Consider the following 144179-nt stretch of genomic DNA (forward strand, 5'->3'; position numbering starts at 1 on the left):
AAAATGTTGGGACCAAAACTCCCAAAATCAATACCAACCTTCTTTTTGTGGTCATTCACCTTGTGGGAAAATTTCATAGATTTCTATTCACTTTTACTAAAGTTAGAGTGCGAAAACTAAAAGTATTCGGACGACGACGCAACGACGACGCCAACGTGATAGCAATATACGACGAAATTTTTTCAAAATTTGCGGTCGTATAAAAAACACAAAAGTCATTTTGTTGAAAATTTTACATTCTTGCGTTTCATTATGACGTCACAAGGTGTACTCATAGTGATTTTTCACAAAAAATCAATGCAAATGGGTAAATTTCCAAAGATTATTTGACAGGAAACATAGAGCGCATACGTCGACAACACAGATTTTTCAAAAATAATGTTTGTGGAGACATTTAACATGTCTTATTTGAATATTAAGCTTGTCGACGTCTGCACTCTATGTTTCCTGGTCCTTTGTTTGGTGAAATCCAGCTGATTTTGTCACATTTCATCAAAATCCCTTATCTTGACCTTTTTGGGATGTAAAAATCAACATGTTAGAATTAAACTTTGACAAAAACAGCTCTGTTTAACTTTATCACACGTCTTTAAGGCAACTGTAAACAATTATTGTCTTGTAACCATGAACTTTATAATTGGGGCCAAATATGGCACTTACCGATTACTCCTTTAAAGATCTTAAGCATCAAACAAAGAGATGAATAAGGAAAGCTAAATGGAATTACATTGACAGGATAGTTTCACCACCAAACCTGAATTATTCTTATATGATTTGCATATCTATAAATACTTGAATTGGATTGGTCAATTAGAATTTTTCTCTAAGTTTTCACTTCGATAAACCATATTTCCGAAACTACTTTCGGAATCTATTCATGAGCGATACACATTCTTGCAGTGATCCCGAGATTTTCAGCAAATTGAGTTTTAAAAACAATTGCATAACAGTTGTGACTATTCTAGTGCATATATAAAAAAAAAAGAAATAAATTTAAAGCACTAAAGCTTCGAAAATGTCTAAAAATAAAATTCCGCGAAATTTCATGAAGAATTTGGAGAATTTACGTCATGGCAAAACACGATGTCATACGATTGAAAACTTTCAGACCGAAGATTATTTCCTTACTTGTACGCTTCAAATTCGAAAATAGTATCTAATTAAATTGAAGATTTTGAGGTAGGTGCTATTTCATTTTAGATTCTGTCGAGTTTTTTGGACATCTCTAACTCACAAACTTGACTTAATTTGTGAGTTAATCGCCCCGGTTTACACATCAATAACCTCTAGAAAAAATGAGTTTAATCCTATAATAAACAACAAGAAATAACTAACTGTTTGAAAAGATTCTGAATATTTAGAAAGCACAACAATTCAGATGGGAGTAAAAAACATCTCTAAAATCAAATGGAATTCAACATTCAGAGCCAACAAATAAAGCAGAGATACTCAATAGCCAATTTCAGAAAGCCTTTTCAGACAAAACCACCAAAACAAACAAGAAACTTCAAGAACAGTGAAACATGTCCATAACTTTGAAAAAATCTTGGACATTTATATAACAGAAATGGTGTGTATTCACGTTTGTGTTAATAATATATGTCTTTTGATTGAGTTAAGCCATTTCAATTGATATTTTATGGTGTCTTTTTATGTTGTGATGTTTCAAGTAAGGGTGAAGGTTGATACCTACTAAAATGTTTAAACCCGCTGCATTTGTTTGCACCTCCGTCAGGATGATGATGTTTAGTGGTTGTCATTTATTGATGTGGTTCATAAATGATTCTCATACTTTGGTTTTTTCCGTATGAATGTTTTTACACAAGTTATTTTTGGGGCCCTTTTTAGTTCCCAGAAAATAAATCCTAATTACACTATAATCACTACCAGAAAATTAATGCTATTTTATACTGTATTCACTTCCAGAATATGAATTCTTCTGACACTGTATTCACTACCTTAAGTCAACATTATTGTAACACAAGTCGTTATATCAAAATCATTCATATTCTTGCCTGCAATAATACATATTGGAATGATAAAAACATGTCATTATGATTAACCATGGAAGTAATATTGAAAGGAATAACATCGTTGTCACTTCAAAGGTTTCATCTGCGTTACCGCCCATCTTTCAATAACTCGTTAATTGATTCAATATCTGGCATGGAAGTTGATTCTCTGTATGTGATCAATCAAATCACTGACACTTATCGGTCATTTTCGTGTTCACGGAGAATTACGAACAGACAAGTTTGTGTGTTAAATACCTGCGAAGTAACCTGAATAGTCCGTTGGTTACATTCCGTTGACGTACCCTGCCAAATAGATTCATTTGTTAAATTTTTTAGTCCATTTTTTTCCTATTTTTGGTTAGTTTGGTCTTAATAGTTTAAACAGACAGCTATCACATACGAAATTGGAGAACAAGGCTGGGTCATTTTCAATTTTAATATTTACAGACAGTTAAAAAAACATTTCCGTAAGTTAAGAAGATGATTGTACAAAAAATACCCTTGGACCCCCTTTATTAAATACGAAAAATCTAAGTCTTTCGTGTATTAGTCAATTAAAATATTCACAATTCTAAACCGTTCTATCCTTCAATTTAAGTTCTTGATACATAAACTTATTTGGGTAAAAGTGAATTTGCCGTAAGACAGAGCCAATTTTGTCGCTTTGTTATAATTTTGCTGTAGCTTGTTATATTCATACAAGCATTTCACAATATTGAAAACATTTTTAAAAAAAATATATATTTATGAAAATATTATCCTCATTTTAGTTGTCCAGTTTCAATAATGTAATCAATGACAATTATGACATATACATAAATTTAATACTTGAAAGTAACTATCCTTTTTTCAATCTCGATAAACATTGCACATTTCAACAGTAAAAAAAATTGTGTCTAGATTTGCCTACATTATTTTGTTATACATTATGTGAAACCTGATCCCTTCATCGGTATTTAACTGTTTAACTCGGGATCTGTTTTTAACCGGAAAATACTTTTAAAACAGTTCAAACAAACGGTAAAAAGCAAAAATATGCTAAATTAAATACAATTTTCCATGCTAGACTGCTGTAGTTTGAATAATTCTCGGCTGTTTTTCAGTTTTTTTTTTACATCATACGACTTCTTTCTGAAGGTAGAGGTTTTATATGATACAGAGCCACCTTCTTATTAATAAACCTCGGATTTCACACAGGTACTTTATAATTACCCGACTCGATAAAATCATGTGACTGATAAGAAGTTCCAGATGACATTTTACAACCGCGGTATCACAGATAGTAACCAAAAAGGTCTTACCGCTGAGACTATAATTGGATAAAATCATATGACTTTAGTACAGGGCTCTGCAGGCCGTTAATACATGCTAATTAGTCGATGTTATTCCTTTTAAATATTACTTCCATGGATTAACTAACCTAATGAGTCCATGGAAAGTGATGAAAGTTGTATTAAAGACAATAAACAAAAACAAATAGGAAACTTCCATTTCATTTGCCCTGGTGTTATCTTTGAAAGAACAATTACAATGAATCAAGAGCACATTGTTTTATTGGTTAAAAATGGTAATAACATATAAGTGAGTGCCTTGGAAAACTATAATACCGTATCTATAATATATTAACATATACCTGGCCAACAAGAAAAAATGGATAAAAGAAGCACCATAAAATGCTAAAAATCGAAAAGTGATCAAGTTACAAGTGAAAACAGATTTAACAAAAGCATGTATTGCACTTACCAAATAAACCATATATATTCAATTTAATGAACAATACCATAAAGTTAAGAAAAAACAAAATCATAATGCTAAATTTAACACACAATTTTTTTTTAATATCAAAAATGTAGCGTTTTCTTAAATTTTAACACCCTCTGCAAATGGAAAACTCTGCATTATAAACTGGTTTCATAATCTACATTGTTCAGGCAAGATAGACTGGTTCCACAAGTCTTTGAAACATTTTGATTACCCAGTAAATAACAATACTTGTCAGTTATGGGATTTCACTGGAACAGATCTGATATATACTTTTTTCGAAATAAATTACCATCATCTTGATCTTGATGAAAATGTCGAAGTATGGAAATGTGGAGAAATATAGGCATCTAGTGTATTTTGTGAACACCAAAACTAGTAAATTTTGTGGTGTACTAATTTCCATGTGTTTGTCATTCTTATCAAAACCTTCAAGTTTAAACAGTTATTTGAGAAAATGCATCAAAAGAATAAATTATGTATCACTATGTTATAAAAAACATGTAAATGCAGATCTTTTAAAAATGTACATAATGGGGAAAAAATATTGTGAAAATAAATAATTAAAAAAGTTAGCAGGTTATATTGCATAAGTTAAATCTGAATATTACATTAATCTTACAAGTAATAGTTCTTAATAACAAGTACAGATAATATAACAAGATGCCACTGCATAATACATAGTAACAATCCCACAGACTATATAAATATTTCAAAATAATAACGAATATAATAACATCTATTAATTATAAAATTCTAATAACTATTATCAGACTCAGTATATTGTATATGATTTAGACTACACAAAACACTACAAAAGCTATTTGTAAACATGTAAAAATAGACATAAGAATAAACAACCCAAAAGGGTTTTCATGATTACAGTAAACAGATAAAAATTAACTGAGGTAATATTCCAGTGTAGGGTTGTGGAAATGGTTAATCTCATTCAGCATACCTCATACATGGATGACACAGGCAATTAATGCTGGACATTCAGTTAACAAAAATTGCCCGTTTTTAAGCAGAAACACTGCTCTTATCAACTATGATTTACAAAATTTGTTCATAAAAATTATATAATTATTTTGTTCCTTATTGTTTAAGTCTTTTATTGTTTTACACTTCTATAACTTGTTTTTTATTCTTCTGTTCATTTCAAACATTCTTTAGTCACTTAACATCAAAATACTAACCATCAAAGTTATGAAAATGTCAAAGTATGGAAATGTTAAGAAATATAGGTATCTAGTGTATTTTGTGAACACCAAAAATAGTAAATTTTGTGGTCAGTCAACTTTTGCTCAACCTTGACAAGAGACATTTTGTGAACACCAAAAATAGTAAATTTTGTGGTCAGTCAACTTTTGCTCAACCTTGACAAGAGACAATATTTCAGGCAACTTGCTTCCAACATTTTTGAATGGAAGTTTATTAATAAATCTATTCTGATTAACTCTTTGGACACAACTTCAAATTCTAAAGTCAGCCATATGAATGGTGAATCAATATTCAAAACATATAATATCATTCCACAACCCTGAAATTATAGGCAAGATACTTCTAAATGCATAATAACTGCTATAGAATAAATATAAGAAACTATAAATAATTCCTCAAAGATATTGGTCTTAAAATTGTGTATGCCACATGCAATCAGAGGTTCATTTTTGTATAACTAATTGGAGATTAAGTACGATTTCTTTTTTATCTGAGACCAAATGCATTGAGAGTGAAATGCCAATCATGCTTTTAATTGGCTCCTATATTTTCAAGTTTTGGATTAACCCTGTTAAAAATATTAGGAGTCTACATGTAAAATTGTTGTATAATTTTTTTTTTTTTATATTAATCAAACTTCTAAATGTTTTTCAAACATAATCATAATAATTTCCTATATGGAACAATTAAATTAAAATCTTTGCTCGTCTGATTTTAAGCTTAGTTATATAACAGGTACTTAGAACCTAATATCCTAAATACATCCATTGGTTTCAAATAAAATTTACTGAAATTTCAGATAATAATTACAAGAGCTCTTTATTTGATGTTTCTCTGTTCCTCTGACTCAGGTTTAAATTGCCTCTCTGGTTTTTAAAAATAATAAATGTATAAATGACTGGTGACAAAGGATACATAATCCTCAACAAATTAGACTTGAAATTAAAAAATGTAAAAGAAAATACAATACTAAATGCAAAGTTATGGTAGATATAGTACATAATCTTTAGTCACTTCTTTGAAAAGTATTGCTAATGATGGAGACAGACAGAAAACAGTTACATCACAGGAACAAACACATCTGAAGGTCCTTTGTTACATTTTATGAGTACATAGTAGTTGCAACAAACTGAAAGAAAAAAATAGAACTGCATTTTAATGTAATATATCATAACATATTCAAAAATACAAAAGAGAGAAAGTTTCAATTTGATTGGACTTCAACTTAATCAAAAACTACTTTGAGCAAAAACTTTTACCTCAAGCAGGACAGACAGACGAATGGACGAAAGAAAGCAGGGACACACAAACCGAAAAACATAGTGCCCCTAGATGGGAGAAAAAAAAGTGTGCAAGTCCAAGAACAGTAACCATAACTCTGAACAAAATCATCAGACCTGATCAAAATTCAAACTGGTCTTTAACTGGTCATGGTAAAACTACATACCAAATATCAAATCATTATCTTCAAGTATGACTAAAAAAATTGGAGAAAACTGACAACTTGCAAGTCCAAGAACCATAACTCTGCACAATTCATCACACCTGAACAAAATTCAATGGTCATGATAAAACTGTATATGAAATATCAAATCAATTTTAAAGCGTGACGCAAAAAAAGTGAAAACTGATTTGAAGGTCTGGTGGGCAGACAGAGGGATAGACCACAAATTAATGTCACCTTCAGTTTTGCTGGTAGGGACTAATAACGAATTATAAATCTGTTGTGGTTTAAAGAGAAGATTCTTCATAAAAGTCATGTTGATGGAAGACACCAAGTGATGGTATTAACTCTGAATGAAAATTTTAGCTTGGTAAGTTAAAAAGACAGTCAGCAATACATTACCAAAAAAAGAAAATAATCACTACAAAAACCTAGGGATGAATTTAGTGTTCTGGTAGGGTCAGCATTATCTGCTACATTTGTGACACCTGTTACAATATTGGATAATGGATTCCGAAATAATTCTCAAGTTTATTATAAATTAAGTTATAAACTGAAATCTATGAATAATGAGTTAAACTTACACTGTCAACATCAAAAGCAGCAATTCCTTGTCTCTGTGCATCATAGCTCTTGAAAGATGCTGAAAAAAGCAAGTCTACTTAAAAACCTTTGAGAATACATTAATATGTTTGTAAGATACATTGCAGAACTTTTGAAACAGAATTATGTCTTGGATGTAACTGTATGTTATTGCAATATTTTAATGCAAATGATGAAATAAAAATGGCAATACTTTGACATATGCAAAACATTCAAATTCAATGAACCAAGTGGTCAAATAATTTACCTAAAGAAATGAAACAAGTTGTTGGAGTGATACTTATGGCCCCTAAACCTATTTTTAGTTTAAATTTGATAATGAAAAGTTATCATAGTCTTAACCCAGTAATTTTGACAAATATCAGCTGGCCAAACCAAACCTTAACTTTATAACTCTTCAAAGCAGACTCACTTACTTAGTTTCTAAATGTGATGGTGTTTAGAAAAGGTCTGAATATGTATAAGTTGAGGAATGACAGACAGGGGTAAAAAAATGTGGCCAAGACAAATTTTCCTTTTAAAACAACTTTAACTCCCTAACTATGTAAACAAAAGTTTCAAAGTCAAAATACCAAAGTGAGGAGCAGGTGTCCATACAACTGCATACCAAATATCATTAACTTACTATTGGTAACTATAATCTGATAGAATCACAAACATTTTTAAACTGAGCAAAAGTATCAAAGCCCATAAATAGATCATGACTGAGACTGAGATATCGTGACACCAAATCGCCTGCAATGCAGCCATCCTGCTAGACCACACGACCACCTGGGCTTCACAAATAGTAAAGCTTTCAGTGGCCGTGTGTTACCTTTCCTCGTCAGTTTTAAACTAGCGGCGTACTACAGTACATGATATATAAGGCCGGATGGCTGCAGTGCAGGCGATTTGGTGTCAGGATATCTCAGTAGAATGGGTTTGAATCCCAGCGAGGGAAGAACAAAAAATTTGCGAAAGCAAATTTACAGATATAACATTTTGTTGTAGAGTTGTCAATGATGGTGATACATGGCTGTGTACATTATGTATATACAACTCGTCTAAACATCAACCCAACAATGTTAGACCTGTAAATTTGCTTTCGCAGGTGGTCGTGTGGTCTAGCGGGACGGCTACAGTGCAGGCGATTTGGTGTCACGATATTGCAGTAGCATGGGTTCAAATCCCGGTGAGGGAAAAATTTGCGAAAGCAAATTTACAGGTCTAACATTGTTGGGTTGATGTTTAGACGAGTTGTACTGTGAAAGTACTTTAATTTGTGGGTATCAATTTTCGTGGTTTGACCAATATTTACTAGTTCGTGGGGTTTTAAATTCGTGGATTTTGGTTTTCAAATAAAAAAAAAAAAAATTCAAATTTAATGCAGTTGTAGTTCTGTGACTGTTATTAGGCTTTATTCAATATATTCTCTTGATCATATCAGTAGTCAAAATTGTTTTTGTTTTTTTCACATCCCCCTTTCACTTATTCCAAAACTGATCTCAATTCAAATTTCTAACGGAGTTTGCAACAATAACTACAATTAAATACATATTAAAATGTAAAAAAAAGTGCTTGTTATCACTGAAAGGTAAAGATTGTTTTAATTTATCAGTTGGTAGTAAAAGTGAATATACATTGTATATTGTATAAAACAATGATTTAAGTTGATTCAACTACTATTCTTGACAAAGACAGATAACTCCAATTGAAAATGTCTTGCTATTGCACAATATTGTGCAATTAGATATTTCTTGCTATTGCGCAATACTGTGAATTTGAAAATTTCTTGCTATTGCACAATACTGTGCAATTGAAGATTTCTTGCTATTGCTGAATACTGTGCAATTGAAAATTTCTTGCTATTGCACAATACTTAAAATTATAACTTTGGATCCTGATTTGGACCAACTTGAAAACTAGGCCCATAATCAAAAATCTAAGTACATGTTTAGATTTAGCATATTAAAGAAGCCCAAGAATTCAATTTTTGTTAAAATTAAACTTAGTTTAATTTTGGACCCTTTGGACTTTAATGTAGACCAATTTAAAACTGGACCAAAAATTAAGAATCTACATACACAGTTAGATTTGGCATATCAAAGAACCCCAATTATTCAATTTTTGATCAAATCAAACAAAGTTTAATTTTGGACCCCGATTTGGACCAATTTGAAAACTGGGCCAATAATCAACCAGATACTCCGCAGGGCGCAGCTTTATACGACCACAGACGTTGAACATTGAACGGTTGGGGCAAGTATGGACACAACATTCAAGCTGAATCCAGCTCTAAATTTGGATTGTGATTAAATAGTTGACACAGCATAGGTTTCTGTCACAGAATGAATGTGTTCTAATGAACTTATTTTTTTTGTTTTCTCTTAGAGCAATTCACTATGCTGTTGAATATTAATCCTCTCAAAAAATGTTTGAAGAAATTTTCATTTATTTTTGAAATTTCAACTGAGAAAAATTGAACCCAATTTTTTTTTCTTCACATCCCCCTTTCCCTTATTCCAAAACTGATTTCAATTCAAATTTCTCATGGAGTTTGCAACAATAACTACTCATTTTTAAATACAGCATAAAATATTAAGATGTAAAAAAACTGCTTGTTATCACTGAATGGTAAAGATTGTTTTAATCTATTAGTTGGTAGTAAAAAGTAAATATATACATTGTATATAACAAAGATTTAAGTTGATTCTGGACAAAGAAAGATAACTCCAATTAAAACATTTCTTGCTATTGCACAATATTGTGCAATTAGATATTTCTTGCTTACTATTCTGGACAAAGAAAGATAACTCTAATTAAAAAAAAAAATGCTTTTCACAATGTTTGGCAATTAGATGTTTCTTGCTATTGCGCAATACTGTGCAATTGAAAAGACTTGCTAATGCACAATACTGTGCTATTGAAAATTTCTTGGTATTGCGCAATACTGTGCAATGGAAAATTTCTTGCTATTGCACAATACTTAATATAATAATTTTAGATCCTGATTTGGACCAACTTGAAAACTGGGCCCATAATAAAAAATCTAAGTACATGTTTGGATTCAGCATATCAAAGAACCCCAAGAATTCAATTTTTGTTAAAATCAAACTAAGTTTAATTTTGGACCCTTTGGACTTTAATGTAGACCAATTTGAAAACAGGACCAAAAATTAAGAATCTACATACACAGTTAGATTTGGCATATCAAAGAGCCCCATTTATTCAATTTTTGATGAAATCAAACAAAGTTTGATTTTGGACTACGATTTGGACCAACTTGAAAACTGGGCCAATAATAAAAAAAACTAAGTTCATTTTTAGATTCAGCATATCAAAGAACCCCAAGGGTTCAATTTTTGTCAAAATCAAACTAAGTTTAATTTTTGACCCTTTGGACCTTAATGTAGACCAATTTGAAAATGGGACCAAAAATTATGAATCTACATACACAGTTAGATTTGGCATATCAAAGAACCCAAATTATTCAATTTTTGATGAAATTAAACAAAGTTTAATTTTGGACCCTTTGGGCCCCTTATTCATAAACTGTTAGGACTAAAACTCCCAAAAATCAATACCAAACTTCCTTTTATGGTCCTAAACCTTGTGTTTAAATTTCATAGATTTCTGTTTACTTATACTTAAGTTATGGTGCTAAAACCAAGAAAAATGCTTATTTGGACCCCTTTTTGGCCCCTTATTCCTAGACTGTTAAGATCAAAACTCCCAAAATCAATACCAACCTTCCTTATGTGGTCATAAACCTTGTGTTCAAATTTCATAGATTTCTCTTTACTTATACTAAAGTTATGGTGCTAAAACCAAGAAAAATGCTTATTTGGACCCCTTTTTGGCCCCTAATTCATAGACTGTTAGGATCAAAACTCCCAAAATCAATACCAACCTTCCTTATGTGGTCATAAACCTTGTGTTTAAATTTCATAGATTTCTATTTACTAAAACTAAAGTTATGGTGCGAAAACCAATAAAAATGCTTATTTGGACCCCTTTTTGGCCCCTTATTCCCAAACTGTTAGAATCAAAACTCCAAAAATCATTCCCAACCTTCCTTTTGTGGTCATAAACCTTGTGTCAAAATTTCATAGATTTCTATTTACTTTTACTAAGGTTACTGTGCGAAAAACAAGAAAATGCTTATTTGGGCCCTTTTTGGCCCCTAATTCCTAAAATGTTGGGATCAAAACTCCCAAAATCAATCCCAACCTTCCTTTTGTGGTCATAAATTTCATAGATTTCTATTTACTTTTACTTAAGTTAGAGTGCGAAAACTAAAAGTATTCGGACGACGACGACGCCAACGTGATAGCAATATAGGACGAGTCGTATATTGCTATCTAAGTGATGAAACAAAAATTCAAACTTGGTCTGTGCTTTGTGGTAATAAGCATTGTGTCTAAGATTAATAACATTTGGTTGAAGCAAACTTAAGATAGAGAACAAAAACCAACTTTGGGACTTACAGATGGACAGGGATAAAACTTAATGCTGCCTGCACTATTGTGAGGCTGTCAGAGCGACAGCAAACCAGATTTATTAACATTTATTTATGTCCTGGCATTTTTCAATATCACAAGGACTATATTACTGATGAACGGTGAAAGTGAAAATCGTCAATATCAAACTTGACCTCCATTTTGTCAACAGTAACAACATATTAAAATTTGAAAATCTTTGGTTGAATGGTTCCTGAGTAAATACACCCCCATGACTGGAAACAATTTTTCAAAATCGTTATTATTTCACTTGACCTCCATTTTGTTGTTAGTAACAACATATTAAAAATTTAAAAAGCTTTGGATGAACAGTTCATGAGTAAATGCACAGACAACATTTGGCTCCTGCCCACCAGACTTACCTGCCCAAATCAATAACCAACATTTTGACACATAAAAGGTTTCTGACACAGAAAAACTGTAGTCAAAGAACTTAGATCGTTAATATGATTTGTATTTATATGTGTTTTGCTCTTGTGCAATTCACTATGCTGTTGTGAATTTACCCCCCCCCCCCCCCCCCCCAAAAAAAATAAAATCTAACCTCCCCTTTTTTTCTTTTGTGCAATACACTATGCTGTTGATAATTGACTTTCCCACAAACCCACCTCTAAAAAAAATGTTGACCCCCTCTTTTTGCTTTTGTGCAAAACACTATGCTGTTGCCTATTGCCCCCTTTTTTGGGGGGACAATTAGTCCAAAACTTGACATTTCATCATACATAATTTACAAGTAGTGTAAGGGAGGTAAATTTAAACATACACAACATAGTATTCAATTTGAATTACCTCCCTTATACAGCTTTTAAATTGTCTTAATTGTCCATAAATCAGAAAAAACCTAGATGTTCCCCCTTTTTTGCCCTTTATTTTTAAATGTTTTGAGCCATAACCCCCAAAAGTTGATCCTAATCATCACTTTGTGGTATGGAACTTGTGGTATAATTTCAGAGAGATTCATACACTTAACACAAGTTAAGACCATAACCCCCAAAATCAATCCCAATCTTTCTTTAGTAGTATTGAACCTTCTGGTAAAAAATCATAGAGATCCATTAACTTTAACTAAAGTTATTGACCAGACACTAAATGCATCTTTGGATGATGCAGACGACAACATGATAGCATTATACAGCGCAAATTTTTTTTTTGCAGCGTATAAAAATGTAAAAACAGTCATTAGATACTTTTTTGTGGCCAAGTTCGGTTAAATTTGTCTCAGTAGTTGCAGGAGAAGATTTTAGTACAAACAAGAATGTGTCCACAGTACACTGATGCCCCACTCACACTATCATTTTCTATGTTAAGTGGACAGTGAAATTGGAATAAATTCTCTAATTTGGCATTAAAATTAGAATGATCATATCAAAGGGAACATGTAAAGTTTCAAGTTGATTGGACTTCAATTTCATCAAAAACTACCTTGACCAAAAACTTTAACCTGAAAGTGGGACAGACGGACAAATGAACGGACGGACGAACAAATGGACAGACAAACCAACAAACGGACGAACGAACAGACAGAAGAACGGACGCACAGATAAGAAAACATAATGCCCCTCTACTATCGTAGGTGGGGCATAAAAATGTTAAAAATTGAATATGAAGGGCAATTACTCCTATAGGGGTCAATTTACCATTTCGGTCATGTTAACTTATTTGTAGATCTTACTTTGCTGAACAATTTTGCTGGTTACAGTTTATCTCTATCAATCATAATATTCCAGATAATGACCAACAAGAGGCTTTCACAACGACAGCAAACCGGATTTATTAGCATTTATTTGTGTCCTGGCAATATCACAAGAACCATTACTGATGATTGGTGAAAGTGAAAATCGTCAATATCAAATTTGACCTCTATTTTGTCATCAGTATCAACATATCAAAATTTGTAAAGCTTAGATTGAATGGTTTGTGAGAAAATGCAATAATGAGAATGGAAACACCATTTTACGATCTTTCAAGCACCATAACTCCTGAACGGTAAAAGTCAAAATCGTCATTATTGATTTCGACCTCTATTTTGTCATCAGTAACAACATATTAAAATTTGGGAAGCTTTGGTAGAACAGTTCATGGGTAAATGCACGGACACGACTGGAAACACCATTTTTCAATCTTTCAAGAACCATAACTCCTGAACGGTAAAAGTCAAAATCGTTATTATTGAACTTGACCTCCATTTTGTCACCAGTAACAACATATAAAAATTTGGAAAGCTTTGGTAGAACTGTTCATGCGTAAATGCACGGACACGACTGGAAATGCCATTTTTCAATCTTTTAAGAACCATAACTCCTGAACGGTAAAAGTCAAAATCGCCATTATTGAACCTGACCTTTATTTTGTCATCAGTAACAACATATTAAAATTTGAAAAGCTTTGGATGAATGGTTCATGAGAAATTGCACGGACACGACTGAAAACACCATTTTTCAATCTTTCATGAACCATAACTCCTGAACGGTAAAAGTCAAAATCGTCATTATTGAACTTGACCTCCATTTTGTCACCAGTAACAACATATTAAAATTTTGGAAGCTTTGGTAGAACTGTTCATGCGTAAATGCACGGACATGACTGGAAATTTTTCAATCTTTTAAGAACCATAACTCCTGAACGGTAAAAGTCAAAATCACCATTATTTAACTTGACCTTCATTTAGTTGTCAGTAACAACATATTAAAATTTTAAAAGCTTTGGTTGAACGGTTCATGAGTTAATGCACGGACAACATTTGATTGCCGCCGGCCCGACCGACCAACCGACCGCCCGCCCGCCCGCCGAGCATCCCCAGATCAATAACCGACATTTTTGTCACAAAAATCCAGTTAAAAACTGCAAAATCTCCTTAAAATTACCAATTTTGGGGCAGAAACCCATTAACAGGTTGTTGGATGCACCTGAAATTTTCAGGGCAGATAGATCTTAACCTGATGATTTTTGATTAACCCATGTCAGATTTGCTCTAAATGCTTTAGTTTAAGAGGTATGATCTGTTTTCTGCCATGGTGGCCATCTTGGTTGATGGGCAGAGTCATGAGATACATGTGAAAAGGTATAACACAGTTAAGCATGCTAACATAATAGTTTATTACAAAATTTCAAGAGACTGTCAGACAAACAGAATATAATTTGACGACACTTTGGAGGTGTTAAATCATATAATGCACCATTTCACTAGCAAGAATCTTACCTAACATTGTTTTAAGCTTGATAGCACACAGCATAAAATCACTGAATTCTATCTCTCCTGCTTTATTACTGAACCTCATAACTAGAGTGCTAAATGTACGGTTACTCAGTTTGAATCCTGCAAGAAAAATAAAAAATACACTTAATTTTGTGTGGTGTTTTTCAAACAAACTGATTAAAATAAAACTATGGACAGAGAGAAGGTTGTAAAAATAACCCTTAATACTTGTGGTAAGCCTTTATTACTTTATCTTATCTAGTATATACAACACAAAAACTGTTAGAACAGAGTTAAGATTTAATTTGGGTGGTCATATTTTTATCCTATTGGTAGGAAATGAAGATTTTAGGTGAGCTTAAAATGTGGTGTACACTGAATAAATTGTGTAGCGTGTTATTTAACACTGTGCACCATTTTTTTTATGTTATTTCAACATAATACCAATGCCACAATTGATTCCTTGAAAAAGATCTATGTATATCATCAACTTTTGATCAGATGCATTATTAAATTTTGTAAATATAAAATCCCTTTTAATAAATTTACCACTAGCATGTAAGGCAGATCTTAATTCATAAGAGCTGAGTCTTCCACTGCTGTCTTTGTCAAACTCTTTAAATACACCCTGAAAAGATAAATAAAATGCTTTAACACAATATTTGTCATGTAGGCAAAAGCAACAAAATAACCAGTACTTTAACAACAGCTCTGTTGTCTTTAAAATTAAACACAAGGTTATTATAAAGAGAACAGTAATATGACAACTCTTTAATTTCTAGTGAGAATATGCCTATCTCTCATGACTGATATTCATAATACAGCTGAATGCAGATTATTACTAAAGTATACAAATAGACAGGTGTGGGTCAGCAAAAAAAAATCTAAAAGATATGTAACACATAATGCCTCTGTTTCCTATGGTAGAGGCGTCATTAGTTGATCAGCACTGATTTAACTTTGAATCATTTGATAAAAATTTAGAAAAAATATTGTATGTGAGACACTTTAGGCGTCAATATAAAATTTTAATCCTGGTATGATGAGTTTATTTGCAACCACTGGGTCAATGCCACTGCTGATGGAGATTTATTTCCTTGAGGGTATCACAAGCCCAGAAGTCAGCACTGTGTTCACTTGAGTGTTCATAAATATAAGTTATCTGTTAACAAAACTTTTTGGTCCTCAATGCTACTGTGGATTCATTTATTTTCGTGGGTATCATTTTTCGTGGATAGAGAAAAAAACACGTTTCGTGGTATACGTAAATTCGTGGGTTGCTGATTACAAAAGAAAAAAAATCGGATTTTTTCGTGGATTTCTTTTTGATTTAGGAGATCATATAACCTCCTTGGTTTGATCAATAATAAAACAAACAAAAAAAAGGTATTCATTGAAAAAAGTTTTGAATTGTCAAAATCCTCACTTGGTCATTTTAGGTTAAAGTGTTCATTGAAAACTTCTATTACAACAATGTTATAATAAATAACTAATTATTTGTTTGTTTTACAATTCATAAATGCTTGTCCAGATTCTATAAGGCGATCAAAACTTTATAATTCAAAGCTCATTTCCCTAATCACGATATAATAAACAGTCATATAAGTAAAAGGTGTGAAAATAAATGTTCCTGTCATAAACAATATTACCTACGGGCAATATCTCCACTTCATCCTATTGATTTTTAATCACTAGTAAACCAAACTATGACACGGTAATTAACAACTTGCAGTTATTTTCCATGAACAGTTTTAATCAATTTTAAAAAGGAAATTATCACTGATATTCGATATATTTATTATTGATTTAATTAAAACACTTGCATCTTCTTTTAATAAAAAAAACACGTTTTATGTTACAATGTTTACCGCTAGTCAACACTATACTAAAACTGCATACCATAACCGGAAATAAACATCCGACTTCATACCATCTGCACTTCATACACATTTATCGGGATTATTCTTCGTTGAATTCTTAAATTCGTAGTTCGCTGTGACCCACGAAAACCACGAAAATTGGTATTCCACGAATATAAATGAATCCACAGTATTCAACTTCATACTTGGCCTTTTAAACATTTTTTTATTTGAGCGTCACTGATGAGTCTTTTATAGAACAAACATGTGTCTGGCGTAAATATAAAATTTTAAACCTTGTATCTATGATGAGTTTATTTGCAACCACTGGGTCGTTGCCACTGCTGGTAGAGATTTATTTAACCGAGAGTATCACCAGCCCAGTAGTCAGCACTTCTGTGTTGAATTGAATTATCATTGATATGTTCATAAATATAAATTATCTGTTAACAAAACTATGAATTTTGAAAAAAATAAGGCATTCTTCCACAGGAATAGATAACCTTAGCTATATTTGCCAGAAATTTATGAATTTTTGGTCCTCAATGCTCTTCAACTTCGTAATATTTTAAACGTTTTTTTATTCAAGCGTCACTGATGAGTCTTTTGTAGACGAAACGCACTTCTGGTGTAAATGTTAATTTTAATCCTGGTATCTTTGATGAGTTTATTTTCAATGCAATTTTTAACATGATCAATATTTCCAGAACTCTTTAAAAAAAATAGTAGATTGCCACTGATTTTCAAACTTCTCCAGGAAATTGCTAACATGAACCTTTTATATTAATATTGCTTATAGTTTAAGAAAAGTATTGCTTATAGTTTAAGAAAAATAGACCAAAACACAAAAACTTAACACTGAGCAATTAACCATGAAAATGAGGTCAAGGTCAAATAAAACCTGCAAGACTGACATGTATATCATAAAATATTTGCATACACCAAATATAGTCGAGCTTTCTGCAACAAAAATCTGGAAATAATTATACATGTGAAAGCACGAACCATACTGGACAGATGCTTGGTATAAATTTCTATGTTCCTCTGGAAAGTGTTGCAAGTAGGATAAAAAACTATTGATGTCTAAAAAATAATTACAAACATACCTTCCATTTTCTGAGATCTGTCCAAAGTGTCTTGAATTCGTCAAATCCTAGTTTTCCAGATAAATCACCCTTCAGTTTGTCAAGGAAAAATAGAAAGAACTAGATATCATTGAGATGGAAGCCATCTCTGTGGGCCCAGCTGTCAATAACGTGGGGTAATAGTGATAGTACTATTTCATAGTATAATAGTGATATGACTGCATGATGTGAACTAATTGTTGACTACTCTAAGGAGTCTCATGTGTGATTTCAATTTAAGATTTTAAGTTAAAACTGATAAATATTCTCATCTTACTTTCATAGTATAATAGTGATATGACTGCATGATGTGAACTAATTGTTGACTACTCTAAGGTGACTTCTGGATGTATGGATTGATGTTTGAACAATATGTTTAAAGGTGCTGCCCAATTGATATTTGTCACATATTTTTAGAATTATGCCTTCAATATATTCAGTGATATTATGACCCACCAAGTATAAAGTATGAAATATTAACGGTTCTCGAGAGGTAGAGCGAACACAATTTGTTAAGAACAACAAACGGATGGACAGACTGACAGACTGACCTTAGACCTAGGATGCATACATTATGACACATTCTCTGGTGTTGGTTTATATATATGTTAAGTTGAAAATGTTTGTCAGGTATAAAGTATGAAATAATAACAGCTGTCCTCTCAAAATATAGTGTGGATCAAATTTGTTAGCGATGGACAGACCAACAGACAGACAGACAGACCTTTGACCTCGGAAGTGGTACATACATCATGACACACCCTCTGGTGTTGGTTAAAATGGATGTCAAGTATAATATTTGAAATCATAATGGTTCTCAAGATATAGAGCGGACACAATCTTCACCACAGGACACAGGATTGTCAACTGAAACCAAAGTTTTTTTGACGTTGACCTTTGACCTAGGAAGTTGTACATACATCATGACACGCCCTCTGGTGGTGGTTAAAATGGATGTCAAGTATAAACTTTGAAATCATAACGGTTATCTAGATTTGGAGCGGACACAATCCCACAGGACACGGGGTTGTCAACTCTAAACCAAAGTTTTTGACCTTGACCTTTGACCTAGGAAGTTGAACATACATCATGACACACCCTCTGGTGGTTGTTAAAATGGATGTCAAGTATAAACTTTGAAATCATAACCGTTATCTAGATTTGGAGCGGACACAATCCCACAGGACACAGGGTTGTCAACTCTAAACCAAAGTTTTTGACCTTGACCTTTGACCTAGGAAGTTGAACATACATCATGACACACCCTCTGGTGGTTGTTAAAATGGATGTCAAGTATAAACTTTGAAATCATAACCGTTATCTAGATTTGGAGCGGACACAATCCCACAGGACATGGGGTTGTCAACTCTAAACCAAAGTTTTTGACCTTGACCTTTGACCTAGGAAGTTGTACATACATCATGACACGCCCTCTGGTGGTTGTTGAAATGGATGTCAAGTATAAACTTTGAAATCATAACGGTTATCTAGATATGGAGCGGACACGATCTTCACCACAGGACAGGGGGTTGTCAACTAAAACCAAATTTTTTGACCTTGACCTTTGACCTAGAAAGTTGTACATACAACATGACACACCCTCTGGTGTTGGTTGATAATCATGTTAAGTATTAAGTATGAAATCATAATGGTTCTCTAGATATGGAGAGGACACGAAAGTGTTACGGACGGACGGACGGACAGACGGACGGACGGACGGACAGACGGACAGACGGACGGACGGACAGACTGATCACTATAGGGCGACCCGCCTTAGTCGGCGGGGCCCTAATTAAGGCCCCTAAGCATTTAGTAAGTATCATTCATCTATTTAGAATTTGAATTATTTGATATGATATTCTTAAGTAATGTTGACTTGTACATGAGTTTTAAACTTTTTCCTAAACTATGGGGTCATAACCCCCAAAATCCATCCCAACCTTCCTTTTGTGGTATTGAACCTTTTGGTAAAAATTTATTAGAGATCTTCAACTAAAGTTATTGTCCGGAAACCAAATGTGTCTTCAGATGACTCTGGACTACAATGACATCAATGCATTATACTCGGTCGTATAAAAATCTACCTGGTTTGACATTCACTTAAAAGTAAATACAATATTATATGATATTCATTTTCGTGTCTTGGAAAAGGATACATCGTGCATGGCTACCATACTGCGGCAAGCATCAACACCAAATCCATCAAAATCAAATTCTGAAAAAGTGTGAATCAAAAGCTAAAATAATTTGCAGTAAAAACTATGACTCAATATCCTGCTTTAATCTTCATTTATACAACACTATGAATAATTTCAATTTCTATAGTCAAAAGGCATTGATGATTAAGAAATATTGGAACATAGCAACATGTGAAATATAAATTTTGTTTGAATGATATATTTGGTAAAGTATGAAGTTGATTATACAGTAACGGACTAACTAGTATGATAATACAAATAAGCCAATTTATTGACAATAACCCATATTAGTAAGTATAATAATATATTTTATTAGTATTACAATTTTAATAACCTTTGTCAAATTGTTTCAGTTTTAAACTTTGGCCACAAAAAGGCTTTACCCTCAATATAAAAATGTGTTACTAATCCTGGTGAACATGACACAAGTTGCTGGAATATTAATCAGCAAGTAAACTTACAAAATCATGAGAACACTATTGGTATACCCTGTTTGAAATTAATTTACTTCCATCATCAGAAATATGTAATTGATTGATTGATTGATTGTCGCAAGCTTAAGATGTCTAGTGGCAATTTATTATTGAAGAAATACCTGCTAAAATACAGTAAAGTATGAAATCATTTTAAATTTAAGATTAGATAAAATATGCAGTCTTGGAAAAGTGTCATTGGTATGAGCTGTCTTCCAAAACAATTGTTCAAGAGTGATGATGCTTGATCAAAATGAGTCGTATTACTCCTACTGTCAAATATGGTTAAAACAAAAGCATTCAAATATTGACATCTTTAGAAATCTAAATTAATTTATGTCTACATTAACTTCTTTAAAACCACTGATTTGATTGATTTGTGATAGCTTTATGCAACATCACTGATTTGAAGATGGCTGTATAAATGGAAACAAACTTGTGTTGAAAGATTTTAAACATAAAAATATCATATGTTTTTATGTTTGCATACATACAGCAAACATATGTGATTAATATGTGCAGAAGCCACTAAATTATATAAAATAAATAAAAAAAATATTAAAATCTGAGTGTAGACCATATCTAATATTTCAAATCATGTAAATAATAAATGGAAAGTAATATTTTGAAAGCTGCTTGACTAAAGGTCTAAGATTTAAAAAAAAAATCCTATCCTATGCATTTAAATTCTTTTATGATTACTACTGAAAAATATAGTTATAAAATATACACTGGTAAATAGCATTGCTTTGATTATTAAATTTAAGCATGTTTTCCAAAATCTTTGTCCTTTTGCTGAATCACAATATAAACAACTCCAAATTTTGTGATTGACATGCATTATGACAAAAGCTAGATGAAATTGTGAGCACATATTTGTGAGGAACTCTGATTTTTCTAAAGGGTTCTACAAAACCTTGTGTCTTGTCTGTGAGAATTGTTGTGATTGTAAAAGTGTATTTTTGACTGTAAAAAGTGAGTCCATATATCAGTATAAAACAGAATCAGAAAAAAAAAAAACTCTATCTTCATACTATTTCCTATTCAAAGAGATTAGCTTATCTCCAAGTTTCATTACAATCCATGAAGGTTTACTAATTTATCATTTAAAATGAACTGGTATCACAGAGATATGTCTCGCTTTTTTGTAATTTCAATATAACAAATGTTGAAATAAAAAATAGCAACACTTTAACATGCAAGTTTAGCAAATATTCAAAGTCAATGAACTATGACTGAAGGTACATGGCTTAACAATATCCACGGAAATGAGATGTGACAATGCTTATACAACTGCATACCAAATACCATTGACTTACCAAAAGTAGTTCATTTTAAAGAAACCTACATTTAAACTAAGCAAAATTTTAAAATTCAACCATAACTGAGGGGTAAAATGTATGTTAAAAAAAATTCCATAGTAATGAGATGTGCCAATGTTAATATTACTGCAAACCAAGTATCATTGACCTACCACTAGTGGTTCCCCATAAAAATGACCTAATCACAAACTAAAACATTAAAACTTGGCAAAAATTTCAAAGTTAATAGACCATGAATGAGGGGGCGGGGTCAACTCAGTTTTGAAGTTTTTGTATTTACAAAATCTATTTTTCAAAACTTCCAAAATAAATGAGCCTTTTGTGAAATAATATATGCATTTACATTCTCTGCACAACAACCACAAAATTTCATTTCTGATAATTTCCCTGTCCACTTGCAATACAGTGTATATTAAAGGTGTAATACCACCATTGATTTTCCCCTATTAGTCTGATAATTTGCACTTATAAAAAAATTGTGTAGAATTCAACCAGATGTGACAGATGTGTACCAAGATTTGGTGGTATTACACCTAAAATTGTCACACAACTTGTCAGATAAATTTGAATCTAATTTCAATATATTAAAGTCCTCAAGTGTATGTGGCTCAGGTGATATAGCATACTTAACATTAGACTCACCTCTGTTTCTCCTTCTAAATCTAAGTTTAAAACTGTCATTTGTTCATAAAATTAAAATAGGATTTTTATTTGGTGGCCTAGCTATTCTGTCAGCTGCAAATCATACTACAGGTAACATTCACAAGATGTCATAAACAGAAATGGTCTACACCCAATAATATTGAATATAATGAAATCAAATTTGAAAATATATAATAATTATATACATTGTGCTGTGATATTTCTTACCCATGTAGCCCTCTGGTGACAAAGAAAAAGTAATGTAGAAAATAAGAGGATCCATTAGATGTAGAAAGTCTAAACTGAAACAGTGTTAATTAATAAGATCCTGCACATGTAATAAAGTATTAGCCTACATTCAATGGAACTATAAATGTCAATATATGTAAGTGAACTGTGTATGTGCGTTAGGTGTGATTGGTCAGAGGTCAAAGTCATATTTCTATTTTCAATTTGGTTTATTTTCAAAAACTGTACAAGATATCGACAACATATTTTTTCTGAAATGTAAGTTGCGACATGTTGTAAGACATAAGTTTTCTCCCCTCCTATGTTAACCAGATGCTCCGCAGGGCGCAGCTTTATACAACCACATAGGTTGAACCCTGAACGGTTGGGGCAAGTATGGACACAACATTCAAGCTGGATTCAGCTCTAAATTTGGATTGTGATTAAATAGTTGACACATAAAATTGAGAATGGAAATGGGGAATGTGTCAAAGAGACAACAACCCGACCATAGAAAAAACAACAGCACAAGGTCACCAACAGGTCTTCAATGTAGCTAGAAATTCCCGCACCCGGAGGCATCCTTCAGCTGGCCTTTAAACAAATATATACTAGTTCAGTGATAAAGAATGCCATACTAATTTCCAAATTGTACACAAAAACTAAAATTAAAATAATACAAGACTAACAGAGGCTCCTGACTTGGGACAGGCACAAAATTGTGGCGGGGTAAAACATGTTTGTGAGATCTCAACCATCCCCCTATACCTCTAGCCAATGTAGAAAAATAAACACATAACAATACATACATTAAAATTCAGTTCAAGAGAAGTCAGAGTCTGATGTCAGAAGATGTATTCAAAGAAAATAAACAAAATGACAATAATACATAAATAACAACAGACTACTAGCAGTTAACTGACAGCATAGGTTTCTGATACAGAATGAATGTGGTCTAATGAACTTAAACATTTTTTTTGCCTTTGAGCAATTCACTATGCTGTTGAATATCAATCCTCTCAAAAAAATGTTTGAAGAAATTTTCTTTTCATTTATGAAATCTTGAAAAATTGTCCCCCCCCAATTTTTTTTTCACATCCCCCTTTCCCTTATTCCAAAACTGATCTCAATTCAAATTTCTAATGGAGTTTGCAACAATAACTACTCATTTAAATACATCATAAAATATTAAAATGTAAAAAAGTGCTTGTTATCACTGATTGTTTTAATTTATCAGTTGGTAGTAAAAGTGAATATACATTGTATATTGTATAAAACAATGAATTAAGTTGATTCAACTACTATTCTGGACAAAGAAAGATAACTCCAATTGAAAATTTCTTGCTATTGCGCAATATTGTGCAATTAGATATTTCTTGCTATTGCGCAATATTGTGCAATTAGATATTTCTTGCTATTGCGCAATACTGTGCAATCGAAAATACTTGCTATTGCACAATACTGTGCAATTGAAGATTTCTTGCAATTGCTGAACTGTGCAATTGAAAATTTCTTGCTATTGCAAAAAACTTTATGTAATAATTTTGAAACCATGATTAGGACCAACTTGAAAACTGGGCCCATAATCAAAAATCTAAATTCATGTTTAGATTCAGCATATCAAAGAAACCCAAGAATTCAATTTTTGTTAAAATCAAACTTAGTTTAATTTTTGACCAATTGGACCTTAATAAAGACCAATTTCAAAACGGGACCAAAAATTAAGAATCTGCATACACAGTTAGATTTGCCATATCAAAGAACCCAAATTATTCAATTTTTGATGCAATCAAACAAAGTTTAATTTTGGACCCCGATTTGGACCAACTTGAAAACTGGGCCAATAATCAAAAATCTAAGTACATTTTTAGATTCAGCATATCAAAAGAACCCCAAGGATTCAATTTTTGTTAAAATCAAACTCAGTTTAATTTTGGACCCTTTGGACCTTAATGTAGACCAATTTGAAAACGGGACCAAAAATTAAGAATATACATACACAGTTAGATTCAGAATATCAAAGAACCTCAATTATTCAATTTTGATGAAATCAAACAAAAAAAAGTTTAATTTTGGACCCTTTGGGCCCCTAATTCCTAAACTGTTGGGACCAAAACTCCCAAAATCAATCCAAACCTTCCTTTTAAGATCATAAACCTTGTGTTAAAATTTCATAGATTTCTTATACTAAAGTTATGGTGTGAAAACCAAGAAAAATGCTTATTTGGGTCCCTTTTTGGCCCCTTATTCCTAAACTGTTGGAACCTCAACTCCCAAAATCAATCCAAACCTTCTTTTTGTGGTCATAAACCTTGTGTTCAAATTTCATTGATTTCTATTTCCTTATACTAAAGTTATTGTGCGAAAACCAAGAATAATGCTTATTTGGGCCCTTTTTTGGCCCCTAATTCCTAAACTGTTGGAACCTCAACTCCCAAAATTAATCCCAATTTTCCTTTTGTGGTCATAAACCGTGTGACAAAATTTAATAGATTTCTATTTACTTAAACTAAAGTTGTAGTGGGAAAACCAAGAAAATGCTTATTTGGGCCCTTTTTGGTCCCTAATTCCTAAACTGTTGGGACCAAAACTCCCAAGACAATCCCAACCTTCCTTTTGTGGTCATAAACCTTGTGTTTAAATTTCATAGATTTTTATTTACTTATACTAAAGCTATAGTTTGAAAACCAAATGTCTTCGGACGACGACGCCACCAACGTGATACCAATATACGACCAAAAATTTTTCAATTTTTGCGGTCTTATAAAAATTAGGCAAATGGAGATATAACTCATTTACTGTATATAATTTAGCCCTAAGGTTTTTTGATTTGAAGCTCTTAGTTTATGACCTTGAAACTGAAATCGAGGTCATAGGTAAAATTGGCTTTCTAGATTTAGACTTTTACTTTTACTTCATGTGTATACATGATAAAACCAGGGGACTTTTTGCATTACCTTGCAAGTCACTCGACGATGGAAAAGTCAACAGGAATGACCTGGTGTAAACTGGAAGTAGCTATTTTTTGTACTTATTTTATGTAAAAGTATATTGAACAATATCTTTTGGAATCAGTATCAAGTAAACTATCAAATAAAACCGGAATAGTCATATTTCAAACCGTAAGTAACAATTTATTTCCCTTATTTAGAAAAAAAGTATATTTTTGGAATTAGTGTACAATAAGCTATCATTTTATGAATCCCTTTAAATAAGATATTCAGCATTTAATATTAAAAATCAACCACAGAGGATGACATTTTCCTTCCTTTGACTTTATAATCATGTCCCTGTCAAATAGCATTTTAATCATTAATTTACCCACCTTTTTTGAACACTGCATTTAGAATGTCCCTTAGCTCAAATGCATCAATTTCCATATCATCTCCTGAAACTCTTTTGAAACTTCTCTTTAAAGCATCCTCTTGTTCTACTTCATCCTCTGTTGGAGGCTTTTCCTCCTGTTACAAAAAATAAATGAAATCTTCATTGAAACTGGACTTAGTAACAAAATGCTGAAAATAAAATTTAACTGAGATATCAATAAACTCAGTTCAGATATTACCACTTTCATGAAATATGCTATTGAAATTTAATGTTTCATTCAACTACAAGTTGAGATTTAGCTTTGTTCTAAATTCATGCAACTTGGATCACTTTTGATTACAAGAGACTATAAGTTCATACTGTACTAAAAGTAGCAGGTGAAAAAAATGACTAAAGCTATCAGTTATTTAAAAGGCAAAATTTGTTTATAACTTCTCTATTCAACAAAATTTATAATAACTTCTATGTTCAACAAAATTTATAGAAAGTTATCTATTCAACAAAACTCTGGATTGTACCTAATGCAGGCAACTTGCAGCATACAACATGCAAATCATGACTTGCTAAAATAATAAGTCCTAAATAAGTCACTTCAGGCAGTATGAGAGTCTTCTGCCATCTTGGATTTTTAAATAGCAGAACACAATAGATCTAGATTTTCAAACAGGTCAGCCTTTTATTAGATGCAAACAATAATAAAAAAAAAAAAAAAAATTTGTCTATTTTATGTTAAGGTAGGAAATAACATTTTGTGAATCCCTTTTTACTTTTGATATTCTGAAACATTTTATAAGATCTATCTATTCTTTTATATTTATTTCAAACTTATATTACTCAATTAACCTTTTGACAAAGTATTAAAAAAAACTTCCATTTTTTGTATATACTCCCATACCACCTTTAAATAACAATTGAACAAGTTTTTAGTTACTAATCTATGCACCTGTAGAAACTTAAAGTCAAAATTATAATCTCAAAAATAAATAACTTATGGGCTAATAGGAGCCTGGATCTGTCACCTAACTCATAACCACCCTCCTACTGCAATTCTTTATACTAATGACCTTGAAGAATCATTGCAAATAAGTTGAAGCTGAGTTGTTACATGGTTACAAAAGCTTTGCCTAGTATTTTTCTATTTACTATCTATACTTAGTATACAGTAATCCTGGTACAAAACAAGCATGTAACAAAATAAAACTTCCTACAGTAAATTTAGTAAACTTCTTTTGAAAAGTTATGCTTTGATGCTTACGTAAAAATTGGTATACTAAATTATTTACAAAATCTTCTAAGCACCACCTTGCCCTACTGTTTACTATTTATATATAAGTCTTTTTGTAAGCTGTTTATTTGCTTTGTGTCAATTTGAAAGGTCACTGTTTAAATTTTACAGTTTCTTCCCATTTAGTGCTGTTCCAGGATAGGGGAGAGCTGGACTCTTGAAAACATGTTTAACCGTTAGCTGTTTTCAGTGGTTGTCATAGGTTTGTTGTCTATCATACTTTTTTTTATAATATTTTGTACATAAATCATGCCATTGGTTTTCTCATTTGAAAAGTTGCATATTCTGTCATGTCTGGTCTTTCAAAATTTAGTATAAGGGATGTTTTTCTTCTCATTGTTGACCTATAATTGCTTACATCTTCTTTATTTGGTCTTTAGTGGATAGTTGTCTCATAAGCAATCATACAAAATCTATTCTTATATAAACCATATATTGGTAAATGTTTCAATAAGGTGTTGATTGAAAGTTTTAGTATCTTGAAGATCTTGCATGCTGTTGTTTACAGTTTCTGTCTACTTATTATATAGCAAGATAAAATGCTAAAATGTGAAGAAAAATGGTCATTTAAGGGCAATAAACATTTAAAAAAAATTGCTGATAACCAATAGTGATGACAAAAGCTCACAAATCATGACCCTTTGAGTCATAGAAGTTGGAAACAAATCAATTAGCACAACTAAGTAATTTTGTTTTATCTATTTTCCAGACCAAACTTAAACAAATGAAATCTTCCTTCATATTTCTTTTCAATGATAGATAGGCCAAAGAGTCCATATATTGTTATTTACATAAGGAACCAGCAATCCAAAGTCGTCATATTTAATATTTAATTACAGAACTTATTTACTTAATTGACCTTTTTTATTTTTAGAAAAATAAATCCTGATCAGTCTGTTTGTATGCAGCGTTTGCTGATATCCAATTAAGGAACTCAACAACATAAAATAAGAAGGTGGAAAATACCCAGAGTGATATTCATAAGTCGAAAATGAACTGTCTCTGACATATCTGATATGTGTTGATCATTAAATACTGTTCATTATTACTCAATACAAAAATACAAATACACAAGAACTCTAATACAGTGTAGCAGAAATTACTGTTTGAATAGTTCTTTCTAGCTCTCATGATATTTGATTTCTTCTATAGATAGAAACAGGAATAGGAACATACTTTAGTACACAGATTATGGATTAAGTTGTAAATGCAAGAGACAAGTTATATCACACATGCTAATTTAACTACAAATACTTAATGTAGTTATTAAAAGAAGACTTCTTGAAACACCTATGAACACTCTGCTTCAAAATAACTAATTAAGGATTAAACACTTTTAAGTCTGGACTATGTTATATGTAAAATAAAAGCTCAAATTCTATAAGCATGAGTGCACACACTGGAATGTCTTGCCTGCTTTGCTCATCATGATTAAATTATGTTGATAAGGAGTAATATGAAGATTTTGTAACAGTCAGTTACTTTGTTGCAGCGTAACATTTTAACTAGTTATTTCGTTCCAATAGAACTTTCCAATTAGTTGTTAAATCAGAGTGCAGTCGAAAAGTTCCTGAAAAAGCAGCAAGTTGAAAAGTCCGGGAACAATGTAGCTAGTTGAATAGTTCTGGCGGAACAGAACAACTAGTTACATTGTCCCAAATATACCATATTTCGTCCTTTTTGTAGAAAAAGGGGGGAGAATGGGTATTAGTATATATTAGAGCACATTATTAATTTACAAGAATACCCAACACACTGAAAGGTGTTTTTTTTTTTAGACAAATATGAAACTAGAGGCTCTAAAGAGCCTGTGTCGCTCACCTTGCTTTACTAAACATTATTGCTGCTTACAATTATCTCTATATATAATGAACTTGGCCCAGTAGTATCAGTGAAAAATGTAAGTAAAAATTTACAAATTTTATGAAAATTGTTAAAAATTGACTATAAAGGGCAATAATTCCTAATGGGTTCAATTAACCATTTCAGACATGTTGACTTATTTGTTAATCTTACTTTGCTGAATATTATTGCTGTTTACAGTTTATCTCTATCTATAATAATATTCAAGATAACCAAAAACAGCAAAATTTCCTTAAAATTACCAATTCAAGGGCAGCAATCCAACAACCCTTTGTTCAATTCATCTGAAAATTTCAGGGCAGATAGATCTTGGCTTAATAAACAATTCTACTTTATCTGATTTGCTCTAAATGCTTTGGTTTCAGAGTTATAAGCCAAAATATACATTTGACCCCTATGTTCTATTTTTAGCCATAGCTGCCATCTTGGTTGGTTTCGCGGGTCACAGGACACAATTTTTGAACTAGATACCCCAATGATGATTGTGGCCAACTTTGGTTAAATTTGGCACAGTAGTTTCAGAAGAATTTTGGAAAAGTTAACAACGACGACAGAACAGACGCCAAGTGATGAGAAAAGCTCACTTGACCCTTTGGGCCAAGTGAGCTAAAAAAAATCACTTTAGTGGTGTTTTTTTTTGGTTTTTTTTATCATTAAATTTGGGTTTGTTTTTCACTTTTTAGTCTTTTAAAATAGTGGTTTAGTAATACTACTGATAGTTTTGTTTTTTAATAATTCTACCAGCAGTATTACTGAACCATTATTTTGTTTTGTTTGTAGCATTGCATATAATATTAACTTCTTAATGATGAACATAACATATTCCAGTGAAAGTGTATAATCCTTATTTGTTATCTGATAGCAGAGATATATGAAACTATAATGTTCACAATAGTTTTACTTTCTGCGATCAACACACAGTCAAAGGACATGCAAGTCACTGCAACACTCAATTCATTCACTTACTGTCCTCCTCTGACTAGGTCTATATTGATCCTATATTGATGCAAAAAAATAAACTATTATTAACATTGGAAACTACTTAACCGCATTCCAATATACCAGTATAAACATTATCTAGATAGAAACAAAGCTCTAAATTCAAAATATTTTCTCCGTTTATTTATTATGACAAGACCTTTCTTTTATGAATTTACCAAAACAAAGGTCATATAAAACATCTTAGAATATTAAATGGCAGGAGGGAAGTTATCATCCCTTACTAATATCTAGAAAACACATCAAGTATGAATGAATTCTATAACCAATGTAAACACATAATGGAGTGGATGGAAGTAATACAAACAACTAAATTTAAGACATTTTGCACTTTAGCTATTGCTAACCAGCATCATGTCATAGATCATGCTCATGCAAGATATATTTACTCCTCAACTCCTTTTACTTATTGTTTAAATATGGCATTTGATACAAATCTAATCATATCCATGGGTCACATTTCTACAATTTCAATCTCAAAACTACTGTATAAATAGAAAAGAGAATTGAATGTAACAGTTTCTTTCAAAATTTAAAGTCAGAGATTTACATTTTATGAAATTTGGTCTCATTTGCAACATACAACTTCTTAATTTTATAGGAAAATTAAAAATACCTTGTTGCAGCAAAACTAAAAAATTTGAAAACTTAACATTTACATACCTGCCAACTTTTGAAAATGCCCATGGGGGTTTTAGCGCGCGACAACAATTTCAAAGGTTACAATTCTTTGCGACGACTATTTTCAAGTACTGTTTTGTGGTCTAGAAAAAGTGTCATATTTGTAAGATGAGCTTACATGCCTTTTTCTTAAGTTTATTTGCATGATTCTAGTTATTATATCAGCAGAAAATATGAACATGTAGCTATAAGACCAGAAATTATTTTCATATGTAAGGATACTAAATAGTTGTTGACTTTTCCAATTTAAAATTATACACAATAAAGGACCTTTATAAGGTTGGGAAACACCTGGGATACCCCCTCAATGTTAGGACATTAAAAACCACTTTTTAAGTACAATTCAATGAGCACACATTCATATTATTGGAAGAAACTTTTCCCAAAGAACTATACATCTTGTGATCTATCTTGTATTATATGGTCAACACATGACCAATAATTTTGATATGTTCTTGGCCTTATATCTTCTTTATTATTCAAAATAATTGGACCCTTCATTTAGAAAAGCTGCTCCAAATATAATGTCAGAATTTCCCATTTATAAGTTAATAAATCTACATTTTTCTTATTAATTTTTTACAAGAGTAAAATGACCCCTTGACTAAGGGTAGTCCCTCATTTGAGTGATTCCTCATATTGATGTTGTGGGGGGGGGGGGGGGTCCATGTGAAAAATAATGAATAGTAGATTATACTTTAAATGATTTGGTAATTGAATTGAATACATAAATAAGATTATGTTACAGCAAGTGTAATGTCAATAAATAAGTGAATAAACTACTGTTTATTTTCTTCATGGTAGTACTGCATCATTGAAGTTTGTCAATCAGCCATGCTTTTATTCTTATTCTGTGTAAGAACCTCCATGCAGTTGAAAAACCATTTGCCATGTTCACGATTTTACAATTCTGACCAACAAAAAAGAAATACAACACAAGTTCAATATCTAGCATGTTAAAATAATCTTGAGAGAAAACGTTTTTGATTGGCTGATTAATTTGATCATGAGAAATATGCAATTTGATTGGCTGAACACGATTTTCCTCCATTGGACACAGTTCAAAATCGGGAACAACAATATTTTTCGTGTAGATTTTCACCAAATCGTGTTTTAGAGGGTTTTTCAGGAACACGATCGTGCAATCGTGACAAAGAGTCAAAATCGTGTAGGTAACACGCCTACATCGTGAAAGTTGGCAGGTATGCATTTATAAATATACATTTAATAAAATGATTTGTGATCACCACATAAGAAAATTTAAGATTTCAAATGAAGGTCAAAATCCCACAAAAAAATGTAAAATCACAAAAATACTGAACTCTGAAGATTCAAATGAGAAGTCCCAATCAAATGGCAAAATCAAATGATAAAACACATCAAACGAATGGAAAACAACTGTCATATTCCAGACTTGGTACAGGCATTTTCAAATGTAGAAAATGATGGATTGAACCTGGTTTTATATGGCTAAACCTCTCACTTGTATGACAGTTTTTGCATCAAATTCCATTATATTTACAAAGATGCGTGAACAAAACAGACATAGTAAAAGTAGCTTAAGATTCAGTCTCAAGTAGTCATACTGAAATCATGGATTGACAATAAAATAAGTTTCCATAGTATTTCTTCAAAATGTTGACCCATTCTTCAGTGTTCCTGTAGAATATAGAAACACATAAGACCAACTGATGGGAGTAAAATAATGGAACAAACTCAAATCAATAAACTACATGCTGTCATTTATCGTATTACCACACATGTTTATTTAAAATAATTTGATAATTATACAATGAACTAAAACGGAAAATAAATCACAGAAAAGAAAAATAAAGACAACATAAAATCTAACTTCCAGATATCATATGCAATATTTAAATTATATATGCCTAATTATTTTTCTGATAGAGAAATGAGACTTTGAAGAAGATGCATATGCTATTAGATTATTTGCTCTTTCACTTCTATTTATTACAGGCTGTCAATTTAATAATTTTACAGACCAAAATGGTCAGAGCCAGCTGAGTTAAAAATAATACATAACTTTTTACCCACTATAGAAAACAAAGGAAATTAAAATATTGCATATAATCCTGTTCTCTTACAAAAATTTGGAATACATTTAATCAAAAATACCAATGTTTAATGGATTATTGGGGATCACACATAATACCTGAGGAGGAGGTGCACTTGCCGCACTTGGCATGTGAGTGCGTTGCATTCCTCCACCTATGCCTCCATGAGGATGAGACTGATGATCATACAAAATAAAATATTTAATCACTTGAGGTTAAATCTTTTTCAGTAAGCTTTCGAAGTAAAAATTCTAAGGTAAGCCAAACTTTCTGTAAAATGGTCAAATGTACAATACCTACAGAAATCATTATGCCACACAGAAGACAAATAAATTGCTGTTTATTCATGTTTTTTTGTCAATTGAGACTTTGTTAATGGCTCTAGATGTATTTCTGCAGATTTCATGTTTAAAGTTTAAGGTATATGCTAAAAAAAATAATTTAAGTATATGTGTTTAAAGTAAGGGATAATCAAAACTTTCTATTGCGTGAGAGCACTTGTCCGGGAGAGAAGACCATGTGACCTCTAGATATTGATATTGTTATGTAATGTGTAAATGAATAATGTCTTACTGAAGTTACTCCATGTTACCTTTTCTTACTAGGTAATGATATCACAGCAGAGATATATATAAACAAACAGTACGATCTTCTTAAATACAATACTCAACAATCAACATCAAGCACAACAAGAATGCACAAGTTATTGTGCTATTTAAAGTATATACCAAGTTGGTAATTAAAAATTAGAACTCCGTCAAGCTGCTGACATACTATGAAGTCATTCTGTTCAAAAGTACTCAAGAAATGTTTTGATGCTCATTCAACTGATTTCAACATATTGAAAAATAAAAAAGTATCTACAAACAGTAAGTACTAAGGTGTCCGACTTATATGAAAAGTGCTTACAACATCACCTTCAATGTCAAGATACATATCAAGTATGAATCATTCTCATAAGCAGAACTGAGGGAAAATGTGACACAAATAAGGTTGGTCTGATGGACTGCCTGAGTGGCGGTGTTAAAAAATAGTTCCTGAAAATCAAATTCTTATCAAATAAGTTTAAATTGTTTTCGCAAAAATACATTATTGTCCTTCTTAGTATTCCATTTAAATGGAAGGTTTGAAGTTAGACCTACTTGTTGGTAGTAGTGGTTTATTTTACTTTGTAAAACATCTGTGTTTGTATTAATGGAGACAGAAATTGAATTTATCATTTTTGTACTCCAAGTGGTAATAGGTGTAGATAATAAGGTATGAACAATTTTTTAAAATGCATAAAATGACCTGATGAATACTATAATAATTTTTTTTTTTCAATGGCCTATTGTAGGATAAATATTTACGTCTTAGTCTTATTATTACTTTTAAAATATCAATAAAACATAGCAAAGATAACAGGAACCTCCAATCATATCAGTACATATACTGGACAATACATCAACCACAAACTCATCAGAGAGTTTCAAACAAAAACTAATAACAATGCAAAAAGTCAAAATAGCCGATTTAGGTAAAGACACACAATGTTGTAGGGTTAAACAGTTCTCAGTGCGCACAAACTTTTCTTTTTGCCTACCTAGACCATATGCCTCCAAACTATAACACATAATGAAAAAGTTGGAGAGTGCAGCTACCAACAGGATAACCACTAATTTGGAACAAGAAAAACAAAGTTATGTTGACAGTATATTGCAATTACTGAAATTTAAATGGTAACACTTTAACATATATACCTTACAAAAGCCACTGGATTATAATAATCTCCATTGAAATGAGAGGTACCATGCTAATTATACAACTGCATAACAATTATCATTTACTTACCAATAGAGATTCCCCTTAAACTGACTAAATCACCAAGTTTAAAACATGGAAACAATACGAAAGCTCCAAAATCAATGAAATTTTTTTTTTCTAATGCAGTATCCTATTGTTTACATTATACATGTATGTGCAGAATCAGTAAAATAAGGGTTTTATAAACTGTAAGCTAAGTAAGAAAATGCAGCATGCTATTACATACAATATTCTAAACACCAAACACAGTTGAACTATTGCATATAGTATCTCAGAAAAGGACCTAACAATGAGAACCAATGAAAACAAAAATTATGTCAAGGTCAAATAAATCCTCCAAAATGGACATGTGGTTCAACTTAATTCATTCCATACACAAAATATAGAAAACATGTACTTAAAAAATACTAAAAACAAACAGAACCACTAACATTTAACATTGCCCAATAAAACCATTAAATTCAAGGTACATTTAGATGAAACCTGCCAGATGGACATGTACAATAAATTATTTCATTCATCAAATGTACATTATAATTGCTTAATTTGTCTGAAAAACAAAAAAAATATAAGAAGAAAAATGGTCAATGAACCATCAATTGGTCATGGTCAGATGAACTTTGCAAGACAGATATGCTCATCATATAATAAAATCATACCACAAAAATAGTCAACTAAATGCATCAGTGAAAGAATTTCATGAAAACTTCCATATCAATCAAATGAGGCCAATGTCAAGAGAACTCTAGTCTAATGAACATGCAGACCTTGCAAGGAATCCATATACCAAATACAGCTATATCCTATACCGGTAACTGAAATTGAGACATATGCTGAAACTTGAAAATGAGGCCAAGAACAACAACAGACAGAAAAATTAAAATTTTGATGGGCTGAAATTAGTCTTTCAGTACTAAAGTAGAACATATGCTAGATATTACATATCCATGTCCTGTGCCTTCAGATGTCTTATACAAATAGTTTACTCTGCCACCACCACAGGATTAGCAACCTACAAATGTATGTCTCCCATTCTACAAAGTAAAAGGCAAAATCTAAAAGCATTGTTGTAATAATTACTGGTTTTAATCAAACTATATTGCTACTAAAATTAATGAAAACAAAATCTAAAAGCACTGTTGTAATAATTACTGGTATTAATCAAACTATATTGCTACTAAAATTAATGAAAACAAAATCTAAAAGCACTGTTGTAATAATTACTGGTTAATCAAACTATATTGCTTCTAAAGATAATGAAAACAAAATCTAAAAGCACTGTTGTAATAATTACTGGTTAATCAAACTATATTACTTCTAAAGATAATGAAAACAAAATCTAAAAGCACTCTTGAATAATTACTGGTTAATCAAACTATATTGCTATTAAAATTAATGAAAACAAAATCTAAAAGCACTGTTGTAATTATTTATTTCAACATATGAAAACTTAACTAAATGCTTGTTTTAATAATTTGTCTAATAATAAAAATAATAAAAATCTTTTAACATATAAAATCACTGTCAAGATCATTCATCAACAAACTGTAAAACATATAATTTTGTTGAGGATTTATTTTCCATGAATTTTATGTTATACTTTTTTAAAAGAATTGAATGCTTCATTTTGTAACTTCATTGGGGTGTAACAGCTTTGACCGAAGTACATTTTGTATGAAGTGTGGAAGTGCTTCATTCTAAAAAATGTGTGCACGTTCAACGCTTTTACAAACCTATGAAGTTACAAAAAGAAGCATTCAATACTTATGATTACATTTTTTTAGCAATGATCATGAAAACACGAATTTTTTAATTGTTTTATTTAATTCACCTGTGCACTTTATTGTTGGAACACGTGTTATCATGAATGACAAGTTTTATTGAGTAATGCAATTGCTTAAGGAATAACATGTGATGTGCAGTTAGCCAATCAGAATAAAGTATTATGATGAAAAATACATCTAATGTAATTATATATATATGATTATCAATGAAAACTATCACATATTCCTCAAGAGAAACTAGAACTGTCTACTAACATGATCCAGCTAATATATCCCCACATCATGGTTTTACTGAGTATGCTAATGACTGAAATATGGGGAATCAAAGAACTTGATTTTACAATATATATACTAAGACAATAACAATCAAAACCAAGGAGTAAACAACGACTCACAAAACCAAAGGACATTTACATCAACAGTTACAAATAATAATTAAGAAACAACACGAACTCCACTAAAAACTAAGTTTCATACAGCTATAATGAATCATGTTTGAGGAGTTGATATGACAGGGTAGGGTTGAACAGGATTAGCAAAAGATGCAGGCCTCTAGGAAAACTTAATGGAATGGAGCATCCTACCAACATACATGTCAAAGACTAAATAAGGCTACAGGTATCATTTCAGAGAACAGTTGAGAATGGAAACAGTGAATCTTTCAAAGAAACAACAACCTGACCAAAGAGCAGAAAACAGCCCAAGGCCACCAATGGGTCTTTAACACTACATGAGAAAATCCCTTAACCAGAAGCAAACTTCAGTTGGCCCCTAATAAACAAAAATGTGCATTAGTTCAGTGAAAATTGACGTCCCAATAAACTCTAAATCATATGAACCAAGTTTTGAAAAAAAATATACAAGACTAACAACATGAACAAAGGCTAGAGGCTCCTGACCTGGGACAGGCGCAAAAATGTGGCAAGTTCAGTTTTAATTAGTTGAAACATGTAGAAAGGACTTGACAGGACTGACAATATAAAAATAAGGAGATTTAATTTCATTGCCAATGAAATAACTACCCCTCTAATAGACAACTTCGAGTTCGATGCATTTACGTCAAAATTCTGGTTTTAGTGAACGTCATTTGTGCATTTAGGGGCATTGTTACTTCCATTCCAATGTTGAGCGAGTGGTTGAAAACTATAATTCTATATTGTACGATTTTCGGCAAATTGAATTCTCAAAATTGACAATCAGCATTGCTGTCATTAGGGAATTGACGTCATAAAGGCGCGTATAATTGATGAGTTTTTTGTGGTGACGGATGAACTCGAAAGTGGTCTATTCAAAGAAGGTGAATGTAATTCATTCAGGTAACATGTAAACTGGAGCATAACTGATCATTTTCTTTCATTGAAGCCAAAAAAAATTTCATAAATATTTTCCTTATACAACAAGAACAAAATTTTAAATTATCAACAAATAAAAAGATGCCGTAGGGTGAATGGACTAATTTTACCTCAACAGAATTAAATGTTTCTACAGTAATGAAAGTATATAATGATTATCAATCTCTTAAATGCAAAACTAATTTATAAATTTGTGTCAACATTATCTACATCAAACATACAACATTGCAAATTAGTTATTAGCAGGTAAACAATAGATATGTTCTAAAGAAGAAATATTACTGCATTAATATTTGGTATATATACATGCCAAAATCTGCAATATATATCATTCAAAATATTCCATTCCAAGTGAAGGCAACTGCATCAGATCTCAAAAACACTCTTAGAAACAGAATCTTGATAAAAAGCTCAGCACTTACACTTAATGATCCTTGTGGTAACATTTGTTTGGTCCCAGGTAATATCACATTATAACATTTAACATCCTGTTTTGCAGACAAATCAATTCAAGTATAATGTTAAGTTACTACAATTATAACATTCATTTCTACTGTAAGTTCTTGTTAAAGATTATTATTTGGTGATTTAGGTCATTATCTATGTTTAAGTCATTTGTGTCTACTAGGATCATCCACTTTTCAAACAAGTAATTTGACCCTAGAGGCAGTACTAGCATAAAGCTGATTTACAATTTGTCAATAAAGTTTTCTACAACTTCTTGTACTTAGAGTTGGTATAATGATTCGCAATAACCAAATAACAAATCTCAAGTCTGAAGCTCCTTGAGATCAGACACAAGTCTTTGGGTCCACCCAGTTTGAACTGACAAGAAGATTTTTCTATTGGACCCAAATCTATATTTCAACTTCTGAGAATTCAGAAATTAATATGAGCATTTATAATTGTGAATCACTGATTACTAGTTAAAATGATAGATCTATATATATATATATAGATGTTAATGTACTAAATGTAATTGCAGAATTTTCTTGAGGGAAAAGTTCAATCTAAAATTATGTATGCCAGTTTTTTGCAAACCTGATACTGTTACATTTTCCCCATTAAAACATCACAATAATTTCTAATTTGACAATGCAATGTATATTGGTTTGTCTATCAAAACCAAAGCAACAATATTCAAGAGTCTATATTCTCAGTGATGGTCTTACATGTATGATATTTTAACTTTAGTTGCATATTGATAAATAAAAAAAGATTATCTGTCAATTTGAATTTTAGAGGGGAATAAATTGTAAAGTATCAAAACTTTTAATTATTTATTAGGTCTGAACTTGCCAATCTGCATGCAATTATTTAAGGTAACATGTATATTGGAATATATTCAATCCTTTGTATTCAATAAGGCAATTATTTCTAGTAATATCATGCTTGATAAATTGAGATTAATACATTGGTATAAACCATATGCACATAATTAATTCTAATTACAGAGCAATAAGAAAGCCCAAAATTTGTGAAACAACAAAATGAAATTAAATCCTGTACATACTAAATATTCTAGAAAACAATGGTGAATATTTGACAACTTTTTAACCAGAATTTCATTCAGCCCTGAATAAAGAGTTTTATCATAAAATCCTCCTTTTGAAACAAACAAAAATAAGAGCAGGATTGATCTGATATTTTGAAACATTGAGGAGCACTACTCTAATGTAGGCTGTGGTCATCCTTATATCAATTTTTATTCCCACTGAAGTCTAAAATAACAAATTAACTAATATAAAAAACAGGCTGTTATCTATATTTGTAAAATAATTTTGATTGATGACCTTGTAATTTAAAGTGTTTTCTGTTATAACCCTATAAAAAGCAGCTAGTATCAATGATCAGCTATATGCATTGCTAACCCTACATTCACTTTTATGATGAAAAACAGTGTTACTAGTAGCCATGCAAACTATTTTGGCATATGTTACTTCCATTTCTCATTATAAAATTAAAACTAAGGTTAGCAAATAATGACTAATTTTAGGAACAAATGGTATACAGAAGAGTTACAAATAACACGATAAGTCAATATTATTCCATTTTCAATTACATAGATATAGGAAGATGCTATACATCCTCTAGGATAAGTACTTTGAAATACCCGTTATGAAAATTGCCACACTTTAATATACCCTGTAAACTTAATAAATCTATGAATCTATTACTCTGAATGTTACTAATTTAATGCAATCCCTGTACATGTAATGGTGGGCTTTTGCTAGCAAACTTAAAATAAAAGATTCCTCTGTCACACTTAAAAAAACTTCCCTTATTACTGAATGTAAAGAAACTAGTCGGTCTATATAAATTACAATATTTATGTTCATCTCTCTTACCTGGTCTTCTTGTATTGCTGTTTCTTCATCAATTTCACTGAAAAGTATAACTTGAGAATTAGTAGTCTTTCAATTATCAATACTGAATCATAGCTATATAAGTTTAAGGTGCAATTATTCCTATCAATCAATGACATTTCTAATTCAGTTAGAATTCTTTAAGTTGTGGCTTGTATTTTTACATTTAGTTTGACAGTTTATTTTTTATTTTAAATATACATGAAAAAACTGTTCCATAAAGGATCAATTCAACAGAAATCTATCAACAGTAGTCTACTACTAGTGAGTATGTACCATGAAGAAAGTCCAATGTATCACTCTAAAACCATAAAGCTATTCAAAATTAGGTGGCATTTATTCATATCCACTCTTCAATTTTATATAATAAATATTATTCAATTGCATGTTGATTTTTATTTTTCATTTGATTGGGTGAAAATATCACATGTGACGTCGAACAAAACATCATATTCCTCTCTGAGTATCATATTCCCCTCTGAACGTCGGGATTGCCTTATGCAATGCTACATTCTTTATATTCAGAAGTAAAAAAAAGTATAGGCAGTGGAATAAAACATTTATTTCCATCGGCTTCGTGAGATATGAAGATTTGTTCACCCTCAAAAAGTCATATTTCCCTCGGGCGATGCCCTTGTGAAATATGATATTTCTTGGGTGAACAAATCTTTATATTTCCCTCAGGCATGGGAAATAAATGTATAGTGTTGTCAAATGATACAGTTTTGCCTAACCGGCTACTCAAATAATCGTTTGACTGATTAACCTGTTAACCAGTAGTTTACGTTGATGTTTGAAGGCCTTATGTATAGTACCTTTCAAATGTAGTATAAAGTATGATGCATTGAAGTTTGTCCTTTGGCATTACATGTATAAGGCATGTCGGTGAGGAAGTTTGACTTTTAATAATCTAATACACTGTATCTACTTTGGCGTTTGTAATAACTTCAGATTGAAAAATATTATAAATGATGAAGCCTGTTATTAGTACCATTAAGTATACATTAATTACATTCAGGTAGATCTTGGCATTTCACAATTTTTGAGTTGGCATTTTGTTTTAAGAATGACAAAGCCTTGCAAGATGGAGATTGCACATTTAAATGCAGGTCTACACAATATTAGATCAGAAATGAAATAACGAAATAAATTGTAAAATTAATTAGATTACTGATTTAAAGTTATGCTTAATATTCTAATCATGTTTACTTTAAAAGATCTTGCCCCTAGCTGATAGACAAGTTGTCTAATTTGTCTAATTAATTTTATGTTTTTTGGAATAACAATAACAATCAATATACTGGACATTGATCCGTCAAATTAATTTCCATGATGATAACTTTTAAATGGAACAAAATTATTAAATGATTTCCATACACATTAATATCAAATCTATTAAAATTGAAAAAAAGTCTGGTTAACCTGTTAGCATTTTTAGTAAACAATATTCAGTCCTTCTGATGGTTAACCGTTGACAACACAAATAATTAAAGAAAAAAATCCTGTCCAATTTGAATGAAAACTATATTTGTTTGATATTCAATTCTAATTGTAGCCTTTGTTTCATGATTAATACAATTCATCATGATAACAAAAAAGACAGATATCAGAAACTTAATCAGTGAATATCAGATTATAATTTATTTTTAAATAATGGAGGTCAATTTCAATATTTACATATGTTATCGAATATGTTTTTACTTACAGATTACTGATGATTACCATAAAAAATGTAATTGATTACAATCCATTACGATTACAGTTTGTGATTACCCTATCCATGATTCCTATAGATCACACTATTTGTATTGTTGCTTTTAAGAATGAATTTGACCTCAATTTTGTCGTTAGTAACAACATATTAAAATTCTAAAATCTTTGGTTGAATTAGTCCATGGGTGGAAGCACGGACACAAAAGGACTCAATGCTTTTCAATCTTTAAATAAGCATTTCAACTCCTGAACAAAGTGAAAATTGTCAATACCAACTTGATCACCATTTTGTCATCAGTTACATCATAGTAAAGTTTTAAAAGCTTTGGTCAAACAGTTCACAAGTTTAAGCAAGGATACTACTGGAAACACGGTTTTTCAATATTTCTCAAGAACCTTAATTCCTGAACTGTAAAAGTTAAAATAGTCAATATTGATTTTGTCATCAGCAACAACATATTAAACTTTGAAAAGCTTTAGTTGAATGGTTTATGAGTTTAAGCATGGGCACTGTTTGGCAGCCGTCTGCCCAGCTACATGCCTGCAATACATCCCCGAATCAATAACTGATTTGGAAATCCAGTGATTTTTTATGTCCTTCTTGGTAAACAGCATTCAAAAGATTTTCATCCATAATTTAACCCGTTAAAAGCTGTGAACTATCACTTTTCTATTAGTACTTACTGTGTGACATCAGTACTTACTGTGTGACATTAGTACTTACTGTGTGACATTAGTACTTACTGTGTGACATTAGTACTTACTGTGTGACATTAGCCTTTTCTATATGTACTTACTGTGTGACATTAGTACTTATTGTGTGACATTAGTACTTACTGTGTGACATTAGCCTTTTCTATATGTACTTACTGTGTGACATTAGCCTTTTCTATATGTACTTACTGTGTGACATTAGTACTTATTGTGTGACATTAGTACTTACTGTGTGACATTAGCCTTTTCTATATGTACTTACTGTGTGACATTAGCCTTTTCTATATGTACTTACTGTGTGACATTAGTACTTACTGTGTGACATTAGCCTTTTCTATATGTACTTACTGTGTGACATTAGTACTTACTGTGTGACATTAGCCTTTTCTATATGTACTTACTGTGTGACATTAGTACTTACTGTGTGACATTAGCCTTTTCAGTGAATATTCTTATCAAGTACTCTCCCTTGTTATGAGGTTCAAATGTAGATGGTATGATGCAGTAAGTTCCAGGTTGTAACATGTGACGCCCACACACTTCTCTTAGGTTGATGAATGATGGAGATTTAGCCACTGAAGCATTATACTTGAAAAAGTCTACATCTAATGGTCCACAGTCAGGATCTTTTAACTACAAATAACACAATAAATGAGCATGAGTGGATCCAATGGTCCAGTCAGGATCTTTTGGCTACAAATAATCTTTTAGCTACAAATAACAAAATAAATGAGCATGAGTGGATCCAATGGTCCAGTCAGGATCTTTTAGCTACAAATAACAAAATAAATGAGCATGAGTGGATCCAATGGTCCAGTCAGGACCTTTTAGCTACAAATAACAAAATAAATGAGCATGAGTGGATCCAATGGTCCAGTCAGGATCTTTTAGCTACAAATAACAAAATAAATCTAGCTTTTAAAATCATCAAAGTATTCCAATATCCCCACCACATGGTGTTACTAAAGAACATCCAATAGGAGTTAGAGGAATAGAATCCAAAGAACAGTTCACAAATTCCTAATTGCTTTGCAGAGACATACTTTGTCTTGTTTATGAGCAGATTAAAATAGATTTACAGAAAGGAGTAAGTTCGGTAAGGGCCTAAGTTGGGCCCGATTATAAAGTTCATTGTTACGAGACAAAAACTGTTTTAAGTTGACTAAAAGAAATGCGAGAAAGTGAAATAAAACTATTTTTGTAAAAGTTAATTCTAACACGTTGATTTTTTTTATCCCACAACAGTCAAGATAAGAGATTTTGGTGAAAGGAGTAGGTCCGGTTAGGGCTGATTTTGGCCTAACAAAAGTTATTGGACACTTTTTAAACACTTTAGTGTCTATTTCAATTGATTCGATTATTTTATGTGAAAGATTTTAACTGATTTAGTCTTTAAAAACACTCCGATTCCAGCTTAAATATGAAAAATCTATCAAATATGCCAAAAAACGTCACTTTTCAGATGGTTTTTGTCAAAAATGAAAGTGGCTGCATCCGTGTTCATCCTCAACCTTTATATATGTTTTGTATTATCACCAAATACAACTTACATTTCAATATTATGAATGAACACGAATGCAGCCACTTTCATTTTAAATGGAAACCGTCTAAAAATTAACCAAAATGCTAAAATTTTGAAGATTTCAGTAATTAAGCATGACTCAATGATGCTAGAACACGTATTTGTGCATTGTATTGTCTATCTGGTCACTTTAGTAGCTATAATTTTTTGTAATATTGGTCAATAAATCCTGATTTGAAATTTACACTAAACAAGAATGTGTCCATAGTACACGGATGCCCCACTCGCACTATCATTTTCTATGTTCAGTAGACCGTGAAATTGGGGTCAAAACTTTAATTTTGAATTAAAATTAGAAAGATCATATCATAGGAAACATGTGTACTAAGTTTTAAGTTGATTAGACTTTAACTTCATCAAAAACTACCTTGACCAAAAACTTTAACCTGAACTTCACACTATCATTTTCTATGTTCAGTGGCCCATAAAATTGGGGTCAAACTATAATTTGGCAGTAAAATTAGAAAGATCATATCATGGGTAACATAAGTACTAAGTTTCAAGTTGATTGGACTTCAACTTCTTTAAAAACTACCTTGACCAAAAACTTTAACCTGAAACGAACGGATGCACGTACGCACAGACGGAGGCACAGACCAGAAAACATAATGCCCCTCTACTATCGTAGGTGGGGCATAAAAAGGGGGGCCATTTAATTACCTTACCGAATTTACTCCTTTGTGTATAGGCTCTTTAAGGAAAATTTGGAATTTGAAAATTATTTCAACATCATCAATGACCAAGATATATTTACACTTTGTAAATTCTGAACATGGAATCATACACTGCCAATAGAAAAGGGGAGAAGACATAACATTGACAGAAGTGAAAGACAATGTTTAATATGTAAGAATAGAGATATAGGAGATGAATATCATTACATTTTTGTTTTCCATGGCTTGACGAGATGAAAGCTTTACAAGATGAAAGAAGAAGATTTATTCCAAATAACTAATACCCAGACATAATACGATCAAATTTAACACACTGTTTAATTCCAAAAAAAACATAGACACTCAGAAACTTCTTTAATTTTATTTGATGTATTAATTATTAAAAGTATACAACTAATTCAACTAATTCATTTTCAAAAGTTTATTTTCTTATCTTTTCACATTTATAACACCTCTCTATGTAACATAAGTAACCTCAGTAACTAAACTTATATTCCCAAGTAACAAAAGATCAACATTATCAAGTAGTTCTGAGATTTTTACAATGGCATACATATATACTAATCTGGATAAATATCAGCCATTGCATGTTAGGTGTTTCATAATTCTTAAAATTTTAATTTGGCTATTTCAATTCATGCATAATTTGTTGTCAGCAATATTTACTTGAATACTTTTACATTCATACCACATCTTCCTATATCTATTTTCATTATTTTTGTTAAATTTAAAAGATCTTCCCTGTACAAAAGTCTCCAACTTATTAAGATATTACCCTTAAAGAGATTTTTTCATCAGTTATTTCTTTTCCCCTGTTTTTTCTATCTCTTCTTACAAATGAGAAGTCCCTGTTTTTGTCATCTTTTCTTTATTACAGAGTACTCCAGTATTGTCATCTTTTCATTATAACTGAATACTATCTGTTTTTGCCATCCCTTTTTATTTACAGAGTACGCCCATTTTGTCATCTTTTCTTATCACAGAAGTCTGTTTTTACCATCTCTTCTTATTATTGAGTAGTACCTGTTTTTGTCAGATCTCCTTAAACATAATAGTCTCTAATTTTGCAATCTTTTCTTATAACTGAGTAGTTCCTGTTTTTGCTATCCCCCGATTTTGCCAACCATTTTTATTAGAGAAGTCCCTAGTTTTGCCATCTCTTCTTATAACAGAGGAGTCCCTGTTTTTGCCATCTTTTTCTTATAACAGAGAAGTCCCTGTCTTTTGCAATCACTTCTTATATCAGAGAGGTCCATGTTTTACCCATCCCTTCTCATAACAAAGAAATCACAGTTTTTGCCATCTCTTCTTATTACTGAAAAGTCCCTGTTTTTTACATCTCTTCTAATAAAATTATCAGTTTTTGCCATCTTTTCTTACAACAGATAACCCCTGTGTTAACCATTCTCCAATAAGACAGTTGTCTCTGTTGCCATTCATTCTTATTAGAGAGTTCATGTCTTTTGCCATCCCTTCTTATTACAGAGCAGTCCCTGCTTTTTCATCTCTTCTTATAACAGAGAAGTCCATGTTTAGCCATCTTTTTTTATAAAAAAAAAAAAATAGTCTGTAATAAGAAGCACTGACAAAAGCAGAGTAGTCCCTGTTTTTGCCATCCCTATTATTATAGTTGTCCCTATTTTGCCATCTTTTCAATTAACAGAGAAGTCCTGTTTTTTGTCATCTCCTCTTATGACATAGAAGTCCCTGTTTTTGTTACATCTTCTTATGACAGAGTAGTCCCTGTTTTTGTTACATCTTCTTATAACAGAGTAGTCCCTGTTTTTGTTATATCTTCTTCTCTTCTTATAACATAGAAGTCCTGTTTGCCATCTCTTATTCTAACAGAGAAGTCCCTGTTGTTGCCATCCCTTCTCATATCAGAGTAGTCCCTGTTTTTGTTATATCTTCTTACTATAGAGAAGTCCCTGTTTTAGCCATCACTTCCTATAACAAAGTAGTCACTGTTGTTGTTATATCTTTATCTCTTCTTATAACAGAAAAGTCCCTGTTCTTGCCATTTCTTCTTATAACAGTAATCACTGTTATGCCTATCTTTTCTTAAACAGAGTAGTTCCTGTTTTTTGCCATAAATTATATCAGATTAATCCCTGTTTTTTCAATCTCTTCTTACAAAAGGGAAGTCCCTGTTTTTCCCATCTTTTCTTATTACAGAGTACTCCAGTATTGTGATCTTTTCATTATAACTGAATACTATCTGTTTTTGCCATAAAATTGAGAATGGAAATGGGGAATGTATCAAAGAGACAACAACCCGACCATAGAAAAAACAACAGCAGATGGTCACCAACAGGTCTTCAATGTAGTGAGAAATTCCCGCACACGGAGGCGTCCTTCAGCTGGCTACAAATATATACTAGTTCAGTGATAATGAGCGCCATACTAATTTCCTTTTTATTTACAGGGTAGTCCTATTTTGTCATCTTTTCTTATCACAGAAGTCTGTTTTTGCCATCTCTTCTTATTATTGAGTGGGCCCTGTTTTTGTCAGATCTCCTTAAACAGAGTAGTTCCTAATTTTGCCATCTTTTCTTATAGCTGAAAAGTTCCTGTTTTTGACATTTCCTGATTTTGCCATCAATTTTTATTAGGAAAGTCCCTAGTTTTGCCATCTTTTTCTTATAACAGAGAAGTCCCCGTCTTTTGCAATCACTTCTTATATCAGAGAGGTCCATGTTTTGCCATCCCTTCTTATACATGTAGCAGAGAAATCACAGTTTTTGCCATCTCTTCTTGTTACTGAGTAACCCCTGTTTTTGCCATTCCCCAATAAGACAGTTGTCTCTGTTGCCATCTATTCTTATTAGAGAGTGCCTGTCTTTTGCCATCCCTTCTTATTACAGAGCAGTCCCTGCCTTGTCATCTCTTATAACAGAGTAGTCCCTGTTTTTGTTATATCTTCTCTCTTCTTATAACAGAGAAGTCCTGTTTTGTCATCTCTTATTATAACAGAGAAGTCCCTGCTTTTGCAATCTTTACTTATAATAGAGTAGTCCCTGTTTTTGTTATATCTTCTTACTGCATGTATAGAGTTGTCCCTGTTTTTGCCATCCCCTTTATATCTGCTATATAATAGAGTAGTCCCTGTTTTTGTTAAATCTTCTTACTATAGAGTAGTCCCTGTTTTTGTTATATCTTCTTACTATAGAGTAGTCCCTGTTTTTGCCATCCCCTTTATATCTGCTATATAATAGAGTAGTCCCTGTTTTTGTTATATCTTCTTACTATAGAGTAGTCCCTGTTTTTGCCATTCCCTTTATATCTGCTATATAACAGAGTAGTCCCCGTTTTTGTTATATCTTCTTACTATAGAGAAGTCCCTGTTTTTGACATCCCCTTTATATCTGCTATATAACAGAGTAGTCCCTGTTTTTGTTATATCTTCTTCTCTTCTTATAACAGAGAAGTCCCTGTTCTTGCCATTTCTTCTTATATCAGTAATCACTTTTTTGCCTATATCTTTAAACAGAGTAGTTCCTGTTTTTTGCCATATCTTATATCGGATTCATTCCTATTTTTTCTATCTCTTCTTACAAAAGAGAAGTCCCTGTTTTTGTCATCTTTTCTTTATTACAGAGTACTCCAGTATTGTCATCATTTCATTATAACTGAATACTATCTTTTTTGCCATCCCTTTTTATTTACAGAGTACGCCCATTTTGTCATCTTTTCTTATCACAGAAGTCTGATTTTGCCATCTCTTCTTATATTTGAGAAGTCCTTGTTTTTGTCAGCTCTCCTTAAACAGAGTAGTCCCTTAATTTGCCATCTTTTCTTATAACTGAGTAGTTCCTGTTTTTGCCATCCCCTGATTTTGCCATCCATTTTTATTACAGAAGTCCCTAGCTTTGCCATCTCTTTTTATAACAGATATGTCCCTGTTTTTGCCATATCAAATACTGTGGATTCATTATTATTTGTTGGATACCAATTTTCGTGGATTTCATGGGAACATTTGAACCACGAAATTAAATGTTCAACGAATGACAAATTTTCCTATGGCTTGTATGCAGACTTCGGCAAAACCATGAAATCAAATATCCACGAACATGTAAGTTTTCCTCAATCCACGAAAATTGGTATCCACGAAAATAAATGAATCCACAGTAGCAGAGAAGTCCCTGTTTTTGCCTTTTCTTCTTACAACAGAGTAGTCCTGTTTTAGTCATCCCTTCTTATAACAGAGTATATCCTGTTTTTATCATAAGTAATCTCCTTTTATTATAAGTTGTTGCTTCATTTTTTGTAAAAATACATTTTCCATTTCCAATTCGCCTTTTAACAAGAGTTACCTATCTTTTTTTTTCTTTTAGTATTCTACCCTTTTGTTACAAGTCATCACACGTTCTATCAAGAGTAATATAGGTATCAAAGGTGCCAGAAGTAAAAAAAAATTGTGATGAGTAATGTTCCCTTTCATTAACAATTTCTCTACTATTGTCTTGAGTTGCCTCATTTAATAAAACCCCTTTATTCTTGGAAATGCCTCACAATTTTGCCATGAGTTATCTGCTTCTACCAAGTCATCTTCCATTTCTCAATAATTTGCCTTACTATTGTGGTCTGTAATCTTTTCTTTACTTAAAATTATATTCCCCCTAATTTTTTCATTATCTTGCTTTTTACCATATTATCTTTCCTTCCCATTTTTCATGAGTTATCTCCAATTTTCTGAAATCAATGTTCTTGTCTAAATGTCTTCTTTTAAGGAAGTCTATTGTACATAAATTTGGTGTACCAGGGTTCGATTCCCTGCCTAGGCTTATATTATGTAGCTGGTTGTGAAAGTGGGTCGATTGCCTAGTGGCCCAGCACCAACAATTACTGAAATTTTTCTTTTTTATGAAGGTTTCGACTTGAAGGCCATACGGTACCCTATAGTTGTTAATGTTTGTGTCATTTTGGTATTTTGTGGATAATTGTCTCATTGGCAATCATACCACATCTTCTTTTTTATATTGTATGATGACTTGTAGAGATGACAAATATTTTATTCTCTACCTTGTAGATTACATATCCAATGGTCAACATATCAAGTCCCTCTTTTCTTTTCTTTCTTCGGTCTTTCTGTAATACACCAACCAGTATAGTACAAAGGTCATCCTCATCCTCGTCTGGGTCAGTAACTGTTACCCTGTATTGAGGATTTGTGAAGAATGTCTCTGTGAAAAGAATATTTTTTCTATGAAAATGTTGTATTTAAGGAAAACCCAATGCTACCCTCTGACCGTTAGAAACAATTCCAATCCTGACGTTTTCAAAACTCCATGAAGATTGACAAATTCATATGACAATATCATAGTGTGTTCACTGTGTAAAATACTGTTACTTCAGAAATTATAGCGAGGTTTTCAGTAATATGGAAAATGTTTTAGGGAAAGATAATGATAATAACTTGCCTTCTTAAATCCAATACATATAACTTTATGCTGCTTTTCCTAAAATCGCAAAAATTTATCTTGCTTTTTTTGTCCATTCTTCAAAAATACTTTCAGAATTTACAATTTTTTCATTGTCAGAAGTAAGTGCCATTAGCATGAATTAATTCTCAAACAAATTTATTTATTTTTGTGTTATAAAAAACTGTGTTGTTCAAATTTGAATTCTCAAAGTCCACAATCTTTGGTTATAAAAAGCTTATATAATGTACAGTAGTTAAATTGCAGCGGTCAAAATGTAAACAAATTAGATTTCATTAGGCTTAATACTTTGTGGAAACTGGCAACGTTATGTGCAAAAAACAGTTTTACAACATTTTGTTATGGCAAACTAACTTAAGTTAGAGAACAGAACTAAATATTTCAGCAATTTTTCCATTTGTAAAGGGGCATAAATCTTGAAAGGTAAAAGTGAAACAACAAAATTCACACTTGATCTGAAGTATCAAAACCAATCAATCATAGATATCTAATGCAATGTATTGGCAACAAGGCAACATGAAAAAGGGATTCAAGTTATCAGTGGTCTGCAACAGGTGAGACAAGAAAGATCTTTCTATGTAAATGTCGACCTGCCCAGCTGACTATAGCATTGCATATCTTTCTTTATTACATTGGTTGCAATTAATTACATTGATTTCCCAGTTAAATAAAAACCGATAATTTCACTCTCTGATGTCATAGAACAATAGGTGTTGTCAAGACGTTGATAACTGCGGAACAAAACAAATTGTGAATGCATAGAAAAAAGATATAGTTCCTTACATGTTTTACATTAATTACTTTAAAAGTCATTTGCCAATTAATAAGGGCTATTCCAAAAAAAAATGTAGGGGGGGGGGGGGGGGGGGGTTGGAAGGCAGTTTTTGTCAGCACCCACCACCCAGACAATTGTAATTTAGAATTATAGTGCAATATAGTGTGAAATGTTGATCTGATACCCATCACCCATGTATTATTAATACAATGTGTCCTCCAACACCCCACCCCCCCCCCCCCCTACATTTTTTTCTGGAATAGACCTAAAAAGAATACCTAATTAAAGAATTCAAATATGGAAAAATATTCAACTCGTGACCAAACAACACTGATAATTACCCCATGCACATTCATGAGTTAATGTGTTGTTCGGTCACTCTTTGCATTTTTTTCTCTATTTGAATACTTTAATTATTCTATAAATAATATGCTGCACATACTACAGCAACAATTTCTTACGGAGATAATTCCTACATCCACCAGCATTAACATTGGGAATCCATTCTCCTACTTCAGATGTTGCTTCCCATCTTTTTTTTCCAATTTTCACTAATTCATCATCATCTAAACTGTCTGGACCAAGATTACAAATCTCTAACTTCTGGAAATTGGACTGCCAGTCACCAAATGTCATCCTATATATGATAAAATATATAACCTTAATATCATGTGAATTTAAATATAAGAGTGCTTTGGAAAATCTGTAAGTTCCATATGAATAAGCCTGCAGAAAAAAATAAACAGATGATGCCCCTGCTTGCATACAACATAATAACAAGAGGCTGTCATAACAACAGCAAACCAGATTTATTAACATTTATTTGTGTCCTGGCAATATCACAAAAACCATAACTGATGAACAGTGAAATTGAAAATCTTTAATATCAAATTTGACCTCCATTTTGCCATCAGTACCAACATATCTAAATTGGAAAAGCTTAGGTTGAATAGTACATATGTAAATGCAGCAACATGAATGGAAACGCCATTTTTATATCTTTCAAGAACCATAACTCCTGAACAGTAAAAGTCATAGTCAACATTATTAAACTTGACCTCCATTTTGTCATCAGTAACACCATATCAAAATTTGAAAAGCTTTGGTGGAACAATTCACAAGTAAATGCATGGATACGACTGGAAACACCATTTTCCATTCTTTCAAGAACCATAACTCCGAAACAGTAAAAGTCAAAATCATCATTATTAAATTTGACCTTCATTTTGTTGTCAGTAACAACATATTAAAATTTTAAAAGCTTTGGTTGAACGGTTCATGAGTAAATGCATGGACAACATTTGGTTGCCGCCCTACATCCCAAAATCAATAACCGACATTTTTGTCACAAAAATCAGCTTAAAAACATAACTCAAGAACATTAACAGTGACACTAACCAAATTCATACTGGATCTGAGTTTTGTGGTAATAAGTTTCATAATATTTGGTTAATGCAAACTTCATTCAGAGAATAGAAACAAAAATTTAGCATTTTGTTTCATTTGTAAAGTGACACAACCCAAAACCAAACTTGATCTGTGTTTTGTGGTTATAAGCATTGTGTATGAGTAAATTTGGTTGAGGCAAAATAAAATTAGAGAAAGGAAAACGATTTCGGGATGTACAACTAGACATATGGACAAGAGTAAAACTCCACTACAGCTGGGGCATAAAAGCACATATCAAAAGAACAGAGCTCCAATGCATATATACAACAAGAGTGCACACACTGAAATGTCTCGCCTTCTTTACTAATCATTGATATTATTTTGAAAGTCATAAATATAAAGCTTTATTACAACATTCACATAAACTTAATATTAACCAAGATAGCTAAACAAAGACCGATGAACCATGAAAATGAGGTCAAGGTCAGATGAACCATGGGAGGCAGACATGTACAGCTAACAACGCTTCCATACAACAAATAAAGTTGACCTATCACTTATAGTTTAAGAAAAATAAACCAAAACACAAAAACTTAATGAACCGTGAAATTGAGGTTATGGTCAAATAAAACCTGAGGGACTGACATATAGATCATAGTATATTTCCACACACCAAATATAGTTGAACTTTGGCATATAATATTAGATAAAAAGACCAAAACTTAAAAACTTAACTATAACCACTGAACCATGAAAATGAGGTCAAGGTCAGATGACACCTGCCAGTTGGACATGTACACCTAACAGTCCTTCCATACACTTTTTTTTCAAGTAGTCACTGAACCATGAAAATGAGGTCAAGGACATTGGGCATGTGACTGACAGAAACTTTGTAACATGAGGCATCTATATACAAAGTATGAAGCATCCAAGTCTTTCACCTAGCTAACACCGCCGCCATAGCTGCCGCTGGATCACAATCCCTATGTCAAGCTTTCTGCAACAAAGTTGCAAGCTCGAAAAAAAACAATTTCAAATAAATAAGAAATTGAACAATATTTAAACACATGCTAGTTTTTCTTTGATAATAATAGATAGCTTTTCAACTGCTTCAGCGCTTTTGATTTGCATGCATGTACTTCTGTCTCCATTTTGTAGATATTTTTGCTAGTGAGAACATACTCGTAAATATCTCCCAATAAAACCAACGAGTATATAACTCCTCAGTAAATACTTAATGTGAAATTATACTCTATTTAATTTAAAATCTACTAGCACTGCCTCAAAGCAATGCAAAGGAAATCATATCCAGGTTCAAACCAAGCATTAGATCTGAGTTTTTTAGAAAATTCATCCCTTATGTTCATACCAGAATTCACCATCATCCTCTTGAGTTAATCCAATTTCTTCTTTATCAGAATCTGTTATATACTTCCATCTCTCTGACCTGAAATGATTGGCAGAAATATCGTGAGACATAGAAAAGGGTTAAAATAGATTTTGAGTAAAAAAGTCACAAAAGTACACACACTGAAATACCAATGTCTCACATCACAAAAATTACAGCTGACCTTGATTCTTAACACACAAACTTTTTTGTTGAAAATGCATCAGGTTCACTTTAAACATATATTTCAAATCATGCAAACATTTTTACAAATGGAACAAAGTTTTAAGAATGCTTACTCATCACTAAAGGCTCCTTTCCATTCACTTTCATTACCCCAAGGGTTTCTGCATCGTACCATTGGCAGCTTACCACTCCTTCCTGGGGTCTGTATTTCAACCTTTAACAAATAACACAAAAAGTTACCTACAACCTTTATCAAATGCAAGTCAAAAATATTGTCTGGCCCAAATAGTGGCCTTAACATCTGTTTTCTGCTCTTTCATCTCTTTGAAACATTCCCCATTTCCATTCTCAACATTAATATATTTAAGCAAAGCAGTATTTTAACTGGACTTAAATAAAAGACCCATAGTAAGCTAACTTACATACCCCTTGACCCAACTTTCTAAAAGGCAACTGTTAAAGCAGTACTATAACAAAGTTCACCGTCTCAGGAGAGGCTTTACTCAAGTAAATTATGTTAGTAAACAAGCTGATCGAAGAGGTTGATGACAAAAGATGGAACCATATCATAGATACATGTTATTAACATTCAAATGAGTGCATTCTAAATAAATTGTTTCGCCGAGCGCAGCTGGATAAGACTGCAGATGTCCAAACCTGAAAAGTTCCTGCCAAAATGGACACAATATTCACCTTGATACAGGTTTGAATTGGGATTGTCACTAAATTTTAGACACATAATAGGTTTCTGACAAGGAAAAAACATTGTTGAACATTATTGCTGTTTATAAATTATCTCTTTCTATATTAGTATTTAAAATAATAACCAAAAACAACCAAATTTCCTTAAAATTACTAATTCAAGGGCAGCAATCCAAAAACAATTTGTCTGATTTGTCTGAAAATTTCAGGACGAAAACAACTTTACCTGATAAACATTTTTATCTCATCAAATTTGCTCTAAATGCTTCAATTTCATAGATGTAAGCCAAAAACTGCATTCTACCTGTAAGTTCTATTTTTAGCTGTCGGCCATGTTGGTTGGCCGGTGGGTTCATTGGACACATATTTTAAACTAGATACCCTTATAATGATTGTGACTTAGTTTGGTTAAAGGAGTAAGTTCGATAAGAGCCATATTTGGCCCTAATTAAAAAGTTCATAGTAACAAGACAATAAATGTTTTAAGTTGCCGTAAAGACATGTGGGAAAGTTAAACAGAACTGTTTTTGTCAAAGATTATTTCTAACTCATTGATTTTTACATCCCAAAAAGGTGAAGATGAGAGATTTTGGTATAATTTGACAAAATCAGCTGGATTTCAACCAAATTAAGGACCAGGAAACACAGAGCGCAGGCGTCGACAAGTTTAATATTCAAATAAGACATGTGAAATGTCTTCACAAACATTGTTTCAATGATCTTTGTTGTCGACGTATGCGCTCTATGTTTCCTGTCCAATAATCTATGGAAATTTACCCATTTTCATTAGATTTTTCGTGAAAAATCAATATGAGTACAACTTGTGACGTCACAAGGAAACGCAGAAACGTAATTTTTTCAACAAAATAGCTTATATCCTATCTAGTCAATGTATTAGCTATAATTTATCGTGATATTGGTCAATAAATCCGAATTTGAAATTTACGATAAAAAAGGGGCCATTTTAGGACCTTACCGAACACACTCCTTTGTTACTTTCTATAAGTAATTTCAAAGGAGAAGATTTTTGTAAGATTACAAAAATTTTCAAAAAGTTGATAAAAATTTACTATAAAGGACAATAACTTCTAAAAGAGTCAACTGACAATTTTGGTCATGTCGACTTATTTGTAGATCTTACTTTGCTGAACAATATTGCTATTTACAGTTATCTTTATCGATAATAATATTCAAGATAATAACAAAAAACTGCAAAATTTCCTTAAAATTACCAATTCAGGGGCAGCAATCAAACATCAGTTTGTCTGATATGGCTATAAATACATGGTCAGAGATATAAGTCAAAAACGGCTTTTTACTCAATGTTCTATTTTTAGCAAGATGGCCCAGTCTTGATTGAAGCCCTGGGTCATCAAATACATTTGTAAACTTGATACCCTAAGGGTGCTAGCTATAAACAGTTTCTTATAAAAAAACTAGGGGTTATTCCCTGACTAAAAATAGACATGGAGGGAAGTCCCTTTTTATCAACATAATTGGTAAAAAAGCATCATGTTTTTTTGTATTTGATTGTAAAAAATTAAGTTAATTAGCTTCAATTAAAACAGGTTGAATCCTGTTTTTTTGGCAGTGAAAAGTGCAAAACTTATTTGCACCCACTGTAGCTCTTTTCGGAGCAGGCGAACGTACCCTGAAGCATAAATTTTAAGAAAGACCAGGTAAAAACCTATGAAATTCATACAGTTTTGATTATGAAAAATGTGTATGTATCATGTCTGCATGGCTGTGCACATGGCCTGATTTCATGTTTTTTATGCATAGATTAGGCAATGTTTTTCCCATTTTCTATGGATAAAACTTTTTGGTGCTATTAAAAGTACAATTTATTTTTATTTCATTATAAACTAGAGAAAATTCTGATTCTAATGATATCTAGTTTTATACAAGTATCTTTATTAACATTAACACCACTAAGGGTCAATTATAAATGGTCCCTCAAAATATGACGTCATAGAAAAAAACTGTTGATTGCACCCTAAGGATGATTTAGGCCAAGTATGGTTTCATTTGGCCCAGTAGTTTCGGAGGCGAAGATTTTTAAACCAGAAACTGCAAAACAGGTTGTCTGGTGTGTTAGAAAATTTCAGGGAAGATATATCTTGACCTGATGAACAATTTTACCCATGTCAGTTTGCTCTAAAATCTTTTCCAGAGATATATCCAAAAAACTGCATTTTACCCCATGTTCTATTTTTAGACATGACAGCCATCTTGGATACTTGGCAGGATCATCAGATATTTTTTTTTCAAATAAATACCCAAAGGATGATTTAGGCAAAGTTTGGTTTAATTTGGTCCTGTAGTTCCAGAGGAGAGGATCTTTGTAAAACTTAACGGACAACGACAAACAAAGGAAGCCAAGTGATGAGAATTAAAGTGATGGAAATCACTCATGGAAAGATTAGAAAGAGTAGTTTGAATAATTTCATATCAAGGTATGGTGGGGGAAAATGAAAAATAATAAAGCACTAGTCAGTAGTGCTGAAAATTGCATTTACAGCAGGTCTTAAGAAGGAAACATGTGTTTCTGGTATGAGGATAAAATGAGCTCAAATTAAATAATATGGGTCTCTTAATTATCACAATTTTATTTAAACTGCAGTTTTTATCTTATCCAAACAATGTTGCCTGTTCTGAACATGTTTCAAAAATAAAAATTGCAAATCAAAAATTCTTCTAGTAAATGTTACCAACTATCCTAGTAAGACATAAAATCTAGACCAAATTAAAGCTAAGAACTAAGTGTCAACAAAAATATTATAAAAATGTTGATTTGGGCTATTTTGTAAGTTGAAACATTAAAGATTTAAAGTATTTTTCAACACAGGGCATTGAAAATGTACCTTTTCAATGTAAACAAATTAAAAAACTTAGTTTATTGAAATTTGGATTCTTTCTTGATTACAAAAATATATATTCACTCTAAAACGAATAGTAGCTACGATTTTCATTAAAATTACCTTTTTAATCTATATGCCGGATTTTGTAGAAAAAAATTAATAAATATGATTAAAACAACTACTGGTTACTTTCCATTTATCATTTAAAAGCTTTTTAACGTTTAACACCTAATTTTATTTCTTGTCTATAGATAATAATTCGATGTTAAGCCCAACCCTTATTCATGTGACCTATGTTGATCTGAACTCTTCAGTTCCCAAGGCGCAATCGCACATTGTGCTTCGAAGGGAAACTTGTCGAACAGGGGAATGTTATCGTGGAAATGGTACGTGAATTAACAGTTTAAGCAAGAAAAGAAACAAAAAAGATGTGCAGACAAATTATTTAAATTAAAAAATAAAACACGGCAATGAGATCGATAGTTTAAATCACTCAAAACACCTCCGACGGAGGCTAAGTCAAACAGAAGTAGCCGGTTTGCGTAACTTGTTTACATTACTTAAAAAATCCAGATCATATGAAAATAAATCGCAACGTATTCATTATTGTCAAAAATACGTTAATGAATTAACAGACAGGAATCTCCCACCTTAGAAGAAATTAGAAATCAACGGCTTCAATTTTGTATTATTCTTTATGTGTATCCTTCATGGAGGCCCCTATTCAACACACAAACACATGTATACGTTATTGGCATGGTTTGGTCATACAAATGTAATAACAAGTGTATAATATCGCCATTGCTAGATAATCTTGGGTTGGAATAATATGCCGGTTTTTGTTATATTTTTTTTTTTACATAATTTGATAAATGGCGTCAAATATGTACGTTTAATATAAAGTAATTATCAAATACGTAAGAAAACAAAAAGCACGTGTTCATATCTATTTATATCTTGGTTAGCTCACTCCCTGTGTCGGCAAATTTCGGGAAATCAGGATGCATAATTAATGAGATGAATAGGCACGCAACAGGATATGAATTATCAATTATTAACACTTCTGCAGCTTATGAAAATATTCTAGCGATCTTATTGCTTATTTTTAGTACATATCTTTGATTTTTGCAACTTAAAAACTTGTTCATAATTTTGTCAAAATCGTAGTTACTATCCCTTTAATAACTAGAGGCTCTCAAGAGCCTGTGTTGCTCACCTTGGTTTATGTGCATATTAAACAATGGACACAGATAAATTCATAACAAAATTGTGTTTTGATGATGGTGATGTGTTTGTAGATCTTACTTTACTGAACATTCTTGTTGCTACAATTATCTCTATCTATAATGAACTTGGTTTAGTAATTACAGTGGAAAATATTTTCTAAAAATCTACAAAAAATTATGAAAAATGTAAAAAATTTACTATAAAGGGCAATAACTTCTAAAGGGGTCAACTGACCATATCGGTCGTGTTGACATATTTGTAAATCTTACTTTGCTGAACATTGTTGCTGTTTACTGTTTATCTCTATCTATAATATTATTCAAGACAATAACCAATAAACAGCTGCGCTATGAGCGCATGATACGCCCGACATCTTATGTGAAAGTTATATGCAATAATCATAAATAGTTTCTGAGAAAGTTTTAAGCAATAACCATATATAGTTTTTGAGACAAGGCGGGAAACCCCCCACCCTGTTTTTTTTTTTTTACAAAAAACAAAATATCACTAAAATAAAATTTTGAATCAAAACCAAAAAGTATACAGATCTTTAGATTAATATAACAAAGAAGTGTGTTAAGTTTTAAGCAATAATCTTAAATTGTTATAGAGATACGGCACAATATGTAAAAAAAGCCTCCCCCTTTTTACAAAATACTCAATCACTCGAAAATGAAATTTTGAATCATCATCAAAAAGTATTAGAATCTTAAGGTCAAGGAACAGTAAATGGGCTATGCCGCAGATTTTGCTAAAAATTTACATACAACCTTGGCTCGTTGAACTACAACTGAAAATTGAAAAAATAATACATTTATCTCTTTTATTATCAGAAAAATTGCAGATTGATTTCTTTTAATATGGGTGAATATTTGTATAGAAAGCACATAAAATCAGAGAAAAGCCTTCTAAAATTTGTCTTAAAATCGCCAAATCTCTAATTCCACTCCATAGATTTTTCTTAAAAAACTATATATTGTTGACACAAAAATTTCTGTTTTAATGATATGAAATAATCATAGGTTCACCGACTTCGTTTTTTGTCTAATAATCAATTTGTTACTTTGTTGGTAGTGAAAACCGTCAAAAATCAACGTTTTACAGCCTGCAACGCGATAACGTTACGATTATTTCGACGTTTTGTTGAATTTTTTCACAAAGAACGCAACTTTAAATGAAGTATACCGTAAAAACGAAGTCGGTGACCCTATTTTTATTTTGCATCATTATAACTAAAATTTATGTATCAACAACATATAGTTTTTTAAGAAAAATCTATGGAGTAGAAATAGGGTTTTGGGGATTTTAAGACAAATTTTAGAAGGGTTTTCGCCGATTTTATGTGCTTTCTATACAAATGTTCACCCATTTTGTAAGAATTCAATCAGTAATATTTCAAATGATAATTGAGATAAATGCATTATTTTTTCGATTTTCAGTTGACTTAATCGAGCCAGAGTTGTATGCCAAATTTTACTGAAATCTGTGACATAGCCCATTTACTGTTACTTGACCTTAAGATTAATATAACAAAGACATGTGTAAAGTTTGTAGCAATATTCATAAATCGATTTTGAGATATGGCGCGACATGTAAAAAAAACCTCCCCCTTTTTTACAAAATACTCAATAACTCCAAAATAAATTTTTTTTTAAATAAAGATTAATATAGCTAAGAAGTGTTAAAAGTTTAAAGCCATAATCAAGAATCGTTTTTGAGATACAGTGCGACATGTGAAAATAAACAGCTGTGCCATGTGCGCATGATACGCCCGACGTGTGTGGAAGTTTTATGCAATAATCAAAAATAGTTTCTGAGAAAGTTTTAAGCAATAACCATATATTGTTTTTGAGACACGGCGGGACATGTGAAACCCCCAACCCCGTTTTTTTTTATTACAAAAAACTAAATAAAATTTTGAATCAAAACCAAAAAGTATACAGATCTTTAGATTACCCAAGAGAAAACGAAAACGGAATCGATCGGGATCCCAATGCAATCCCGGTGAAATTGTCGGGATAAGCCAGGATAAGCATCTAGAGGCGGGATCCCAATCGGGATAAATATCTGAAACTGGGATCCCATTCGGGATAATTGTCTGAAGCCAGGATTCCAGTCTAGATGAAACGGGATAAATATCGGACACTGGGATCCCAATCAGAACTGTTTAAAGCTGGGATCCCAATCGGGAAAAATTTCTGATGCTGGGATCCCAGTCTAGTTAAAACGGGAAATTGTATGAACCATAATTAATTTATGTTGTTGAAAATATGCAAGTGTTTTGTTTGTGTATACATATGTCTCTAATAACATCAAGTATAGGTTATTGGTGTTAATTAACAATGTGTATGACACCAACGCTGTAATATTCAGTTTGACAGATATTTATAAGTCAGAAAAATGCCGAGATTTTCGTGATAAAAATGACAGGGCGTCCGAGGAAATGTCAACAGATGTTTTGCCAGACAAGCTTTTGCGTTTCTAATGTTCCCCAAGTTCTCATAAGTGCGTTTCTATTAGTTGTCGTCCGGCATCAATGATAAGATAATGACTGACGTCGTAAAACATTGGTTTCTCAACTTATGTAAAATGTAAAAAAAAATGATGACCACGTGCTTTGTTTTCAATTGTACTGAACAGTTCGACCCAAGAAAATACTGTCCTAAATAATGCGGCCACTATCTTATCCGCATGCAGCAGGTGCCGATTACTTAAGTATTCTTTTCTTATATTTAGTAAAAACTGGCCAGTAATTAATGCTTTTATGCGATACCCTTAATTTATTTATAATACCGTTACGGAGACAGATCAACTTGGCCAATATAATTTGGGGCGAGATTGTCACGTCGACGTTTGTGTACTGGTAAAAACGTCATCAAAATTTGTTTACGCTGAATTATGGACAGGACGAAGATGAAGATGTTTTCAGATAAGTGCATTAATAATTTAATTTAACATGTGTATATGTGCATATAATGATTATACAAATAATTTATTGAGGAACTATGATTTGTATGGTTTTTATCTGAGCAAATCAACATCAGAAAGTCTGAAAGCATAAACTGAAAATATATTTATTTTTAACATATACAATGAATAAACTTGTTAACTTGTCACATAAAAGGCATAAATAGTAGGTATGTCAAAAATTAATTCAGTTGTGTGTATGTTTATTTGGTGAAAATAATAAGTCGCTAGTTATTTATCGTCAGGGGATATAAAAGGAAGAAGGTATTTTAATTTGCAAAAAATTTAAATAACCTTCCAAGACTTCATAATTATTTGGACTAGCTTCCAATCTACCGTATTCTATAAACATTAACATGCAATAATATTTCTATTGAATTTGTTGCTTCAAAACGTATTGAACAAATGATTCTTTGTGGATTTTTTTGATACTTTTAGGGGATATACTGATCTTTTTAAGTGGAGCTGCCAACGAAACAGATTGCATGCAGATATTCCAGTTACCATAATTTACTCAGCAATTATAGTTGGAAGTACAGAGACAGCAAATTAATTAACAGAAAGGAAAACATGACATGTATCCTTTTGCATAAATAGCCCAGGAATCCCAGTGGCAGTGCAATACACCTTATCGCTAATCCCGGCTGACCCTGCCGCTTGAACTTTTGACGTCAACAACAATCACTTTTCCATTGTGGCGTCAGATATTTTGTTTTATGACGTCAACATTTCACGGGAACCTGTGTGAAATCCAGCAATGGCGGATAAATAGCGATAAGGTGTATTTGAATTGGTGCATGTATATCCTGTTGGTATTTATTTTTGGGATCCCGCCTTTTTTATCTGGGAATCCCAGTATATTTCCACTGGGATTTACATCGGGATCCCGCTTCTTTTACGGGAATCCCGAAATTTTATCCCAGTACATTTACATCCCAGTGGGATCCCAATTGAATTCCCACAATATCCCAGTGGGATCCCAGTATATTTCAACCGGGATTTACATCGGAATTCCCGGACATTTTGGCGGGATTCCTGAAATTTTATCCCGGTGGAATTAGGTGGGATCCCACTTGGAATCCCATCAAAATTCCAGCCGGGATTCCAGTGGAATTCCAGATTTATTTTCTCTTGGGTAATATAACAAAAAAGTGTGTAAAGTTTTAAGCAATAATCATAAATTATTTTTGAGATATGGCGCGACATGTAAAAAAAACCTCCCCTGTTTAACAAAATACTCAATAACTCCAAAATAAAGTTTTAAAACATCACCAAAAAGTATACAGATCTTCAGATTAATATAATAAAGAAGTGAGTAAAGTTTTAAGCAATAATCATAAATTGTTTTGAGATATGGCATAACATGTAATAATAAAAACCTTCCCCTTTTTTACAAAATACTCAATAACTCAAAAATGAAATTTTTAATCATCACCAAAAAGTATACAGATCTTAAGATTAATATAACAAAGACATGTGTAAAGTTTTAAGCAATAATCATAAATTGTTTTTGAGATATGGTGTGACATGTAAAAAAACAAAAATACTCAATAACTCAAAAATAAAATTTTGTATCATCACCAAAAAGTATACAGATATTTAGATTAATATAACTAAGAAGTGTTTAAAGTTTTAAGCCATAATCAAGAATTGTTTTGAGATACGGTGCGACATGTGAAAAAAAACATCCCCCTGTTTTAGTTACAAAGTGCTGTAACTCAAAAAGTTTTAATTTTATATTCACCAAAAAGTATACAGATCTTTTGACCATCATAAGAAACAATTTTATTAAGTTTCATGAAATTTGGATAAGTCGTTCTCAAGTTACGGTGCGACATGTTTACGCCGGACAGACGGACAGACAGACAGACGGACAGACGGACACCGGACATTTGTATACCATAATACGTCCCTTCAAAATTTTGACGGGCGTATAAAAACACACCCCTGTTTTAGTTACAAAGTGCCGTAAATCAAAAAGTTTAAATCTAATTTTCACCAAAAAGTATACAGATAATTTGACTATCATAAGAAACAACTATATTAACTATATGACAGTTGTAGAAAATTAACCCTGCATTTCAATGCACTTAAATTTTTCTGAGTCGTAAATATGTATGTTGGATGTCTGAAAGCATCATTCTTTTTTTTTTTGATGGTCTTATAAAATATTTTGGAGCGTTAAGGTTACATAGTTACCAAAGCAGGTAACCAGTAAATAACAGTGTAAAAATTGGTTTAGGTGCTGGTTACTTTCTCATATGCAAAAATAAAATTTTGTATCATCACCAAAAAGTATACAGATATTTAGATTAATATAACTAAGAAGTGTTTAAAGTTTTAAGCCATAATCAAGAATTGTTTTGAGATACGGTGCGACATGTGAAAAAAAACACCCCCCTGTTTTAGTTACAAAGTGCCGTAACTCAAAAAGTTTTAATTTTATTTTCACCAAAAAGTATACAGATCATTTGACCATCATAAGAAACAACTATATTAAGTTTCATGAAATTTGGATAAGTCGTTCTCAAGTTATGGTGCGACATGTTTACGCTGGACAGACGAACAGACAGACAGACAGACAGACAGACAGACAGACGGACAGACAGACAGACAGACAGACAGACACCGGACATGTGTATACCATAATAGGTGTTTAAAAACAGCAAAATTTCCTTAAAATTACCAATTAAGGGGCAGCAACCCAACAACAGGTTGTTGGATTTATCTGAAATTTGCAGGGCAGATAGATCTTAACCTGATTAACAATTTAACTCAATGCCAGATTTGCTTTAAATGCTTTGGTTTATGAGTTATAAACCAAAAACTGCATTTTACCCCAATGTTCTATTTTTAGCCATTGCGGCCATCTTGGTTGGTTAACCAGGTCACCGGACACACTTTTTAAACTAGATACCCCAATATTGATTGTGGCCAAGTTTGGTTTAATTTGGCCCTGATGAGAAGATTTTTGTAAAAGTTAACGACGATTGACGACGAGGACGTCAACAAGGACAGACACCGGACGCAAAGTGATGGGAAAAGCTCACTTGGCCCTTCGGGCCAGGTGAGCTAAAAATTCAAATGACTGAAATAGACATAATGATTTATGGCGAATAAACTAAAATCTAACTATACAAATCCTTGGTTTGTTATAATTAAAAGTTTTAAAATTTTAAAACTATTAAGCCAATTCCTGATAAAAAAAAGTGAACTAACCTAATATGTTGATTAATTACAAATGATTATTGGAAATTTATCAAGGAAATTATAGGCTTTACTTGAATACCTTTTATGTATTCATATTCATTATTATATCCATATCTTTATTCATATTTTATTTTTTTAAAGATCTTTTTAATCCATTAATCATTTATCTTTCAGTTAAAAATTATAGAATCACTTTATGTAATGTAGATCAAAAGTAAAAGGCAATAAATAAATCTATCATCCTTATATATATCAAACATCTAATATATACATTTGTGTATTCAATTATGAGGTCAAATATTTGCAGGGTCTCTATTTTGCAAGGTCTGTATAATTATGTAAGACTGAGGTTGATAAGTAATGTGGTCAATTTGATTGACAGTTTAGGAGGTGGGGCATTGCAATTAAAGGTCTACCTTGTCTCTGATTGTTTAGTGATAATGACAGTTGTCAATCATTCTAGTATTGTATCAATCCATTGAATTACCTAATCAAAATGTTTATAAGAAAGCCTGCACATAAACACACCTAAATGACATACATTCTTGAAGGAACTGCTCCAATAATATACATATTTTTTCAGTTTATATGTGTAGTATGTGCACATGCATAAGAACAATAGGGAACTATATTTCAGTGTGAATACATTTAGTAACAGTAGCTAACCTGTCGTGTTGTCAGGGAGGCCAGTGCCTTAGATTTTTTTTTAGAACAAGTTCTAATCTTTCCAAAAACTCACTTGAGCTAAAAATAAAACATAACTTATACCATTTTAACTGCTGTAACACTGTAAGCATGTCCCATAATCAGCCCATTTGCCAGTTCTGCTTCTAATTGGTTAGGATCAGCCTAAAACAAATAATTTTACATTAAAAATTATTGATATATATCACTTTCTGTATCATCATGGCTGATGATACTGTACAAGTGCATTTCCTTTTTATATCCATTACAACGTTTAATAAACATCCTGAATATCATGGTCAGTCCAATAATACCAGAGAAGACAAATGTTATTGTTATACTAAATACATTTATAAAATAATGTTAACCTATCGTGGCCATAAGTATATGTGTAATTAGATTTCCAGTCACTGACCACTCTATGGATTTATGACATGCTATTTCCAGGAGTGTTTACCTGAGATTATCTTTTATAGAATTTTTATAAATAATTAGCGATACATTGTTAATGTTCTTGAAAAAGTAAACTTAACATTCACCAAGAAGACATTGATCAATGAACCATGAAAATGAGGTCAAGGTCAGATGAACCATGCCAGGCAGACATGTACAACTAACAATGCTTCCATATAACAAATATAAAATTGAGAATGGAATGAAATATAGTTGACCTATTGCTTATAGTTTAAGAAAAATATACCAAAACACAAAAACTTAACACTGAGCAATGAACCGTGAAAACCAGGTCAAGGTCAAATAAAACCTGCTTGACTGACATATAGATCATAAAATATTTCCATACACTAAATATAGTTAACCTATGACAAAGTATTAGATAGAAAGACCAAAACTCAAAAAATTAACTTTGACCACAATCACTGAACCATGAAATTGAGGTCAAGGTCAGATGACATCTGCCAGCTAGACATGTACACCTTACAATCATTCAATACAACAAATATAGTAAACCCATTGCATAAAATATGAGAAAAACAGACCAAAACACAAAAACTTAACTATAACCACTGAACCATGAAAATGAGGTCAAGGTCAGATGACACCTGCCAGTTGGACATGTGCACCTAACAGTCCTTCCATACATCAAATATACTAGACCTATTGCTAATAGTATCTGAGATATGGACTTGACCACCAAAACTTAACCTTGTTCACTGATCCATGAAGGTGTAATACCACCAAATCATGGTACGTCACATCCGGTTGCATACGAAAGTAGGCCTAAAAAAATATTCCCTTGAATATGACAGTTGTAGAAAATTAACCCTGCATTTCAATGCACTTAAATTTTTCTGAGTCGTAAATATGTATGTTGGATGTCTGAAAGCATCATTCTTTTTTTTTTTGATGGTCTTATAAAATATTTTGGAGCGTTAAGGTTACATAGTTACCAAAGCAGGTAACCAGTAAATAACAGTGTAAAAATTGGTTTAGGTGCTGGTTACTTTCTCATATGCAATGAAATGTAGTGTGAAATTTTAACTGTATCACTGGAAAGGATTAAACTTTATACATGCAAAGTATTTCTTTGGTTGAAATATAGATAAATACTATATATTTTTTTTTAAAGTGCCAATTTTAACAAAAATCAATGGTGGTATTACACCTATTTAGGGAAACTCTATGTGCACTCGTGAGTCGTGACCTTATTGTACTTTCATTTTTAAAAGTTATTAATAAACCAGTTCATACATTGTAAACATGGACTTTTCGGAATGGATTTAGACACTGAGAGCACGTTTGAGGTAAAATTGCCTTGAAATGGGGGTTTACGGTGTTTTCTAAGTCAAATGGGTGGACAGACAAAGCTGTATTTAGTTTACTGTGTTAAATTTTAAATTACCTTACACTTTTGTTTATACAACATGTGATTTTTTTATTTCAGTGTTAACCATGTTCTGAAGAGCATTCTGTTGAAAAATCTTACATGTGAATTGGTCGGCAGATGACACTTCAGAATTAAAGTATGTATCAACTATCGTCATGTTATTTTTTGTTTTGACCGCAAAAGTTTACAAATTGCCAGTGTGCCGTCTACATTTTGCACAGACAATAAATCATCTAAACGCTTATTTGCCCTGAATTTATGCACATCAGAATCCAGTTTCACATACTTAAACTTTATAATTCTTACCAATTTATTTTTTTGTACCAGCATTCCAAGGCACATATAACCCTTTTTAAAAACATTTTGAGGTATTTTTTTATTACTCTTTCTCTCCATTTTCTAATGTAAATTACAAGAAAGTGGACTTTTTGTGTAAATCTATTAGAATTATACTGTGATGAGTAAATAAAAAGACTTTAATACCAGTAACAATAAATAACTGACTGAAAGGGAACTGTTATTTGTCACACTAGGGGAACAGACCAAAAACTCAAGTTACACATAAAGGCTTATAGAAACTTCCGTGTAGACTGTTAACATTTATGAGACAGTTCTTTCAACTAAAACACTTTAATTATTGATTTAACATTACATCTATTTCATTTTTGTAGGACAATAATCACATTTGTTTTATTTTTTAGACAAAAGATATCAAGTTTTGATGAAAAAGGAAGGAAGGAGGAAAAATGGACCAAAACATACCAAAACAGACCTTCAAATGAACTCTAAAAGGTGCAATAAAATTGTTTATCATCTTAAAGTTGTCTTTTGTATTCTATTTAATTGTTTGAATGCATATATCCTGAGTTTATGATCAGGTATTAGTCAACACTGCATTTTATTATGATACATTGAAATTAGGATTTTTCGAAGAAATTAGACTGAAATTGCCGTAGGATATGGCCTTACATTATAGTGATTTTCTCTGAAACTATAGCTCTGACTGAGACAAAACTTGACAGTTATGCTTGAAATAACTTGCAATTGGAGGGAAAAAAATTACATAAAGTTATTTGACATTTAGGTGTTCTTTAGGTGTAATACCACCAATTCATGGTACGTCACATCCAGTTGCATACGAAAGTAGGCCTAAAAAAATATTCCCTTGAATATGACAGTTGTAGAAAATTAACCCTGCATTTCAATGCACTTAAATTTTTCCGAGTCGTAAATATGTATGTTGGATGTCTGAAAGCATCATTTTTTTTTTTTATGGTCTTATAAAATATTTTGAAGAGTTAAGGTTACATAGTTACCAAAGCAGGTAACCAGTAAATAACAGTGTAAAAATTGGGTTGTTTACTTCCGGTGCTGGTTACTTTCTTATATGCAATGATATGTAGTGTGAAATTTTAACTGTATCACTGGAAAGGATTAAACTTTATACATGCAAAGTATTTCTTTGGTTGAAATATAGGTAAATACTATACATTTTAACAAAGACTAATAGGGAAAAATCAATGGTGGTATTACACCTGAAATGAGGTTGAGGTCAAGTGAAAACTGTATGACTGGCATGAGGACCTTGCAAGATACGCACATAAGAAATATAGTTATCCTAGGCTATTACTTATAGTAAGAGAGAATTCAACATTACAAAAAATGAGGTCAAGGACAATAAACGTGTGACTGACGGAAACTTCGTAACATGAGGCATCTATATACAAAATATGAACCATCCAGGTTTTTCACCTTCTAAAATATATAGCTTTAAACAAGTGAGCTAACACCGCCGCCCCCGCCCCCAACCCTGCTGCCCCCACAGCCCCCGCCACCCCTGCATCACTATCCCTTTGTCTAGCTTTGTCTCAACAAAAATAATGTTATTATAGTAATAAAAGACCATGATATATAAAAACATCAATCTGATACCAGAATATCGACCCCCTTCCCATATTCACCCAGATTTATTTTACCTTTACCAAGCTAAGCAAGAGTTGTGTCCCTTGTTCTAGTTTGAGTCGACTACGTGTATCTTGAAATATTTCTCTGGTCCAGCTGACTTTGAGATAACGAGAATCGATTACTGTAAACCAACTTATTTTCGCGAGCGATTTATTTTCGCGACTTTCGCGAATAGAAAAATAACGCGAATATTAATCGTCGCGAATGTGTTATACATAATTCATTCCTTATTGAACTTCAGAAAATCGCGAAATTAAATAGCCGCGAAGTGATCTAAAAAGGGTAAAACTCGAAATTAAGTATCCGCGAAAACAAGTTGGTTTACAGTATATTGTTGATCTATTAGGTATGATTTATTCATTATTTAGAAACTGACAAAGATTTTAAAAAATAAACCTGACAACCTTAGAATTTAATTCAGATCAAGGAATGGTTACAATCATCGTTCAAGGTAGTTGTTGCTGCACTTTTACATGGAAGATGTAAATTGATCTATTCAGAAATATGAAAGAATAGCTTTGGTTTTGGTATAACAAGCCCAGAAGTCAGAACTTCTGTGCTGACATTAATTATCATTGATATGGTCATACTTAATATAAATTAACGGTTTACAAAACTTTTCAATTTTTTGAAATACTAAGGCTTTTCTACCTCAGGAATAGATTACCTTAGCTGTATTTGGCAAAACTTTTAGGAATTTTGGCCCTCAACGCTCTTCAACTTCATACTTTATTTGGCCCTTTTAACTTTTTTTGGATTCGAGCGCAACTGATGAGTATTATTGGTGTACTGGTTTGCGCCAATTGGCATTTCATTTGAGCCAAAAAAATCTTTTATTTGCGCTACAAACCATATTTCATTTTTTTCCAAAATAAAACCTTTCATTTGCACCAATGTCAAAGGTAAATACAGGTAAAAAGTACAAAACAGATATAGAAAAAAGACTTTTGATAATGAATACTGGAGTAATACATTGGGACAGTTCTAAGCATGATGTACAATAGTAAAGTAATAAGTATATCCTGGCACAAAACTTGTAAGCAACAATCCTGATGTATTCATGTCTGGAAAATCCCACTCTTATGTGCATACCATATTGATCCCAAAAGATAGTCCTCCAGTCCGTGTCAGTTATTACAATGGCTTTGTAAGGTTTTATTTTATTTGGGGTACCAATACACCTTAGTGACTCTCGGCTTCAGAAATGAGTATGGCATTGAACTCTGTCAATTATCCAGGGGGAATCACGGGTGTCATTCGGTTTATCGAGAGAAATGATCGTGAAAGAATATCCAACGGCGGTCAAGTATTGAGAGACGATCGTGAAAGTTCTGGTAACGGATCGTGAAAGACATTTAATGTACATTCTAGTTCAGAATCTTTGAAAAAAATCGCTTAATTTTCAAAACGCGGAACAAATCCGAACAAAAAAATATGTCTGTCAAAATGGTTTAACTTCCTCAACATAACTGTGAAAGAAGATAAAGAAAATATGTAGTACTTTTTGAAAAAACACAGAAGGCGCAATGCGTGTCTTTGAAATTATTTACAAATAACACGCTTTTTGTAACTATAATGGTCATGTTTCAGAATATCATGATATATTTTAAATTTAATCTTTAGTGTATCTGATAGTACAGTAAAATTTAAGTATGTTCTTACATTAAAAGCGTTAATTTGTTTATGAAAACCTTGAATTTGTTGAATTTCCATCAAACTTGATCGTGAAAGATCAGGCAACGTATTATTTCGATCGCGAAAGAAAATGCGTGACCAGACTTATACTAGTAATAAAAAATCAGTATTTCTTTTACCATTTGATAAATCTGCATGTTGTTGAAGCCTGTAACTATTTTGATAAGGATGAACATTAAAGCTATTATTTTTTTCTATTCAACACCTTACCTCGAAAGTTAAACTAGAGGCTCTAAAGAGCCTGTTTCGCTCACCTTGGTCTATGTGAATATTAAACAAAGGACGCAGATGGATTCATAACAAAATGGTGATTTGGTGATGGTGATGTGTTTGTACATCTTACTTTACTGAACGGTCTTGCTACTTACAATTATTTCTATCTATAATGAACTTGTCCAATTAGTTTCAGTGGAAAATGTTAGTAAAAATTAACCAATTATTTTTAGGTCTTACTTTGCTGTACCTTATTGCTGTTTACAGTTTATCTCTATCAATAATAATATTCAAGATAATAACAAAAAACGGTAAAATTTCCTTAAAATAACCAATTCAGGGGCAGCAACATAACAACAGGTTGTCCGATCCATCTGGAAATTTAAAGGCAGATTGATCTTCACCTGATAAGCAATTTTACACCGTGTCAGATATGTTCTATATGCTTTGGTTTTTGCGTTATAAGCCAAAAACTACATTTTACTCATATGTTCTATTTTTAGCCGTGGCAGCCATCTTGGTTGGTTGGTCGGGTGACGCCACACTTCTTTAAAACTTGATACCCCAAAGATGATTGTGGGAAAGTTTGGATTAATTTGGCCAAGTAGTTTCAGAGGAGAATATATTTGTAAAAGATTACTAAGATTTATGAAAAATGGTTAAAAAGTGACTATAAAGGGCAATAACTCCTAAAGGGGTCATTTGACCATTTTGGTCATCGGACTTATTTGTAAATCTTACTTTGCTGAACATTATTGCTATTCACAGTTTATCTCTATCTATAATAATATTCCAAAGAATAACCAAAAACAGCAAAATTTCCCTAAAATTACCAATTCATGAGCAGCAACCCAACAACAGGTTGTCGGATTCATCTGAAAATTTCTTAGCAGATAGATCTTGGCCTGATAAACAATTTTACCCCTTGTCATTTTTGCTCTATATGCTTTGTTTTTTTAGTTGTAAGCCAAAAACTACATTTTACACCTATGTTCTATTTTTAGCCGTGGCAGCCACCTTGGTTGGTTGGTGGGGTCACGTCACACATCTTTAAAACTGGATATCCCAAAGATGATTTTTGGAAAGTTTGGAATAATTTGGCCCAGTAGTTTAAGAGGAGAAGATTTTTGTAAAAGATTACTAAGATTTACGAAAAACAGTTAAAAATTGACTATGAAGGGCAATTACTCCTAAAGGGGTCATTTGACCATTTTGGTCAAGTTGACTTATTTGTAAATCTGACTTTGCTGAACATTATTGCTGTTTATAGTTTATCTCTATCTATAATAATATTCCAAATAATAACCAAAAACAGCAAAATTTCCCTATAATTACCAATTCATGGTCAGCAACCCAACAACTGGTTGTCGGATTTATATGAAAATTTCAGGGGAGATAGTTATTGACCTGATAAACAATTTTACATCATTTCAGATTTGCTCTAAATGCTTTGGTTTTTGAGTTATAAGATAAAATCTGCATTTTATCCCTATGTTCATTTTTTAGCCATGGCGGCCATCTTTGTTGGTTGGCCTGGTCACATTTTTTAAACTAGATACCCAAATGATGATTGTGGCCAAGTTTGGTTTAATTTGGCGCAATAGTTTCAGAGGAGGAGATTTTTGTAAAAGTTAACGACGACGGACGCCAAGTAATGAGAAAAGCTCACAATGAGCTAAAAAAAACAAACTAATAACGCGTCTAAATATGTGAGAAAGAATCAGCTCTGTGAATAGGTCTAGTGCACTTCAGACAGGCCGACACTAGTTAGCCAATAATATGGATATTCAACGTTTAAACCAAATTTTTTGTTTTCACCACTGGGTCGACGCTATTGCTGGTGGACGTTTCGTCCCAGAGGGTATCATCAGCCCAGCATTCAACACTTCGATATTGACATAAATAGCAATAATGTGGTCATTTGATACAAATTTCTTGTTAACAAAAATTTTATTTTTTTCGAAAGGAGGATTACCATAGTCGTATTTGGTACAACTTTTTGGAATTTTGGCTCCTCCATGCTCTTCAACATTTACTTCTTTGGCTTAAACCTATTAGGATGTTGACCTATCTAACATTTTTCAATATCAATAACAAATATTAGTTATCATATAATGGAAGAATAATATGAACGTCTTCGTAGCATCAGATCTTTCACGATGATCTTTTCACGATCTTAAAAAATGTGGTAGGTGATCTTTCACGATCCAAAAAAATCAATTTGTGCTGATAGTTCTTTATTTACCAAGTTTTAGGTTATATTTATACAAAATAACTATGAAAACCGTTTAATTAATTCAAATACAATGCCCTTATTCTGGTAAACGTAGTTTATCTAGTCGAATTTGTGAAAAAATCGTGTTTGTTTACATTTTTTATGTCATTGAAATGTAGAGAAGCAATCTGCCTTTTGTCGTTTTGTAGTAACTATGTACTTTTGAAACTGGATATTCTGACATACTAATCAAAATGTTGAACCATTTTGACAGACAGTTTTATTTTGTCGCAAATGTGTCTGTGTAATTAATCAAATTAGAATATTTACTGAACTTTCATATGTCTTCTCGATTAAATGTCTTTCACGATCCGTTACCAGAACTTTCACGATCGTCTCTTAATACTTGACCGCCGTTAGATATTCTTTCACGATCATTCCTCTTGATAAACCGAATGACACCCGTGGGAATACTGTAGAAACAAACCTTTTAGAGCAAATAATACTTAATTTTTCCGTTATACCTTACCTGAATTACCTGTAAAATGGCGCAAATGAAGTTTTTATTTTATGGCGCAAATGAAAAATAACCTTGTGGCAGATTGAAAGATTGTTATTTTCAAAAATTTGTGCAAATGCAATGGGCCCGAGCCTTATGTAGACAAAACACTTGTCTGACGTATATACGTAATTTAATCCTGGTATCTATATGTTTATTTGTGGCTTCAGTGCCATAAAAAGTTTGTCCTTATTCATCCAACCATTTCACTGCTTTACTTCTCATAAAATATCTTAAGATGTGAAAAGAATTTTAGATTTAGAAACTCTTTGTCTTATGTTGTTTATATCCAATATTTATATTATTGTCTACGTTAATTTACAGAACAAGAATATGTCCAAAGTACACGGATGCCCCACTCAATCAAATTCCATTTTCCATGGACCGTGAAATAGTGTAAAAATCTAATTTGGCATTAAAATTGGAAGGATTATACTATAGGGAAAATGTGTACCAAGTTTCAAGTTGATTTGACTTCAATTTCATCAAAAACTACCTTGACCAAAAACTTTAACCTGAAACTCCCACTTTCATTTTCTATGTTGATCAATGGACCGTGAAATTGGGGTCAAAAGTCTAATTTGGCTTTAAAATTAGAAAGATTATATCATAAGCAACAAGTGTACCAAGTTATAAGTTGATTGGATTTTAGCTTCATCAAAAACTACCTTGACCAAAAACTTTAACCTGAAACTCCCTCTTTCATTTTTTATGTCCAATGGACCGTGAAATTGGGGTCAAAAGTCTACTTTGCCTTAAAATTAGAAAGATCATATCATAAGCAATAAGTGTACAAAGTTATAAGTTGATTGGACTTCAGCTTCATCAAAAACTACCTTGACCAAAAACGTTAACCCTGAAGCAGGAGGAACGAATTAACAAATGGACGGACGAACGAACAAACGAACGGAGCCACAGACCAGAAAACATAATGCCCCTCTATTACATGCATCGTAGGTGGGGCATAAAAAGCAGGGTTATAATATAAATATAGAAATATGCCAGCACATTGTATATAAATTAATTGACGTACATCAATAGAGCAACCCATCAATGATCCTCTGTCATTGGCTTTCAACATGATGGTGAGAAGATCCTTAGGTGCCTTCTTAAGGTCAAACATTTCTGTCACACCTCCAGTAAAGTCTTCCATAGCTTCGCTCGTACTTCCTCCCTTAAGAGATTCATATGATCCATGCAATCTGCAGAATAAATTGATTATCTAGGTCAGTGTTCTATATAAGGTTAAAAAATAGATGTCAGAAGGAGCCTCCATTGCTCTCTTATATTAAATTTGGAATTTAGCAGTATATCTCATTTGAATTTGTTAGTTATCATTATCATTTTCAAACAGTACTTTTTAATTTTACATGTTGTCAGGTACACTGCAAAGAATGCTTTTCTCAAATATTTCCATACACTTAACATACAGTTTGGTCTTGCATCTTCTTAATTACATGTAGTTTCATAAGATTAACCAGATGCTCCGTAGGGCTCAGCTTATACAACCACAGAGGTTGAACCCTGAACGGTTGGGGCAAGTATGGACACAACATTCAAACTGCATTCAGCTCTAAATTTGAATTGTGATTAAATAGTTGACACAGCATAGGTTTCTGACACAGAATGAATGTGGTCTAATGAACTTAAAATTTTTGTTTTGCCTTTGAGCAATTCACTATGCTGTTGAATATTAATCCTCTCAAAAAAATGTTTGAAGAAATTTTCTTTTTATTTATGAAATTTCAAATGAGAAAAACTGACCTCCCCTCAATTTTTTTTTTCACATCCCCCTTTCCTTTATTCCAAAAACGATCTCAATTCAAATTTCTAATGGAGTTTGCAACAATAATTACTAATTAAAGTACATCATAAAATATTAAAATGTAAAAAAAGTGCTTCTTAATACTGAATGGTAAAGATTGTTTAAATTTATCAGTTGGTAGTAAAAGTGAATATACATTGTATATTGTATAAAACAATGATTTAAGTTGATTCAACTACTATTCTGGACAAAGAAAGATAACTCCTATTGAAATTTCTTGCTATTGCACAATTTTGTGCAATTAGATATTTCTTGCTATTGAACAATACTGTGCAATGAAAAATACTTGCTATTGCACAAAACTGTGCAATTGAAGATTTCTTGCTATTGCGCAATACTGTGCAATTGAAAATTTCTTGCTATTGCACAATACTGTGCAATTGCAGATTTCTTGTTATTGCTGAGTACTGTGCAATTGAAAACTTCTTGCTATTGCACAATACTTAATATAATAATTTTGCATACTGATTTGGACCAACTTGAAAACTGGGCCCATAATCAAAAATCTAAGTCCATGTTTGGATTCAGCATATCAAAGAACCCCAAAAATTAAATTTTGTTAAAATCAAACTAAGTTTAATTTTGGACCCTTTGGACTTAAATGTAGACCAATTTGAAAACAGGACCAAAAATTAAGAATCTACATATACAGTTAGCATTGGCATATCAAAGAACCCCCTTTTTTCAATTTTTGATGAAATCAAACAAAGTTTAATTTGGGACCCCGATTTGGACCAACTTGAAAACTGGGCCATTAATCAAAAATCTAAGTACATTTTTAGATTCAGCATATCGAAGAACCCCATTGAAGGATTCAATTTTTGTTAAAATCAAACTAAGTTTAATTTTGGACCCTTTGGACTTAAATGTAGACCAATTTGAAAACAGGACCTAAAATTAAGAATCTACATACACAGTTAGATTTGGCATATATCAAAGAACCCCAATTATTCAATTTTTGATGAATTCAAACAAAGTTTAATTATGGACCCTTTGAGCCCCTTATTCCTAAACCATTGGGACCAAAACTCCCAAAATCAATACCAACCTTCCTACTATGGTCATAAACCTTGTGTGTAAATTTCATTGATTTCTATTTCCTAATACTAAAGTTATGGTACGAAAACAAAAAAAAATGCTTATTTGGGCCCCTTTTTTGCCCCTTATTCCTAAACTGTTTGGACCTCATCTCCCAAAATCAATACCAACCTTCCTTTTGTGGTCATAAACCTTGTGCTTAAATTTTTTTGATTTCTATTTACTTTAACTAAAGTTATTGTGCAAAAACCAAGAATAATGCTTATTTGGTCCCTTTTTTGGCCCCTAATTCCTTAACTGTTGGAACCAAAACTCCCAAAATCAATCTCAACCTTCCCTTTGTGGTCATAAACCTTGTTTCTAAATTTCATAGATTTCTATTCACTTTTACTAAAGTTAGAGTGCGAAAACTTAAAGTTTTCGGACAACGACTACCACGACGACGACGCAGACGACAACAATGACGCAGAGGACGACGCCAACATGATATCAATATATAACGAAAAAAAAATCAATTTTTGCGGTCGTATAAAAATCAAATCTAACCAATTTTTTTTTAATACAACATTCAAAACTGTTAACATTTAACTACTTACTTTGCATATGCTTTTTCTAGTAAGGCACTCCAGAACTCATGTTTATCAGCTGAGTGCATAAACACCAAATTATCCATATATGAAGGGAGCCTATCATCCACTACAACCTCTGTCCAGTCTCCTTCATGCCAGATGTTAAATTTGAACAAACCACAGTATTCATCAGTAAAATTCTGTTCTGGTGGTACAACTTTATTAAGAAGTACTTCATTGCAGGTAAGTGAGGCAATAGCAGCCAATAACCAACAATCACCTGCAAGTTAAATAAAACACTCAATCAAAATTTATAATGTGATTTAAATAATACACTGTACAATGTGTAATTTTGTTTGTTTAGTGGACCGTTAAGTCAAATGGATTCTAATTGGACAAGATTGTTTCACTATTGCCATATGTCCCCCCTTTTCTATGAATCTTTGCAAGTTATTGCTTACTTGAACCTGGAGGCATAAAGCAGCCTGTATTACCACTCTTGCATTTTTGCATAAAATTGATTCAATGCAAAAAACTATATTTTTTATCAAAATTTTCCTAAAAAATTCAACATCTAAACAAAGGTTTAAAGGGGCACTTAGCTACGAGATATATAAAAAATCTAAAGTTTGATTTCTTTTGTTTAATCAATAATGAAAGTGAAATAGTGAAATAATAATTCGCTTTTTGCAGCCAAAGAGGTTCAATTTTGTCAAATTACGCTTAGAAACATAGATAATTAGTTGTTCACCTGCAAGTGAATGAGTTGACCTCTTTAAATCCATATTCATGTGAACTTCAATTCAACCCCTAGCTAGAGATTGACAACGCATGCATTGTACATGTACTGGTTATTTAAAGAAAAAGAATGTCAACAATGAAAGTGAAATTGCAGTAAATAATTTGATGCACATAAAATCATTCTTACACGGTTAAAAACAATGAGAAACATCTATTTAATCTATAAAATAAAATCCAATTGCATGTGTTCAGTTGGTTTAATCTATTAATATCTTTATTTATGTTTACATCGCTTATATGGTCGTCTGAGGTCAAATCCCTTTATTGCCATAAACTGTGTTAGCTTATTTGTAGATCTAATTTTATAGATACATTTTTGTTGGTTTAGTATTGAAGATAATTTTCACTAATTATGCTAACAATTTCTTTACTTTTTTCTTTTTCTCTCTTTCTATTATAAATAGGTTGTGCAAAAACTGAAAAATAACCATCTTTGAGTGCAAAACTTTCGTTGAAGATGTCTTGCTTGCTTTATTGACTATGATTGATTTTGCCGATATTTTTTCAGATAAAGTACAGGTATAACATATTATCTTACCTCCTATACATTTCTAGGAATGTGATTGGTTAAAAGCCTCTGTGTGAAGACAGTGCATATTTGATATTAGGTCAGTAAGGAGGCGGGGCTTATTTCATACACGGTAAGTAGTGGAGTTACATCCCTTTATATTCCATTTTAGGAAGTAGGGAGGCGGGGATTATTTCATACATGGTTAGTAGTGGTGTTACGTCCTTTTATAATAAAAGGCTGTGCTTTATCACATGATACACCCTTTGCTCTTTTAACTGTTACATTAATATATTCACTAAAGTTTCACCAAAGTTGCATAAAATCCCCCTTTTTTAAGTATAAAAATTCATTACTTAAGAAAACGTAAAATCATAAATTTATAAAAATGGAAAGGGAGCTTATGTCAATAGATATAAACAATTTATCAAAGTTGCATAAAATTTTGTGAAAAAGTTAGTTATTGTCCCAAAATTGGAAAATCCCCCTTTTTTTAAGCATAAAATTTCATAACACGGAAATGTAAAATCTGAAATTTATAAAAATTGAAAGGGAGCTTACATCAATAGATATAAACAATTCACCAAAGTTTCATGGACATTGGTGAAAGCCTTTTTGAGGTATTGTCCGAAGTGTTAAAAATCACCCTTTTTTTATGAATAAAGCCCCATAAATCCAAAACTTAAAATCTGATATTAAAATAAAAAGAAAGGGAGCTTACAATGTACGTCAATAGATATAAATAGTTCAATTAAGTTTAATGGAAATTGGTGAAAGTGTTTTTGAGTTATTGTCCTAAGTATGGACGACGGGACCCCCTTTTTTATGAATAAAGCCCCATAAATCCAAAACTTAAAATCTGAAATTAAAAAAAAACGAAAGGGAGCTTACGTCAATAGATATAAACAATTGACTTAAGTTTCATGGAAATTGGTGAAAGTGTTTTTGAGTTATTGTACGAAGTGTGGACAACGGACCCCCTTTTTTTATGAATAAAGCCCCATAAATCCAAAACTTAACATCTGAAATTAAAATAAACTGTTATCACAGAGATATGTCTCGCCTTTTTGTCATTTTAATCACAAACTAATACATGTAATGTAAGCAAACCAATCAGTCAATAGACCATGACTGAGGGGGCGGAGCCAAATAATCCCCATGGCAATGAGATGTGACAATGCTAATACATCTACATACCAATTATCATTGACGTACCACAAGTGGATCTCCATAAACTGACATTATCACAAACTAATACATGTAAAGTAAGAAAACCATTCAAAGTCAATAGACCATGACTGAGGGGGCGGAGCCAAATAATCTCCATGGCAATGAGATGTGGCAATGGTAATACATCTGCATACCAATTATCATTGACATACCACTAGTGGGTCCATAAAACTGAGCTAATCACAAACTAATACATTGTTGACGCCATCGCCGTCGCCTGAAACAGCATACCTATGTCTCGCTTTTTGACTCCGTCAAGGCGAGACAAAAAAACGAAAGGGAGCTTACGTCAATAGATATAAACAATAAAGTGTTTTTGAGTTATTCTCCAAAGTGTGGACGACCCATATAGTTTGACCCATAACTGTTTGATGATAAGAGGATGAAATTTTTTTTTATCTTTAATGCAATTTTTTTTCTTCTCTCAATAAGAAAAAAATATTGAAAAATATAACTATCAAGTGAATTTTTATCACATGACATGAATACACTCTTTATCCCAAAAATCAACAATTTTGTTACTATTTTATTTTTGAAAATCTATTATACAAACTAGATTGTCATTTATCATAATAAATATAACATGAACATGAATACAAGGGAATAAATTATGTATATGTGTCAAACATGAAATACATCAAATATACTTATTCAACAATTGGAATGCCAAGGCTATATTTATATATACTGAGCCAAAAAAGTTTAGCAACAAAAATGTGAAATGTTATTTTATTACAAAATCATAACAATATATAATTTTAATAATAAAAAAATGAAATTATGATATGTCAGAAGCAACATGAATGTTAATCACTCCCATTCCTTAGGATTTTCTTTGTATGGAGCGCGGGAGGGTCAAAATGCGTAAATGAGTATAGTGTTTCTCAAAATCAATTTCTCAGCCATGCCCTAAGTGCCCCAATGAAGGATTGGCAGGCACATCAGCAGCTTCCCTTAATCATGCACTACTTTTTTAGCCGGAAAAAAGTTGTCACTTGTTGATTTAAAGCGAAGGAAGCGCTCCTCCCTTGGCGATAGTTTTGTTTTGTCTACGAGATATCGACCTATCCTGTGCAGTTGTAATTTGTCGATATTTGTTTGTTAGTCTCTAAAATGTTGCCTTTTACACATTAAATCGAGCCATGATGTCAGCAACCCTCATTCCGGCATCAACCATTTCAAGACCTTTCTGACTGTCATTTTCGGGGAGGCCTGGTTGACGCCCTATGCAATTTTTTCAAAGGTGTTTGTGTTTTTCTTACCAATGGTGTGTTTCTGAACGTTAGTGAAAAAAGAAATTTTTAATATCGTTTTAAAAGTACAGGTACAGAAGGTAAAACATCATTTACACGTGCAAAGCTGAAATGGCGCGAAATCAATCAGCAGGAAAAAAGTACGACTGTTTTATATTACAGGTAAAACTAAGAATAATATAATATGATGTTTAAATATTTTTTTCCAATAACAACAAAAAAGAATTTATAAAAAAAAAGTGTTGCTAAACTTTTTTGGCTCAGTATATATAAGAAAACCTGCATAGTTTTTATCCTGTTTTACCCTTGCTTATTGGGAGTTACTTGCATTACAAATGTATTCTCGTGCAAAAACATGTTGAAGGATTTTTTCAAATTGTATTATGAATTTTTGTAAATGTTTGAATTAACTTTGACATTCATGTGTACAATTTTTTTTTAATGTTTGAAAGAGTTCCATAGATACCTTTGTTGTGCCTGCAAATGCAGAGATCAGTGAAACACATTGAGAAATATGTAGTGCTGTGAATGTGAATGTTAGAGGGCTGAATACACCAACCCTTAAACAGCCTGGGGAAAACACTGTTACTGTAAACATGTTACTTCTCCATTGGTCTTTAAGTTAAAGTTGTCTCATTGCATTGGCAATCATACAGGCAGTAACCACATCTCCTTTTTTCTAGATTAAGTTGATTAAAGTTCATGAAAGTTTAAATCATGGTTGTTGATGTTGTATAAAAAAATAACCCAGACATGTATAGAAATTAGCTTCTGTACAAGTAACATGGAATTTCAGGATGCTTTAACAAATGTGGAAGTGATATATAGGTGGTGTGTTTTAAGTTTCCAAAACTTCATGAACATTTGAAAAAGGTTATCAATGTTGTAAAAAAAAGTTAACCTCAATGCCAGACAATAAAAAAAATTCCAAATTAGTATAACTTCTGTCCATGTTCCATAATGCTGACAAGTATAAATTGTAAGTGGTTGGCTTAAAACTAGAGGCTCTAAAGAGCCTGTGTGGCTCACTTTGGTCTATGTGCGTATTAAACAAAGAACACAGATTAATTCATGACAAAATTGTGTTTTGATGATGGTGTTGTGTTAGTGGATCTTACTTTACTGAACATTCTTGCTGCTTAAAATTATCTCTATCTATAATGAACTTGACCAAGTAGTTACAGTGGAAAATACTTAATAGTATCATTGTATTATTGCTGTTTACAGTTTATCTCTTAACTATAATAATATTCAAGAAAATAACCAAAACTGGGCAAAATTTCCCTAAAATGAACTATTCAGGGCAGCAACCCAACAACAGGTTGTCCGATTCAATTGAAAATTTCAGGGCAGATAGATCTTGACCTGATAAACAATTAAATGCTTTAAATGCTTTGGCTTCAGAGATACAAGCCAAAATCTACATTTTATCCCTATGTTCTATTTTTAGCTATGGCGGCCATCTTGGTTGTTTGGCTGGGTCACGGGGCTCATTTTTTAAATCAGATACCCCAATGATGATTGTGGCCACGTTTTGTTAAATTTGGCTTAGTAGTTTCAGAGAAGAAGATTTTTGTAAAAGGTAACCCTGAAAGACAACAGGATGCCAAGTGATGACAAAGCTAACTTGGCTCTTTGGGCCAGGTGAGCGAAAAATTAACCCTAAACTGTATCTAATTGTATTTTGCAAAAGCACAAAAGTGAAAAGTCTACTCCATATACAAACCTCAGTAACAATAAATAGTTAAAGGTTGAGGTGACATGCATACACTTCAAAATTAATGTCATAAAGTTTACCCAGACTAAAAGTATGGAGAGCCATTGGAGTCAAATATTTAGATTTTTGGGGTAAGCCCAAATATTACAGGCCCTGCATGGTGAGGGTTAAGAAATATTGCATGGGGGCTTAAATTTATATTGATTTTACCACAGGTTGGTCCTTTCTGCTAAATATTTTACCATGAGCAACAGCTATATCAAAACCACCATGACACCAGAATCTGTGCAACTTCTAATTCTATGATTAAACATTATTTTTAACTGAGTGCAAATCAAATTATAGGCTGTTGGGCATAAATCATTGCTTTCCAATATGCATTGCAAAAATAATAGGTCATAAAATTTTATGAAGGTTTTATCACATTCACATATCAACATGATTACTTCACTTTACTGTAAACCAACTTATTTTCGTGAGCGATTTATTTTCGCGTCTTTCGCAAGTAGAGAAATAACGCGAATATAAATTGTCGCAAATATGTCAATCTTTGATCTTTCCTTAATGAACTTCATCAGGTAAATCAGATAATCGCGAAATTAAATAACCGCGAAGTGTTCAAGAAAGGGTAAAACGCGAAATAAAGTATCCGCGAAAATAAGTTGGTTTACAGTATTTAGCAAGTTCTATTCTTCTACTAGTAATGCCTAATGGACATCTGATTATACATTATATAATGAAATGTATAGTTATAATAAAATGTTTTAATTTCTAATCACATGTCCCTTTAAATTTGAGTGTTCTAAATACATGGCTAATTAATGTATTTTATAAAAATGTTGATTTACTCTGAAGGTCAACTACTAAACCATGAAGGTGGTCATAATCATATAATGCATCAATGACTATTTCTCATAATAGTTTTTTATGTTCACATTTTTAATATTTTTTTAAATTTGAAAAGAATTTACATATCTTTATTGGGTTTTAAAGTTTTCCTCAGGTTGACAATTTGTTTATCTTTTCTAAATACACATACTAGTTAATATGAAAGTATAACACATGTATACTTTGAATAAATATAAAATTTTATAAATGTGTTTTTGAAAGTATATCTAATAATTCTTTTGTCAAAATATTATAGTATTGCTTTATACTCATAATACAACCCACATACAAATATAACTATGGTATGTACCATGTCCTTCCATTTCATTGAAATTAAATCCTCAAACTTGGTCAACTCTAGTGAGGCTCTTGTGGGAGAAAAGATATTACAATGTATACACTACTTGAGCTTAAATTACCCTCTTGATATATTAGTGAATCTTATATTCTTTATTTCTTCTGAACCCATAACTTTGAGCTTACACTTAAAACAACTGGCTAAATAAAAAAAAATAGCAATGGCTCCTGTTCTTTGTATGTGTATATTTGTAGAAATGTATTATTACAAGTTACATATTCATGCAAGTTGATTTAATTATTCTTCACACTAAATGACTTATCATCATATACTCATCATGGTATAAGACAGATAATTAACTCCATTTTCTTTTGGCAAGCTGTACATGTACAATAAATTCTAACAGGGAAAGATTTTTGATACATGTTTATTGATTTTCAGACCTGACCAGTCTGCTTGTCTTCATTAAAACACTTCAGTATCAACAATGCAAGTCCCTGTTCATAATGAATAGATACATGTAAACTGGTTTTTCTAAGCATAAAAGTAAAGCTTATTATTTATACTGTACAAAAAATGAATTTAACAAACATTCTGAGAGTATGGCAATACATAGTCCTCTACGGGTTAAAAACTAATAGTACCAGAACAAAATGCTAACTTGATCTGTAACATGTTATGGTGTAAACTATACAACAAATATCAAGTCAATATCTTCAAGCATCCTGACAAATAAGAATGTTTCCATAGTACACCATAGGGAACATGTGCACTAAGTTTCAAGTTAACTTTAACCTGAATAAGAATAGACAGATGAAAGGACAGACGATGCACAGACCAAAAAACATAATGCTCCTAGTAGGGGCATAAAAATGGTGGAAAACTGATTATTTAATCTGCACAAAATCATCAGATCTAAAACAAAATTCAAACTTGGTCTGCAATTTGTCATGATAAAACTATATATATGCCAATTATCAAATCAATATCCTCAGGCATGATGAAAAAAAAGTGTATTATTTGAGTGAATTCTTTAAGTTAAATTAAAGACCATATACATTGTAACTCTGCACAAAATTAAATTATTAGACTGTAACAAAATTTGAACTTGATCTGCACCTTGTCATTATTCAAGCACAAAGAAACTAGAGGCTCTAAAGAGCCTGTGTCGCTCACCTTGGTCTATGTGCATATTAAACAAAGGACACAAATGGATTCATGACAAAATTGTATTTTGGTGATGGTGATGTGTTTGAAGTTCTTACTTTACTGAACGATTTTGCTTCTTACAATTATATCTATCATGAACTTTGCCCATTAGTAACAGAGAACTATATTTGGTAAAAATTTACATAAATTTACCAAATTAATGAAAATTGTTAAAAATTGACTATAAAGGGCAATAACTCCTTAAGGGGTCAATTGACCATTTAGGTCATGTTGACTTATTTGTAGATCTTACTTTGCTGAACATTATTGCTGTTTACAGTTTATCGCTATCTATAATAGTATTCAAGATAACCAAAAACGGCAAAAATTTCTTTAAAAATTACCAATTGGAGGGCAGCAACCCAACAACCAGTTGTCCAATTCATCTGAAAAATTCAGGGCAGATAGATATTGACTTGATTAACAATTTAACTTCTTGTCAGATTTGCTCTAGATGCTTTGGTTTCATAGTTATAAGCAAAAAACTGCATTTTACCCCTATGTTCTATTTTTAGCCGTGGCGGCCATCTTGGTTGAATGGCCAGGTCATCGGACACATTTTTCAAACGAGATACCCCAAAGATGATTGTGGCCTAGTAGTTTCAGTGGAGATTTTGTAAAAGATTACTTAGATTTATGAAAAATGGTTAAAGATTGACTATAAAGGGCAATAACTCCTAAAGGGGTCAACTGACCATTTTGGTCATGTTGACTTATTTGTAGATCTTACTTTGCTGAACATTATTGCTGTTTACAATTTATCTCTATCTATAATAATATTCAAGATAATAACCAAAAACAGCAAAATTTCCTCAAAATTACCAATTCAGGGGCAGCAACCCAACAACCGATTGACCGATTCATCTGAAAATTTCAGGGCAGATAGTTCTTGACCTGATAAACATTTTTATCCCATGTCAGATTTCCTCAAAATGCTTTATTTTTGAGTTATAAGCCAAAAACTGCATTTTACCCCTATGTTCTATTTTTAGCGGTGGCGGCCATCTAGGTTGGTTGACCAGGTCACGCCACACATTTTTTAAACTAGATACCCCAAAGATGATTGTGGCCAAGTTTGGATTAATTTGGCCAAGTAGTTTCAGAGGAGAAGATTTTTGTAAAAGATTACTTTAATTTACGAAAAATGGTTAAAAATTGACTTTAAAGGGCAATAACTCCTAAACGGGTCAACTGACCATTTTGGTCATGTTGACTTATTTGTAGATCTTACTTTGCTGAACATTATTGCTGTTTACAGTTTATCTCTATCTATAATAATATTCAAGATAATAACCAAAAACAGCAAAATTTCCTCAAAATTACCAATTCAGGGGCAGCAACCCAACAACCGATTGACCGATTCATCTGAAAATTTTAGAGCAGATAGATCTTGACCTGATAAACATTTTTTAACCCATGTCAGATTTCCTCAAAATGCTTTGGTTTTTGAGTTATAAGCCAAAAACTGCATTTTACCCCTATGTTCTATTTTTAGCCGTGGTGGCCATCTTGGTTGGTTGACCGGGTCACGCCACACATTTTTTAAACTAGATACCCCAATGATGATTGTGGCCAAGTTTGGTTTGATTTGGCCCAGTAGTTTCAGAGGAGAAGATTTTTGTAAAAGTTAACGACGACGGACGACGACGGACGACGACGGACGACGACAGACGACAGACGCCAAGTGATGAGAAAAGCTCACTTGGCCCTTCGGGCCAGGTGAGCTAAAAATGTGGAAAACTGATTTGACAGACTGAGGGTCTTCAAGGACGGACGGACTCAGATGGAGTGCAAACCTTAAGTCCCCTTTTACTTCCTCTGTAGGGGCTTATGAAGTAGGATAATCAGGGCTCACACTACTTCAGAATCATAAGCAGGAGTGACTTCTCCTTTTTTAAACTGATAGGGAGAAGTGGTGAGATTTGAAAGAGAAGTACTCCTTCTGCTGCGCTACAATGTTTAGTTTAAACATTTTTATTTAGAGTGGATTGGGAAACAAGTTTTGCAACTTATATTAATCCCTTTCCACTTTGTGGGTGGGAATGCTGCCTTGTAGCGGCATTAGCCTACTCTTTTTCGAAATCTACAAGGGTGTCTTTAATGTGCAAGAGATATGGCTCTCTCTTAACATGGGTCAGCCATTTATTGTCCCCTTCCGACGGACTATCATCGTTTTCTTAAGACCATACTCGCAAATGGTGTCAAGGGAGAGCCAAAAATTGAGTTCCTGAAATTTTCATTCCAAATGGGAATCGAACCAGGAACGCTACAATGTTTGGATCTTATTATAGTATAACTGTAAAGGGTCATATGTAAATATTATAAATGTTCTTTTTTTTATATTGCTCTGAGTATACAATTAAAGTAACAGTTCAAATTCAAAGTTGTTTAAGTTTAGGTTCTAGTGAGAAACTACATTGTACCAACAAATTATCTAGCGCTAAAAAAAATTCTTTTTTATGTCAACAGGTAATAAAATTATAATCTGTCAATTGCAATTCAATTAAAAACTATCTTGTTCATCATGTTAATGAAATTCAGTGTTTCTCATCTAAAGATATACAAAGTTAAGCTGGGCCATACTATATTGATATTTAGGAGACAACTGTATTGTATTTTAAGCTCCGACGGCATCAATTGGGGATTTGATGGTCGCAAATTAAGTTTACTGGCGACGCGTTAGCGGAGACAGTAAACGGGTATTTGCGACCATCAAATCCCCAATTGATGCCGTCGGAGCATAAAATACAATATTGTTATCTCCATTCTAATGAAACTGACAGTAAAACAACGTTAAACTGTGAATTTAAAATCTGTCATATGACGTCTGCGCTTGCGCGTACGTCCCATAGCATCAATTGTCAATTGATGCCATGTAAGAAAGTAACGTTATCCAATCAAAATGAATGTTACAAACGTTGTTGCATTAGAATAGTTTATAATAGTCTCAAAGTTAATTTAATCAATATTTTGAAACAATCCATATATTTTATATGGAGTTATATACATTAATCAATTGGATCTAATCAAAAGTTTAATAATGTGTGTGGAATGTTTGACAAGCTATTTGGAAAAGAAAATGACGCAATAAATGGATTAAACATTTACTGGAGGCAACTTTTATCAAGTTCAAATGAAATAACAAACTTATTTTGCCGCCGAAAGTTATTGATGTACGCTCTAGACCAACAAGTACCAGAGGTGTATGAAGTGATGAAAAGTTGTCTTCTGCTACACACACTGTTTTAAGTCAATGCTTATTCCTTAAACCTCTTTTTGTAAGAAAATGAATTGTTTATGTCTGAATTCTTTAATCATCAATAATTAAATTGAAGTTCCAATCATCAAGTTCAACAGGGTGAATTCTTTTCGCTTTTGAGGGTCAGGCAAAACGATGAGAGGGTCGGGATAGCGACTTCTTCCCCCTAATTGCCTGGCTGTCGGATAAAAAGGCAAAATATTTATTTGTTAAAACCATATTGTACATGATAAAGAATTTAGAGAACAAGCACTTTTCTAGTTTCAAAAAGGAATTCATTTCCGCCCATATATACCTACCTAATTCTCCTTGCTTAACATCAAATCTACTGACTCCTGAAGCTATGAATTCTGGGCTGTCTACCAAGTCCTGAAGAAAAAAAAGTTATATGTCAATTATCTATTTAATTAATTCATTTAAGAATTAGAAATTAATCACTAGTCTGACTATAATAAGTGATTTTATTTTAATGCAGCTTGAAATGTAATTATTATGATGCTAAAATTATCAGAACCCTTAAATGCAACATCCCTGTTTATACTAGCTAGGACAAAATACATTGTGTATTAGTACATTAGACCATAATATACTAGTCCTGGCATTCCAAGATGACTGCAGTCATAGTGAATATATGGGAAAACATGTATCATACCTTTATTTTCCAAAATCACTTCTCTTAAGTTTTATTTTTTTAATTACATAGGGGGTCTTCACTCTATTTTCAATACATCCTCCAATAAAATTTTGGGATGGTCAGCTTACAGTAAAATTACATAATTTGAAAGATGATCAGACCTTGAATTTTACAGGTAAAATACTCCCACTTCCTTTTCTAGAAATTTTCTGTTTAGAAAGTATTAGATCATTTTGTAAATCATTCAGTGTAAGCATTTGTTAAACTAATTCAGAATTTACAAATCAATTATTGCATTAAAGGTATATCTACCCTTGCTTCTTAAATAAAGCCAACTTCAAAGGTTTATTTTTTTTTCAATTCTACTTCTACTGGTAATATGATGTACATGTACATGTCAATGTAATTTAAACTTGTGTACGTTTTTAATTATTCCTTTGCCTTATAACATTTATATAACATGTTGTAGTCCTGAACATCTGTCATCAAGGTGCACTCGAGAGCACTGTTAAATAAGGGGGAGCTTACTCGTATGTGCTGGAACCAAGGGACAGGGGGTCAGTCTATCGCTAGACTTAATGTTCTGATAGGCATAGCTAAAACGCAAGGAAGGTTTTCATAATTTAATTACTATAACAATTTAGACGAATGATGATAAAAAATCTATACTATTAAACGAGAAGACCTAATTTTTTGTGTCGCATCTCTTCCTTCCACAATAAACCTCTGTGTCCTATAGATAACATGTATAGTCGCATTTGTCATCCATTCTTATGACTATTCAGATTGAGTTATTTTGGGAGAAAAACGACAAAAAAGGAGTCCGGATATGATTCCGCCAACAGACTGTCTTTTAGTCATAGATCATACTTCCGGTTTGAAACATGCACAACTACAACCAATTGTATGATAAATAACAAAAATGAAAAATAGATAAGCCAATCAGAGGGTTCTCCATATCATGGTGTTTAGATCGCAAGAACCACAACTATTATACCTCCTTAGAGAGGACAATTATTTTTCGCGTTTATCTACATGTAAACTACGATTATACTACTTTAATATATAGAGATTCTCTGTATTCTGTCTACTGGGTTTTTTTTTAAATGTTTACTATTTAAGGGGTCATACCAAATGCATATATATTAAAATAAGTAAAACATGTGACACAAGTACAACCAATCGTAGAGCGTTCTCCATATCATGGTGTTTAGATCGCAAGAATCACAACTATTATACCTCTTTAGAGAGGACAAATATTTTTCGCTTTTATCTACATGTAAACTACGATTATACTACTTTAATATATAGAGACTCTCTGTATTCTTTCAGGGAATTTCTATGTTAGCATAGAAAGTCCCTGATTTGTCTACTGTTTTCTTTGAAATGTTTACTATTTAAGGGGTCATACCAGTTGCATATATATATTGAAATAAGTAAAACATGCTCAACTTATTCTAAAACTACCTCGACCAAAAACTTTTACCTGAAGTGGGACAGACGGACGAGACGGACAGACAGACGGACGACCGAACAAACGAACGCACGGATGCTCAGACTAGAAAATATAATGCCCATAATTGGGGCATAAAAATTTATTGTTAAAAGGGAAATCAGTGATTTGGCAAAAATGAAAGTAAGGTAGAGATTAGAGGTTAGCAGGACCTTTTTCGGGGCGTCGGGATCGGGTTTTTTTAAGCTCGGGATTTGGGGATTAATCCTTACGGGATCCGGAATATATTTTTCGATTTTGGGATATGAATTTCTTTAGATTCTGCATCTCGGGATTTCATGGTTCTAAGCCCGGGATTTCCCCTCCGACAACCCCTTAAATTAGCCTTAGTCGGTATTAGTTATTTATACATGATTCAAATTCTACCATTGGCATGTTAATAAGGCTCTCAAAAAAAAAAGCACTGATGGATTGTCATAGAAGCATATTTTTTAGACTAATAATGGTCTATATATAAGCAGTTACATTTACTTCATGTTTGAAACGGTGCAAATCTTTAATTTGATTTGAATTTTACCAAACGAAAAATTGTAGCAAAGGAGAAGAATAATTGTGGTCGTAGGCCAGAAACAATAACAGATGGGAAACAAATATCGGACTTTGGATAAAGGGAGAGGGCTTTTGATACCTTTTATGTAATTCTCCATACATAATATCTTTTACAAAAAATCATCCTACAACAGTTCACAAGCTGTATATGCCCGCGATTTCGCGGGTGTGTACTAGTTCCAAATAAAAATAATAACCTAATTGAAGTACCAAGTATCAATTATAAATAATTATATCAAATCCAAAGTAAAACTATTTCTCTTTAAAATGTAAAATATAAAATAAATGCCAAAATCACTAAATCATAACATGTACTTAATCTCAAATTCAAAATGTAAAGTCTCAAAATAACAAGATTCTCAAAGTATTTTCAAAGTTAAATTATGAGTCAGAGATAAATTTTGTCTCAACACTACACAGTCAACTGGTAGACTGGTAAGACAGTCTTATAGGTCCAGTATAATGACATGAGTAGTGTGAGGTTACGCTTCTGAAACACTGACTCACTGCTATCTTAACCAGATGCTCTGCAGGGCGCAGCTTTATACGACCACAGAGGTTGAACCCTGAATGTTTAGGGCAAGTATGGACACAACATTCAAGCTGGATTCAGCTCTAAATTTGGATTGTGATTAAATAGTTGACACAGCATAGGTTTCTGACACAGAATGAATGTGGTCTAATGAACTTAAATTTTTTTTTTGCCTTTGAGCAATTCACTATGCTGTTGAATATTAATCCTCTCAAAAAAATGTTTGAAGAAATTTTCTTTTTATTTATGAAATCTGAAATGAGAAAAATTGACAACATCCCCCCCCCCCCAATTTTTTTCACACCCTCCTTTCCTTTATTCCAAAACTGATCTCAATTCAAATTTCTAATGGAGTTTGCAACAATAACTGCTCATTTAAATACATCATAAAATATTAAAATTTTAAAAAAAAGTGCTTGTTATCACTGAATGGTAAAGATTGTTTTAATTTATCAGTTGGTAGTAAAAGTGAAAATACATTGTATATTGTATAAAACAATGATTAAGAAATCAAACAAAGTTACATTTTGGACCCCGATTTGGACCAACTTGAAAACTGGATCAATAATCAAAAATCTAAGTACATTTTTAGATTCAGCATATCAACGAACTCCAAGGATTCAATTTTTGTTAAAATCAAACTAAGTTTAATTTTGGACCCTTTGGACCTTAATGTAGACCAATTTGAAAGGGGGACAAAAAATTAAGAATCTACACACACAGTTAGATTCAGCATATCAAAGAACCCCAAGTATTCAATATTTGATGAAATCAAACAAAGTTTAGTTTTGGACCCTTTGGGCCACTTATTCCCAAACTGTTGGGACCAAAACTCCCATAATCAATCCCAACCTTCCTCTTATGGTCATAAACCTTGTGTTTAAATTTCATAGATTTGTTTTTACTTATACTAAAGTTATGGTGCGAAAACCAAGAAAAATGCTTATTTGGGCCCCTTTTAGGCCCCTAATTCCTAAACTGTTGGAACCAAAAACTTACAAAATCAATCCCAACCTTTTTTTATGGTTATTAACCTTGTGTTTAAATTTCATTGATTTCTATTCACTTATACGAAAGTTATTGTGCAAAAACCAAGAATAATGCTTATTTGGGACCTTTTTTGGCCGCCTAATTCCTAAACAGTTAGAACCAAACTCCCAAAATCAATCCCAACCTCCCTTTTGTGGTCATAAACCTTGTGTCAAAATTTCATAGATTTCTATTTACTTAAACTAAAGTTATAGTGTGAAAACCAAGAAAATGCTTATTTGGGCCCCTTTTTGGCCCCTAATTCCTAAACTGTTGGGACCAAAACTTACAAAATCAATCCCAACCTTTCTTTTATGGTCATTAACCTTGTGTTTAAATTTCATAGATTTCTATTTACCTTAACTAAAGTTATGGTGCGAAAACCAAAAGTATTCAGACAACGACGATGACGCAGACGAGGACGCCAACGTGATACCAGTATATGACAACAACAAAAAAAAATTTGCGGTCGTATAAAAATTATCAAAAATAAAAGGTGAGTCAAAATACATTTTTGTCTAAACACTTCAAAATCAACTGGTAGACTGATTGACAGACCTACAGGTCCAGTATAATAGACTTTAGCAGTGCAAGTTAAAGTTTCCGAAAAGGTGACTGCTTCTCCAAAATTTCATAACGCTATATATACTTAACCACAAAATAACTCAATTTGACACAAGATGTTAATATTACTCTCTGATTAGATGACACATCCATGTAATTACAAAATGTATATTTCATCTGGGAACCATGAGCAGATATCAATATAATTAATAAATCAATCAAAAAACATATTTACATGTACATAAACAATGTACAGATGTAATAATGTGGATATTTGTCAAGCTCATACATTGCAAGTTTCATAATCTGAGAAATAAAGGTGCTTAAATTGGAGAAAAAAAGATAACTTTATAAAACAGATCAGCTGCTACATGTATTTATATAAAAGTCCTGAATTTTACCTAATTTCCTCAAATTTCTGTTTTTCAAGTCATAAAAACACTCATGTACAATGAACATCTTCATGTACATCCTCTAATTTTTTTATCAGTATTTCAACATCTTATTTACATGTACATGTATGAAGACCAACATATATACATTTAGTTGTTAAAATTTCCATGGCTGAATTTTTGAAGTATTAGACTAATTTACGTGCATTACATATAGAACCAAATGCTTCGCAGGGAGCAGCTTTATATGACCGCAGAGGTCAAACCCTGAACAGTTTGGGCAAGTATGGACACAACATTCAAGCTTGATACATCTCTGAATTTGAATTGTGATTAAACAGGTGACACAGAATGAATGTGGTCTAATGAATTTAAAAAAAAAAAATTTACCTATGATGGTCCAATATTCAAAAATCTAAATTTTTAATAAAATCAAACTTAGTTTTATTTTGGACCCTTTGGACCATTATGTAGACCATTTTGAAAATGGGACCCAAAATTAAAATTCTCAATTAGGTTAGATTCGGCAAATCAAAGAACCTCAATAATTCAATTTTTGATGAAATCAAACAAAGTTTAATTTTGGACCCTTTGTACCTTTATATGTGGAGCAATTTCAAAACGGGGACCAAATTTCAAAAACTTAAAACTTATATTCAGCATATGTACATGTAAGAACCCTAAGAATTCAAGAATAAAACCCCATTGAAATTAATAAAGAAATTAGCAATTTATACAAAGTATAACAAAAATATTGTTTTCTGGCCCCTTTTGACCCTTAATTCCGTAACAGTTTTGACCATAACCCCAAAAATCAATTTCAACCTTCCTTTTTGGAATAGAAACTTGTGGTACAATTTCAGAAAGATCAATGTTGAATACACTGATGGCAATACATCTATTGGTTTTATTTTACTTTGATCAAGAACAATGTACATTGGTAAACAAAGTGTTTGCAGATAAGAATTCAATTATTAATTCACACTAGTACTATAGCTATGAGTCAATGAATGAAACATACATAAGTATTAACATATGTTCTCATACATTTTCCTTGTATTGGTTACTTCTGGTGTCAGGTGAATAGGGTGAAGTTAGTGCATACATTTACATTGCAGATAATAGATATAAGAATAAGATACAAGATGTGCCAATGAGACAACTCTTCATCCAAGCTGTCAAGAGCCTGTGTCGCTCACCTGACTCTACGTTGGTTCCCAAAATCATGTAAAAATAGATTGAAATCATATCAGATAACCAAATATGATGATTGAGAACAAATTTGGTTTAATATTGGACCCATAATTTAAGGAAGGTCACTTGTCATATTTTGGAATTTTTGTCATATTTTCAGAATTCTCTGGTTTAATCCATTTTAATGCATTAACAAATTTTGCCCGGTGACCCCCATTTTTTTATTTTTAATTCTTTTCATTTTTCTTTAACATGTATAATGATAAGCTGTCTGTTAAAGTCTTATAGAACTTTAATTATATTTAATAGTTTTTTGGGACTTAAACTTGTCAATGATAAAGCTACGTAAAGTCAAGAGAAAACATTTTCCCGCCAAAATTTCAATGGCTAATACATCGAAAACAAGCACAGTGACCTATATATTTTTTTGGCTCTTTGGATTCCTTTATAAATCCGCTATCCATATAAACAAGTTTTTTGAAAAGTTGATTACTTTGAAACTGATAATTATAAGCGAACTCCCTTTATGAAAAAAAATCCTGGAGGCCATCTTGAACAGTAAATCAGAAATAAAGTAGCAACAATTCATCAGCACCTCATAAGGTACATTTAAGCCATGTTTGGTTTCATTCCATTCAGTGGTTCTCTGAAAGAAGACATTTGTATGTACATTGTGTATTTCTCTTGAATGATGGCTTGGCTGCTTCAAAGTAACATCACTTCACTACATGTATATAGTCAGCACCTCAAAATAAAGTCATGCCATGTTTGGTTCAATTCCATTCAGTGCTTCTCTAGACTCTAGAAGAAGTTCAAAATGTAAAAGTTCATGACAACGACAATGACAGAGGCAAGTGATGAGAATACATTTTTGTAGCTCAGATGGCCCTTTTGGCCAGGTGAGCTCAAAAGTAAATCATTATACAGTGCATGGTGCTGGACTTTGATCATTGAAAACTTGGGCCTCACTAATAAGCGACAAGAAGAAGAATTTGGCGACAAGGAGTAAACTGTTTAATGTAGTGATTAGAAATTTTTTTTAGGTAATAATCTGTTTCTTTCTAATATATACGAGAAACAAGGGAATAAAGTTTGATTTGTTTTTTTACAGCGGATAAATTTTAGGGCATTTAGGCATTTTGTTGCCATGTGACTTGCGATTTTGACTGATAAGTTGATAACGGAATGTATAGGTATACATTGTAATTAGGCTAAAATTAACAAGTGCAAATGAATTATATATATTAATTTCACAAATAATTAACAAGTGCAAATGAATTATATATATTAATTTCACAAATAATTATTCATGAAAATAAATTTAAAGAACATATAGATAAATGACATGATTGATATGAAAATGTTTTGTCATGAGAAATATATATATTGGTAACAAATCAAGAATTACAATGGAATATAAATACCAAAAATTTGTGTTGATGAATGCCGAAGAGTATCTAAAGGACACTTTACAGGAAAATATGACTACCTACTAAAAATCCAATCTTTAAGAAATACGAATTATTAAAAGAGTGTCCATCATGCACTTTTGTTAGAATATAAGAATAGAATGATATACAAAGGATGAAAACATCATTTAACTGTACAAATATTTATATAATATATACATGTAACAACACAGTGATAAAATTCACAGGAACATGTGGTCATCTGATGTTCAGTACTTTGATTGGTATTGGAGAGGGTGTCAATTTGGATGGGTGTGTTGTCTCAATCATTGACCATTATACCACAATCTGTTATTGATGTAAAAGTGTCTCTGTCTTGTATCTTTTGTCCTTGTCATATTTCTAGATTCTCACAGTTTATGGTTATGACTTAGAACTATATTTTGTGTATGCATGTGATGTATTTGAAATTTAATTTAATATATATAATAAATGGAAGTACTGATTATATTACCAACATCAACACCTTTTTTTTAAAATTCATAGTCATTGAAGGGTTTTCCTTTTATTGCAAAACTGTAATATTATAATGTTTGCAGTGACAGTGTTGTCAAAGAGAACCGTATACATATACATGTACATTGTATATATTTGTATATCTATTAACTGAGTGAGGCTTACATTAATTGCTCCTTTTGAAAGAATATATTGCCCAAGTTTTGTGTCTGAAAAAAAATCTTTAGATCCACCTTGTCAACTGCTTTAACTCTTTTGGCACCAAACGGAAAACAATGCTGGGGTGTCACTTCATGTATTGATTGGGGGCCTATTCTAAGATTTTTACTTTTTTATTTTCCCTTTCTTTTTCTGAATGGGTATATTATAGGTAAGAAACTTCTGGCAGTATGTAAATTTGTACATGACATTAGACCAGTTCAACTGTTGATTCAGAAAAATAAAGACATCCCCTGAGGGTCGATCAATTTTCCAGTGGGGTTAAAATTTCCATTTTCAGTTATTTACTTTTGTTCTGTAGACAGATCTTCATTTGATTTCTTTTGTTTTGAAAATTGTTTCTAAGGAAGATTTCTTATACCATTCATTATCTCCAGGCTTTCTCTTGGAAGACATATAACTCAAAAGCAAAACACTCATTTTGTTTGGAAATGCCTACATGTGTATGTATATACATGTACATGTACATATACATGTATATATATAATTTGTCATGTGACTGATTGCAACTACATTTTGTATTTATATCCATGTTTCCAAGAAATACAAGGCTGAAATTACTTTTTTCACTTGTCAGAATGGTCAGGGATGAAACATTTTATTATCTCAATTTCAATAACAATATTTTTCTGTATATTGTTAACAGCATATATATAAAGGTACATGTATACGACATTATTGATGAACAAGAATGTGTCAAAAGTACATGAATGCCCCACTCGCACTATAATTTTCTGTGTTCAGTGAACTGTGAAATTGGGGTAAATAGTTATCAAAGGTACCAGTATTATAATTTAGTACGCCAGACTCGCGTTTCGTCTTCGTAAAAACTATAATTTGGCATTGAAATTAGAAAGATCACATCATATGTAACATGTGTACTAAGTTTCAAGTTGATTGGACTTCAACTTCATTAAAAACTACCTTGACCAGAAACTTTAACCTGTAGCGGGACGAACGAACAGACCCATGTAGAGAGCCATCGTGTAGTGGTTAGTGCATCGGACTACTAACACAAAGGTTCCTGGTTCGATTCCCATTTGGGATGAAAATTTCAGGAACTCAATTTTCGGCTCTCCCTTGACACCATTTGCGAGTATGGTCTTGAGGAAACGATGATAGTCCGTTGGAAGGGGACGATAAATGGCTGACCCGTGTTAAGAGAGAGCCATATCTCTTGCACGTTAAAGACACCCTTGTAGATTCAGGGCTCACACTACTTCAGAATTATAGGGAGAAGTGACTTCTCTTTTTGAAACTGATAGGGAGAAGTGGTGAAATTTGAAAGAGAAGTGCTCATTCGCGCGGTGTGCTACAATGTTTGGATTTTACTATAGTATCAAGAGTCATATACATGTATATATGTAAATAATGTTCTTTTTACATTGTTCAATTCATATCTGCATATACAATTAAAGTAACATTTCAAATTAAAAGTTGTTAAGTTTTACACACCAAAGTTATTGTCTGGAAACAAGAAAAATGCTTGTTTTGGCCCCATAACCCCATAACCCCTAAAATGAATCCAAACCTTCTACTTGTGGTTTTAAACATTACAGTATAATTTCAGAGCAATTGACGTACTGAAACTAGAAAAATGCATGTTTTGGGCCCCTAATTTTTAAATAGTTGGGACCATCATCCCCAAAAACAATCCCAACCTTCCTTTTGTGGTATTGAATCTTCTGAAAAAAATTCATAAAGATCTTTTCACTTCAAATAAATAAAGTTATAATCCTGAAACCAATGTGTCTTCAGACGACGCAGACAAAGACATCATAACATTATACGATCCAAAAAAAAATTTGGGGTGGTATAAAAATGTGTGGATATAAAAAGGGTGGGGCTCAAACTTCATTTCGGGCCAGGTGAGCTTTTCTCATCACTTGGCGTCCGGCGACCAGCGTCGTTAGCTTTTACAAAAATCTTCTCCTCTGAAACTACTGGGTCAAATTACACCAAACTTGGCCACAATCATCATTGGGGTATCTAGTTTAAAAAATGTGTCCGGTGACCCGGCCAACCAACCAAGATGGCCGCCACGGCTTAAAATAGAACATAGGGGTAAAATGCAGTTTTTAGCTTATAACTCAAAAACCAAAGCATTTTGAGGAAATCTGACATGGGATAAAAATGTTTATCAGGTCAAGATCTATCTGCCCTGAAATTTTCAGATGAATCGGTCAATTGGTTGTTGGGTTGCTGTCCCTGAATTGGTAATTTTGAGGAAATTTTGCTGTTTTTGGTTATTATCTTGAATATTATTATAGATAAAGATAAACTGTAAACAGCAATAATGTTCAGCAAAGTAAGATTTACAAATAAGTCTACATGACCAAAATGGTCAGTTGACCCCTTTAGGAGTAACTGCCCTTTATAGTCAATTTTTAACCATTTTTCGTAAATCTTTGTAATCTTTTACAAAAATCTTCTCCTCTGAAACTACTGGGCCAAATAAATCCAAACTTGGCCACAATCATCTTTGGGGTAACTAGTTTGTAAAATGTGTCAGATGACCCGGCAATCCAACCAAGATGGCCGCCACAGCTAAAAATAGAACAAAGGTGTAAAATGCAGTTTTTGGCTTATAACTCAAAAATCAAAGCATTTAGAGCAAATCTGGATTAGATAGAGATAAACTGTAAACAGCAATAATGTACAGCAAAGTGATACCATTAAATTAGTCAACATGACCAAAATGGTCAACTGACCCCCTAAGGAGTTATTGTCCTTTATAGTCAACTTCAAACAATTTTCATAAAATTTGTAAATTTTTACTAACATTTTCCACTAAAACTACTGGGCCAAGTTCATTATAGATAGAGATATTGTTAGCAGCAAGAATGTTCAGTAAAGTAAGATGTACAAACATATTACCATCACCAAAACACAAAGTTGTCATGAATCCATCTGCGTCCTTTGTTTAATATTCACATAGACCAAGGTGAGCGACACAGGCTCTTTAGAGCCTCTAGTTTTCTTTTTTTTTTATAAACCCTTAAGCTTATATTAAGGATTTGTAAGATTACTATAAAAATCCTTGCTTACAATGTACAATGAATATTATTAGTCAATGTTATTATACATGTAATCAGATGATTTTATATTGATTTATATTGTTTTAATAGTAAATAAACTTTATGTCCTAAAATTCTTCTTGTGGCTTATTGGTGAGACCTAAATTTTGTTTTAATAATATATATTCATCATTCGACTATCACTAAATAAAATGTACATGTAAATATTGACTTTGGACCCAACTTTAGCTGGATTGGTTTGGAAATGAGACGACCTAAGTACATCCCTAACTTGGTAAAGAAAGGGAAGTTACTCTGCATGTAGCTCAATTAAAATCAATCGAAAACTATCCTGGTGTGATGTATTATAGAACTAATAACAATTTTCACAGCTTATGGTTTTTACTGTCGAGTTTATATTCGTGTGTTGACTCAAATTTTAAAAGCATGTTCTGTCTAATGTTTTTAGGTACATGTACATTTTATGAATCTAGATTTCATTGTCAAGGCTCACTACTATTTTTTACTGTTTGCGATTATTTTGCAATTTTCGTATGTCAAAAAACGGTGTCATATGTTTTCATATGAAGTCAAAACTGGATCATTACACGGACAGGAAATGACTTTTAAATTCTGAATTGAGTTTTTTCTTAAGTCGTGTTTCTGGTTATTGCTTGAATCACAAACTAGAGGCTCTAAAGAGCCTGTGTCGCTCACCTTGGTCTATGTGCATATTTAACAAAGGACACAAATGGATTCATGACAAAATTATATTTTGGTGATGGTGATGTGTTTGAAGTTCTTACTTTACTGAACGATTTTGCTTCTTACAATTATATCTATAATGAACTTTGCCCATTAGAAACAGAGAACTATATTTGGAAAAAAAATTACAAAAATTTACCAAATTAATGAAAATTGTTAAAAATTGACTATAAAGGGCAATAACTCCTTAAGGGGTCAATTGACCATTTAGGTCATGTTGACTTATTTGTAGATCTTACTTTGTTGAACATTATTGCTGTTTACAGTTTATCACTATCTATAATAGTATTCAAGATAACCAAAAACATCAAAATTTCTTTAAAAATTACCAATTGGAGGGCAGCAACCCAACAACCAGTTGTCCAAATCATCTGAAAATTTCAGGGCAGATAGACCTTGACCTGATAAACATTTTAATCCCATGTCAGATTTCCTCAAAATGCTTTGGTTTTTGAGTTATAAGCCAAAAACTGCATTTTACCCCTATGTTCTATTTTTAGCCGTGGCCCATCTTGGTTTAATGGCCAGGTCATCGGACACATTTTTCAAACAAGATACCCAAAAGATGATTGCGGCCAAGTTTGGATTAATTTGGCCCAGTAGTTTCAGAGGAGAAGATTACATTAATTTACGAAAAATGGTTAAAAATTGACTATAAAGGGCAATAACTCCTAAACGGGACTTATTTGTAGATCTTACTTTGCTGAACATTATTGCTGTTTACAGTTTATCTTTATCTATAATAATATTCAAGATAATAACCAAAAACAGCAAAATTTCCTCAAAATTACCAATTCAGGGACAGCAACCCAACAACCAATTGACCGATTCATCTGAAAATTTCAGGGCAAATAGATCTTGACCTGATAAACATTTTTATCCCATGTCAGATTTCCTCAAAATGCTTTGGTTTTTGAGTTATAAGCTAAAAACTGCATTTTACCCCATGTTCTATTTTTAGTCGTGGCGGCCATCTTGGTTGGTTGACCAGGTCACGTCACACATTTTTTAAACTAGATACCCCAATGATGATTGTGGTAAAGTTTGGTTTGATTTGGCCCAGTAGTTTCAGAGGAGAAGATTTTTGTAAAAGCTTACACCGGACGACAACGGACGTAAAGTGATGAGAAAAGCTCACTTGGGCCTTTGGGCCAGGTGAGCTAAAAAGTGATGCATATTTTGACCTTAAATAAAAATGGCTAAACATGTCATTCTTATTAAATTTGTTCTAACATCTTAATATTCAAACGACTTTGAATATATATATGTTTTAAGTTTGCCAAGTTGAGTGTTGATATTGTTCCAAATGTAGAAACCGAAAAAAAACATGTCACAATATAAGCATGTGCAATTGAAACAGAGGAAATGTGGATGATATGAAAGCATATGACATACGAAAACATGTGACACGACGATATACTAATATAAAAACTAGATAAAAACTGTTCTGGTTAAGTGTACTAAATTGAAAAAGTGTACTTACCACTGGTCTTTTCCATACAAATGGCCTGTTAGGTGCTCTGCTAAAAAATATTGAATCGTCTTGTGCCGGAAATTCTGGATCTTCAAATAATATTCCTTCCTCTAAGCACTTTTTCTTAATGCTGTCATAGCTTTGGTTATTTAAGCCAGAAAAGGGGTTTTTCTTTTCTTTTCGTGATGCACGGCCCCCAACCTGTGGTCGCTGGGAAGGCTGCCTGATGCATGTCCTTCTTCCTCCACCAGAACCACCATCACCCCCTCCACCTCCTCCAATAAAATTACTTATGTTGAAAGACTTCTTCCCACCCCCAAATTGTTTTCCAAATCCGATATCTATGTTGCTACCACCACCATAGCCAATGCTTGGGCCATCGTCACCGAAGCTATAAGTTTTAGTTTCAGTTCTTGGACCACTTCCATCATCTGTGGTTGTACGAACAGTCCGTGTTGCAGATTTAAAGAAATTCATCTTTCTCTCTCTAGTCGTCTAGAACTCAATTGACCTCACCCAGATCCTCCAATTTCTGCACGCGTCGTTGCTTCCAAGCCAAGTCACCGATTATATAAAAATGTTGTATTTTATTAACGCTTATGCTTTTTTATCAGCTCAGAAAAATAACATTCTAGTTAAAACTAAATATTACTGATGACCAAAAATGGGAAAGTTTTACCAGATAGAGCTTTCGCCGGTGCACAGATTGACACTTCCGGTTGGGATTATTCCATTCCTGGGAAAAGGTGTATCAGAAAGGGTTAGCTTTTAAAAGAGCATGACTGGACTTGCATATTTTGATTCGATTCACCAGATTCACATATAACAATAAAAACATAAGCTCTTTAGAGCTTTTTATCGAGTATAAAATAATATAAACACAACATTAATCCACAAAAAATGCAGACAAGATATGATTTTTTTGATACAGTACACTTTTCCAATTTATGTCTTGATATTTAATGCATGAAATATTAAGTAAGGGGATGAAATTACATGTTAAAAAATTTTGGTGCTGAATCATTATTTTAAGTAGTGATTCAGTCCAGTTAAAAAAAGTCAAAAATTAATATACGTCTTCTATCGTGCCGTTATGTAAGTATAGAAAGTCCCTGATCTGAAGCTGTCAAATTGAATTTTAGACCCCCAGAACACAGAATTGTCAATTTTTGGAGTAAGAACTGGGAGAGGTTTCTATAACTTTGATAATATTTGTCCCAACACTACACAATAAAAATCTTTTTGAGACAGAGCAGGTGCGAATTTATAATTTGACTTTATTGTCTAAAAGAAATGCCGCGACTACGAAATAACTACGACGTTACGCACGGTATTGGTGCAACTTAGCGTTACACGACGTTCCTAATAAACCGACGATTTTGACGTTTTCAAACGTTGACCGTATATTCTACTAATGTGAAATTCCGCTTAAAGTGCAGAGATTTCCGAAGTTGCTTCTTTATATGGTTTGATTTGTTTTAAGGCGGTGCAAATACAAAATTCAATTGAATTTGAACAAAATTTTAAATACATGAACAATTTTTATTTTTTACGAAAAATTACAGATGCAACAATAACACAAAATAACAATTTGATGTCTTGTTAAATGATTGAAATATATAAAAAGAAGATGTGGTATGATTGCCAATGAGACAACTCTCTACTAGAGACCAACATGACACAGAAATTAACAAATATAGGTCACTGTACGGCATTCAAAAGCAAAGGCCATACAGTACAGTCTGCTATAAAAGGCCCCGAATGATAACGTAAAACAATTAAGACGAGAAAACTAAATGCCTAATTTTTGTAAAGGAAATGAACGAAAGAGTCTGTTTTGTACATTTTTTTTGGCGTTTTTTTTATTATCTTCAATGTTTTGAAACATTCAAACTTAGTTTGATACGATGGGTGAAACAAATGCAGGACAAATCTGAGGCGAATCTCTTTACTCTTAGGACGAGCGTGCTTACAACATATCACATTGGCTGTCTTTGCTTATAACCTTAAACAGTGACTTTTACTTACATTGTAATGCATATTATTCATTTTAACGTTTAAGTAAGACCCCAATCTTAACATCAACCATGATTTATGGAAAACGTTAAAAATAGAATATTTTTGACAAAAATCTCTAACGAAAAGCTTTATGCCCGTGTCACACTGTCCCGATTTTTATATACGATGAACACCCGAATGCGAAAATTGTAAGTTCGTATGAAGTTGGTCCCGATCTTGTGAAAATACCAAAAAAGTGATCGAAGCAAGTACGATGAATAAAGAAGTCTATACGATGGTGCCGAAATTATATACGATAGCAAAAGATGGACATACGAAGGTTAACCGAAGACGGTTATTTAAGCTTCATATCTCAGCCGAAGCCTACACAATGGATCACGAAGGCTACACGATGGATAACGAAGGCTACACGACGGATTACGATGATGGCGCGATGGCCATACGATGTCTAAAAGACTTAGTTTATTATCCCCTCGCCTACTACATGTAAGTTGCGTGTAGAAAAAAATTGTTATGGACACTCTAGAACCAAAATGCTCAAAACATGGTATGGTGTTACTCGTTAAAAATATCTTAAGCGCTATTGACTTTAAAGTTCAAAGGTCAAGGTGACAGTGACAGTTGTAATACAAGGCAATATCAGCCTTGTGTACACTCTAAAACCAATATGCTTCAAAAGATTTTAACCACATTTGGTATATCGTTCCTCCTTGTAATGATCTGAAATTTTTTACGTTCAAGACCAAAGGTCAAGGTCTTGCAGATGGACTTGTTTTTTCTCCTTGAAATAGCATAATACACAGGAAATTGTTTGCTCATTTTTTTCACTGCTGGTTCTAAAGACAATATTAAAGATATTTCCAGTTACTGTATATAGTTTATGTATCAAATATGCATATTCAATTTACCATTTTCTGCATGTGTCATATACAAATATATAAATATAGTGTCCATATTTGTCCCCAATATGATACATACGAGGGGATGCCACGGTCGGCATTGCCTTGTTTGAACTGTAAAATGTGTGCACTAGTCTGAATAATCACCCATAATTATGCCCATGTTTACTGATCTATCTTAATGGTAAGGTAATGGGTTCGTTGATCCTTTTTATTCAAAAAGAGCTCTTTCCAGGAGAACATATAAATAATATAGACAAAAGGAAGGATGTGGGAAAAGCAACAAATGCGGCAAAATATGACATATAGAACACAAAACGGTTATGGGGTAAACATTCGTGTGACAACAACTCAGACGATACATAAAACAATCAGAATAATGGAGAAAAAGTTGGTTTCCCTATATACGTGTACCTGCAGTGTTGGTGTACCAGGCGCGTTTATGATTTTCATTATGTTACTTGATGTGAAAAATTGATAAAAAAATAATATTTTACTTGTAAAAGTAAATCCTGAGCCTGTAATAGCTGCTCTTCTTGTTCCATTTGAATTAATTGAAACAACGCTGTCGCCTTTTTTGTTCTCATAGAATCCTATGATATGAGCTCCATGTTTTGTGAACGTCTTTCTTAACTGTCGTATTAGACTGACCAGTGCATATCGCGCATGGCACTTTAAATGTATTTTAGCGCAAAAATTATCTTATATTTAGCTGGATTTATTGCCGTCGTAGTTCCATCTTGTCGCCTTCGTACTTTTATTCGATGGCAACACGACGGGATTACGAAGTCTTCACGAAGTCGTCACGTTGCCATCGTAAGACCTTCGAGTAGCTTCGTGATTCATTCGTGTAGACATCGTAATGTCAAAACTGTTCGATGAAAACGATGGAAACACGAATGCAATACGATTTTCAAAGATGCATTCCCGGTGACATTACGATGGTGAGGATGGTGATGCGAACTCAATACGAACCCTCAACATCGGACGTACCTTCGGGGATTTTTTAACATGTTAAAAAATTTTGAACCCTTCCCGAAGTTGTCCACGAAGGTTAGAAAAAGTGACCAATGGTTCAATGATGGTTAAAGATGACACTACGAATAGCCCGATCTGGATACGATCAGTCCCGATTTTGAAAATTTCCATAATCGTGTTACCATCGGCGTAAAAATCGGGACAGTGTGACGCGGGCATTATAAAATGTTCATCATGTTTGAAAAAGAAATACGTGCTCTTATGCTGCCGTTGTCAACTTTCAATGATTTAAAGATGGTCGGGGTCTAAACTATATTTTCAAAAAGAAAATATTTTATCTTTTCATTGATTACAATTTTTAAATCAGGATTGTTTTACCAAATAACTAAGAAAATTCATGTTATGTAGGAATTTACACATTTTGTACATAAATCAGGCCGTTAGTTTTCTCGTTTGAATTGTTTTACATTTGTCATTTAAGGGTCTTTTATAGCTGACTATACGGTACGGGTTTTGCTCATTGTTGATTGCAATAGAGTTACCTATAGAAATTATTAATTGTTCTTAAATGGAAGTTTGTCTCGTCATACGGCCGCATCTTCTTACTTTATTATGAGACCGGTGATTCTGTATTATTGTGATTTTGCTTTTGGAAACATATTTTACGAGCTATCCTTTCTTCTAATATTTTTTCACAAATTCAGGCTTCTAAAAAGGGTCGGCGATCAATATTTGTTTTTATAATATTTGAAATTATAGAATTTGGTAAAGTATAGAAAATTCTATAGAATTTGGTAAAGTATAGAAAATTCTTACACAGACCAATACCTACCTCACAGATTACCAGCAGGTCGAAATCCGATTTTGAATGATACAATTATTTTCATTTTACTCGATGTGTATTTTTAAGTAATTGCTATATGTGTATGTTCACATGGATAAATGTTTTTCTCAAGCGAACAACTATGGACCAGGAATGCATTCCATGCACTTTTTATATACTATTTGTATTGGTTACCGTAACGCTTCAATTTTCAACATATAACAGAGTATATCGGTTTACACTAAATCTTCTTTGACTTTAAAAAAAAAGAAAAGTTTCCAAACTGATTATTTTTATGTTTTCGGTTTCAATCTTTTTGGGTTTGAGTTTACATTGTTTTACAAGTATAATCAAAGTACCGAAGTACTGAACATCGGATGACCACAAGTGGATGGTCACATGCACTTGTCTCAGAAAAAAATCACATTTCTATACCTGAAACTGAGATTTATGTATTTTTTTCTGAGAAAAGTTCGTGCGTGGATGATAAATAAATGACAGGGAATTCAACCTCACTGCTTTAATATATTATATTGTGGTGATACAAATCAGTATACTCTGATGTGTTGTTATATATTATATTAATATTTGTATATAGACGTCGCGTACGGTGTTGGTGATAATACGGGTTTTGCTTTCCAGTTCGCCTTTATTGCATTTGTTAAGAAGTTTCGGAATTGATAACTATATAAATGTATATATCAAAATGTGCGTAAATAAAAGAAGAAATGGAATATACCTTAAAATCATTACTTTTTTTCATTTTGTAACCCAATTGATCCCTTATAACACTGATTTTGAGCGTGTGGACAAGTAACACGCAACACATGACCAGTTTTGTTTTAGTGCTCTTCTCATTTTTTTAAATCTTAAACAAAAAGAAGTGGTATGCATAGAAAGAGCAGTCTTTTGTGCTGATGACGTATGTTTTATCTATGACGTCATCGTTTACTGAACGCATCTGACTGGGACGAAAGGTGCACTCTATTTTGTGGCAGGCCGGAAAAAGTAAAAAAAATATGGAAAGGAGAGAAGGTAAGAGTCATTAAAAAAAAATTTCAAATAGATGATCCTATAAAATGATACATCATTTTATTCCTTATACGACAAGGAAAAAAAACAGTAAAGTTTTGTTCCAATATTCCAAAAGATGGTTGCAGAATTTACGAATATTTGAAAATTAGATTTTTGTCACAAAACACAAATTTCTGATTTTATAAGGCGCTCTTTAAAATTCGAACGAATTCTGCATACATAAATCACATCTTATTGTTTCCATCGTTTATATGTCAAAATTGTACAATAAATAAAGAACTGTCTATGTATTTCAGTAGCAAATATTATTTAAGTTTTATCCTATACTGATAGATTTATAAACTTCGATGAAATGTCACACTTGCCGTTTTTGACGTTTTCGACGTATTAATTTAGTGCTATATCAAAAACAATAGCCATTTTGCGGTCTTATTTACAATCCTTGATTTTATATACAAGTGTTAAGATTTTTTTTGAAGTGTAAGAAAAAAATACGAAAAAGTTGCAAGGGAAAATATTATAAAGAAAAAAAACGCGACCTTTTTGTTTGTGTCTAGTCAAAATGTCACAAAACTCGATTTGTTCACATTTAAGTAATTGTATGATAGGTCAAATATAACTGTTTTAGTGGGGTGAAAAAAATTGATAGTATAGCGCACAACAAACAATATAACATAAAAATTTAATTTTAAGGGATTCATTTGAACCTATTTTCGACTATTTGTCGAATATATTAACGACACAATCAGCGCATACTTTTGTCTAGTCATAATGTCACACCATGCTTTTTTAACTTGTTTTGACGTTATGCGTTCTTTTACATATAACATGGAGAGTCCTTAACGTCGCAACTCTTTTGCCTTCTTATTTCATGTAAAACTATGATTTGTATCCGTTTAAGCGTTCATAGTTGACATTAAATTTCCTTTTATTTGCAGTTGGCAATGTATATTAAATCATTTAGTGTACATGATAATTCTGAGTTTGCTTTCAACAATTGATACTTATTAAACCTTTGATACAGGTGATGAAATAGACAATGTTGTCCAGAAACTATCAAAAGCAGATAGAAGAAAACAGCAGAAAAGAGAGTGGTTCGAAAAAAATAAAAACAAACTGTTACAATCAAAGAAAGAGAAAAGATCTTTGCTCAAAGGTGATACAATATAATTTTAATACTATAATTTCTCTTTTAATGTAACTGCACTCGAAAGTAATTTGTACCGCTTTTGCCTTTAATTTAGTCCTACACGTAGCAAGCGTGTCTGCATAGACATGTATGTTGCACCATGAAATAAATAAATCTGTCTCTTCAAAAGCCGGTACTTTTATTCCACACAAAAACCAAAGAATTTAAAAAAATTAACATACCTATTTAGAATTGAAGAACCATTTATCTAGTACATTATATAGTGCGTGTACGTACAGTATTTTCTTCATGAACACATTTTGGCTTCAAAAGGGGCCACTACCCTAGGTCGATTATCCCTACATTTATGTTATTGTCAATGATATTATATAGGCAAAGAACGAAAAATACACACATAAAAAAAATACAACTTTTCCATAATAAATCGCGTGTAAATAGACAATATCATTCATTTATACATGTAGGTACATAGTATATTGAAAACGTTTCCATTTTGTAGGTTCAAAATCTGTATCTGGTAGCACCATTCGCAAAAGAAAACAAAGAGTGAAAGAACTTATAATAAAAGAAAATTGTAAGAACAGAAAAAGCAATGAAAGGGAGCAAAATAAATTAGAATGTGAAAAGCGGCAGAATTGCCTTGAAAAGAAGCGCGAATATCAATGAAGAAAAAGGGCAAGCTCTCTTATTACAACAACAAAACCGAAACAAATCCCACCTTTTTCTAACAAAATGAGAAAACACAGAGCAATGAAGAAATTAAGACAAAGCCTTCCCGACTCACCGGGGACGCGCATTTCTACACTAGCGGCTTATCTTAGAAATGAGAAATCACCAACAATAAAAACACTGCAAAGCTCCAACATCATATCCTCACAAGAGGAAAATAATGAAAACCAACTAGGTTGGCTATTATTGAAGATATGAAAATAGCAATTTCAGAGACAAAACTTAAAAGAACAGACCAGGCTAGATTATCCATGAATGTTTTGAGCGCGTCAGTAAGCGGCAACTGCGTAAAACAGTTACGATCAAAACTGTCATTAGCAAAAAAATTGGGTGTACCTGCAAGGCGTATAAGCTCCGGATTTACACTTCGGAATAAAATTTCTAAAACTTTATCATCGTCTCATGTATATACAAAAAGAAAAGTAAGAACAGATGCTCTTTCAGATGCAAATAAAAATTTAATTCATGACTTTTGGTGTTCTTCGGAAAATTCCCATCCGACCGGAAATAAAAACGACGTGAAAAGAGTGCGTATTGGACCCAAAAAATATTCGAGTCACCATGTCCAAATATTAGAAAAGACTCAATCTGAAGTTTATATAGACTTTAAAAATAAATACCCGTCTGTTAAAGTTAGTCAAAGTTTGTTTGAACGCTGTAAACCTTATTTTGTTCGTGCTGCTAGCACGAAAGATCGTGTAACGTGTTGTTGTAGATATCATTTAGAAATGAAACATGTTTTTAAAGCTGCCATGAACAATCGTAAAAAATGTAACCAAAATCTGCCAAGTGACACACAATTTCCCGTTTATGCTTCTGTGACTGATATGTGTAATGCAACTTTATGTAATCCTAATGAAAGCGGGTTTCATGACAAGAAATGTCTAGATAGGAATTGTCCGAATTGCGGAGTGAAACTTCTAAATTTCTCTAATGAAGAACTAAAAACTGATGACTCCAGTGAAAATATTAATTGGGAATGTTTTGAATATATCAATCAAAATACAAAACACGGACCGAAAAAGAAACTTATGCTTGTGAAAAAAAATACAAATCCTGGCTTAATGGTTCAGTACCTACAAAAATTACTTGGAACATTTCCGGCGCATAATTTTAGAGCAAAATGGCAAAACAATCAGTTAAAACATTTGGCTACAAATTTACCGCAAAATCACGTGATATCTGTGCATGACTATTCTGAAAATTATAAATGCAAAGAGAGAGACGAATTACAATCAAGCTATTTTCAAAAAACAGAAGCGTCTTTACACGTTTCTCTGTTATACAGACATGCAATATTGGAAGTCGACGGAGTCGAAAGCACCTTTGAAGACCCTTATATAGTAACCGAAAACTTTTTTGTAATATCAGAAGATGACAAACATGATCAATATTTCACCTTTCAAGTTCAAAAATATATATCTGAATATTTGTCATCAATATCATATCATGTGCATACAATGCACGAGTTTTGCGATGGGTGCAGTTGCCAATACAAGAGCAGACATTGCTTAGGTCATCTTCGAAAAACATTAGATGAACTAGGTTATGATAATCTCATTCGGAACTTTTTCGAAACTTCGCATGCTAAAGGCCCACAAGATGCCGCAGGAGGACTCATAAAAAATCAGACAGACTTAGCCATCGTCCGAGGAAGAGCAACTATACAAAATGCTCATGATTTATTTGAATTTGCTAAAAGCAATCTGTCCGTTCCGAAATCAAGTCATAATTGTAAACGCCGTTTATTTAAATATACTGAAAACATCAATAGAAATTTCAGGATGTTTTATAAACCGATACCAGGAATTCGGAGCGTGCATCAAGTAGTTGTTAATAATGACCATCTTTTAATAAGATCTTTATCATGTTACACTTGCAATAATTGTTTAGAAGGTAACATTAACGAATGCGAAAACACAAACATACTAGGAAGTTTTTCTCCAATACCAATTGTCCCGGAAATCGGAACGGTTGACGAAGACCAAACTGACGAGAATAATAGTGAAGTCCCAATTTATGAACTAGTATGTAAATCCACAATTTTTGCGGTTCTTTGTGATGATGATGAGTGTGATTACTACCTATTAAAAGCTCAAACTGAAACTTATCAGTTAACGAGCCGGGAAACAGACAATTGGGGAGTGTCTTATCCATCCGGGACGAAGGTTATCAAAGGACTCTATTTTATGCAAGGTGAAAATCCACTCCATTTCAAAATGATTAAAAGAAAGTATGGGCTAGTTCCTTCAAATTCATGTTTATATATATGCACTGATGTTTGTGTACGTAACGGTGAAGTTAAACTTTCTGAAGATATTCACCAGAATATACTTAAATGTGTTGAAATGAGCACTTATGTGTTATAGATTATTTGAATAAAGAGTCAAAATATTGTTAATATGTATCTTTTTAGTATAGACTAAAATAATTAGAAATGGGTCTCGATTGAGATAAGGCTGAACATAAACTCAATATTAATATTCAATATGCGGTCTCTTGAGACATGGTTCTAAAATGTCCCTAGCAGTTTCAATGTAACGTGTTGTATGAATATCTGTGAATCGGAACGAACTGAAATAATGTTACGACGTTATTTATACAATGCATGAAAATAACGTCAAATTAACGTTACCAAAACTAACACCAACACCGTACGCGACGTATAGCAGTTACATGTATGTATAATTTTCATCCAATTGTCTATCATTCTATTCTACGATTCTAATAAAAGTGCAGTACACATGCATGGTGGACACTCTTCAATAACAATTCGATTTTTCCAAACTATTGGATTTGAGTAGACATTCATAATTCCAACAAAACTTTCTTGAGATATTCTTCCGCATTCGTTAACACATTTCTTTGGTACGTGTGCATAGATTTTAATGCAAATAAATATTTCAAACGACACAATATGTTTGTATTATTAATTTCCGTTCTTATGAGTATTCATTGCAGATATGAATTTATAACAAGCGATAATATCCGCGTATTTATACGATCGGTTACCAGTCAAAAACGAAAGTCAAATCTCTATGGCAACCATACATCGGAATTAATCCACTCACGGTCATCGCGATGTAAGAATCAACATTCAAGCTTTGTTTTGTGCACTGTAAATCTACCTGACGCCTGCCGCGTCCGGACGCGTTCAAAATTTGTACACCGATTGTTCAATATTTTAACGTCATATGTTCATGCTTAGAGACGTGTTCAAAGTTTTAACGTTTGTGTTAAAAATATTAACATGTGTGTTCAGACACAGTGTACACCGGTGTTCAAATTTTGATCTGAAAAAGAGGATAGTTGTTTGTCCGATTTTCTATCCTTCTAATTGGCAAATTTACAAAGAAATTCATTTGAAAATATGAATGTACATGCAGGATGAGGATCTTGTGAATTTTTGACAAATAATTTTGTAATTGTGAAATATTAAACTTCCAAGCTGGCATATATGTATAGTTTATGAACTTATTTTATTATTATTACTAGTTTTACTTATAAGTGACATAATTATGCATATCAATGATGCCTGTTATGATAATATCGTAATAACAATATGTCGATGTTTATCTTATTTCATGATCCGTTCTAGGCCGGTGACCAAAGTCGGAATTGAGAAAATTTAATCGTCAAAAATGGTACACGGCTATATTATATATCATTGGATTCGGAAATATGTGTATTTTGAGATCATTCTGGTCGTCAAAAGAAAATATAGTGCAGTTTTTCAGAAATCTTGATCAAAGGTCACAGGTCGTTTTCAAGGAAAAACAAAATTGAATATCTTACTCCAATTTAAATACCATTTTTATAGTAGAATGATTGAAAACTTAAATCTATTGTCTTTCTTATTCAATTTTTCATCCAAAAAGTGGAAACCCATCAATAAATGAGATTTCCGATCACACGTATGCGACTTTACAAAAAGGGGGGTAGTTTTCAGTTGTAAATGATGTATTTTTTTCAAATAATAAGAACAACGTCTGTCAAAACTTAACAAAATGTATAGAAAATTAGGAACAAACATGTATTTTTTACTATAACCATTCTAGTATACATCACTAAAAGTGAAAACTTAAGTTTTAGCCATATACCATGTATACGTTGGATTCGCTTCATGCAAAACAGACAACAAAAATTATTTCAAAACATACTTATGATTGAGGTTTAAAGATTTCATGAAGATTTCTATGAAATATTTTTTGTATTAGTAGTAACATAAATCATTTAAAGATATGTTTTATGATAGAACAGCCTTTTATTCTTTTGAAAATGGAGAGAGTTTCGGTTATTCATTCCCAAACTAAGTGACGCAAGATCATATTTTTTTTATACAGGATATATTGACATAGCTCTAAATATACTAAACTTTAATCAGTAATTCAGACCTCAAATGACTTCTGAATGTGGTAACATTATTACGACGTTCTGACCATTGGCTGGAATACATATTTCTGCAAGTGCATGAAGGTTTGACAAATCTTGAATGTCAGTATTGGTCCATAGTGTTTAAAGAACACGACACAATTCTTAAGCACGAATCCTATAATAAAATTGCTAATATCAATGTTGAACTTCGGACATTTAACGTGCTGTGCATTGCAATAGAGTGGTGGTCAAATGTTTGTGTACCACATATAGCGAGCTTTTATCCATCACCATCTGACAGCATCGTCATTACAAAATACACTTTGTCCATGTCAATCAATTTTATGTGGGACATACAACAACTGAAATATCAGAAATGCCAAAAGAACCCTGTATTGAAAGAAATGTCCTGTCCTGCTGCTTGAAACTCAAAATATATCTAAACAAAAGTCCAGAAAAAAACAACATCTGTGATCCGCATCGACAGTATTCACTTGCCATGATCACATGACTGTAATCTGTAGAATGTTTCCGATTGTCGTGGTCGTTATACCTACAGTCTGGTCTGTATAAGTGATTTGATATCTGAACTAGGGACAACATTTATATCACACTGCTGATGGTAAAAAACTTTCTTCTGTGAATGTTCTTGTAATTCAGAATAAAACAGATTAACTCCCAGTATAGGTTTACAGTGCCTATATGATAAATAAGTATTAAACAGCCTTTACTTAAATGTTCTGTTTTAGAGAATGAAATTCCTCGTCTTGGTTTCAGGTTTCTTTACAATAGATGCAAGCATATGAATGAGAGACAAAAGATACCAAAGGGACATTAAAAGTCATTAGTCGAAAATAAACTGACATCGCCATGGCCAAAAAATGGAAAACACCGACAGACAATAGTACACATAGCACAACCTTTGATAGCCGTGACTTCGAGTTCTTGACTTGCGTCGGCTGCCATTTTGTCTGTATGTCTCAAAGAAACATTACAGACAACATAACGTAAGTTACCGATGGTTATTTTTTAACCAAAACTAGTGGAATTCCAGAAAAGAAAAAAGAAATAGATGATTTGGTTGTGTCATGCATATCAAAAGTATCAATATGTTAGAAGTATCAATATGTTAGAAGTATCAATATGTTACAAGCAGGAATGGAAAAAAATTATTGCAAATTTTCAGATCTGATCTTATACTTAGTATCTCAAAATTGTAAACCGCAAAATGTTACTAATTGGATGTGCAACGACAGAGCTTAAAGGTATCATTACTCGTGATAGGGTGACCTCCTGCTGTTGTCTGTTCTGTTTTAGTCGCCAGGTCTTCATAATTCAGTACATGTCCCCAAAATTAAATTTCCACGTTCGACACTCAGGTGTTACAATTGAAACAGAATCTTCTAAACCTTCCAGGGGCACACGAGATAACCCCTGTTTTTCAGTATGTTTCGTGTTATCTTGGGTGGTCCATATAGAGCTTTGCAGAATTCTGCTTGCCATTTGCGTCGTTCTTCTACTCTTACCCTGCCGTCTTGATATTATCGTCGACTAATATGTGTTAATATCCCTTTAAATCCTGTGGCCTGTTTTAAGTAGTCAGAGGTTCACCCCCTGTTCATGAAGTATTTATAGACTGAACAAGCACCAAGGTAGGGTATTATTTGAGATATGTGCACATTATACGATGGCGCAGAGGAGTGCAGTACATTGAGACCTGGGGAATTGATATTGGAAAGTTAAAATCGCCCTCCAAATTTTGTCATAGATTTTTGTTTGTAGTCGTCAATCCGTCCGTCTCAATATAAAAAAAAAGGTAAAGATATGATGCGAACATTCTTATATCTTTTATCACAAGCTAACTGGGAAATGTTAGTACTGACTGACGTATGTGTATAGGTAAAAAAGAGACAGGATATCTTCAATATATCTGAATTTTGAAACCAAAGAACTAAGCAAAATGGTTTCTTTAGGTCTTTTAAAGGTTCTGTATTTCAAATTGCCGTCCGAACTGTATAGATATCACTATGTCATGTAGACTTATGCATCATTCGTTTCCATTTTTATCATAAACAATTTTCAAGCGAATAGAAAGAACCCAATGATATATGTACATCTATGAATTAAAGTCACACTGAATTATCCACGCAATTTCGGGTATATTTCATCATTACACCAATCAACTGTGTCAAAATGCCTCAATTTACTGTACGTTGGTAAAATATATCAATTATTCCACTTCCGCATTTAAGAAAATAACACTATTTAAAGGATTAAAATGAATGTTTGCTATTTTGAAATGTGAAAGCAAAGTTTCAACGGACTTTCTAGTTTTGTTATCTTTTGGGGATTTTGTCGGATTCCTATTTCTTAAATAAACCACTGAAAAACTTAATTTCCCTCTTACATAAATAAAATGAGATTCACAGAACCTTTAAAAAGAATTATGGACACCAAAATAATTCAACAAAACAATAAACAATCAACAAAAACAAGTAATATCAAGTCCAAAATATTACAGGAAAACTATGTCTCAGCACGATCATGGACAGGACACAACTATCCGGATTTTTGTTAAGTAAATGATTGATAAGCAGAGATTTTTGAAATTAAAAAAAATATTGTTTTAAACAATATTATCTCATAAAAACATGTCTACATGAAAAGAAAAATAGCAGTTTTATTACTTTATAGTAGATACGATACAATTTATTCATCAGCGCCTTATTGTATGATGTTGGAATCGGGTAAAACACAAAATGTCCCCGTTAATAGTAGTTTGTACCTTCATAATTTGTCATCAAAAGGCTTTGAGGATTACCCTTTTCGCCTAATGCATAAAACACTATGTCTGATGTTTGAATAAAACAAAAAAAGAAAGATATGCGATGACAGCTTTTGAATAAAAAGCCAAATTGCATGCCACTAATGATCTGCATTTTACGGAAGCCCTGGAGTGCCATGCAAAAAAAAAAATTCAACTTGTGCGCACAAGTTACCAACTTGCGCGCACAAGTTACTATCTTGTGCGCACGAGTTACACAACTTGCGCGCACGAGTTACTATCTTGTGCGCACAAGTTACATAACTTGCGCGCACGAGTTACAAACTTGCGCGCACGAGTTACTAACTTGTGCGCGCAAGTTACTATCTTGTGCGCACAAGTTACACAACTTGTGCGCACGAGTTACACAACTTGTGCGCACGAGTTACCAACTTGTGCGCACAAGATAGTAACTTGCGCGCACAAGTTAGTAACTCGTAGTTAGTATATTGTAATCAATAGTTACACGTGTTTATAGCATGGGCACACTATGCTTTATGGAAGGCGATCCTGCCGGACAAACATTCTATAAATTAAGGTAATTTTTAACATAGGTAGAATTTTACTGACTGTATTAATTCAGAGAAAAGTAATTAGGAACAGTGTGTAAAACGAAGTTACTATTCAATAAGAAACTTATAATTCTTATTCCTTTTTTATGAATTCCAATGTAAACGGGTTATTTGTTCGTAAGAGGGCCCCCCGGGGTACACTTAGTTTGTTTTAATGCACTGACACTCAAGTTATGTTATTTCTGTCGTGTAAATTATTGTGTCGTGAATGGGCTACGGGTATCATATTACACCGTTCCTTATTTGCTGCTTAACTTGATACATATAAACATTTAACATTTTGGTGTATTAGATAGGCGGTATATCTTATTACCATCGACGTCACTGAGAGGATATTGAAACGATGTTCATCGAGTACCAAAACTAGTCAATACTATGTTTATGGCCTTAGTCATGTTAGTTATGGCTGTATAAACTAGCCACAATTTAGACGAAACGGCCGTCTGGCATTGATACCAAATTTTATCCTAGGGGCGGATTCAGACATTTTAAAAAGGGGGGTCCACACCCGTAACAAATAGATTATTACTATGACGACACATCAAAGTTTCGTTTCTTTAGCGATACTTATCGCCAGTCATTAGTCACTGTGATCAATTATACTCATTTAGGATTAACATTCGACCCACGATGCTCGATAGTAATACTAGTTTACAAATCTTTGAATTGAAGTAGTCACATTTTAAACAGCTTACTTTATTACAGGTGTCAGATCAAATAATCATGACCACAAATGATTTAGCTATCATTATTTCAACCTACTTTAGCCTAGGTTTGCAATATGAAGAAATTATTGGTTTGTTGGCTCAAAGACATAATGTTATTTTATCTATGAGAACTTTGAAAAGACGCTTAGCTTCGTATGGATTGTACAGACGAAAGAATTTTTCGGATATTTTCCAAGTTGCTATGTTTATCTTCGAACAACTAAAGTCATCTGGTTGTCTCCATGGATACCGTTGGATGCATTCGAGATGCTTACAGAATGGTTTTATTGTCCAAAAGGAGATGGTAAGAATCCTATTAGGCATATTGGATCCTTCTGGCGTTGCTGCGAGAGTTAAGCGCAAACTAAAAAGAAGGCACTATAGATCCAAGGGTCCCAACTACATATGGCACCTTGACTCATATGATAAGTTAAAACCGTATGGAATTTGTGTCAACGGATGTATAGATGGGTTTTCAAGGTTTATAATTTGGTTACGTGTTGGTAGAAGCAATAATAACCCACGAATTGTAGCGGGATTTTATGTAGAAGCTTTGACTTCTTTAGAAAGGGTACCACATTCAATACGATCAGACATGGGAACCGAAAACAGTTATATTGCTGAAATGCAGTCATTCTTAAGGAGGAATGGTCCCGGAAGCAGAACAGCTTTTCTCTATGGAACAAGTCAACACAATCAACGTATAGAGAGCTGGTGGGGAATACTTAGAAAAGAATGTGTACAATTTTGGATGGAATTCTTTGAACAGATGAAGCAAGACGGCTACTTCACAGGCGACTTCATCGATAAAAGTCTGATACAATATTTTTTCATGGATATTATCAGAGTAAGATAGAATATGATATATAAATATCATCTTAAATCAAAACGAAACAACGAAGAACTATTCCAAACGCTTAATTTGATAAACGTTTAACATGTTATATGTTTCAGTATAAAAACGTACTTGAAAGAGACATTTTATATAAAAAAAAGTCGTAAAGACATAAAGACTTAAACTGGCAATGTTTTCTTCCAAAAATTTGCAATCACTGGCCCTTGTAATTATCTTTTGACCCTTTTATCTCTGAAACAAACAAAAAAAAGCTATGTTAGAACGGTTAAATGAAATTTAAACAGGAATTTCATAAGGATTCTTATCGCAAAAAATAATCCCATCTAAATCTGACTTTAACTATAAGTTCTCAAATTATAAACAGCATTGTTCTAATTTACCCCAATCCCCTTTTTATCTCGCAAAAAAAGATATAGCGCGAGCTTAAATCTACTTGCTTAAAAGTTATTGTGAAATGAATAGAAAAAAAGGCAAACGTAAATTTCATGAAAAAAAGGTTCCATGCCAGAAAAAAACACCTATCTATAAGACAGTCTTTGGCGTCTGACTGTGGGTAACTTGTGTGCAAACAAGTTAAGGAACTCAATGATTGTAATCTTAGATGACATTGGAATTTTTCAAGAAGCGCATGACGCGTCATAACAACATACACATCTACTTATTAGAAAATAATCCCACTAATTTCATTAATCCCAAAATCGTCATACAAACAAAATAAATGCATTCTGATATAATTTCAGGTAGGTCCGTGAAGAAGAAATACAGTTACTTCACGGTGCCATGTAGAAAAAAACGCCTCAAAGTACTACCAAAACGACCACACATTTTTTGGCGATCATAAAATCCGCAATTGCTATTTCTGTAATTTATTTCTTTTTCATCAAGTTACATCCAGATGTGTCTCTATTAACTGCACGTGTCTTCATTAAACAAATTAGATTTTAATCGAAGAGAATGCATTTTAACACCACTTTTATCAAGTTATTTCTATTTCAGAAAGAGCTTGAAAATGTCGTTGAAACATGGAATGCACACCGAATTCGCAAATCGAAGCATTGCGACATAAACGGGCGTCCAATGGTCTTATACCAGGCACCTTTCTTGAAAGGCACCGAGGATTATTCACTACCTTTGGACAATGTCGAACTAAATGCTTGTGCCGAGGAGTGTGACTTCGACGATTCAGACTGTGACAATGACATTTTGGACCTGGCTGACATATTAATGGAGGAAAACAGCTGGACAAAAACAAGAGATCCCTATGACAGAGCCACACTTTATTTACAAATGAGGGATATAATAAAACAAAATTTATAATTCAATATTGGTTTTATTAATATTATATTTATTTATAAATTTACTAAAATAAATCTCTCTACATTAAACATATACAACTTGAAAAATGTTTTAGCATGAACAGACAATCGGATTATTTGGCATGCGTCAATGAGGCAACGTTCCATGCAATAGCATAGAACATGAAAAAAAATGGGGTCATCTGGTGACACGGATTAAGATTATATACCACATCACATGACGTACCCGACACCGAAAAGAATGTATTAAAGTTTTACCAAATTCCAAAATCAACAGTATTATAATATGAAATTGACTACAAGCTTTCGATTTTTTTTCTCATTTCCTGAATTAAGTATTGTTTAGACATCTTCGTGATATTTGTCAATTGAAATTACAAGAAGCCGGAATAGTATTTTTTTTTATTAAGATAAGACCCGTAATTTTAGGTGTGTATATCTTTCATCAGTGATGCTGTGATATATGATACCTAAAGCACATTGTACTGATGAGCATCATTTGCTCAAAGTATTAAAGAATAGAATTACTAGTAATACTCTTACTATGCGACATGCCGTTTTATGATTACAATCATCACAGTTTTTGCCCCCAAAAAACCGCAACATTCGGTAAACAGCATCTGTTAATGACAATTACTCCAATAAGGGATGAATTTACAATTTAAGTCATTAATTGACTTAATGTAACGACCATGTCGTCATAGTCGTCCGAATTCATTTGGATTCCCAGGCTATATCTTGATAAAACTGAGAATGGAAATGGGGAATCTGACAAAGAGACAATAACCTGGCCAAAGAGCAGAAAACAAAATAACAATTATACATAAATGACTACTAGCAGTTACTGACATGCCAGCTCTAGACCTCAATTAAAATGATTGAAAGATTATGTTTTCACCAAATGAATATCAAGCTCAATTCTTCCCTTTTTTTTGTTTAGTATCATACCATCATAAAATATTTAAGAAGAACACAACCCGTAGCAGGTCAAAAGCTGGCTTAAGAACATAACTGTTTATTTCCAATGCAAAGACCCTATAAGTGAAAGAATAGCAAAGCCAAAATATACCATCCATAATTACCCGACAACAGTATCGTAACTGTACTATAGAAAAATAGAAAAAGTCTTGTTTACAGGTTTTGATAGCTTTTAAGGTTAATGCCGACATTTTTGTGCTTTGTAAAGAATATTACTATAAAAGGTTGAATGTGAAAATCCCCATGACCTATAGTAATTTCATACAGAAGTTTCATGGAAAAGTGTAACGGTAATATTTGCGGGGCAGCGGACGGAGAAGGCGAATGTAATGTAGTCAAACTTGAGTATATATAAGTGTATGGATTTGTATTAATTTGTACCATCAGTTCGGCAATACTAACCAGATGGGACTGTATTCGGGGGTTATGGTCCAAACAGTTTAGGTAATAGGGGTCAACAAAAAGGAATTTCTGGTATCCGGGCAATAACTTTTGTATTAGTCTATGCATTTTTATGATATTATACAAGGTTCCATATTAAAAAGAAACCGAAGGTTGTGATTGATTTTGAGGATTAATCATTAATTGCCAGACCATTAAACGTAATTTTGTAGTTTTTTCCTCAATATGTGGCTATATTACATTCACCTTCTCCTTCCGTTAAACTTCTGCCTGGAATTATTGTATATTTGGTCATCAGCTCTAGCTCGACGTTAAAGATAAATTGTTGACACTGATATATGTTTCGAAAAAAAAACACCAATCTGATGAACAGGATTATTGCTTATTAATTCAAAGTCACTAGACTATAATCTCGAGCCTCAAACTGTTAAAAAAATTGAGATGTACAAACCGTGATGTTGTAACTTGATAGCAAATCTTAGTAGTTTCTATCAAACTAACTAACAGCAAAACATTCGAGTGTGTAAGTTATATACTTGTATTTGGTTAGCTTGATTGCTAGCTGAACCGTTAAGTCATCATTAAGTTAAGTTTACTTAAACGACTAGTCCGACAAAAAACCAATTTATCCGTCTGTAGGACTAGACTACTCAGAAAGAAGGATGATATATCTAACATAATGACTTCACGGTTCAGCTAGCCAAACATATTACCTTTACCTTTACTGTTAGCAGAAAAAGTAACTTGCAAAATGTAGTTCATTCAAAGTCGCTGGATCATGCCCTAGGAGCAGGGCCTCAACATAGTCTTCAAACTAGAAGTAATGCAACTTTTATTACACAGCAATGCCACATTACTAGAAGTACCTATTAAACTTGCAGATATCTCAGAAACGGTAACAACGGACGACGACACATACTGAAGTGATAGCAAAGCTCTCTGGACCTTTTAGGCCAGGTGCCCTTTCCAAAGGGGTAATCTGTTTAACCCTTTCTGTGTTGTGCTGTAAATACATAATTCTTAGAACAGTGAAACCTGTTTAAAAAGAACCTCTTCGGGACTTAATATGTGGTTCGGTTTTGGTTGATGTCAGGTTCTTAACGCATACAATTTGATACGATAGAGCTTAAGAGCATGTTTGGTTAATACAGGTTTTCGGTTATACAGGATTCGGTTTAACCAGGTTTCACTGTACCAGTTGATGTCGTTTCTAAAAATGAAGCAATGCGTCTTTGTTGTCTGATAAATTGAAAGGCTCGATACCAAAGATTTTCTTGTAACAGATATTGTAAAGAAGTACGCGAAAACCAAAGTGTCAAAAGTAAACCGGGGACAAAAACACAACTGGTAACAATAAAGCAAGACACCAAACAAAGGACAGCACTACGCAAATAAGCTTAAAATAAAAAGAAGAAATGGGTCGAATTTAGGTTGCCTCTAACCAGTGTTAATTGTAAAAGGTCAATTATTGGAAAGAAGGAGGAGGAAACCTATGACAGAAGAAGGTCCCCCTTCGTACCCCTAAACGAGAGACATATATTTATTCTACCATACATGTAAACAATGACAATCTCTGTCTAAACCAACATAAAGAAGCTTTGTCTAAACCAACATAAAAAAGCGATAGGGTTTGTATAACTTCCAATCTTCTGATAGTAACCAGTTAATTGTGCATCACAACTTTGCAACTTCATCAAGTTGATACAGGTATATCACTATACGTTTTAAGCTAGGAAGCTTTACGCTAGGAATTCTTCTTAATTAAGGAGAGATTTATTTTTATCTCATTTGGAAGCTCTTAAATACACTAAATGAACACTAACTTTAGTCTTTCTCGTTTGAATTGTTTTACATGGTCTTATCGGGGCCTTTTATAGCTGACTATGCGGTATGGGCTTTGCTCATTGTTGAAGGCCGTATGGTGACCTGAAGTTGTTAATGTTTGTGTCATTTTGGTCTTTTGTGGATAGTTGTCTCATTGGCAATCATACCCCATCTTCTTTTTTATATTCTATGTTTTTCAATAAAGTATCAAAGTCATGTCCACTATCGAATAACATCTTTTAAAACATTTGATCTAAGCAAAATTTCAATCGAAGACCTGAATTAAATAGCTCCTATCAATTTTTACGATACATGGTGTATTCTGATGAACATTTTATTTCAGTAATGGTCGCCAATCAGGTCTGAAAAGGCATAAGAAGGAAATCATTTTATCGATGAAAATTTATCTATTTTTTGCCTGATAACAATACAATATTGTGATATAACTATGTATATTATACTTTTCTTCTATTATAAACTGAGGATAATTATTTACAAGTTTGATCCAAATCAATCTTAAAGCGTAAGAAAAGATCTTCAAAAATGTTTAGGATTACGCATGAATCAAAATAATGGGAAACAAAGACCGAAGAAAGTGAGAAAAAAATCGTTAATGGCAAGAGGAATTAACAATTAAATGAAATAGATTCACTGAAACTTGTAATTGAAATAAAACAACAAAATAGTTAATGACAAGGTAAATAAAAAGTAATACCTACTGCTATTTGACTGAAATCATTTTAACATAACAATATTGACAATAATACAATAAAATCAAGTGGCTTGCCTTTATGGCAAAACTTTAATGCAGCTTGTGTTTCTCTCAAAACTGTTGAACAGTAAGGTTTGGGTAATGGACATAAACAAACACAGAACAAATTGTTCACATAAATCTGAAATGCTTTTCTGTTCAACACTGTGAACACTTAAAAAAAAAAACTTGAAAAAAACTCCCTCTGCCGAACTCACGACATAAAATCATTACACAAAATCATTACACAACCTCCTTTAAACATGAATTATTAAACAAAGAATACTTGAATCATTTAGAACTGTACTCATACATTGAGTTAATGTCCATTTTCATCGGAACATCCTGGAATGCCAGCACTATTACACTATATGAACTCTAAACTATGTCCATTACCCAAACCTTACTGTTCAACAGATAATTGAACTCAGACCTAAAAGAAGGATATGTGTCATAAGTTGATGGAATTTGTAATACTCGCCCACATGTATGAGCTATTGGTGACCGTGTGAACCCTTTAGATTCAAAAAACTCAATCGTTATTTTCATTCCCAACAGGACATCTGAACATGTGCAGAACCTCAAGAAAGCCTTTTGTTTTTCTCCATCTAGATCTTTGATATATCTTTTTAAAAAGCCTGCACATAGCCTTTCCGCTTCTTTCATGTTTTCCGGTACACTCAAGGATTTCAAAATTTCCTTAGATGTTGGTTTCATTTCTTGATAAATTTGTTGTAGTTTGCCTGGAGTGACTTGTAACTGTCGTAATTCTGAACGGAAACATTCGATCACGTAGCGTGGTTGTTGAATCAACTCTTTATGTGCCAACTCTCCAATAATTGGCAGGACATTTTCAGAATTCACCAATTTTCTACAAGAATGACTATCAAGGAATTCAAGGAAGTCATCTTGATCCACATCATTGAAATTGGAAATAGCTTTTTTAACAATCTGACTTTCCATTTCAGGTAAGTAATCTGAAAACAATTCAATCAGACTTGATTCAATGCTTCCATGAATGCACTCTTCGAATATAGCAGGCATAATTGAAATGGGCCAGTAACCACTGACTTCAAACCCCTTTCTTATTATTCTACTAACAGCTTTCCATTCCTCCTTTTGGAAATCATGCCTAAGTACAGGTACCTTGAAAATACGACCCTCTGTGCATTGTTCATAGAATTCATCCCAAAACTGGGTTATACAATCTCTGAAAACACCATCTCCTTCTCCGGCTTCTTCCTTACCATTGTCTAATACCATGATGGCATCAATGTCTACAGTCATGATGTTTGGATCTTCAAAATGAATTATCATATCCATTAAAGCTGAAGCCCTATGTATACGAATAATTTTTCTCTCCACTGTACCAGCATTTCCAAATTCTAATGGTCTGTCCAAAGTATCACCACTTCCACTCTCTAATGGTAATGTCGAGTCTAAGCTTACATTGCTTGCCCGTACATTAGGACCAAATGCAATATCACCGTCGAACGAAAAATCAGCAATATCAAAGTTTGTTTGGATATCCGGAAGTTCTGCATTATAAAAATCATTAGTGACAAAAATGTCATTTGATTTTTCAGGTTTGCTTAAACAGGTTGGAGGCAAGTCAATAATTTCCATTACTTCAATAACTCCACTCTGAGCAGTTGCATTCCTATTCTTTGGAATTGATAAAGGTGGCAACTCGTCACTCTCAATTGTACTAGTAGTGCCTTCTGTGCAGAAGTTGAACCTCAATTGTCTCATCTTTAAACGATTATAACAGGACTCCACGGTAGACTGTAAGTCGATGTTTTGAAAATATGTGTCAGTTAATTTTATCTCATATTCCGTGATTTTACCTCTCACTGCGTTGTGTCCATTTGGAAAATACAGCTGTTTGGCAAGGTCTAATACTTGTCCCATCGTATCAAATTTTTCCATGTCAAACGACTTAGGGCCACCGCCCTTGTTTCCTCGTATCTGATGATATGCATCACCGTCATTATGGAAACAGCTTAGATCCACAAGACGTTTCTTTTTTTCTGCGTTCTTGTTGCCTTTCAGTTTCTTACTCAAAGAACTACGTACCTCTTTTTCATCCTCATCCTCATCTCCACTACTATAAGAGGCCCCTCCCTTTATTGCATTCACTTTTGCCCGAAGTTTTTTCATTAACGACGTCTTTGTCTTCTTTTTCTTTTCACAAGACGTGTCTTTTCTGTCCCTGCTAAACGCTATTATTGCTTTGCGATCCCCATACAGCGGCACAAACTTTGTCAATTCCTCTTCTGACATGTGAATGATAGTTTGGGAATCTATCTGAAATGGACAAAGAGCATAAAAATATTGGTATGCAAAATTGATGGTTTATAATCAAGTTTAAAACATGGCAGTGTCTGCGCGTATCCGCATGCGGGTACGGTCGGTTTTTTCGAATAGTCAAAAAGTCGATCGTAGGCTACGCGTACCAACATCCGTTTTTATAATAAAATGCTATCGGATCGGGAATGAAACGTGAAATATAAACGGAAATTATCGATGATATGTGGATTTCGATTATCGATTTCGTGTAGAACGAGTGAAGAGTATGAAAAATATAATTCAAATTGTATTTATCAGGTAATAATACATTGCAAATTAAATGCACACTGATGGTAAATGAAACTGTACAGTCCCTGTAAATGAAAAGAATTTAAAGAATTATATATATCTGAATTTTAAAAATACCCATATGAGATTTTAGTAAAATGTAAAACAGAAACTGAAATTTTGAAATATCTTATACTACTAAAATTAAAGCTTGGATGTCTATATAAGAATTAAAGAAGCAAGTAATAGTGTCAAAATAAACCAATTTTAAAAGATTCATGTAACTAATTAAGATTTGGAACAAATTTTACCATCATATCCAATAGGATTGTTTTGGCACATTTTTCCGAACCCTGCACATTTCAAGTGTTGCCAGTCCTAACAACAATCACAGGACAAAGAGTCCTTATCGTGAACTGAGGTTTTCTGACATTTGATACACATTACAATTTAAATCTGTTAAACTTTAAATCCTTTTTATTTATTTATTTTCCCGTTCTTCTCTTCTCTGCAACTGCAATTGACTCCCGAGGTTTTTTTTTATATATATAATTGTATAAAATTAATCGACTGATAGTTTTTGTTCAAAACTAACTACGAAATGTCTTCCCCACATGTATATCACACTCTTCCATTTAAAGAATTTTTATTAACTGAGAAAAAACTGTTCACGTACCTATATATATATCCGATGGATACATCTGTTGTAGGGTTGTCACTGACTCAGACGTACTTATGAATATAATTATTTTCTGTGATTGTATCTTACATTAATTTGTAGGATCCTCTACTATAGATAATTTAGCTGATCTGTAACAATAACATCTTCATGCCTTATATATCATGTACTGTAGTACGCCGCTAGATTAAAACTGACGTGGAAAGGTAACACATGCCCACCGAAAGCTCTTTTTTTTTGAGAGCCCAGGTGGTCGTGTGGTCTAGCGGGACGGCTGCAGTGCAGGCGATTTGGTGTCACGATATCACAGTAGCATGGGTTCGAATCCCGACGAGGGAAGAACCAAAAATTTGCGAAAGCAAATTTACAGATCTAACATTGTTGGGTTGATGTTTAGACGAGTTATGATTAGTTGTAATCTATTCTCTAATTACGACAAATTCCGTATAAATTTAATCATATTTCACGTTTTATTTCCGATCCGATAGCATTTTTATTATATAACCGGATGTGGGTACGCGTAGCCTACGAATAAACTGGTCCGCCGTTCCATCTATAGCTTTGCACCGAAGGAACAGGTTGGTGTGCCATTGTCACATTGGCATTAATTGGACGAGTTTTAAAAATTCATCGATTCGCTAATAAAATTGACCAATTATAATGATAGGAAATTGACCTCCGTGAAATGTTATTACTGTGATGCCGCAAAATAAATAAGTATCTGGTATCCCCATGGTGGTGGTGCAGATAAATGACCAACAAGCATGTTAACATGTTCTTGAAAAACTGAACCGGTATCTTTTATTCCCTTAACATCTCAGTAGGGTTATAAATGTGATAATTTCTTGTTTCTTGCCTGGGATCCGGCCCAATCTAGCTGCGCGTCGTATACTGACAAGATTAGCCAGGACCCCAGACTATATAACACATAATAAACATAGCACATGATGCACTAGTCTCGTCGAATTATCAAATCCCGTGGTCAGAATTGTGACCACGGGATTTAGGCCATACCTGTTGTCAGTGTAGCGATAAGTGAACACAACAGGGGTCCAGTTTAGCCTACGAACGGCAATCTGACTATTAGTACCTGCATGCTGGTACGCACAGACACTGCATTAAAACATACAGTTCTCGTGCAAATTTCTTAAATAAGTATTACATTAACCGTTACGTTTGTAATTTGTAAAGATCCATGACAATGAGGCCAAGTGTACACCCTACAACTATTCCATACACCAAATATAGCCCACCTATTACTTTAATTGGTAACTGAAAAACAAACCGAAACCAATAATTTAACATTGACCAATGAACCATGAAAATGAGGCCAAGGTTGATATCTGCCAGACAGATATGTTCATAGTTGAACTTCTCCTTAAAGTACTGAAAAAACAAACCATAACACATAAACTTAACATTGAACAATGAACCATAAAAATGAGGAAGATATGATACCTTCCAGACAAACAGGTACATCATTCAATAATCCCATATATCAAAAGTATAGCTCACCTATTGCTAGCTTAAAGATTAAGTAAATGATAAACAGACCAAAACACAAAAAAACTTAGCATTTAACTATGAACAATGAAATTAAATCAAAGACCGTGAATGGACATATAGCAGACGGTAATTCGATCTCACCATCCTACAATGTGAGGCACCATGGGGAAAAAAAAGATTTATAAAAATAGTTTACACCATCACTGTTTAGTAGTCCTGGTGTCTCGAATAATAGACTTTCAACACAAGCGAGACAAAAATCGTCTTGTGTTAGAAATTGACATAGACAATCAAAGGTATCCCAAATATGTTTGTCGTTGATGGACTTTTAAAACTGAACTAAAAAAGAGATATGTCGATGTATAACAAAAGCGAAATGTCTCTAAAATTAAGATTAAACAAACATAAAATCAGGATGTTATGCCCTCTATTGATGCAAATGTTGTATGATTTCCAATGAGACAACTCTCCATCAGGCATAAAATGTAAGGACTAAATAAAAAATCATTTTGATGAATAAGTTTACCTTTTCCTCTATCAATGTTCTTATAATATCATCTTTAATATTGCGACTTCTCATGAAGTCATAAAGGTCAGGTTCAGACATCTGAAATAACATAAAAAAATAAATTTATAATTGAAGTATTGTTGTTCACCTGTCAGCAATGAAGCTCCCTACTTCGGAAAGGAAACTCAAAGAAGTCTGTTTTACCCAATTTTATAGAAGTGAAAGCTAACGATAATCAATTAGTAATTTACTAACCAGTTTCCATAGAACTGTTTTTTTTTAAATCTAAATCTTGATCCAAATTACTCACCGTTCTTTTAATTTCAATAATAACAAATGGTTCGAAAAATTTAACAAAATCACGGACCTAAAACAGCTGCCCCTCATCTTAAATGGTGGGGAATCTTATTGATATCGAATTTCTACGCAAGTACATTCTTTGTTCATAAATATTTTAAAATAAATATTTCGGATACCAATTTTGAAACATAAGAAATGCATATTAAATCGAAATCAACCTGCACATTTGCAGAGAATATTAAAGAACCATTTTAAAACAGTAATCCATTTTGCAAGAGGGTCTACCTTATATATGGCCCGAGAACAGAAGTTATTCCGTGGTGCATTTCTTTTAGACAATTAGAAAATTTAGACAAATTATATCAAAATTATCCAAAACCTCATCAGATCTAACTCACAATATGGACAATTGTATGTTGAAGGGGTGAAGAAATGAATTGTGAAAGGGTATGAAATAAATTGGTAAGTAACACTGTCCACACCAAGGAAAATATTTTCGAGGATAACGAAAATTAAGGGACGACATCCGTGTTCAAGCTCGTCGTCGCTTATTGTTTCGTTATCGATTCTAGACACTAACTAGTTCGAACGAAACACCTTTTAAACTGCCGCATGTTTTTAACGGGGTTGCGTGCCGTGCAATATCGTAACAGCTACATAGGGCTACGTAGATTTTTGACTGATGAACGTGTATCTAGCCTAGCTGCTACCTAGATCTATTAAGCAGCTAGGCTAGGTACATAATCAATAGTCAAATATTATAATATTGATAATGAGGCGTAAACAAAACAAACAGACACAAAAGTAAAAATGCTACAAATAGGGGTAAATAGTCGAAATCGGTAGGTCACATTCGTGATAAAGGGGTTTCGGACTTGTGGGGTGTCGGGCCAATAAGGTGTCTAATTATTGGGGTGTCGGACTACTGGGGTATCAGAATAACGGGGTATTCCCCAAGATATAATTATATAGACAATAGATAATTGACCAATGTGGACCTTATGTTCGCAATTCCATTATTTTTCTTTATATAGAAAACAAGAATGTGTCCCCAGTACACGGATGTCCCATCCGCACTATCATTTTCTTTGTTCAGTGGACCCTGAAAATGGGGGGAAATCTCTAATTTGGCATTGAAATTAAAATTATTAAGATCGTATCATAGGGAACATGTTTACTAAGTTTCAAGTTGATTGGACTTCAACTTCATCAAAAACTACCTCGACCAAAAACTTTAACCTGAAGCGGGACAGACGGACGAACGGACAGACAGATGAACGAACAGACGGGCGCAGAGACAAGAAAACATAATGTCCATAAATGGGACATAAAAAAATTTATACTTGGGATCTATAATTGTTTTAAGTTAAGAGTTAGAGTCAAGTTGGTTAAAATTGGGATAATCGGTTTTAAATTAAATGCATTTATAAAATAAGTATATAAGGTATATAAAGGTAAAGTTTTGCACTGTTATTATTTGTCGATATTTATGAATTATGATTTTATCATACTTTTCTTGAACAATATACTTATAAAGTATTCTAGGTTAATTTATATATATTGACCCGGACTACTAAAATCTTCTTTTTATTTAGCCATTCAAATATCAGCTTGTTTGCTACTGAAACTGGAAATAACGCAACATCAAAATGTGTAAAACACCGTCAAATAATTCTAAAATGTACGTACATTACCTTTTCCTTCTCAGTTGGCTCTATTTTGAGTTATAACATCTCTTTTATATACATGTATACCCGGCTGAGGCTCGTGCAACACCTGGTGCTGAATACATTTTAGAAAACTTCAAAGACATGAACTTTTTTCTCACGCTTCAAATTTACCCATATAAGGATAGCCGATAGGATCAAAGACAAAGTCCGTAAAAAGTATTCTTGAATATCAAATGTTATATTGTACGTTACACGTACTGCACATCCACACAGTTTTGTAGAAAAGTGTAAATGCATTTGCAATCATCAATTTAGAGACCATCAAATAAGAGATAATAGGGATATTTCCTTAAATATACAGCCTACTGTTTTAACGTAGTTGTAACAATGAAAACTATCAAGGACACCACACAATTGAATGATTGCATAAAACTAAAGGGTTGGATTCTTAAAGTGCTATTGGGTTAAAATTTTAATCTATAGTTTTGATTTCGGTTGTATTTCGTTTCTTCATTTTCCCTTTCTTTTTGTTTCGTTGCGTTTTGTTTGTTTTGGTTTCGATTTCCACTCTTATTTTATATGTACCCGTTTTAACAGTTTAAACATAGATTAAATATGATTTTTGAGGTTAGAGTAAGAGGTAAACTCTCATAACCTGAAATGATTTTAGAAGTATTATACATACCAAATACGTTTCGGACATTCAGTTTATGCTCACTTTTCCCGGGTCATTATTTCTCTAATGCATTAGTTTTTTTTTTGTCAATGTGAAATCGACAAGAATGCGATTGGACCAAATACTTGGAAAATGTTATTTTGTCAGCTTAAGCCCATAATTGTTGAATTTGTAATAAGGTTGTAACTTGAATAATAACAACGCACCCTTATGATCATTGTGCTCAGAGGTAATGGAGTGATCGTAGTGATCGTAATATAACGACTAGATTATTCGGGTTAATAAGGTTGTGGTTTATGATTTGACCGTTCTTAAAACATTTTTATCTCCAATAACGAAAAAAGCATGAATTAGTATGGTTGTTGAAAAGTATAAGTCTCAGACCGCGGCTCCTAACGGTGGCTACATAGATTGTGTTCACAAATGCAGACATTTAACATCCATGCATTATGTCACATTGATTAAATATCATTAAACTAACCTTTCTTCATAAACTTCATCCAAGCAAGAAATCCGCAATGTACAAATCACGCGCATGTCAATAAGGGCTCAAATAATCGTGCGCACATATTAAATAACTCGTGTGCACAAGATAGTAACTCGTGCGCACAAGTTGTGTAACTTGTGCGCACAAGATAGTAACTTGTGCGCGCAAGTTGTGTAACTTGTGCGCACAAGATAGTAACTCGTGCGCACAAGTTGTGTAACTCGTGCGCACAAGTTGTGTAACTTGTGCGCACAAGATAGTAACTTGTGCGCGCAAGTTGTGTAACTTGTGCGCACAAGATAGTAACTCGTGCGCACAAGTTGTGTAACTCGTGCGCACAAGTTGTGTAACTTGTGCGCACAAGATAGTAACTTGTGCGCGCAAGTTTGTAACTTGTGCGCGCAAGTTGGTAACTTGTGCGCACAAGTTGAATTTTTTTTTTTGCATGGCACTCCAGGGCTTCCGTAGCATTTGATGTCAAATTCGCTGATTTAAAGCTGAAATAAAAAAAACTGCACCATACGACTTTTTGACGACCAATCTTAAATTCAAGTAAAATCATTTTTCTAGTACTGTGCCAATTTTTAGCCGTGTACCATGAAGTGAAATTAAACTTCTTTAATAATCGACTTTTTCCTATTCTGTCACCGCACTATTCAGTTTATTAACATAACATGTTCAATCGGTGTTCAAATCGCCGAAATTTTGAACACCTCGCGTTAAAAAATATATACCAGGGTATCAAATACCGGAAACAGATATCGGCTGATGATTTAGGCGGTTAAACGAAGAATGGATACATATAAGGAAGAGCACTGGAGAAGGGACTTCTATCTCACATGAACACGAAAGAAGTGAGTAACAAGTTAGGATAATCTCCATAGGTAGTTCGATGGCTTCCTTGTCATTTTCTCATGTCAGATATATATTTGTCAAATATTTATAACTGTTATATCCAAATTTTCAATATTCAACATAAAAGACGAATTAAAGAACAGTATTTAACGTAAATAACTGTAAGCTTTGTTCTGGTGATTTTCTAAACTGATAAATAATCAGTATGTTATCGTCTGTCTGTTTAAATACAGAATAGATTGACACGTATATTAGCTGAACACTAAGTGTTAAGAACTCTAACATCAAGCGTTCAAAAATGAAACACAAAGGCATTAAAAAATGAACACCACACATTCAATTGATGAACACTAAGTGTTAAGAATTCTTACATCAAGCGTTCAAAAATGAAACACAAAGGCATTAAAAATGAACACCACACATTCAATTGATGAACACTAAGTGTTAAGAACTCTAACATCAAGCGTTCAAAAATGAAACACAAAGGCATTAAAAACTGAACACCACATATTCAATTGATGAACACTAGTGTAAACATATGGAACACCATTTTTGACTTAGAAAATGCATTTTTTTTATTTGCAGGAATCCGGTTAGATTGGAATGTTTGAATTAGAAACCGGTAGCCAATAAGCCCACGAATGTCATTTCTGCATGCTATAAAGTGCTGGAAAAAAGAAAGATGTCATAAAGGTATGACAATATATGTATATTAATAGCTTATGTAGGTGTATCCTTTCTATATCTGTATACCTTAGGTCAAGAAATCGACTTATGTAATTTATAATGTCAAAACTTGCAATTCGCTGCCACAGAATATCAATTTGTACTCTATAGTATATATCGAAATTAAAGCACAACAACTATTGCATAATTTGATGCTTTATGAAAAACTCTCTTCTATTAATTTTAACTTTTATTTTGCAGGATATATAGGCTCATAGACATTACTTGTTGAGGAGGATTTTGATATTGGAAGTTGATGATAACACATAAAAAATGCCACCCAGTTGATAGCTTTAAGTGAAGATGCACTGAAAAGTTGAGCGTATATTGTGTGTGATCGTACAAGAACTGTTGGAATTTGCAAACTTTTAAATTTTTATTGTGACAAATATCTATATCATAAACTATCTACTTATCACATTGACATGCTTTTTTGGTTAGGATACACATGATGTAGCAACTATATTTTGTCATGTAGAAGAAAATAATTATTTGTGATATATTTAAGTCGGTTTAATTTCACAAAGATCACGTGTAACTTGTGCGCACAAGTTGTACAACTCGTGCGCACAAGTTAATAACTCGTGCGCACAAGTTATGTAACTCGTGCGCACAAGTTGTGTAACTTGTGCGCGCAAGATAGTAACTTGTGCGCGCAAGTTAGTAACTTGTGCGCACAAGTTGGTAACTTGTGCGCACAAGTTTAAATATTTTTTTTGCATGGCACTCCAGGGCTTATATGTGTACGGAAGCCCTGGAGTGCCATGCAAAAAAAAAAATTCAACTTGTGCGCACAAGTTACCAACTTGCGCGCACAAGTTACAAACTTGCGCGCACAAGTTACTATCTTGTGCGCACAAGTTACACAACTTGTGCGCACGAGTTACACAACTTGTGCGCACGAGTTACTATCTTGTGCGCACAAGTTACACAACTTGCGCGCACAAGTTACTATCTTGTGCGCACAAGTTACACAACTTGTGCGCACGAGTTACACAACTTGTGCGCACGAGTTACTATCTTGTGCGCACAAGTTACACAACTTGCGCGCACAAGTTACTATCTTGTGCGCACAAGTTACACAACTTGTGCGCACGAGTTACTATCTTGTGCACACGAGTTATTTAATATGTGCGCACGATTATTTGAGCCCTTATTGACATGCGCGTGATTTGTACATTGCGGATTTCTTGCTTGGATGAAGTTTATGAAGAAAGGTTAGTTTAATGATATTTAATCAATGTGACATAATGCATGGATGTTAAATGTCTGCATTTGTGAACACAATCTATGTAGCCACCGTTAGGAGCCGCGGTCTGAGACTTATACTTTTCAACAACCATACTAATTCATGCTTTTTTCGTTATTGGAGATAAAAATGTTTTAAGAACGGTCAAATCATAAACCACAACCTTATTAACCCGAATAATCCAGTCGTTATATTACGATCACTACGACCACTCCATTACCTCTGAGCACAATGATCATAAGGGTGCGTTGTTATTATTCAAGTTACAACCTTATTACAAATTCAACAATTATGGGCTTAAGCTGACAAAATAACATTTTCCAAGTATTTGGTCCAATCGCATTCTTGTCGATTTCACATTGACAAAAAAAAAAATAATGCATTAGAGAAATAATGACCCGGGAAAAGTGAGCATAAACTGAATGTCCGAAACGTATTTGGTATGTATAATACTTCTAAAATCATGTAACTCGAACTTTCTGTTTTAAAAATCAGTTTAAATACCAAAAAATATCAAATGTTTAATAAAAAAATAATGTCTGAAAAAAGATGCATGAAAATCGTTGTCCATTTTCGAGCGACGTGAGGAAAAAAACAATGTTTGTGTCACTTTTCAAATGAGAGTACCATTGTGTTTATGAATGTTCTTACTTCAATGCTTACCTCAAGTTAGAAGGTTTGCGGGTTCAATATTTAACTGGGTCAGAGACTTTGCTTTGAAATTGGCATTTAGTTATCTAAGACAAGAAAACTTTGTATTTTGGTGTATAAGAAAAAGTTTAAGGCTTATCGGCTCAAATCAGAATATTATGCCTTTAAATTCTGTCTGTTGATTTTACCTTCTAAATTAGCATCTAAAATTGGACATGGTATGTGTATCTGATAAAATGCAGGATATAGTTTTCCTGCATTCAATATGTGATTTCATTGACTGTTACTTGTGATATCATAAGGTATTCTTGTGCACTTTTCTTACATATAATTATTATGCTCATTTGATTATATAAAGAATTACTTGTTAAAATATTTTTTATTGTTGTATTTTGCCTGATTCAATATAGTTTTTATAACAGTTTAATTAAGTTTAGTACTTTTGAACACCATCAATTTGAACACCTATGTCAACTGTTCTGAATGTTAACGTCTGGTGTTCTGAATCTTAACATTTTGGGTTTTGAACATGTTCGGTGTGTTCAAAAAGTGTTACATGGCTGTTAAACGCGTCAACGTATTAAGATTTTGAACATTCGGACACGTTAAATCGATGAACACTAATGTTAAGGTCTTTAACATCAAGTGTTCAAAAATGAAACACAAAGGCATTAAAAACTGAACACCACACATTCAATTGATGAACACTAGTGTAAACATTTGGAACACCATTACACGTTCAAAAAGTGTTACAAAAAAGCGTTCAACCTTACAGTGTGCATGGCGTTTTGTGAAGATAAAAAAAATCTACTTTACACAACAACAAAAAAACATTTGCACACAGAAGATTGATTTGTTATTTCTTTCTTTCTCGAATGAGTTTGGAGTGTCTGTAAATCAATACCTTAGAGCTAGCTGCTACATGTTTGTGTGCCATCCAGCATATATATCGGACAACTACTCTCTCTCTCTCTCTCTCTAGTTTCGTTCTTTCTCAATTTATGGTAAAAGAAAAATTTTAATTTTCATATACATGCCTATTTACCAGGCAATTCTGTTGGAGATTCGAGAAAATAAACTTCATTCTGTCACACTACTTCTAAATTTAATAACCCTATTTTGCATACATATTGCTAGGTAGATGTACTCACAGTAGATTAATAAAAATGATCGTTAGCTTTACTGAAATTTTATGGCATACGAGTATTTCTCTGATAAAAACTTTTTGTTAAATGAGTCGATGCAACAACATAAAAATGATTGCACGTTTTACTGAAATGTTCACGACTAAGGAGTACTTTTCTCATGAGATTTATTGTGAGAATTTTCATTCAAGTGTATAGCTTCGAATTTTTTAATTGCAACGCTAGGAATTACAAACACTTATATCTGGCTGAGGAGGATAAGTAAGAAGATCTCACTTTTGTTTGCATTTCCATTTTCAAGTATCTTGCTTTTATAAAGTGGGAGTGTGTAAGCTCTTTGTTATAGCTCCGGGGCCTTGTCTTTATGGAGTATCCCAGTTAAATATTTCGACATCTTATATCCTTGAAACAATGCAGATCTACATTTTAATGCATATTAAACGAGAACTTTATTTTATAGAGATCAGACCATTTCATTTAATTATGTTATGCCAAATATGCAAGAAAGTCGTACACCAGTTTAACGTTATTATAACGCGAACGTCAAATTACGGTTACGGGAACATTTCATTGGATATCTTAGATCGTTTCGGATTTTCTACCTGCAACTCAAACAAAAGTACATATCATATCATTTTAAAGGAAATTAAATGTATTTTCCATTCATATCAGTTAACAGGTGATAAAAAATTGAGATATAGTAGAATTTCGTTTGATAAAAAGCCTCTGAATTATTCTTTGTGTTATTTTGTCCATGGGGACATTTTATTGGACACGGGAAAAATGACGATGTTTTTAAAATAAGACCGCAGTTACATAATAATGCCCTGACTTCAGATAGCTTCTTCGAAACATATATAATTTTTCTGATATTATTAAAACCCATTTTCGTATGTTATATATTATGAAATTGAAGACAGAAAGTTTTTTTACGGGTTGAGCAGCAAATTGGGACATTTTTTCTCTTTTTTGTTTAAACTTTTCTGACGATCTTCCTACTCTCATAGTTAAAAACGTCTATTACTTCAACTAACGTTAAATGTATACAATATAGTTGTAAAATTTTAAACCATTCTACTTACTAATGAATCCGCACTGGAATTTAAAAGACGCACATCAAACAAAATTGTAACAGCGGGACACCCTTAAAATGACGTTATAGGCATCGAAATGGGCATTTTTTTTCATTAAAAAATAGACAAAGCACAAATTCATTTATGTTAATGATTTCTATGGTTTATTTCCTTTCGAATGATATGCATAACATGGCTATTTATTGTATAGGATAAGAGCTTGAATTTGAAGAACCCGCCATCTAACCCATATTTCCAAAGTGACACCAATATCGTGCGCAACGTCTGTGTTCTTGGGCCAAACGAATGCATAACAACTGTCATATTTCTGACTTGGTACAGGTTCAATCCACCATTTTCTACATTCGAAAATGCCCGCTGTACCAAGGATTTGTATAGTATTATAATTACATTAGATGTATGTTTCATTATAATACTTTATTCTGATTGGCTAACTGCACATCACGTGTTATTCCGTAAGCAATTGCATCACTCAATAAAACTTTTCATTCATGATAGCACATGGTCCCACAATAAAGTACACAGGTAAATAAAATTTAAAAAAAATTTAAATCGTGTTTGATTTTTCGATGTGTATTTGACATTTTTGATCGCTGTGCGTGTGACCATTTTGATTGTTTTACACGGAGCTCCACCATTCTAAGGAAAACGTTTCGATGCATATATCTTTCTTATTATTTTATTGGTTCATATTTACATAAAGAATGTTTTAGCTATCAAAACTTGAAGCAGAAACGTTATATAGGAACATAGGAGTTCGTCAAAGTTTCCATCAAGCAACTTGTTATTTTTCGAATGTCGGAGCACCGCTTGACAGTCTCCCGAATGACGAAATTATTAGAAAACCGTACAGTTCCGTTCCCACACTGTGATTAGGGACGTATCAAATTGCATTATATTGACAACAAATGTGACTATAAATTATAATAATAAAAAAAACAGATTCAGATTCAATAGTTTATCAAAGTCTTACCATACAACATACAACATGATTAAAACAAGATACAATTATAAAATTAATTATACAGTAAACAGTAAACATAGTTAAAACAATTAAATACATGTATGTGCCATTCTTGCTGTGATGATGTGCGCATGACAAGATGGACGTGCATTTTTTTCTCTCGTTCGAAATCTTCGAGAAAATAATGAATAACAACTTCATATCGAACTTATAGAACTGTACGTATAATTGTGATGTTATATTGGGGTCCTCATCACATTAAACCCCCATTTGTGAAGCTAAATGAAGTTCACCCGTCCTGCATTCCGTTCCGATTTGATCGTCAATAGATATATAGAGTTCAGTTTTTCAAATTAAGGGTCTTAACGAACACCTCCAAAATGGCTAGCAGAAAAGATAAAAAATCTAGAAATGAAAAGTCGACGGCTGAAATTTTAAATGAAAGCAGAAATGTTTTATACGGGGGCTCATCTGATATGTCTACTTTAATGAACAATGTATTAACTCTGTTAAATAAAATGGATATAAGACTGTCAAGTATTGAAAAAAATACAGGAAAAAATACTTCAACACTTACTCAAATGAACGACAAACTAACATCCATAACAGCTCGGGTCATAACAGCCGAAAAAGATATCTATGAAGTTAAAACTAGAGTGTCAGATTTAGAAACAAATTGTCAAGGTAACAGTAATATCTTTGATGAAGTTAAAAAAAAAAGACAGATTACTTAGAAAAGGGTTTTGACAAAATAAAAGAGGACTACTTGAGATTAGATACTAGTAGATGTAGAATAGCTGAAGATCTCATCAAAGTAGAAAGAGAAAATAATGACATGAAAACGAAACTTACCGACATTCAATGTCGAGCCATAAAGTACAACCTGATTTTCACAGGGTTGTCGGAACAAAGAGACGAAAATATAGAAGACGAACTACGACGTTTCCTATACCATGAGATGGAAATTGATCAGCGTATTGAATTCAGCAACGTGCATCGTTTGGGAGGAGATCGGAAAATGGTAAAAGACCCATTGTTGCCAAGTTTGTATATTTCTCTGACTTAGAAATGGTGAAGAAAGCAGGAAAACATTTGAAAGGATCGGATTACGGTGTCAATGAACGATTTCCACCCGAAATAGAACAGAGACGGAGACGTTTATATCCGATTATGAAAGAGGAGAGAAGAAACAAGTTGCTTTCTTTAAAAAAAAGAAAAGCAATACATGAACCTAAGACCGCTGACTGCATGCCGGGTCATCAATGATCGTTGCTGAATTTGTGTTTACTTTTGAATTGAAATAATTGAATGTCACGGAATAGAAGAAGCCAGTTGAAAGTATATATTTACAGCTTCTGTTTGAATAGTTATTTTAAAGCTCGACTTTTTTATTTATTACTTGGGAATGTTCATAATTTTCCCGGTTATAACCCTTTGACAAATCCTAATTTCTACTAACCGGATGACTTATGCAAATTTCACAAACCTATCGCAATATAAATTGATGCACTCAGTTAGTTTTATAATCTGGAATTGTGGATGCATTCATTTTATCTATCATATCTTTATATTTTGTTTCCTAAATGAATGCCTATAAAATTCTCAACTCGTATTCAGAGCTGTCTTTACTCATGGCAGAAATTGTATGCGGTGAAACCTGTAGCATGCAATTGACTGGGACTTCTTATGAAAAGACTTATTTTGGTCTCATAAAACATCTCAAGGATTTCCTAACTTTTCTTAAATCAATTTAAACATTCTACAGGGAAAGTCAGTTTTGCCGAAGAATTTCTTTATTCAGAAGTTTATGAATACACTTTCAAAATAACCAATTTGTATAAAAAGTTATGTAGATATAAAAAAAATACCAGAATTAAAATGATGTATGCCAGACACGAGTTCAGTCTACAAAAAACATCATTGACGATCGAATGAAAAAAGTTAAAAGGCTAAATATATTAGAAAGTTCAGGAATCTATTCTAAGCTTTTTGTAAAGGTCAAAGTTAATAATAGGACAGTGACTCAAAAAAGAAACAAAAGAGAAACAACTCGAGGTCAGAATACCATTAGTAATGATGACCGTGCTTGAAAGTCACATGTAAAACTCTTTCTGCCGTGTCCTGAATTTAAATAACGAAAACGAAAATAAGCTTTCACGAGTGAATTTAATGGTATTGCATGCAAATAATCTTTTAGCGTACGAAATAGTAAATAGAAAGCATCTCACTGATACTCAGGAAAAGAATACGCATTTGTGTCATCACATATTTTTGAATTCGAATGTCAAACGGCCTACATTAAATGTTTTGACTCCGGATTCATTGACATTTTATCCGGATTTTTTTAGAACGCAAACCGATAGTGTGCTTTTGAAATGTGATCTATAATGTGAATGAATCTAGACGTGTAGGATAGTTGGTAAACACAATGAATACAAATTTCAGAACCGTTCCATAGTACAAATATGTAGATGCTAAAAGGTTAAACTATTAAAACATACGAACAAAAATTGAGTTAAAATTTTATAATAAACTAACATTCCTGTTAGTATTTTTTTCAAATTCTTTTGAATATATATAGTATCTATGAACACGAACGTCAAGTATTTACGGATGGACATTTTATTTATCGATTTCTTTAAATTCTAACATTCCACTATGTGAATATATTACTATACAAAATATAAGCAAAGACTTCTAAATCCATACTTAAACAGTATAAAATAATCAACATTATGGTTGTAATTAAATTTTGTTGTGATTATTGTAAACTATTTTTACGGTTGTTGTGAGCTTCAAGGATTTAAAATCATGCTTTATGAATTGAAAACACACAAGTATTTTATTCACGACCGTTTAAAAAAAAACAAAAAAAAACTTACTTTCCGTTTAATGGATATATTACAATACAAAAATATAGATAATAAATAAAAAAAAAACTAAAAACTAAAATGGTTTGAAATAATTAACGTAGAAATATAATGATTATTGTTTATAATCATTTTTTTTGTAGGATGTAAGAATTTATTTAGATTCAATTTTTTTGTTTCCTTTGCAAATGAATATTCAAAAATGCCAAAGCAGAGTATCTCGTCATATATAAAATACTTCATTTCTTAATTGCAGCTGTGAAAATATTCTGATTTCAATCATTGTTAATTTCTAACAGAAAACATAAATACAGTATGTAATTTGTATATATTTCTTTGATTCTGATTGAATTAAATACTTTGATAAGAATATTATTTTTCTGTTTTCCGATCTAATATTAATATTTTAACCAGAATGTTCTCTCCCGTAAGGCTATGATGAAATACACAGTGAGTCCCGTGGTTAAATCTTCAAACTTAATTAGTTTACATGTTATCAAGACAACAGACAATACAACGTTATAATTGACCCAGATACAAACGGTGTACAGTGGTCGTTTTAAAACAAATATAATTGCGTCGTCAAGGGCCATCAAATGACCATATCAAAGACGTAACTCGAATAATTCAGCGCCCTCTATCCACTACTTTTCTCGAGGGCTTGAAGGCAGATTGATCATTGGTCGCGTCAGCCCTGTACAAATTGTACAGACCAATCAGAGTCTATCCCATGGCGAGTATGCGCAATGATCACTTCCGTAGTAAATACCGCTTGTTTACAAATTTCAAAATGAACGTCGACCAAAGCCTTCGAATGATTGAAGATAAATATGACTTCAAGTTTAAAGATAAACAGGAAGAATCTATAAAAGCAATTGTCCAATTGAATGATACATTCGTTACTCTGCCTACGGGTTACGGAAAGTCCAGTATTTATTTTTATCTGCCCGAGATATTTGAGGCCTTGACTGGAGAGAAATCGTCTATTGTTGTCATTTCACCACTACAAGCATTGATGCTGGATCAAGTACAAAAGCTGGAAAAACTGTCAATAACATCTGTTGTGGTTGGTGAAATTCAGAAAGATAAAGGTGTTGGTCAGAAAATATCTGAAGGACAATTCTCAATCGTATTTTCCTCGCCAGAGGCTGCATTGACATCTGGTATGTGGAGGAAGAGTCTGACCTCAGGTGTTTTCCATGATCGTGTAAAGGCAGTTGTCATTGATGAAGCACATTGTATAACTGAATGGTAAGTCTTATATACAATCTCTTATTAATTGTTTTATAGAAGTTATCATCGCCTCAAGGGTAAAAGGGGGAATCCAGGTCCGTCCGCCCTGATTCTGGTTCGCCCTAGTTTCTGTTCGCCCCGCCGTCCGTTAATGGAGTGATCGAAGTGATCGTAATATAACGACTGGATTATTCGGGTTAATCAAAGACGTAGATAACAACCTGT

At 32.7% G+C, this 144179-nt stretch overlaps 3 protein-coding genes, 1 long non-coding RNA gene and 1 pseudogene across 16 annotated transcripts; 3 read left to right on the forward strand and 2 right to left on the reverse strand.

Moving 5' to 3' along the window:
* Positions 1-3550: 3550 nt before the first annotated feature.
* On the reverse strand, positions 3551-103260 carry LOC134710338 (calpain-9-like). Of its 11 annotated transcripts, XR_010106116.1 has the most exons (23): positions 102537-103260; positions 89020-89089; positions 77585-77837; positions 75159-75327; positions 65717-65797; positions 54095-54195; positions 53778-53855; positions 51481-51656; positions 49826-49986; positions 42969-43180; positions 40103-40139; positions 38177-38242; positions 32914-32991; positions 30027-30056; positions 25911-26046; positions 22586-22597; positions 19879-19937; positions 17705-17773; positions 15289-15367; positions 14743-14859; positions 7026-7084; positions 5153-6126; positions 3551-5085 (listed from the first exon to the last, which is right to left on the reverse strand). XR_010106116.1 is itself a non-coding variant. In XM_063570667.1 (22 exons), the coding sequence occupies exons 1-22, from the start codon at positions 103002-103004 to the stop codon at positions 6100-6102; spliced, it is 2538 nt and encodes an 845-aa protein (XP_063426737.1). In that variant the 5' UTR covers positions 103005-103260; the 3' UTR covers positions 3551-6099. The 11 variants fall into 11 exon arrangements, 10 of the variants coding, with proteins under 10 accessions (XP_063426737.1, XP_063426740.1, XP_063426741.1 ...); XM_063570667.1 differs by having other exon boundaries at positions 3551-6126; XM_063570670.1 differs by lacking the exon at positions 38177-38242 and having other exon boundaries at positions 3551-6126.
* On the forward strand, positions 67229-68524 carry LOC134710339 (uncharacterized). The gene is made up of 3 exons (XR_010106117.1): positions 67229-67395; positions 67536-67614; positions 68180-68524. It is a non-coding gene; the product is annotated as an uncharacterized LOC134710339 (long non-coding RNA).
* A 6903-nt stretch (positions 103261-110163) lies between the features above and the next one.
* On the forward strand, positions 110164-112529 carry LOC134710523 (uncharacterized; annotated as a pseudogene).
* A 5202-nt stretch (positions 112530-117731) lies between these two features.
* On the forward strand, positions 117732-121100 carry LOC134710340 (uncharacterized). Of its 3 annotated transcripts, XM_063570679.1 has the most exons (3): positions 117732-117896; positions 118636-119484; positions 120490-121093. In XM_063570679.1, the coding sequence occupies exons 2-3, from the start codon at positions 118654-118656 to the stop codon at positions 120808-120810; spliced, it is 1152 nt and encodes a 383-aa protein (XP_063426749.1). In that variant the 5' UTR covers positions 117732-117896; positions 118636-118653; the 3' UTR covers positions 120811-121093. The 3 variants fall into 3 exon arrangements, with proteins under 3 accessions (XP_063426749.1, XP_063426750.1, XP_063426748.1); XM_063570680.1 differs by having other exon boundaries at positions 117732-118941; positions 120490-121100; XM_063570678.1 differs by having other exon boundaries at positions 117732-119484.
* A 4042-nt stretch (positions 121101-125142) lies between these two features.
* On the reverse strand, positions 125143-130750 carry LOC134710525 (uncharacterized). The gene is made up of 2 exons (XM_063570896.1): positions 130053-130750; positions 125143-127071 (listed from the first exon to the last, which is right to left on the reverse strand). Exons 1-2 carry the CDS (start codon positions 130143-130145, stop codon positions 125143-125145), a joined length of 2022 nt encoding a protein of 673 aa, XP_063426966.1. The 5' UTR covers positions 130146-130750.
* Between the last annotated feature and the right edge of the window lie 13429 nt (positions 130751-144179).

The sequence above is a fragment of the Mytilus trossulus genome, chromosome 3 (assembly GCF_036588685.1).
Source record: "Mytilus trossulus isolate FHL-02 chromosome 3, PNRI_Mtr1.1.1.hap1, whole genome shotgun sequence".
NCBI classification, from domain to species: domain Eukaryota; kingdom Metazoa; phylum Mollusca; class Bivalvia; order Mytilida; family Mytilidae; genus Mytilus; species Mytilus trossulus.

Coding starts and splice junctions, on each gene's coding strand:
- LOC134710338 (XM_063570667.1), bottom strand. CDS start 103,004: ATGAATTTCTTTAAATCTGCAACACGGACTGTTCGTACAACCACAGAT. Junction 15,368..17,704: donor CAGATCTCAGAAAATGGAAG/GTATGTTTGTAA, acceptor TTATCTTTTCAG/GGTGTATTTAAAGAGTTTGA. Junction 14,860..15,288: donor ATCTGCCTTACATGCTAGTG/GTAAATTTATTA, acceptor TTTTTCTTGCAG/GATTCAAACTGAGTAACCGT.
- LOC134710340 (XM_063570678.1), top strand. CDS start 118,654: ATGACCACAAATGATTTAGCTATCATTATTTCAACCTACTTTAGCCTA. Junction 119,485..120,489: donor TTTTCATGGATATTATCAGA/GTAAGATAGAAT, acceptor TTTCTATTTCAG/AAAGAGCTTGAAAATGTCGT.
- LOC134710525 (XM_063570896.1), bottom strand. CDS start 130,145: ATGTTATTTCAGATGTCTGAACCTGACCTTTATGACTTCATGAGAAGT. Junction 127,072..130,052: donor GAACATTGATAGAGGAAAAG/GTAAACTTATTC, acceptor TGTCCATTTCAG/ATAGATTCCCAAACTATCAT.